This window comes from Enhydra lutris, unplaced genomic scaffold (genome assembly GCF_002288905.1).
Source record: "Enhydra lutris kenyoni isolate GAN:26980312 unplaced genomic scaffold, ASM228890v2 scaffoldscaffold14, whole genome shotgun sequence".
Lineage (NCBI taxonomy): Eukaryota > Metazoa > Chordata > Mammalia > Carnivora > Mustelidae > Enhydra > Enhydra lutris.
This window is the reverse complement of record NW_019154098.1, coordinates 16,922,291-17,066,469: the sequence shown is the minus strand read 5'-3', so window position 1 is coordinate 17,066,469 and position 144,179 is coordinate 16,922,291. Positions and strand designations below refer to the sequence as shown.

The following is a 144,179-nucleotide window of genomic DNA, read 5'->3' as shown; positions in this document are numbered from 1 at the left end:
GTCCTTACCTTCCTTAGATTTGGAACTAATCTCCAGTAGCAGTGCTTTTTTCTTTGCTCTCTGACTGGGAACATTTGTTTTAAAATTCACACCTATGAATCCTAGATCACCTGCACCCTGAGCCCAAGGTCATCTGCAATAAGATCACCTGCAACCTGAGCCTCAGATCACCTGTGTCCTGAATCCCAGGTGAAAATGATCACCACAATAAATGTAGTTAACATGCATCACCTTACATAGTGACACAGCCTTTTCGCTGTTGTTGTTGTTGTTGTGATGAGAACTTGTACAGTCTACAATGCTAGCAACTTTCAAATAGGCAGTACTGTATTAAGTGTAGTCTCCATGCTTTAAGTTACATCTCCATGATTTATTTATTTATTTATTTTTAAATTTGGAGAGGCTACCACCCTTTTTTGTCCCAGGAAGGATCACAAGGGTTGTTTTCTTATTTATGTGAATGTAAAGCTGGTGGACACCCTTGGTCCAAAGAGCAGACTGTAGCAAGACAACTTTAGCAAAAGTCATCTTTCCCCTCGAACACAAAGGTCTGGGAGAAGAGGTGAGAGACCTGTTTGAGGAAAGAGTGGGGCCCTTTGGAAAGGAAGGAGCTGACATCCCAGCTTCTGAAGTCTTGAGATGGGAAGTTAGGGAGCTCTTTCAGGGTAGACTGGGACGGCTTTGATCAAACCTTGTGACAGGCAAAGGAAGGGACAATGTGGCTCTTGAAATAAGATTATCTCAAGCAAGGGGGCACCTGGTCTGGGTCTCCAGCTACACACAGGATCTGAGGTTTCGTAGGGGTGGACTAGACCTGCACTGTCTTTGACTGGTGCTGGACGTTTCTCTAGACCAAGCAAGCTGGGTTGGCCTGTGCTTAGGCTTTGGACAACAGTGGTTTAGCAGAAGTATGGAAACCACAGAGAGGCACCTGCTCAGAGGGCAGCCCTGTGGGGTGGGCCGCATCTGAGTGCAGTCCTGTGACAGCACATAAACGCCATCTGTTCAGCTGTGTGGGCCCCGTGGTCCACAGCGACACCGGAAGGAGTGGGAAGTGGAGGGACTAGCTTCAGTTCTCTGCTTGATATGGAAAAAGGAGGGATCCTGCCAGCCAGAGTCTGCCTTCCCCCCCACACCCCAACTCCTTTGGACGACGTCACCAGAGTCATGTCCTGAAGAATGGGATAACAAAGTTTCTGCCAATATTGGCATGTAGGGGACTGAGTTACTAGTTGGAAAAATAAAAGCAAATGAGGGCATTTGATCCCAAGTTGATGAAGCAAGTGGTACTGAATAGAGATGTATGTATTTGTAATTACCTGCTTTTGTGTCTTTTTCCTCCACTAGGCTAAGGGGAAGGAGGAAATCATGTCATTTACATCTCTGAATCCCAGCACTCAGTGTGGTGCTTGTCCCTCAATAGGCACTAAATAAATGTTTGTAGGCCTACGATTGATTAATAAATGGCTACCTTGAGTTTTGCAGATTTAAATTGATATTTTAAGGCTGGGAGTGATAATGTAGGAAGGTCCCACCTGTGTGCCAGGTAATGGTGGGTCCTACAGAAAATATAGAGGTGAACCAGCTCTAGTTCTTGTCAACACAGACTTTCCCTATTGAAGTAGGGTAAGACTTATTGTAACAAATCAAATGAAGCATCATGGAGTACAGCAGGGGCTTACGGAAGCTTCCCGGGTTATTTAGATCAGGGCTTGATAGGATGAACCTAATTTCAACATGTAGCCATGACAGGCATTTCAGACAAGGAAATGGCCAAGCAAAGGCATAAAGATAATATTTTTCAGAAGTATTTAAAGTGAAGGAGGAGGGGCTCCCAGGTGGCTCAGTGGGTTAAGCATCTGCCTTCGCCTCAGGTCATGATCCCAGAGTCCTTGGATCGAGGCCTACATGGGGCTCCCTGCTCAGTGAGGAGTCTGCTTCTCCCTCTCCTTCTGCCTCTGCCTCTCCTCCCAGCTTGTGCTCTCTCTCACTCACTCTCTTTCCAAAATAAATAAAATCTCAAAAAAAAAAACAAAAAACAACCAAACCAAAAAAAAAAAAAAAAAACAAAAAAAACCCCACCAAAATGAAGGCTGAAAGGCAGGGAGCAGAATGCTATCACTGGCTCACTGATAGAGCAGTTGGGAGAAAGACTAGACTATATGTTAGAGAAAGAGGGTGTGTGAATCAAGTTAGGCTAAGTTATGCTGTAGTAACGAATGACACCAAATCTTAGTGACTTTTATAATAACAAAGGTTTTTTTTTTTTTAAGATTATTTATTTATTTATTTGACAGAGATCACAAGTAGGCAGAGAGGCAGGCAGAGAGAGAGGAGGAAGCAGGCTCCCTGCTGAGCAGAGAGCCCGCTGCGGGGTTTGAACCCAGGACCCTGGGATCAGGGCCTGAGCCGAAGGCAGAGGCTTTAACCCACTGAGCCACCCAGCCGCCCCCAGAGGGTTCATTTTTGTTTAAATTTTATTTATTTGAGAGAGAGAGAGAACATGTGAGAGACAGCACAAGCGGGGAAGAGGAGCCTAGAGAGTGGGAGAAGCAGACTCTCTGCTGAGCAGGGAGCCCGATGCTGGCTTGATCCCAGGACCCCGGAATCATGACCTGAGCTAAAGGCAGACACTTAACCGACTGAGCCACCCAGGCGCCCCACCTTTATTTCTCACCCATATTACATATCTACTGTGGATCACCTGGAAGCTTGGGATCTCCTGGATCTCAGGATGACAGAGAAGTCACCACTTTGAGCATAGGAATTCAATGAGGCAGAAGGAAAGTGAACTCTGGAGAGTCTCTTCTGGTAATGTCTGCGGGAACACATCACTTCTGGTTACAACTGATTGTTGTCTGGAATTGGTCACGTGACTCTACTGCCCACAAGGGGGCCAGGAAGTACATTCCTGCCATGAACGCAGAAGGTGGAGAGCCAGAAATACCTGGTAAGCGGCACTAAAGTTTACCCCAGATGGCGAGAGGGACCCCACCTGGGAGGGTAGGATCCTGGGCCCACAGTTCATGCTCCGTTGGTGGGGTGGTAATGGTGGCAGGTTTGTGTGTATTGAGGGGCTATAGTGTATGAGTAAGTATATGTGGGGGGAAAGGGAGGCTTGTCTCTTTTCTTAATTTTTAATTTTTAAAGTTTTCATAGTTTCTTATTATATTTTTGTACCAATAGCTAACCCATACACCTGACTTGGTTTTCCTCATTATGGCCTTTCCTCATTTTGAATTTACACAATATTTTCAGCGTCCCCTCCCTCCCTTCATCCTCCCCACCCTCCCTTTCTGCCTTCCTTCCATTATTTATTCAAACAAACCTTTTATTTTGTAATAATTTTAGATTTACAGGAAAGTTGCAAAGATAGAGAGAATTCCCATATTCCCTTCACCCAGTTTCAGTTTCCCCTGATGTCATCTTCCAATTCTGTGAGACTTCTTTACGCTTTAAGTTTTTTTTTTAATCATTTTTATTTATTTATTTATTTATTTTCAGCATAACAGTATTCATTGTTTTTGTACCACACTTTAAGTTTTAAACCCCTTGAGGACTACTTCCTGCCTGACCTAGTATTTCTCTGGTGTTTCTCAAAGAACTGTGGCTAGTGGTGGTCCCCGCTTGAAGGCTTAAGCGTGTTTTCTGTTGATTGTGGACATGTCTGGGCTTGCCTAGAGGCCAGGAAGGCCAGTCTTCCACAGGTCTGTGAGTAAGAGGGATTGAGGGGCCCTTTGGGAATGAGAGAGAGGGAGGTGGAGGTGGCCAAGCAGTTGGTTTAAAGGCGATGGGTTGGTGTTGGAAGGAAGGAGGCTTCTGAGCTCATCAGGAAGTGTGTGGTTCAAGAGCTGTCTCTCTTTGGTCTTTGGCCAGGGGGAGGCGGGGTGGTTATGTGACAGTCACAGTCGGAGCCTGTGAAGAACAGTGAGTACAAAGGCTGTAGTCCTCCGTGAAGCAGAACTCAGTGGGGTGTGGAAGCGGTGTGGGTGAGAGGACATTTTGCATTTGAGATGCAAAAGGCGGGTGGGGGCGGGGTGGCCTGAGCAGAAGGCCAGACCAACCTGCATCTGGATGGAGCAGGACTTCCAGGGCCATTGCTTTGGCAAGAGACAGACCCTATATGAGAGCTCGGAAGACAATGTTCTCTAGCTCACGTGAGCATGTTCTTGAGGACAGTCTGGGAAAGAGCTGGGCGGAGGCGGTAGGTTTAAGGAGTCACAAAATTCCTCGCCATATTCTGTGTGGTTGTTGTCACTGAGACCCTGTTGTACTCTCAAGGCAGTTGGCTGGGCAAGTATCTGGATGGTGTTTTGGTTGGTTGGGCTCTGGATGCTTGTTAAATGTTGTTGACTCATTGCCCATCACCCTCTCAAGAAAGGGAAAGTCCCCAGAGGTCACGGCCCAAAGAGATGAGTGTTTTCTTAGCCTGGGCTCCTTAAAGATACAAGTCACCCCTTGTGACAGTTGGGCACCTGAAGGCCTATAGTAGACACCAGTGGTCTGACCCCAAGACTCTCTGGCTGGGAAGAGGGGCTTTCATGTGTGAAGGGAACCCCAGACCACCCAAAGGAGGAGCTCAGGAGGTGGGGAGGTTTGATGAACACCACCCTCAGGAACAGAAACAGAGGTCCAGAGATTCCATGGACTTTCGGGGACTATCCCAGAGACGAGTCAGGCTAGGAGCTCAAGAACTGGGTGGAATTCTGTATATTCTAGAAATTATCTGTATTGTTGCTTAGTGAAGCTATGGATTTGTCTTTGGGAGCAGCAAGGGGTTGGGATACAAACCCATTCTCAGGGGAGGGAGAGCCTGTAGGGTTCGCTGTGGAGCAGCAGTGTGAAAGAAAGAAGTCCCTGGCCCTGGGTGGGAAATGCTGGGTCCAGCCAAGAACTGACCTTGAGGCTCTTCCTTCTTTGCTGGCGAATGGCTGTGTTGATCTGCAACGACTCAATGAGAGTCAGAGCCCCAATCTCTGCTCCCAGCCTGTTCATTCTGATTAGTTATGCCATCTTGGTCAAGGGCATCGCCATCTCCTGGTATCACAGACCGGAAAACTGAGTTGCTTTTGGGATATGCCCTTCAGTACTAATAAATTTGTGCTGAGGGCCAAATCTTCTGTGCATTGTTCTGGGTGCTTTATGTTTTTTTTTTTTTTTTTTTTATTGTTCCTCTATACTAATCTGGTGAGATGGGTGTTATTACTCTTATTTTACAAATGATGAAACTAATGCTAACAGTTTAGGTAGCTGATTCAATCTTAAAACTACCATGTCCGACATCAGAACTCTCGTTGTCTCCACAATCCCTGTGTTGCTTTTTAGTGTTCGCTGTCTTTTCCATTCTATGAGATCAATATTTCTCCAGAATGGGCTCTAGCTACATGCCCCCGAATCACTTAGGCTACCATTAGGAAGGATCGCCAATGGCGTCCAGACCCATGGAATCAGGCTGTGGAAGCAGAGCCCATCCCTTGCCTATGCAGCAAGTTGTGTGAGTGGCTCTGATGTCATTCATGCTTACGTTCCCCTCCTGTGGCCAGTGTCCATCTCTGAGACTGGTTCGACTTCTAGGACCGATTTCAAAGTTTTTGCCACGTGCTCTGTATGCTGCTGTAAGGGAAGAATGAAACAGATGAGTCATGGGTCAGCACTCTGGGGTTGGCCCTATGTGAGGTCACACAGAACAGGAGCGGCAGGGTCCCCCAGACAAGCCACAGGTCCACAGGATGATGGCTTCTGTACCATCTGGAGACCATTTTTGCTAACCATCGTCATCATTTAGTGAAGATGTGGCATGGGCTCCAACTGGGCTTTGGGGATTCTTACAGAGCAAACTTTGGCCCACAGATTGGCTATTGAAGTCAACTGTGGCCATTTATTATTTACTCTCTGTCAGCCATGAGGCAGGTGTAAAGTGGTCACGTGTATTACCTCAAAAGGCTATGAGGTATATATTAATATTTTCTCATTGGGTCGACACAGAAACTGAGGTTTGGAGAAAAAATTAAGTCACTTGTTTAAGTTCAAGTGGCTCATAGGTATTAGAGTCCGAATTCAAATCCAGCCCATGGAACATAATGTTTAGTGGCTGTTTGTGCTTCAGGATACTGGGTCTTGGGATCAGTGAGGTCAACTGCCTCCCGATAGTTCTGGCTCAGCTCTTTGGCGCTTATGTTTTGTTAAGCCTGAGGCTCTGCTCTCTGCTGTGGGGCCCCCACAGGGTGAGACGAGTCCCAGAGACTCACAGTGTAATTAAGAAAACAACTCATTTGCAAGAAGCTGTAATAACTCAAATGGGCTGGCTGGGAGTTTTGCTCTGTGAGTGCGTGTGGGTGAGGGTATGTGTGTGCATATATGTGCATGTGTGTAATGGGAGAGAAGGTATGAGAAGAAGACAGAGCTGTGGGGGAGGAGAAGTGATGTGGTTCCAGGACCTGGTTCAGAGGACACAGGGAACTCTGGGTCCTCCCTGGCTGGTGAGATAAGAGGATTCTGTGTGTGGAGGTGATGTTCGGAGTCAAGTGGCCGCACATTAGAATATCTGGGGAGCTTTTAAAAATACCAGTGCCTGGGCCTTGCCTAAAGACATTGATTTAATTTGGCCAAGCAGGGGACTGGAGATGGACAAGTAGTTTTTAGAAGTCTCCTTTGTGATTCTAATGACTATCTGGACCGAGACGTGGGCAAATGCATGCTCTTCCAGCATCTCCTGGGCTGTCCCCCGTTTTGAATCCAAGCCACAGCTCTTTCAACAGACTTCTTGGTGCTGGGCCTCCTTGTTCTCCCTTTCGTGTGACTGAGCAGTCAGATGATCACGTATATGCCTACAAGGAGAAGCCACCACCTGTTGCTGTAAATCGAGCGCAATTTCATCATCCCTTTGCCCCATGTATTTCCAGTACATCTGGATGGGTAATCTGTTGTTTTCTGCTTTGTAGCAAACTTGCGCAGTCACAAGGGGATGGGTGCTGTGGGACTGCTGGGGCTTTTGCCCTGTAAATATAGGCTGGGTGAGTTTATTTATAGGAAATTATGATGATCACTTTTGATTGTTATTGACCAAGGCAGGTTTTCACATGCCTCATCTGTCCTTAATTTGTTGTTGGGGAAAGACTTACAGATAAATCACTTTTGTAAAGGCCCTAACTGCTTTAGAAAAATTCTAACTGCTTTAGAGAAATTCCCCTATGTGGGGGCTTCTGTGAGGTGGGAGGGAATGGTCAGAAATCGCCCTGGAGCAATTAGAAAGTTGAAGATCTAGGAGAGAAGAGCTATGTTGCTGTATTTGACAATGCATGAAGGTGGTGGTCTTCAATCTTGGCTGTACACTAGAATCTTCCAGAGAGCTTAAAAGTAAAAAACAAAGTCAACAAAAACCCCACATCTCAGGCTGTACCCTGGAACCATTGACTAAGAGTCTTTGGAACATGGGACCTGACATCAATATTTTTTTAAGCCTCAGAAGATTTCGATGTGCAGCCAAGGTTAAGAACCACTGTGTGAGGGGATAAGAGAGGCTTAATAAATAAGAGGGTGACCCAGCAAGCTGCAAGGAAGAGAGAAGAGTAAGAAGTCAAGGTTAGAGACAAGTTACATACAGCAGCTTTGGAATGTAATAACTAAGTCCAGCCAACTCCAAGAACTCAGCTTAGCCTTAAGAAACCGATGGCCAATCTCCAAATATCCTTGCAATCCCCAGTTCACAAGCCATTTGTATCATGAGGCTCAGGGTCCATGTGAGGGCTGATGATGAGAGCAACACCACACTTCTTCTCTACCTCTTGGCCCAGGGAGGAGGGGTGAGGGGATTTCAAGATCACTCTGATTCCCTACGCAGCCAATCATCCCAATGGATAATGGCCAAAGAGTGTTAGGAAAGTGCAGGGGGTGGGGAGGGTGGGATTGCTCTTTGTGGGTATGGCTGAGAGAGCCCTGGCAGAGGGATCAAGGGACACAGACAAAACACAAATCCATCATCCAAGGTCCTAGTGAACAGGTGTGGTCTGTTTGGTCTGTTTGTAAGCAATCACCAGGGACACTTTGAAAAGATGCTTTATTTTGAGATAATTTAGAATGTACAAAAGAGTTGGAAGATTCCCGTACAAAGAACTCCCACACCATTAGCTGGGACTCACTAATTGTTAACTTGTAACCATGTATACTTTATCACTCCCCCTCTCTGTCTAGATGTATACATATTTTTCTGAACCTTTGCCCCTAAACACTTCATTCAGCACCTATTTCTTATGAACAAGGACATTTTCTCACATAACCCCAGAACTGTGGAACTAAACGAAGACCCACCAAATGAGAAAAGCAAAGACTATTCCAAACTGGCTACAGCGAGAGAATTGACCACCATCACTTGAATCTTGGCAGAGACTCAAAGGCAGGCAGAGACACGGGCAAGCTCTACAGTGGAGGAAAGGGAAGGCTTCTGGTGTGTCCTGACTGGAGGCTGTTGGCACGAGGAAGCTGGAGGTGAGCTAACTAGACGTGGGGGGTCCATGTGCTTGGTCAAGAGTGCGTGTTTGACTTCCCCTGGTTGGTCCTAAGTTGGAAGCAGGGACAAAAATCAGGGAAGCTGTCAGTTATGAATCAGGTCCTAGCCATTTGGGGCTGACTGTTACAGAAATTACTGTTAGGTTTCCTGGATCGTCCCTGCAGATACCAATCTGGCTTCTGCAGGTCTGACTTAATAGGGCTGTTTATTGTAGGTAAGGGGTTGGTTTCCTCGGCAGGTTGCTGCCAGCTGTCGGTCAGAGTTTTGTTTTTATCCATGGTCTGGCCACTGTCTATTGGGATATTCAGCCTCACCATATAACGGACAACTTCAGATTTAACTTCGGGGTAAAACGCTGTTATCTAGAAAATGCTCCATATTCAAATTTTGTCAGTTGCCCTCATCCTGTCCCTTATGGCAGTTTCCCCTCCGGATCCAAAGTGCAGCTGACGATGACGTCCCACATTTCGTGGTCATGCCTCCTTAATCCTTTTTAATCTGGAAGAGCTCCTCAGCTCTTTTTTATCTTTCCTGACACCGATTCTTGGGAAGTACCCAGGCCAGTTGTTCGTGGTGGGGAGACCCCTGAAGACACGCGCATATCCCAGCTGACTGTGAAAACTGTCCACAGCCAGGGACCCTCTGGCTGTGGCTCCTTGGCCCTGTTCTAGAGCTCCAGGGATTGTCCGGGTGGACGCAGCTCAGGTAACCGGATCTTCGGCCCTTTAGCGAGGACGTGGAAAGTCACGTCTCCATGCAGGGCAGAAGAGAAGCTTGTAAACAGAGAGTGGTACCCACGGTTATGTCCTTTAACAGCTAATCCTTTGCAAGGCCAAGAGCATTTGTGAAACATGTTTTGGTTCCGTTTGCGGGAATATGTTCTTTCATCAGATCAGCTGCCCACTGCATTTTGCATACATAGACACTGGGTTTCCCTCCTTCTCACCTCTCCCCTCTGTCTCCTCCCTGCTGCAGGTTCTCATCTCTGCAAAGATGCCAGAAACATTTTCCATGCCCCAAAGGGAGAAGGTCAGGGCTGCTGTTCCTGCAGGATGGGGGGGACAGTGGCAGCCGTTTGTCCCAGGCCTGTGTTTTTTAAGAACATCAGAGACACAGAGAAGGTTTTGTTTGGGGCCTGAATAGCTTTGGGGGCAGGTCTGCCACTCTGAAAACATTCACCCCTCAGTCACTCCAAGCTGCTGTCAAAGAGTGATTTCTGGATCTGTCAACAGCCTGGGTCGTAGTTAAAATTCCCTCTATCTTCATCCCTGCGAATACATTGAGCAATAACAAGCTTTTATTTATGGGGAATTGGACTAAAATAAGTGTGCTCTGTGTGGCAGTAAGACCGTGGTCTTTGGTGTTTGGACGTTTGGCTTAACCCTTTCTTTGCCCCCTAGCCGTGTGTCCTTGGGCGAAGTGCTTTGCTTCAGGTTCTTTAGCAGTGAAAGTGGGTGGAAGAAGTTGTTTCAGTGTCCAGTGAGGATTAAATGTCATGAAAAATGACAGCATTTAGCACAGTGGTTGGCAAATAATAGGCACTCATCAGGTTGTTAATCATCACCGTGACTTTGTCAGTAAGCAGAAAGTTAAAACCCGCTTGCTGGAACTCATTTTCCATGGCCATTGTGGAGAGAAAGTTTCGCTGTCACTCAGGTATGAATTTAGATCCTGGCTGTGCCCATCTCCGGCTGGGTGATGTCGAGCAAGGGAAACTTCTTTGAGGCTCAATGTCTCCCCTATGGAATGGGAACAGTGTCTTCTTTGCAAACTGATCACATCTAACAAGAGAACCCAGTACAGTGCCTAGTGCAGAGTGGATGCCAGCAGAGGAAAAAAATGGGAAATGGGGAAATTTAGGTTTTTTTGTGCCTTGTCTGTGATTCCTCTGGAATGGGGGTCCAGAGTCTTATGCTTTTCCCTGATCCAGCAGGGGCTTCCCACCACATTCCTCTCCTTCCTTGAGAAACCCCCATCTTCTAGATCATTCTCTCCTTATCACCCTACTTAAATTACTGGTCTTTTGTGGCATCCTCTAGACCTGTGAGAAAATGGGCAGGCTAAGCCAGGCGGCTCATTTGCGCTAAGGGGTAAGTGGCTAATTGTGGATTAATGTGTCAGTATTTTCCCAGGGAATTTACTTGTATTTTAAACAGAGGCTTTTACTCTTGGAATCCTATCCATTTTAGGATAAGATCATTTTCTGGGATTGTACTCCTCATTTTCCTGTGAAGGTGAAGACCCCACGGTTAACAGCAGAACCAGGGGGCAGAAGCCAGGTCTTCGGATTTCTAGTTTAGATTTCTTCTTGGGGGAACAGGGTCACCATGAGAATCTTGGGCTTCCAGGTAGCTGAGCTGGTAGAGGAGTTTGGTCAGCTGGACTGACACAGGGCCTCCTTCTTCATGATGAGCCAGGGCCAAAGGCTGTGATGTGCCTTGAATGTGAACCACCCACCAAAATGTGCCACAGAATCAGCCAGTAATAGCTTGGGGGGGGGGTGAGTTTCAGATTTCCCCTTTTTAATTTAATTATTGAGGTGGTTTTATTTTCTGGATTAAAAAAAACTTTTGTTCATTTGCACAGGGAAAAATAAATAGATTCTAAGTTACAGGAAAGGTCATTTTTATTCCAAAATCCAAACATATTCAATTACACCCTCATTAAAAAAAGAAATCTCCACTCCCCAGTAACTGAGTTTTTCTCAGGGGCCCCAACGGGGTTCCTGTAACTCCTCTGGGCGTCTAAGCGTGCCTGGCAGACAGAAGGGGCCATGCATTGTTTTATACCATCTCAACTCATGGCCAGAGAGCCTGAAGCTTCAACCGCTGGGTCCCCTGAGGGATTGCTTCTTTGAGGGTCCTGTGAATACAAACCTGAAACCCAAAGGCTGGTAATAAAATCATCTAAAATCATCTATTGGACTATTATTAGTATGGTGGTGAGGTGTGGGAAGGGTCCAGAGGGAATGGAGGTTGGGAAGGGTATGTTTTGATGGAAGGGTTGGGCTCGTTACAAGAAGACTGAGGAAGGAGGAGCGAGCACTTCTAGAGTTTAAGTTATTTCCTGAATGAGCCACTTCTGGGTGGGGAACCTTAGTTTAGGGAACAACCAAGGCATGAAGGGCAATATGGAGAGCGAAGGCAAAGGAAGGAGAGAGGTATTACTAAGAACAGATTTGAGAGAAGTTGCTGAGGTGAATTTCACCTCCTTTCTGAGTGGGCTGGCATTGCCTCCCTACTTGAAGGCTCCAGGCTTATCACTCTGAGACCTTTCAGATGCCTCCTCACACAGTATTTGCTTTTGGGCTGGCTGCGGAAGAGGTGAAGAGTCCACCAACTCAACTTGTAGAGATATTTTCCCCTCTCTTTTTCTTGTTCCCAAATAAACCTCCAAGCAAGAAAGAACACACAGACCTTGACCCGATTCATGTCTAACCAAAGCAGGACTGTGGGAGTCCAGTGCCTATAAATCAGCTTTCCTCTCTGAACGCCTCAAAGAAAATCTTCCCCAAGGCAGTCGCCTCAGTCAGAGTTCACACACACTGACCAGCCCTTTGAAATTCTGTCTGCAGATAATGGCAGTCACAGTTGGCCGGTCTTACTGAGAGAATCCCGTTGGCTGTGATATAACCCAGAAGAATCCCCAAGGTGGCTGATGAGATTTGCCTTCTGGAGGAAGAAATATAATAAGGAATAGACCACATTTAACACTGTAGTTTAAAGAGGGCTTTAATCCTGCAACCCTGGATATTTTGGGATTTTACTTCTAGGAGGAGGATTGTCTTCAAGTTCAGTTTAGAAGTGAACTGGTGGTTAATGGGGACTCAAGCATCATTTCTTCTACTGACTTTTAACTGACATGGACTTTTCTTAACCTTGAGGTCCAGTCAGATTTCAGGCAACAAATAGCTAACCCTGGTTTGTCCAGAGCTCAAGTCAAGGCCAGTTTGGGGACACAGGGTGAGGGGAACTCTAAGTGTATGTGTGTTTTCGTTCTCTAAGTTGTGTATTCAAGTCATCGTTTTAGTCCATGATATCAGAATCACCTGGGACACTTGCTTAAAATATTTGCTTCAAATATTCATAGGTTCTGCCCAGTCTGACTGGTTCAGAAATTTGGGGGAAAGGTGGCAGCTTAGAAATTTACATTTTACACATTTTACACAATTTCTTCATTTGAATCTAAAGTACATCGAAGGTTGCCTTTAGTGAGATTCAGCTCCTAAAATTTCCATTGCCTGTTTATCTCCAACCTAAATTTCAAATTCTTGGGAGCAAAAGACCAATTGTCTTTATGTTTCAGTGATATGTTTCTGAATAACAAATTACCCCAAAATTTATGGCTTAAACAACAATTCTATCTCATGATGTGTGAGTTAGAATTTAAGCAGGGCTCAGCTGGTGGGGTGATATGGTGCTGAAGGATCCACTTCCAGACAGAGCATTCCCATGACTAGTTCATTGTTCCTAGTTGTCAGCTAGGAGTTTAGCCAGATCATCCATGGAGAGACCTCAGTCTCTTTCCTATGGGCTTCTCTGTGGGGGCTTTTTGGCTTCCCCACAATACAGTAGCTGGGTTCCAAGAGCAAATGCTTTGAGGGACAAAGATGGAAGTTGCGAGCTTCTTCTGATATAGCCTTAGATGTCAGAGAGCATCACTCTACCATATACTGTTAGTCAAAAAATTCATAACTACCAACCCAGATTCAAGCATAGACAAAACACACTTCCCCACCTCGATGTGTGGAGTAGTATGTGCGTACAGAGAGGAAAGGAAACAAGGATGGCTATCTTTGAAGACTTTCTGCTGTGCCTTGCTTGGGTCAGTTATCAACTTCTGTACCAATCAGTCATGGACACATGGATGAGGGACATAATACAAATTTAGTCACTGGGGGCTCAACTTGGCATATTGAGGAGGGCACCCATTGAAGGGGAAATTGTTAAAAATCTTGCAGGCACTCGAAGGGATGTCTGATGATTATGAAATCTTACAGATCATCTAGCTTGAGCATTCACTCAAATTAGGAACTGCCTTTGGGCATTGGCTATACAGGAGAGCTAAAGCTCTTCTGACCTTTCCATGAGGCACCCTGTTCCATTTTCAGACAGTTATAGCTATGTAAACTGGATTCTGGTTCTCTGTAATAACCACCAATTATCCATTAGAATAACACTCAACTATGGATTGATTTTCTAGACCGCAAGTTTCCCCACCAGGCTTAAACTCTTTAAGGCCTGAGTGTGTATATTTTGTGTATCCAGTCTTAGTCCCTGGCATACAGTAGGTGCTAAGTAAATGCATGTTGAATGTTCTTAAGTGAATAAATACATTTACTCTTCCTCATCTGCACAGATAGCTAAGTTGGTTTTGATGTGGATCTTGAGTTCCTATCTAATAGTTCATCATTGGTCTCATATTTTCTCCAAGCAAAAGCCAACTGAAATAAGTTATGGTTAAAATGCAGGTGAGAAATCAAGTGAATGCTGTCCTAAACATTAACAATAGAAGCTAAGTTCTTTAAAATCATAGGAGAAATTTTACCATTTTGGAGCCAGGATTGAAACAACCATGAACAAAAGCATTATGTGCTTTGTTGTTGTTTAGTTTAAAGAAAAAGTCAGTAAACTTTGCCTCTCAGTGTCCTGGCTGAAGCCTGCCTGCCGCCTGTTTTGGTAAGTAAAGAATTATTGAAATACAGCCAAGTCTGTTTGTTTTTTTTATTGTCTGTGACTGCTTTTGTGCTCCAACGGCAGAATCAAGAAGTTGTGACAGACTACGTATCCTCTCAAAGTCTAAAATATTTACTATCTGGCCTTTCACAGAAAAAGTTTGCCAACCTACGGTGAAGGGCTTGTCTTGTTCCATTTGGTGTCATGAGAAAATACCATAAACTGGGTGACTAAAAAGCAACAAACATTTATTTCTCATAGTTCTGGAGTCTGATATTTAGGTGCCAGTGTGGTTGGGTTTGGGCTATCTTCCAGGTTACAGATTCCCATTGTAGCTACAGAAGATACAAGAAGACGGAAATTGGACGAGGGAGTGATGTGGGGTCTCTTTTATAAGACAGTCCCATTCATGAAGGTTCCACCCTAGGATCTTATCACCTCCCAAAGGCCTTGCTTTCCAGTATTATCACATTGGGCCTTAGAATTTCAACATGTGAATTCTGGAGGTGGGGGCAGGGACATTCAGACCATTGGAACCTTCAGACCATTGTAGGTCTCTTCTTGATCCCCTTGATCTTGGATCTTGGTTATTTTACTTGGAAATGTTGAAGGAATCTTATCGCCACATTTCTATATTTCTAGATGTTTTTTCCCAACTGAAAAGAACTCTTCCCCAGCTTGTCTATGGTGGGGTCTCCAGTGTTGCTGAACTTTTAGATAAAAACAAAGTAGAAGTTCTTTACTTGAGCAATTAATAAGAATAGATCTTAAACCAGCATAAAGAGCAGAAGACTTTTAATCTAAGAGAATGGGTTTGGGACCCATCAAAGTAAGCCCTGTAGTAGACATTTATTATTATTATTATTTTTAAAGATTTTATTTATTAATTTGACAGAGATCACAAGTAGGCAGAGAGGGAAGCAGAGAAAGGGCTAGGGAAGCAGGCTCCCTGCTAAGCAGAGAGCTGGATGCGGGGATCAATCCCAGGACCTGAGATCATGACCTGAACTGAAGGCAGAGCTTAACCCACTGAACCACCCAGGGGCCCCTGTAGTAGACATTTATTGTTCTTTGGTTGTCTAGGTTGCATTCCTCCTTTCTTTGGGTAATAGCATTTTACTGACTTCTGGGTAATTACTTCTCCCTACTAAGTGCTGTCTTGATTGACTCAAGGTAACTTGCCCTGCCCTACCCAAGGTTAGACATATGACTCAAACTAGGGCTCTTTGACCCAAAGAATGAACTGTCCAAAGAGGGACAGAATGTCAAAATCGACTCATCCTAGTAATGGTGGCCTGCATGACTATCCTTCTCTTCTGTTGCTGAAAAGTCCCGGGGATGCTCTCGTCCCTGCCAGTTTACCAAACTTTCCTTTAATTCTCTGAGCTACCTGTATTTTTTCAATACTTCCCTCTCTAATCAAAGTTAGTCAAATTCTCTTTCTCACAACCAAAGACCCTAAGTAATACAAATAAATAATAATAAGCATATGAAAAAAAGAAATGTTCCAAGAAATACAAATCAAAATAAATATTTATAGCCTGTAAAATTAAAAAGAGACTCAAACAATGATGATATCCAGTTGTATCAAGGATATAGTAAGACAGGAACACACAAATTTCTCTGAGATTGTAATTGATGTTAACTTTCTGGCAATTATTTTTTTATGATATGAGCCAAGAGAATTAAAGAAGTTTATACCTTTTGACCTAGAAATTCTGCCTCTTGGCATTTGTGCCAACAAAAGTACAAGAAATGGAGATATAGATTTATGTAGAAAGCGTTCAGTGTTATTTTTAATAACAAGAGACGGGAATTTACTTAAATATTCAATATATTAGAACGGTCAAGTAAATGAAGGAGGTGGTATTATGTTGTAGTTGAAAGTATGGGCTCTGAAATTGGTCAACCTGGCTTTAAGTCTGGCTTTAAGTCTGACAGTTGTGCAGCCTTGGACAAATTACTTAGACTTTCATCTGTAAAGTGTAAACAAAATGATATATCTAACTGTGGTAGCCAGCCTTCTAAGATGGTCCCCTTGATAGCTGCTTCCTGGTATTTGTGTCCTTGTGTGGTTTCCTCTCGCATTGGAGAGGTTGGCCGGTATAAGCAGTAGGATATTGTGAAAATGATAGAATGTGCTATCTGAGTCCAGGCCATAAAAGCTATGTGGCTTCCATCTTGCTCTCTTTTGGATCACCTGCTATGGGGAAATTTAGTCACCATGTTGGGAGGGCATTGAAGCAACCCTATAGAAAGGTCCATGTGACAAGGATCTGAGGCCTCCTGCCGACAGTCATGTGAGTGAGCTGTCTTGGAAGTGGATCCTTCAGCCTTGTCAAACCTTCAGAAAAAAATATGCTGGATAACTGGCTGACATCTTAATTGCAATTTCATGAGAGACCTGTGGCCAGAACCACTCGACTGAGTCACTCTCAAATCCCTGGCCCACAGAAACTGCATGAAATAGCAAAAGTTTATTGTGTTAAGCCACTAAATTTTGGCATAAATTGTTATCCAGCAATAAATAACAGTTAACTTCGCTGATCCTCAGTTTATTCATTTGCTAAATGGGGACAATACTGCCTGCCCTAGATTTTTGTGCAGAATAAATATGATTAGTGAAAAATTACAGCTCTACCATCCTTACCTGAAGTCTTAGGAGCAAGATACGTTTGGGTATTAAGAATTTTTCAGCTTCTATTAAAGTAATAAGATGCATAATATACTGTATATTTTGAAACACCCCGTTGGGGTCTAATTCAGTACCTCATAATCAAACAATAATATTCTGGTATGAAAAGGTATGAATATGCACCTGAAATGGATAAATAAAGGCTAAAAATAGTCTCATGTCAGTTTTTCCTGTCAGAATTTGCCGCCAAATAAATTTGCTGCCAATATACAAAAGGAGCAAAGAGGCCAAATTGGCTTTCAGAGCTTTTTGGATTTCAGAATTATGGTCAGAGATTGTGGATTTATATGGATTTAATCATCCCAGGTTGAATTCTTTCCGAAAACCAGCTCCTTATCTTATCTAGTTAGTCTCTGGTTATCTTTCTCCATTTATTTAGATTAATGAGGAAGAGACGAATGTGGCCTCCATTACTCTTTGGAAACCCTAAGAGTGGTGGTTGACACACTGAAAAAAATCAGCGTTCCAACCAAAGGATATTTCCCCTTATGAATTTAGTTCTCGTTTCTGGGTGAACACCTGATAGTCATGACCCCAGAGGATACCAGTGAATCATCCAGTCATGGGGTTTAGAGATGATTCAGCAAGATTGAAGTGGTATCAGGAGTGCTTTTGGCTGAAGATCTGGAAGGTACTGATTACACATCCAATTATGCAACTAGTCCTGAGGCTCGCATTGTGGTACAACCTGATTCTCACCCAAACTAAGCATGAAACAGGGCCCTCACCTGGTAGGGCATGAGCTGCTGCCCTGGGAGATTTCAGGCCCTGGGAGTCTAGGGAAATTGTTCCTGCCAAGATGGGTCACCTTCCTGTCTGCAGCAAATGGAAGACGGACTGAGAGCCAGCTCTGTGCATTTTTTACCTTCTCAATAACATTCTCTTTCTCTGAAGCAAAGGTCAGGGGTGCTTTGGGAGAACCAGAAACAATTCACTTCTCTTATCTTCTTCAAGTGTTGTCTACTTTCATACTATAAGGGGGGTACTTCTCTGTGCTGAATCAATTCCTAATGTTCAACATTCAGTAATTAGGGGCTCATTCAAATGCAGTAAAACTTATCCCCTGCCCAGTTCTTGTAGGCAGAATAATGTACTTGAATTAGAGGTCATGAGCTTGGGTTCAAACTGCATTTCTGCTACTGACCGTGAGCCTGGCCAAGTCATTTTATCTTTCTGAGCTTTATTTTTTTTTAATAAAATCTTTTTTTTAATATTTTATTTATTTATTTGACAGAGATCCCAGGTAGGCAGAGAGGCAGGCAGAGAGAGAGGAAGGGAAGCAGGCTCCCTGCTGAGCAGAGAGCCCAATGTGGGGCTTGATCCCAGAACCCTGGGATCATGACCTGAGCTGAAGGCAGAGGCTTTAACCTACTGAGCCACTCAGGCACCCCTGAGCTTTATTTTTATCAATCAAGTGGGGAATGAAAAGGAAGGGACCCCATTAGCTTTAATATTCTATAGTTATCTTTGAGAAGCTTATTCCTTCCATTAACTCTTCATTCATCCAATAAATATTTGCTGAATACTTACTGTATGTACTATTCTAGGCATTGAAGATGCACTGCCTTTGTTGTTAGTTTACATGCTAATATGATAAGGCAGAAAACATATAATTCTTAAAAGAGGGAGTAGAGGTAGTGATAAGTGTTATGAGTAAAATAAAACTAGATAAAGGACTAGAGAGTGAATGTGGGGTGATATGGGAGAGTATCCATGACCATACTAGACAGTGGTCGGGGAAGGATTCTTGAGGGAGGTTGCATTGGAGAAGAAACCTGATAATCACTTGATAATATTTGTTGAATGAATGAATGAACAAGAAGGAGATAGTCATGGGAATATTTGGAGGAGAAACATTCTAGGCAGAGGAAACAGCCAATGTAAAGATCTTGAGTTGGGAATGACCTTAGCACATTTGCAGGCTAGAAAGGAGGTGGTGCTGACGTATAGTGAGGAGAGTGAGTGGGCAGCAAAAAAGCCAAGGTAACTAGGGTCTTGTAGGTCAGGTTTAAAAGTCGGGTTTTATTCTGAGTGCAAAGGGAACCATTGGCAGAGTAACATAACCTGATTTACACTTTAAAAATATCATTCTGCAATGTGATACCACTTTCCACGCACCAGAATGGCAAACAAAAAAGACAGACGATATTGAGTGTTGTTGAGGATATGCAGCAGCTGGAATTCTCATTCTCTGCTGGTGGAAGCAGAGATTGGTATGAATAGTTTGGGAACAGATTGGCCATATCTATAATGCTGAACATAGGCATTGTGACTCTGTGACTCAGCAATTTCATTCCCAGTTACATACTCCACAGATAGGTGTACATATATTCACCAACAGATATGCACAAGATAAGTTCATTACAGCTTCAAATGGGAAACTATACAAATGCTTATCAAGAGTAGAACAGAAATGTGAATTGTGGTATCATAGAGTCAAATATGATAAGCATCAAGCATGGGCAAACTGTAACTACCCATAACCACATGGATGAATTTCACAAAATTAATGTTGAGCAGAAGAAGCTGTATTGAAGAGTTCGAGCTATCCAATCCCATTTACCTGAACTTCATAAACAAGTACAACTAACCTGAGGTGTTGGAAGTCCAAGCAGTGGTTCTGTTGGAGAGTCTAAGGATGAGTAGAAGTGTGAAGGGGCCTTTGGGGTGCTATAATGTCCTGACCTGGATGTTGGTTATATGAGTATATTTGGTGTCTTTATCCAGTCATCCCTTTACCCTTGCTTCCCTGGCTAAATGGATCTTGAGCCCAGAGGGGTAGAATGAAGAATGTAGGAGGATATTTATCAATGGCTGCCATCTTTTCCATCTACAGTTGCAATTTTCTCAGGAGTGTTGGGCAAATGAGATTCATGCATTTTATAGGCAAGGCATTGCTGCTTAGTGACCTGCCCAAGAGTCCTCTCTATAGGGAGAGCTGAACCTCAAATCCAGGTCCTCAGATGTTTTTCATAAGGCCTGCTGCTGTTTCTGGTTCTCCATGTTGCCTCTCCGGATTGGACCAACTGGTCTCTCAGGCCTCCTTCCAACTCCGTGACTCAGAAATGTTACATTTGCATTTGAGAATTTGAATCTAATCTAAGAAAGTACAGTGCTTCAACCATTCTCTTTATTTTTAGAGCCTTTTATCTAATTTTTTTAAAGCAATGTTGTTGATTAAGGGGATAAAAATATTATAAGTGGAAAAAAAAAAGGTGAAGATATCTGTTAAACTCTGAGGGAAGAAATGATAGTTTTCATTGTTAGATTTTTCTCAGTCCCACTGCATGGACATATGGAATTTTATGTGATACATTTTTGCTTTAACCACAAAATTTCATGAATTTTTAGTCATTGAATAATGAAATGAATCATCATTCTAGATGAAAAGGAGGCAATTTTGAGGGCAAAGTATTTCCCTGAAGACATTTTGAGAAACTAAGGCCTTGACCACATTCACCGCAACTGAGCTTTTCTGCGCTCATTGTCCTATGACTTTGGTATGGAAGAGCATGTCATGGTGTCCCCATAGGATGAGAAGCTAGTGGCCATATACCTCAGATCTACTTAGTCTTGTTTTCTATTTACCTACAGCTATAGGTAAAAGCTAAACATTGCTAATAGGCAAGTGAGAGAGTTTTCTTTCTGGCCAGTGGGGCAGCAAAGCGAATAGCATTTACTGAGTGCCTACTGGGTGGGCCCTCCACTACCATTTTGTTATTTAGTCAAGTGGAGGCTGTTTATTCTTCCACATGTAAGGACCTCATAAATATGGAAGTGAAGCTTAAATTTTTTGGTTGTGGGAAACCATCGAAAGGGTTTAAGCAAGAAAGAGATCTGGCCAGGATTATCTTTTGGAAACATAAATCGATCTATTGCTTCCCCAGCCCCTCTAGGATTACCTCTAGCAGGGGACAGTGAGTTAGACAAGGAGACTTTAGAGCCAGGAAGAGTGGTTAGGGGTCCTCTTCTATAGTCTGGTGAGAGATCATTGCATCCCCAGGCAAAACAGCTGTGAAGCTTCCTCACCTCGTCCCTCTCATCCTTTCTTCTGTCATTGTCATTTACAACGCCATTGTAAATTTAAAGTGTCATTGACATTTAAAATGTCATTGTACATTTTGCTTCTACATCTGTTATTATCCCCACCATTCATGGTTGCTACTTTTGCTTTAGACATTTATACGGTTGTCTTGGGTGCTTCCCCCCTCGCTAAGCCCTGAGAAGAGGAAAATATCATAATGCCTAAAATATAATTTGGCAACCGTGTCTTAGTGGGGTTGAGTGACTTGCCTAGGATCTTCTTTCACGTGGGAAGATCTGGAGGGTGATTGCTCAGAATTCTGTGTCTCATCATCATGTCCACTGAGGAGATGGGTTAAGGGCAAGTGCCTCTCCACCCCCACCCCCCGCTCCGTCCTCTGGGTTGGACACAGAGATGTGAAGACCTGGAAATTGGGGACATTGTCTGTCATGAGTCCCTAGAGTGAGGGACAGAGGGGAGATGAGGGGTTAACCTGGTCCCAACCTGCCTTGTGAAAGAGTTGGATGGTGGAGGAACCGGCACGGGTAGCAAGACCTTGAATACCTTTATTTCTTCTAACATTCTCAATTTATGTGCGGGGCCATGAAGGACCAGAGACAGGAAGTACAAGATAATAGTAATTTTTGATAAATTATTGAGTGCTGGCTACTTTATGAACATGACCTCTTTCAGTCCTTGTGGCAATCCTATGAGGGAGTATGTTAATTTCCTGGGGCTGCTGTAATAAATCAACACCAATTTGGGGGCCTAAAACACCAGAAATTCATTCTCTCTTAGTTCTGGAGGCCACAGCCACAGTGTTGGCAGGGCTGCCCACCCTCAAGGCTCTAGGGGAAAATCCTTCCCTGCCTCTTCCAGCTTCTGGCAACTTCCCATATTCCTTGGCTTGGGGGCTGCAGAATGTCATCCACTGCCCTGGGCTTCACATAACCTTCTCCTCAACATTCAAATCTCCTTCAGCCTTTCTCCTATACAGACACTTGTCCTTGGATTTAAGGTCTGCCCAGATAATCAAGGATTATCTCATCTTGAGATCCCCTGAGTAGCTACATTTGCAAGGACCCTTTTTCCTGATAAGGCTATATCTTTAGGGGGTGAGGCATGATTCAACCCACTACAGAGTAACAGAATCATCATTTCTAGTTTACCAATAAGGACACAGAGAGGTTGGTTAATAAGGAACAGAAAGGTTGGTTTATTTTCTCTGGGCCACATAGCCAGTGAATTACAGAGCCAGGCTGAAACCCAGACATGTTGGCTCAGACTCTATTCTCATCCACTCACATCTGCCTCACAGGCTCCTCCAGTGACATGAAAGGTCATGTAACAGCCATTGTTAGACGTGTTTTCAGTGGTGGCCTGGGAGTTTTAAAAGTGGTTCTGAAATATGGGTCCCTAAGATCAGACTATAAGCAAGATCGTAGATTCCTGGTGCTTGTACAAACCCCCAGGGCAAGGAACACTCATCTGTGACTCTGGAGGGTGGGAACCCTGGGGCAGTCTTCCCCTTCCTTTGGTTTTGTAATTTCTGCTGATGGCACAGGTGCCCTGTGGGTCAGCCAGGCTAGCAACCATTCTCTCTCTCTTCCTTGCTCCCCTCCTCACCTTTTTCCATGTCCAATTAGTGCCTGTGGATTCCACCTCCTTGTTTCCTGTGTCCTCCCTTCCCTTTACACTTCACTGTTACGTTTGTGGTCATACATCATCATCCCTCCTGGGGATGGGAATAGCTTCCCATCTGAACTCTCCAGACTACCCCAGCTTCTTCTGGTTGCCGGTAGAGTGATTTTCCTACAGCACTCACCTGGATAAGAGCCACTGTGCCCTCCCATGCCAGTCAACCCCTTCCCAATAATTCTCCCCTTCCCCCATGCCATTCCAGAAACTTACCTTCTCTCTCATTTGTGCTCATCCTAAATGCCTGGATAGCCATTCATTCATTCATCCATTCATTCATCCATCCATTCATTCAACAAGTCTTTGTTGATTGTCTTTTCTGTGTCAGGTGCCAGGGAAACAGATGTGAACGGGGCAGCTGTGTTCTCTATTCTTCGGCAACTTCCATTTGTGTGGGAGGGTCAGCTAAATGAACTCAGGAAAGCAAATAAAACAATAAATAATTATGATAAAAGGTATGAAGGGAAGAAACAAAGAGCGAGAGAGAGAGCAATGCAGTGGGTGGGGTGGGGGACCCATTAGGGTGGTCAGGAAGGGTGCTCAGGAGAAGCCAGAGGTTCTTGTGTTAACTGAGCTAGGTAATGCCACTTCAGTGCTTAGTAAACTGGCAAGTCCATTAGCACTCTCAGTTTTGCTCCTCAGATAAGTCAGTTAAATAAATCTATACTCCAAGTAGGGATGAATTCCCTTTTATCCTCAAATACTTGATTAAAGATAAATGTCTCAGAGACTCTGCTAATGAATTCTGTTGTTTTTCTCCTTGATCTTATCTTGAGTGTAGGTATCTCCACATTGCTTCCCTTCCAACCCTCTTGGGAAGGTTCTGATATTTACAGTTGTCCTGAGATAGCCCTCTTGTCTCTGAATGTGTGCAGGGCTGATGGGACCATTGGCGACACTGCAAAGACAGCCCCTGAGTAGGAATAAGGCAGACCTTCCTGTCTGCATCTTTCTAACTTAGAAATGCCTCAGACTCCTGAATCCCTGGCTGTGTCCTCCAAGCACCATTTTTTCTGGACCGCTGGCTTGTTAATGGGAGTGTTGCCGGGGAATTCTGGATTGCAGGCCCTGGAATTCTAATTGAATCAAATCAGTGAAATCGGGAGGAAGAGAGATTTGCGGGTATCTTTAGGGAAAACAAAAACCAAATTCCCCACATGAGGAGAATAACGTGGCATTTGAACAGGAGCCTAGAATTCCTGTAAGACTGCATGACAGCTGACATTTCAGAAACCAGACTCCCTTCCCCACAGCATCCTCAGCATTGGATTCACTCTCATGACGTCACCCAAAAGGCTTATGTTGGCAAGATCAAGAAGAGGACATTAGCGGCGACACTGTGTTAACAGATGAGTTCTTACATAATTTCTTATGCCTGACCCGAATTCCTTCTTGATGGGCATTTGGCCAGTATCGTTCACCCTGGCCTTTTGGGAAGCTGCCTGGAAGCTGTGTCTTCTATACACTGGCCTTGGGGTCCTTTCAGTGTTTGCTAACCCTTGTGAAATGGTTGAGTCAACTTTAGTGCACATTTACTGAGTATCTTTGCAGTGCCCGGCTCTGTGGGGTTGGGGCTGGAGTGGGGATACAGAGATGAAAGACACAGTCCCCGCCCAGGAGATGCCCCGGAGAAATGGGGAGAGGAGGAGGAGTACGTGCTATGTGGCTCTGCTTGGGGCATGGGTGGAGTCGGGGGGGGATGCCTTCTTGTGATGGCATCTGCAATGGGCTGAATAATGCCTCCCCACAAATGCCTGACACCTGGAACCCAGACTGTGACCTTATTTGTAAATAGGGTCTTTCAAGATGTAATTAAGGTGAGGATCAAGGCGACATGCTGCTAGTTTAGGGTAGGCCCTAAATTCAGTAAGAGACAGAAGAGGACACACTCGGAAGAAGGCCTTGTGATCCCAGAGGCAGATTCCAGGGTGATGGAGTTCCAAGGTAAAGCATGACAGTTTATCTGATAATGAAGCCTTTGCATCCAGAACAGCCCGTATCCTCTGGTGACATTTAGGGCCCATTCAATTGTGCACCTGCTCATTCATTCTGCAAACGCGTCAGTACCGTTTGTGTGCCAAGTACTGACTGAACTTGGCCTAGAGGTTCATAGGGACCAAGACTCTGTGGGCCTCCGTGAAGAGCTCCCCTTCTAGGTCCGGTAACAAGTCTCTATGGTGTTACAGTGTGGAAGGAGCTGGAATAAAGAGGTGGGGGGGAGAGTGTAGAAAAGTTGGAGAAGTTTCCATGGAGGAGGTGAAGGTTGAGTAAGAGATCAGTAGGCAGAGCAGGGAAAGGCATCCTGGTCGAGGGAATAGCATGTGCGGAGGCACAGAGGACAGCATGGCATGTTGGGGTGAGGCAGGGTTGTGTCGATATCCTGAGAAGGATGAAGTATCTGAGTAAGACCTGTCGTAGTCCTCATCCTCTGGGACCCTACAGATTTTTGTTACAGGTGGTGAAGGTGAATTTAGCCACTTTCTTCCTCTGGATGCTAGCTTCTCTGCTGGCTCCTCTTGTGCTCACTGGTTTATGTTGGGACAGGGTTTTTGATATTTTTGTCAGTGTTTTCTAGCTTAGCTCTTATTCCACTTCATTTTTGCCCTTTCCCTTGTTGCCTGTCGAGATGATTAGTCAGACTATCTGACATTTTTTTGCTTAATATGTTTCAGTTTAACTGCTGCTGGCTAAATATACTTTGACCTCAGCTCTGGGCCATGACTCTCTCCTCAGCTAGTGAGACGAAGGAAGCCTCATGCCAAAATTTTCTGTCGCTTTCTTTTTGGACTGGGATAGTCCTCAGCAGATTGGAAAGCATCCATTCTGGCCTGGGGGTGCGTTTCATAACCCAGTTCAGATGTGGGGTTTGGCCAGGGGTTGCCCAGGTGTATGAACACACCTGCCACGGAGCGTCTTACCTGATGCACGAAGCTGGCCTGCCATGTGGGTCCAAATGTGTTCGGCCCTGGTGCCATCTTTCTTTATAAATTCCAGGGGACAATTGACTTTGCTTTTCTGTGCCCCAGGGAGACTTGGATAGGCTCTGAGCAGCCACAGACTCGGACAGCTTAGTATATTTTGGATTAAGGCGAAGGGGAAGGAAAGTGGATGCATTAGCAAGTCTCCGACAGAAGGAATTCTGGAGGCTGCCGAAGGACTTCATAGATGGCAACACTCCCACTTCCAACTCCGGGCAAAAAGGGCCATCTAGGATAAGCTCTCAGCCTCCAGGCCTGACCTAGGTGGGCCACGCTAATTCTCTCTCAGGGTGGGAAAGGGGAAGGGGAAGAGGGAAGGACACAGTGACCCCTTAGCAGAGGATCTGAGGTGCTTACCCCAGGAACTATCCACAGGAACGTCTGAGTTTGAAATGGAGCTTCTAGAGACAGTGTGGATTCAGCAAATTCATTCTTTAATCCACTCGTGCTATACTTACCAGGGATCTATAATATATACAGTGGATGGTGAGCCCAGCCCTGGGAATGTGGATGAGGATAGGGCAGATAGGAGCCTGGAGGGGAAGACAGCGATGAGGGTCTCAGAGGGGATGTATAGGGACAATGAGGACACTTAATGGGAGAGAGAGCCCACCCAGGCTAGGGTAGGGGGGCACGGAAGGCCTCTGATGCGGTGAATTTTAATCTGGCAGGTAAGGTATGAATTGAAATGAAGTCAAACACAGAGGCGAGAGAGGTGTGTGTCAGACGAGAGAGGCGGGAGTGAGAAGGGGAAGTGATGAAGGCTGGCTGGAGTTGGGGGGGGAGCAGTGGGGAGCAGGAAAAGGCAGGGCCAGAGACAGGTGGGTGCTGGTGGCAAAGGCCCTGGAGGGGAGAGAAAGGACTGGGGCTCTATGCAAAAGTCTCTGGGAAGCTGTCAAGTCATTTTAAGCAGGTGAGGGATATGAACGGGGTTGTGTTTTAAAAAGATTAGCTTGGCTGTTGTTCGAGGAAGGATCCGAGGTGGACAGGCGTGGAAGCAGCAAGGCCACTTAGGCTGGGCGACAGTGAAGAGAGAGGGACTGAGGTGATGGCTGTACCTGAGAGGACGCGTGCACAGATCGGATCATGGCACCGAGGAGAGGCATCTCTGAGCAGACACCTGAGGAAAGGGAGGGAGGGAACCCTGTGGGTGTGGCATCCAGGCCAAGTATGTTCTGGCGCAGGGCACGGTGCGTGTGAACACAGACGTGTGAGCCCAGAGGCCAGTGTGGCCGACACCGAGTGGGGGGACACGGTGAGAGCAGAAGGGGAAAGGTGTGAGGTGGGGGGACAATCTTGTGGGTCTCTGGAAGGCATCAGAGAAAGCTGGGAAGGCTTTGGAGAGGTTTTTCTTTTCCTTTTTTTTTTTTTAAATTAAAAATTTTTTTACTTTCGTTCCAGTATAAGCTTTGGAGAGTTTTCAACAGGGGAATGACCTCTTCTGACTCACATGTTTGTGAAAGATGCCCCCAGCTGCTGGGTGGAGAGAGATTTGGGGGTGAAGGCGGAAGCAGAGACACCAGTGATGGGTGTAGATGAGAGAAGATGGAGGCTTGGACCAGAGTAAGAGCGGTGGCTGGTGGGGCTGCTGGGTCCAGCACTCCTGAACCAAATGGAGTGGGGTGTGAGGGAGAAGAGCCAAGAGCAGCGTCCAGGTCTTTGGGTCTGAGAAGCTGGGAGACAGTTGTTTCCTTCTCTTAGGCTGGGGAGGCCTACCATGGGAGGAGTTGGTTTGGTAAGGAAAAAGTGAATGTGAACACATTGGCTTTGAGGTGTTTAACATCCAAGTGGAAACATGGAGTGAGCCCTGGAGTCTGGAAGTGGAGAACAGTGGGAAGTCTGCAGCGCTCGGCGGGAACGAAAAGCCATGCACGAGGGGGCTCGCTCCCCTGGGCCTGAGGGTAGAGGCGCGGAATGTGTAAGGGCTGAGCACTGGGGCGCACACCATTTACTAGTGGGGAAAGAAAGAGACAAGAATTAAGTGCATAGAGTAGGGAGAGAGGGTGAGTGGTGTCCCAGAGGCAGAGTGAGGAAGGCATTTCAACATGGAGGGAGGGTCATCTGTGTGGTGCGCTGCTGATGGGTCCAGTCAGGTGACAAATCAAAATGCACTGCCTGTTAGGTGCTGGAGGTGTCACTGGTCACCTTTTCCAGGGAGATGTGGGATCGAGAGCCTCAACAGAGGGGTTCAAAGAGAATGGGTTGTAGTAAGAGGCCAGTTAACTGCTAAGGTGACAGCATCCAGGATGAGGAACGGGGGCTGACAACCTGGGCAGGGTGTCTAGACCACGGCCACATGGTCTGGGGAGCAGGGCAAAGTTTCAGATCCCAACATGAGGAGCTGAAGTGCAGGAAGAAAGGAAAAGTCCAGAACATGAACCTGGAGAGCAGGGTGGGGAGGAAGGTTCCGGCTTGAGGGCTCTCTGGTGCCCGGCTCAGGGAAGTGAGACCCATTCCAGATGCTTCCATAGCTGGGGAGAAGACTGCCAGGTGATTATAGTGTGCTGCCATCTTCAGTTGATTCCGGAGCTTAAGACGGTGCCAGCTCGGGAGGCACTTTGAGACCAAGAGCGCTGTTGGGGGGCATTCAGCCCTGGCATGCACAGGGCAGTAATTGCTGGGATCTCTGAAGGAATTTGTTGACTTTCCTCAGAAGAGTGATTCTCATAACATTTACCAAAATGAAAATCCTGATGAATTCTGCAGGTTTATAGCTCCCCAGAGGTTGGAGAAAAACACAATTTGGCACTAGAAACAAACTTTATTCTGGCTGCATGGATAATTTTGCAAACACTAGATACTACGTTGCACACATGTTCCTCGAATTCCAATTTATTACATCCACAGAATGCAAAGAAACACGGTCATGGCCCATTTCTCACATTGCCACCTGGACCCTGTGCCAGGGACCCCTTTTGCTCTAGATTCCCACGATGCTCTGGGCAGATGTGGTTTTGGTCAGCGCAGCAGTTCTTTCTTTGGGAAACTGCTTCTGTCTTGTGCTGTGTAGTTTGGATGAGCTGTCAGTGGTAACGGTCAATGTGACTTCTGCCTGTAGGGATGTGCTCTGGGATCACACAGTTACAGAAGCACAAGCCCCGGAAACAGTGATTGACTCAAGAAGAAGGCATGGAATTAAGAAACAGCCAATTTGGATTATTTTCAAGGTTAATATATAGATAATGGTGAAGTTCCTTCTTAGAGATGCAACTTTAGAAAACACTGAGTTTATCAGTCGCCACTGTCTTCATACTTTGTAGATACAGAAGCTTGTTTGTAGCATGACGTCTAACAGAGATGAGGTAGAGAAGGAGGGAAAGTAGGGGGAGAAGGGGGGAGAGGGAGACGGGGTGGGGGTGTGGAGAGCCAGAGAGGGCCAGAGAGTTCTACCAATAGTATGCCTGGTTCTGGGCCTCCAGGCTCTGGAACTTTTGGTCCTGTGGGCACTCTCTGCATCCTTTTGGGGTTACACTCCTTTGAGTTGGGTTTCTGTCTCTTACAATAGAAAGCATCTTGACTAAGACCCACAGTTACTTGCCAACTTCACGGGAAGGTGGGGGTGTGGGGTATGCACTGGAGAGTGAGGCAAGCGTGGTCAAAGAGTTTGTGAGGAAGCTGTCCCTGGGACGTCCAGGTGTCCGTCTCAGGGTCATAGCAGTCAAAGGAGGCCAAGTCCTCGATGCTGCAGTCTGTGGTCAGCCGCCGCCCGCCCGTCACATAGAGCTTGTTCCCCATCACTGTGGCCCCGTGGTGCATCCTCCGGTCTTTCATGTCCGCACACTTGACAAATTTGTTGGATTGAGGGTCATAAGCAAGAATCCTCCTTGTGTAACCTGAAAACCAATGGCATGTTGGCAAGCTCAACATTGTTCATTTGGGACAGGAAGTCTGCAGTCTGGAAACATGTCTGTACTTTGCCTTTGCCTGGTACCAAGGCTGACCTCTGAACTAAGGTATAGAATGTTTTGATAAACTGCCCAAGGTCCAGTGTGTGGCGGAGCTGGGGTTTAGACTAAGATCTGTCTGATTCTGGCCCCTGTATCCTTAACCTCAAGTTAAGGCAGCATTAGATTGGGAGCAGCCTCCTGATTCCAGACCTTTTTCTATCTTTTTTTTTTTTTTTTTAAGATTTTTTATTTATTAATTTGACAGACAGAGATCACAAGTAGGCAGAGAGGCAGGCAGAAAGAGAGAGGGGGAAGCAGGCTTCCTGCTGAGCAGAGAGCCCGAGGTGGGGCTCGATCCTAGGACCCCAGGACCACGACCTGAGCCGAAGGCAGAGGCTTTAACCCACTGAGCCACCCAGGCGCCCCGAGCTTTCTCTATCTTATTGGCTTTTTCATCTCTCTCACATGTTCCCTTCCCCCCGCAAGAGCCTTAATAATCCAGGGAAGGAGCCTTGGGAATTCAGGAACAGTTCCCACCACAGCCCTATCTGGTCCCCACCACTCCCTACTTTTAGGACCCCCATTTTACAGATGTGCAAACAGAGGCACAGAAAAAGATTAACAACGTGCCAAAGAGTATACAGCCAGTGACAGAGTCAGGATTTGAACCCAGGTCTGACCCTAGAACTATTCCTCTAAACCAAGACACTCTACTGTAGTTACAGAGAAATGATCCATTAGCGCCTAATATTATTAACGGTAGCAAACATTTTTTGAGTATTTGCCATGTATCTGGGATAGTGCTAAGTGCTTTAGATATGCGAGCACATTTTATTATCACAACAATTCCGTGAAGTGGGTATTATTTCATTCCTTGTTTACAGATGAAGACAGGGAGAAACTTCTGGATGAGAAAAGAACTTTGTCAAGTCATCCACACTCCCCTAGTTGGATGGATGTGCTTTTAAAAACACTGTTTTGTAGAACAACATCTGTCTATTTAGTGACCCTTTTTCCATGGGAGATGCCAAGTTTGTGTCCAGCCTAGCTATCCTCTGTTCCAACTCACCTCCTACGATAACAATCTTCTCCCGAAGCACCACGGCAGGGGCGCACACATTCTTGATCATCCTTGTCTCCATTTTGAACCATGTGTTTCTGGAAATGTGATAAACCTGAGGGAGAAATAGAATCATGGTGCTGCACCGTAAAGTGATATATATTTTTTAAAAGATAGAAGTAGTATTTAAGAGAGTGAAATAAGATTGTTTTTCTTTTCACTTTTTAAAATGTAGGTAGGTGTATTATTATCAACAAAATGTAATTAAATAACAGAAAGTATCTATTACTAGAAACTGGTCTTTATGTGAGACCATGAGATCCTCAGCTATGTCTCCACAGAATGGACCGAGAGTTACGCGTTGTGGTATGTGTTTGCTTACCTTACTTGGAACATTTTTTTCTTTTTAATGGGAAATGGAGCAACTTGGGTATTCATAAAACCAGTGATTTTTCAATCATTTCTATTTCCGGCTCATGTTTAAATTTCTGAATGTTCCCGTGTATCAGAGAGGGCCTGAGAGCCAGGAATGCATGTGGGGCTAAGTGAGGAAGGCTTTTGAACAGTTCATGCCTAAAAGTCATTAGAATCATAGAGGAAGCATGAGAAAAAAGTAAAAGAGCAAGGAGGTAGGGCAGGGCTCCTTGGCCACGGTCTGAAATAGCATCGCAAAGCATTATTCCCAGAACATGTCCCTTTCAGTTTAAATAAAGTTCAAATATCAAATATAAAGTAGTTCACTGCTAGCAAAATTTAGCACAAGAGATTTAGGATGGATTTCATATAAGAAAAGAAGGGGCAAAACATTTATTTGCCAAAGAAAATGGCATTTTTTTCTATATAAAATTTAATTGCTACCATATGAAAGACTCTATTTTTTATCATATTACCAAATTTGATCTTCACAACCATCCTATGAAGTAGGTACCATTACTTGCCCCCATTTTTCACATTAGATCATTGAGGTTCAGAGAGACTAAGTGACATGCTGAAAGTCACATGGCTAAGGAATGGAAGAGCTAGTCTGGTTGAGCCCAGAGCCCAACTTCTTCTTCTTCTTCTTCTTTTTTTTTTTTTAAGATTTTTATTTATGTATTTATTTGACAGACAGAGACCACAAGTAGGCAGAGAGGCAGGCAGAGAGAGAGGAGGAAGCAGGCTCCCTGCTGAGTAGAGAGCCCAACGTAGGGCTCCATCCCAGGACCCTGAGATCATGACCTGAGCTGAAGGCAGAGGCTTTAACCCACTGAGCCACCCAGATGCCCCCAGAGTCCAACTTCTTAACCACCACAGTCATGACTCTGCCTGGGGCCATATAGGTGTCGCCTTTCTTGATGGCGCATTTTGAGACCGAAGATCTCTCGAGGTCTTTCCATTCTTGAAGCTGATGAAGCCTAGATGAGGTCATGTGCTAGAGACAGCCTGTTAAGCCTCATGGTTTCATCTGAAAATACGTAGATGACACTGGAAAGTGGGATCCTTGGAGTTAAAGTAAACACTGAGTGAGTATTTGCCTCCTGGCTCTCTGTTCTTTGTCAGCAAGTTTGGGGTATGGTTTCAAAGATAGATTAAACATCTGCGCACAATCCTCATCATACCCCCAGAGAGCTGGGGGCAAGGATAACAAAGATAGTGTTTGACCAGTGGAGGAAGTGATATTTTGTTATGATGAAGGATTTGCTCAGTGCCATCCAGAAACAGAGATGAGAAAGGCGGCCAGGGAGAAAGGTATACATACACACACAAATTACACAGTGATACCACTGTTCAATAGTTCCTAAAAGAATGCTTGTGTGCAGAAGAACCATCCCGTAAAGAAAACTGAATCTGTGCCAGAAAATCCAACCTACTCCATCAAGCAACCCCCACACATTGATCTCATGCTATAGTTGAATGAGTAAAATCACCATTTCAAAGCCAAGGCTAAGTAGATGAGAAAAGCTTCCATGAATGCTTTTCCCCTTTCCCGTTCTCACCACTGCAGTGTAAAAGGATTACTCACATGGTAGTGGGTTTTTTCCCCACCTGCCTTTGCAAGCATCTTGTTCGATGGTACCATTCATTTTTTGATACGCCAGCTTGAAAGCTTTTCTGAGATTTGTATGTATTCTCAGGAAATCAATAACAACTTTGCAATGTGAAGTCATTAGCATTTTTTGTTCACTTCATTTTGAAAAGTACTTTTTTAAAAGAGGGAGGGGTTCTAGCTTTACATAGAAGCCCTCTGTTACGTCCACATTGTGTGGCCAGAGCTTGGTGGGGAGCCGCCATGTCTCTCTTGGCTCAAATATATGAGTGGGACTTGGAACAGGCTCAAAATCTGCCTAGATGGTCAGAGAAGAGCTGAGAATACGGGCTGGGGAAACGAAGGCAAGACAAAACAGGGATTAGATTGAAGCTTGTTACTTTTCTCTGTCTCCACTGGCACCAGCTTAGCCCAAGCCACTGTCATCCTGGCTGGATCTCTAGAACAGTCCCCTGCTCTCCTCCCTTTGTCCACATAGGCCCCTCGAATCCCTTTTGCACAGGGCATCCAGAGGGAGCTTCTAAAAATGCAAATTTGATGACTTCAGCCACCCTATTACTCTTAGGCTACAACCCCAATTCCTTGACAAGGCCTAGAAAGCCTGCTGGGTCAGCCTCATGTCCACAAACACCTATCCCCTGGGAATGTTCCAGAATTTCTATAGTAGGGGCTCAGGGGCAGCAGTCTGGGTGAAGGGGGGGCACTCAGGGCAGCTTGGGAAGGGGGCTGATGGAGAACATGTGAGAACTAACTCCTCTCCTCCCCACCCCAAGCTCCACTTAGATATACCGCCTTTTCACCTCCCGCTGTGTCCCAGCTACATGGTCAGTCTGTTAGTCCCTCCAGGTGTTGGGCTGTGCCCTTCTCTGCTCCAGAGCCTTTGGTTCAGCTGTTTCCTTACCTGGGACCACCCCTCCCTCAACAGAGGACTCTGCCTCTGCTCAGAGAAGCTTCCTGCCCCTGTCTCCATCCAAGTCAGGTCCTTCTATCTTCTCAGTGATTCTCCCTCTTCATTTACTCGTCTTCCATCTTCTCTTGCCTCCCTGTTCACGTCAGCTCAAACCAACCTTGAAAGTTCACACCATCCCTAATTCCCTCTAGACTGGCTTAGGGCATGTCTCATGCTCTTAAAGCACCCCTCCAGTCAGCACGTGAATTGTAATTTTCCTGAAGCTCCTGGAGGGTTAAGTGCATGTCCTGCTCATGCCCATGTCCCCAGGGCTCTTAGAGGGGGCTTGGGCTCGAGATAGCTCTTATCTGTGAACATAGCAACTACCAGGGAGCTCCTTGATCATTGTTAAAGACAGGCTCATTATTCATGTTTTTCATATCATGATGTGAACTGCAGAGATTAGAACTTGCATAAAAGACTTAATATTCTGAGATTTTGCTTTCTGTTGGTAACACTTCTCAGAGAGCTTGCTAGTGATGTTAGTTAGTGTCTACCTGTCATTTAAGGCCAGGGTTCTCCAACCTGGCTGCTCCTTAGGATCTCCTGGAGACGTCTGTAACAGGTATATGTCAGGACCCCCACAAAGAGATTTTGATTCAGCTGATCTGTGGTTGGGCTCCTAGGATTTGGTCACAGACTGTAGACCAATGCTTGGGACTCTTCTTCTAAGGCCTTGCTGATTTGGGTGAGAGGATCTGCAGATTTCCTACAGAACTTCACTTTCTGATATTCCATGTGTTCTAGCTTGAACTTTTTTTCATTTTTTTTGAACTTTTAGAGATACTAACTTTATCTCTAATAAAATTAGAGATAAACTCTTCATGGACAGGGATTGTATCTAACATTCCTTTGTGTGTATTTATCTTACACAACCAGAATTCATAAATGGATAAAGTCTTACTGAATTTAAACTTCCTTCTTTCCTCCCTCCCTTCCAACTTTCCTTTTCTCCCTCCTTTATGTTTTCTCTGCAAAGGATAGTGAGTACGTGGATTATAGGTATGTGTGCATACACTCATGCAAGCAGGTATCCATGAATGTGTATGTGCATGTATGCACGTGTGTTTATATGTGTACACACACGTATGGATATGTGTGCATGTGTGCAGTCATGCACTCTCATGATGGGAAGGACCAGCCATTTACCTGGATAAGGCGTACAGGATTCTGCATGATGTCCTCTCCCCCAAAAAGGTAGAGTCTTTGGTCTTTCACAGCAACCGCAGGGTGGAGAACCCCCACGGGCATGCTGGCCATGCTCTCCCAGATGTTGAAGATGCTGTTGTATCTCTCCATGGAGCCCATGACCTCCTGCCCTTCTCCGATACCCCCAATGGAGAAGATGAAGTTCTTATGGGCAGTGCTTCTATGAGAGTAGCGGGCCACCAGCATGGGCTGCCCCAGCCTCCATTGGTTGAGCTTCAGGGAGTAGATGTAGACGTTGTGGCTTGGCACGTTCTTCCCTGGCCCGACAGCCATGCCTCCTAGCACATAGATGTTTCGGTGCAAGGTGACTGCTGAGGCCTTATATAGGCGAGTTGGGAGTTTAGCCAGGTTCTGCCACTGGTTGGTCTGTCTGTTGTATAGTAGAACGTCCCTGGTGGTCTGCTGGTTGTCCTTCCTCCCACCCAAAATGATGAGAAAATCCTGGTAAGAGGTTCTTGGGGGGACGTGCCATGGAGGCTGGAGGTCTGGGGCACTGGTGGTGCTGTACGTGGCAAACATCTGCCTCTTGGCCATCTCCAGGATGGTCTGGCATGAGGGCGAGGACTGCAGGAGGGCATCGTTGGCGATGAAGTGGTGGAAGAAGGCCGGGTGGATGTACTGAAGCCTGACCTGCTTGAACAGCTCCTGCACGTGTCGTTTCCGGGCCTGGAGGTCATGCTTGATCCAAACCATGAGGGCCTCGAACACCTTTTCCTCCTCCCCACAGAGCCCGTCATCCCCCAGGTAGTCTCTCAATTCCAAAGCACAGAGCTCCTTCAGGTCGGCCGAGGCAGCCACCTCAGGGAAACATGTCAGGGCCACCTCCCTGGCTTTCTTCTTGAGGGTCTCACAACTCAAGATTTCGGAGAGTCGGATCATGCCCAGGCAGTTGCTGGGGGTCAGCTGGCTCTGGAGGTAGGAGGAGCAGGCCTCCAGCAGCTTGGGGTACTGCAGCATGGAGGCTGCCTCCATCAAAGGCAGGACGTTCTCAGCCATGATGGGCACCTCCCCTGTGTACACGTACGAGATGATCTGGTCCAGAGTCGCGGGGTCGATGCCTTTCAGCTGGACTTTGGCCTCGCTTCTCTCCCGGAAGTTGCTGCAGAACATGGCCCGGAAGTAGGGGCTGCTGGAGGCCAGCACACTTCGATGGCAGGGGACCTCCCAGGTCCCTGCACAGATGCTCACATCCGTCAGCAGCCTGTTTTGCCTCAAGTCATTGAGCTGCCTCAATAAGTCAGAGGAGAAGTCGTGGTCTTTGAAGAGCAGCCCATCTGGCGACTCCTCATCCATCCTAGAAGGAGGCGGAGAGGTCCCAAGGGGAGGCGTGTGCTGAAGGGTTTAGCTGTGGTGACTCCAAGACTCAGTGTCCATTCACTAAGGTGCTGTGGATATTGCCAAGAAGGTTGCTTAGTGAAGATTGGAAAGAGAGGCCACCTACACCCCACACCTCACAGCCAACACTCTCTTTTTGGTTATGGTTACTCCCAAAGGTGATAGGCAAAGAGCATCTTCAGATAATCTTAGAAAAACAAAAACAAAACAAAACAAAAAAACAATTACCGACACGGTTGGAAGTTACCTGATGGTCAGGGGCTGAAGCAAGGTGACAGTCCCTGCATTTGACCAGCCCAAACCTGTGAGCCCTGCTCTAGCTTCTCAGCACATCTGTTATTCAGTAAACTCATGTAAGCATCTTTCTGGGTGTTAGTCATTCCCCGAGGAGTCACTCTGGGGGCGTGGCCCTCTGGCATCAAGAGAGTACTGAAGGACGAAAATGGGCCTTTGCGATTTATTTTTTAAAAACATGACTTCACAGAGTCTTTGGGGGTTTTGTTTTAGAATGTGATAAAGAGAAAGCAGAGACCAAACAACCCTCTGGGCAGGGTTTCTGAGATGACAGCTAGCAGTCTACCTGCGGAAGAATTAGGCATTAGAGATCTTTACCTTGGTTTGCCGCGGTGACGTCCCCCAATGCCCAGTCCACCTGGTCCCTCCGGAGACCTTCCACCTCTGGCTCCAAGTGAAACCATAAACCCAGGCCTTCCTTCAGTTGGCAAATGATTTGTCCTGGGAGAGTTCTGGATTTGTTTATGCAAACGGTGCTTTCGCAGTTTTCTAGAACTTTGGGAAAGAAGCACCGGGCAGGGAGACAGTGTATACATTCCAGGGCTAAGAATAGTTGCATATGTACTTTCCACTGTTGTGACATGTGACTCTCCAGTTGCCTTTTGCAGCAACCTGAGGGCCTGCCGGGCCAGCGCATGCCCACATGCCTTGTTTCCTTGGTAAGTGTTTACATCGGCATAAATAGATCTGGAGGAACAGCTTCTCTTAGAGAAGACTTTGCTGCCCACTTGGACACATCTCGGGTCCCTTGTCCTAAAAGTGCCTGTGAATTCTAGATGTCTGTAAACAGGTTGCTGTGACTTGGGACAGTCACTGAAGATAGTTCTGGGCAAGTTGAAGGTGACGGATGGTCTTAGGGAGGCCGGAACGTGCCCGAGGATACTGTTCCGTGGGTCTTTATTTCCTGCTGTCTGCTGGCAGGATCGTCGAAGAGGGCTGTGCTTTCTGCCTGCAGCCTCCGAGGGGATGGAATGTATGACAGAAGTTGTTTTTAATATTTGTGGAGCACCCCAGAGTTCCCAGATGCAAGAAAGATCAAACCTTTGTTGGTTCCGCTGATGCCAGGGGCTTCTGTTGTCAAGTGGCAAGGGTCATACTCTTCCAGGTCATTCCTGCCTCTCACAGGCATATGCTGATAGCTCTTCAGGTTCTTTTTTTAAAAAAAGATTTTATTTATTTATTTGAGAGAGAGAAAGAAAAAAATGAGTGGGAGGAGGGGCAGAGCAAGTGGGAGAAGCAGGCTCCCTGCTGAGCTGGGGACCTGGGGCTGAATCTCAGGACCCTGGGATCATGACCTGAGCTGAAGGCAGCCACTTAGCAGACTGAGCCACCCAGGAACCTCTCTCCGATTGTTTTTTTTTTTTATGGTTCAGGCTGGCTTTTCTCTTTTACTTTTCCATTTTCTCCCATCAGGGAGGCTTGAGCTGGAGGCAGGAGGTAATGCGCGTCTCTCCAGGGTGTGCCAGAGAGAGGGAGAGGGGGAGGGAGAGGGAGAAAGAAGAAAAGGGGGAGGAGGGGGAGGGGCAGAGAGATAGGGGAACAAGCTGGGGGAGGAAGAAGGAGGCAGAGCAGGGGAGAGAGGGAAGGAGGGAGAAGGAGAAGGAAAGAGAGGAGGAGGCAGCCCCCCAGTGTAAGAATCAGAGCCACGATGGAGAGCTGTGGAAACACAAGGCTGATTAAAAGGGACCCGGGCTCTGTCCTTTTCCTCCTAGCCCCCAGGAGATACTGATTGAGTGCCTCAGCAGTGAGTGGCAAGGAGACCTGATTTTCTCCTCTTCTCAAGTCTTGCTTGGACTATTGCAATGGCCTCCTGTGTCGATTTTTTCCCTTTGCTCCTAGTCTCTCTCCCTCCAATACAAGCACCCTGAGTAACCAGCAGGGTAACCCTAAGGAAGGCAAAGTAGACTCTACCAGCCCCAGCACCACGTCTTCCGGTGGCTCCCCAAGTCTGCAGGATTAAGCCCAGACTTCAGCAGGAATCAGATTGGTCTGCAGCCCACCTTGAGAACTGTCTCCTGCCACGTCTCTCTCCCACTTACATTTTTCATTCTACCTCTAGGAGACAAGGTGCAGGTCCTTATATGGGTCTGGTGTCTGGCTGGGCCGGCCTTGCTTTTAGGGTACCACAGAGCATGGTGGAACCAGGAGGGTCTCTCGTGCATAGCTGCAGATCACAGGGTGACTCATGACCCCAAGAGTCTAGGAGATCAAAGTCATGTAAGTAGAACCAAAACATGTCACTGGGGCCAGGGACTCAGAGGCCAGGATTAGGAGCAGAAGACCAGAGGCAAGGGGATCAGAGACCCATGGGAAGTACGGGCGAGGAGCTAGAGAAAGGGACTGTGTAAGAGCTGTCAGACCTGCAGATTATCCCTGCACTTTGGACATCTGCTGCTATGACAGGTGAGGAGCCAAATTCCATAAAAGGCCTGAGGCCCCTGTGTTTCTTGCTTCTGTGCCTTTGCCTGCTCTTTCTTCCCTTTGCCATCTCTCCCATTTTCACCTCTGAACTGCCGCTCATCCTCTGAAGCTAATTTATTATATCAGCTTCTCTGAAGGTCTTCCTTGACCCTCTCAGATAATTAGTATCTCAGCCCTCTGTACTATTTTCATTTCTTCTGCATACTTCTTCTTCCTTTTTTATATTTTTTTTAAGATTTATTTACTAACTTTAAAGAGAGAGAAAGAGAGAGTGCTGGGGGAGGGAGAGAAGAATAGAGAGAATCTCAAGCAGACTCCCCACTGAGCATGGAGCCCGATGCGGGGCTCCATCTCACAACCCTGAGATCATGACCTGAGCCAAAATCGAGAGCTGGATACTTCACTGACTGAGCCACCCAGGTGGCCCCCCCTTCTGCATACATCTAATATATTGGCCTCATGTCCTCATTGTAGTTATATTTACCTGTCTGCATCCCCCTTATTAGAATAGAAGTGTCTGGACAGCAAGAACTTTGTCTCAGTTGTCTCTCTCTAGCCCTGGTGCCTGGCCAAATGGCTGACACATAGCGAGTAAATTATGTATGGTTCTTGAACTGAGCATAACAGAACTGAGATTAGGAAAGGAGAAGGAGCACTGTTAGGTGGACTTCATACCCCCCCCCCACACACTGCATAGGTTTAGCAACATGGCCATGTACCCCTTGGTTCACGTCCATTAGACTACACTGCAAATGGTGCTCCAGAGTAACCTGGATGTCTGTCCTTTCAATCAAATCCAATAACATGGTAAAGAGAAAAGTAAAATACCACAGAGCAAGAGTTATTAAGTTCAAGGTGGGGAACAGATCTGAGGTCTTCCCAACCCCTATGCTAGTGCTTTAGTCCTTGGCCTCCGAGTCAACACAAGGGAAGAATAACTTCCTTATTGCTCTGAAATGCCTGTCTTATTGCTCCTCCAGCTAGTGAGCAAACTAAGGGTTTGTTGGGAGGTTATAGGTAGGGATTTCTCAGAGTGAACTAATATGGTGCCGTCCACTAGTGGGCAGCTTGGAGCTTCCCCTACGTTCTCTAACTAATTAGACCTTCTGGAATCCAGCCCTGTCAAGTGTTCAAAGGAGCCCTGGTGTGCAGTATCAATGTCTGACCAACTTTAATAAATCCTCTGGCTTCTAAGTTTTAGAAAAAAAAACAGACCCATTCCTTTGGCCTGGTCTGCTAGGAGAACTTTGGCCCTACATTAAATGTCAGGAAAAGACAAATCGAGTCTTGGTGTTTACTTCAAAGAAAACATACACAAATAACCCAACCCTAGTCCAAAACACGTTATCTACCACCCACATGTAACCCCCACCAACCTACTTTCAATTCATGAATCTATTTGTCTTTGAGAATTCTACATTTTTTGTCTTAACTTTGTGTCCTGACTTTCTCTGGGAGATGTCTTAGTTTAGAGTCTGAACATATGGGAACCCAGAATAAATGAGGAATTCAGACCCTTGACCCTTTCTTTGATGAAAGTCAGTAGCATAATGAGTCAGGACTTGGACTTTGAGGGCAGAGAGACTCAGGAGAATCGACATTTCTTCTCAGCATCCAGATGGTCTTGGGCAACTAATTTATATTCTTCCAGCCTTACTTTGTCCATCTGTTAAATGGGGACAACCAACCTTGTCAAAAGAAATAATATATGTGAGGCATCCAGGAAAGTGTCTGGCACAGTGCAGGTTCACAGTAAGTTATGGTTAGTATTATATTGTTACTCTGAAAATAATCTCATGAGATTCCTGTGGGTCTTGGTGCTCAGTTTTTAGCATCTGATTTGGTCTCCTACTCACTCTAGCTGTTTCCTAGGCCTTGAACAGTTTGCTATGTTCCTCATTATCTACTCAGCCTCCAGAAGTCCTGGATTTGTTCCAGTCCAGATTCTGCAAGGACTATCTGTGTGTCTTTGGACAAGTCACTTAACCTCTCTGTACTTACTTTCTCTCCTGGCTGTGATGGTGTAGGCCAGGTGACCTCTGAGCCCTGCTTCTTCTAGATCACCCTGTGGTTTGTGTCCTGAAGTGGCCAGAGAAGTGACTGTTAAGAGGTTGATCCTCAGCAAAGGGACCTCCTCTGAGCTTGTATACATCTCTGGCCTCCACACCAGTCAAGCTGCCAGCTGGCGTTCTTTACATCTTGCTGTTTCAAGTAAATTCACAAAGCTGTAAGTTTCCTCATAGAGTTTTGCCATGCACATGACAGGGCACTTGGGCTCAGGAGGACTCTTTCCTGTCTGGGTGCCCTTGGCCCGGATCCCCATGTAGAGGCAGGCTGATTTGGGTCAGTAGAAGCTCTGACAGCTATAGGCTAAGAAGCCACAAAATGTGCCCCATTCTGCCTAGTCCTCCTAACACCCTTGGGGGCAGATGTTGCTTTCAGCAACAAACCAGGGTTATGATGGTTCCCAGGAGCTGGGTTTCAAGAATGCAGAAATGTGCACTTAAAGGCTTTGGGACACCTTCTTGGGGACTGGTAGGCTGCCTCTGCTGGCATCAGAGTATCTCCTGTTCCCACAGGTGAAGAGAAAAATTAGATTTCAGTGAACTGGATCATTAAAAGCTGTGGGAAGGAACTTGACTCCCGCTCTATGATTAGAAACTTTTCTGTGTATGTGAGTGCCTGTCTATCGGTGTCTGTATCTATCCGGCTGGAGGTGTTTTTTTAAACCAGCTTGTAGAAAGCTGAACAGGGACTTTGTACTCCGGACAATGGCTGAAAGAGGGTCTGCTCCTTGATCCCAGGGTTGCCATGACGACTGTCCTCTGGGAGCTAAAAGTCCAGGGCTACTTTTACTAGGCCAGTAGTGTAAATGACTGCAACCCCAACTCTTCTTCCACTCTGCCCTCCCCACCAGAAAATATCTTTTTCCCCCATGGGAGGGCAAGGGAGAGAAAGAGCTGACAGAGACAACATTAGGACTGTTGGTGGATTATTGGTGTATAACCCAGCTGTCTGCCCTGCCTTCTCCCCACAAGCTAAAGTCTGACCTCACACTTCATTTATGCCACTGATCAGCTTTCTGGGCTCTAAGTCAAATCGGGAAGAAAGAAATAATGTGATCAAGGATGCATTCATACTCTCCTGTTTTAGGACTGTGAGTCACAAAGAATAATACATGGCTTTGGCCCCTCTGCTCCCCAGGGCAGTCACTCCCTGATGGTGAGACAGGCATTTAAGCAGGAACAACACTCCCTCCAATTTGCTGCTGTGATATAGAAGGTGGATAACCTACAGAGGAAGAGTGAACTTTATTTCCTTAGAGGTAGGATTAATTAGGATCCCTAGGGGAAATGCAAGTTGAGCAGGTATGGGTCTAATTAAGTAAAGGTCCCTTCATCTATCTGTCTGTCCATATATCTATCCATCCATCCGTCATCCATCTATCATCCACCCATCCATCATGTATCCATCCATCCATCATCCATCCATCCATCTATCATCCACCCATCCATCATGTATCCATCCATCCATCATCCATCCATCCATCCATCCAATAGTCTATCCAGTAAGATACTAGGGACACAGAAAATGTCCCTACCTTTGTGTTGCTTAGAGTCTGTAGGAAAGACAGACAAATAAATCATTTAAGGGTTCTAAATGTTCTGAAGGAAAGCCTTCCCCAGCCTTCCTCCTTTCCACTTCACACCACACCCACCATGAATTCCAGGACCCCATAAATGGAGAAATTAAACATACATCTTTGAAAAGCTCTCACATCAAGCAAAATGTGTTTCCATCTCTTTCCTGTCCTATAGCTCCTTGGGAGCGGGTGAGTCTTACTCCCCATCCACTTATTAGGAAAGGTAGAGAAGAATAATGGAATTGGTTGACAGAGACGGACACTGGAGACTGTTTGTTTACTTCTGCCTTTTGCAGACTGTTTATATTTTTACTAGTGGCTTTTTAAAGTTTTTCCAAAAAAAAATTTAACCTATGTTTTTCTAATGATCATAAGTAAAAATAAAATAATACTTTTTGACTCCCTGCTAGGTAAGAAAAAGAATCCGAAACATGTTTACTTCTTTCTTCCTGGCTTTTGTAAAGATGACCTGGAATTTAAGGTCCTGATTATTATCATAAATTATTTTATATTCTATATATTTTATGAATGGTTTTGTTATTTGCTTTTGAATCCTATTTATAGACTAAGCTCTGTGCTTTGCTGATTTACATTTTTACTGCTAGTTCTTTTTTAAAAAGTCTTAAATATTGGAATTTTTTAAAAATTAAATTTAATTTTTTTCAGTATTCCAAAATTCATTGTTTATGCACCACACCCAATGCTGCATGCAATACGTGCCCACCACCAACCTTACCCCCTCCCCAGTCTCCCCTCCAAAACTCTCAGTTTGTTTCTGAGTCCACAGTCTCTTATGATTTGTCTCCCCCTTCAATTTCCCTCAACTCACTTCTCTTCTCCATCTCCCAATGTCTTCTGTATTGTTCCTTATGCTCCACAAGTAAGTGATGTCATAGTTTCTTCATTTTTAAGTGCTTTTAATTCTGACTAATCTTTTGGCAAACTGGAGTTCATTGACTTGCAGTATTTTTTAGGAACAATATGGGAGAGGTGTATTTTTCCAAATCCTTCCTTATCAAAGATTCTCTTTTCCTTTTTTATCATCTGCATGCAACAACTTGGCTAGGTATATCACAGTTTAGGATCAAACATTTTATTCTTCAAAATTTTCTGAAAACCACTCATTTTATTCTGGTAAGACTGTAGTGCTACAGAGAAGAAACTGCATAATTGACTAATTTATATCCTTTTTTGTTTTTTAAACTTTTTTTTTCTTTATCCTTTTAATTAAAAAACTGCCAAGATGTATCTAGGGGTATGTCCTTTTTAAAACATATAAAACATAGGTGTTGACTTGCCTATGAAACATCGCCATTGGCTTATATACTTGGGCCTTCACTCAGCCCAGGAAAATTTTCTTCAGTTACATCTTTGATTATCACTTCAATTGCAATTTTGTTTCTTCATGTACAACACCTATATGTTTATATGTATATTTTAACTTGGCCTCCTCATCTAAATTTGTATCTCTTTTTTAAATATTTACTTGCTTGTTCTTTTCCCCTACATTCTAGACCACTCCAAATTTACCCTTTGTACTATTGGCATAGGGTTACTTTTTCTCTATATTCTGAAATATGTTATTGTATTTTTATTGTTCTGAAATAATCCTATAGCTCATCTAACTTTCCCTGTGGCTCAGTTTGATCTCTATGGATTTCTGCCTATTTTACAAAGAGAATCTCATTTTTTTTTTCTATTGATCCTAAAGTTTTTGAAATAATTTCTTCTGGACATATGCTTGAGTCTTCAAAATGGTGTTTTTTCCTTGTTCGTCAACATTTTTGCATAGTTTGTCTCTTTTCTTTATTCATCTTTATTTGCTTAAAAATATATAATCTTTTTATTTTATATTGCAATAAAAGTCATATACAATAGCCAAAATATGGAAAGAGCCCAGATATCCATTGACAGATGAATGGATAAAGAAGATGTGAGATATATATATATATATATATATATATATATATATATATATATAATTTCAATATATACATGTTATATAATTATTATATTTTTATATAATATTTCAATATAGGTATTGAAATATTATTAAGCCATGAAAAAGAATGAAATCTTGCCATTTGCAATGATGTGGATGGAGCTAGAGGGTATTACGCTAAGTGAAATAAATCAGAGAAAGGCAAATACCATACGATTTCACTCATATCTTTCATTTAAGGTACAAAGTAGATGAACATAAAGGAAGGGAAGGAAAAATAAAATAAGATGAAAACAGAAAGGGAGACAAGCCATAAGAGGCTCTTAAGTATAGGAAACAAACTGAGGGTTGCTGGAGGGGAGGTGGGTGGGGGATGGGGTAACTGGGTGATGGGCATTAAGGAGGGCACTCGATGTAATGAGCACTGGGTGTTGTATGCAACTAATGAATCACTTAACTCTACCTCTGAAACTAATAATACGGTATATGTTAATTTAAAAAAAGAATAGGATGCTGAGTAACAAAGATCAGGTCTTTTTTGCAATAAAAGAAATTAACATGACAGACACCGAAGACTGGAAAGGGAAATTGAAGAATTCCCCTTGAAAAAAAATTGACAATTTCCTGGGCTGAGAAAAGGCCAAAGTATACATACCAATGACTGTGTTTTATAGGCAAATGAACATCTTATCTAATCCACTGTTTTATCAAGGCTCATGATCCGTGTTGTAATGTAATGAAAAGGATGGCTATTGTGACTTATCTTACTTAACCAAATATTAAGCAGACCCAGAAATGAATGGAACTATTACTCTTAAACCCTATTTACATTGTATATCCCCAAAGATTAAGTTTAACTTCAAAAAGTGAGTGTTAAATGTTACTTTCATGTACTATGGAAAAGTACAAATAGGTTGAAATTCCTGGACACTCGGAAGTAAGTGGTTTTACCTACTTACTCATCTTTGAATGAGGAGACTTATCCAGAACTCAGTGATGGCTAACCAACAGACTATGTAGCTTGCCCTTAGAATCACTATCCCTTTGGATGCTACTTGATTATCCATCTTTTTAAAAATGTGTATATTTTATTTACTTATTTGAGAGACAGAGAGAGCATGAGAGAGCACAAGCAGGGAGAGTGGTAGAGGGAAAGGGAGAAGCTCTATGGGGCTCTTTTCTAGGATCCTGGGATCATGACCTGAATGGAAGGCAGACACTTAACCAACTGAGCCACCCAGGTGCCCCTCCCTCCCCTTTTTAAAAGATCTATTTCCTCATTTTGGAGAGAGAGAGAGAGAGAGAGAGAGAGATCAAGGGATAGGGGCAGAGGGAGAGGGAGAGAGAGAATCTTAAGCAGACTCCCCCACTGAGCACAGAGCCTGAGGTGGAGCTTGATGCCATGACCCTGGATCATGACCTGAGCTGAAATCAAGAGTCAGATTCTCAACCAGTTAAGCCACCCAAATACCCCTCGAATATCCTTCTATGCCAACAGTTGGGGGGATGGCCGATTGTTCTTCTTATTCCCTTGTTTCATTCCCGGAGGTCTAGGAACATCCATGCAGTTTGGCGCTGCTGGATTGAGGTGTGATTCTATCCCTAATGCATGAGAAACTAAACCCCAACTGCCCAACAAGTGTCTCCAGTAGGAGACATCCTGTTATCCCCACAACTTTCAAAACGATTTATGCTGACTCCATTCTACCTTCAGGATCCACAGGGGCTCCTGGCAGGGACACTCCCCACCACTCTCCACCTCTTACCCTGTTGCTTGCTTGAGAGTTGCCCTCTCTGTTAGGATATGGAAGGATTTTGTGGTGTGTGTGTATGTCTGTGTCTGTGCATGTGATTGTGCATGTGTGTATGTGAGTGTGTGTGTGTATATGCATACATGCACATGTGTATAAAACTTTACTGTGGCTGCTGCAAAGAAGTATCACCCAAACAGTTTTAAGATTAACTCATTCTCTGCATCTCTGAGCCAAGGAGCAGGAGTGTGGAAGGAATGAACTATGTTCTTACTGACTTTCAGAGAATTGGATCTCATCTTGTCCACAAGGTAAAGCATGAATAGGACAATCGCTATTTCTCTCAAGCCAACTGCATCTGCTTCTGATATCAGATTGATTCTGATATTGAGTTGTAAGACAAGGTATATTGTTCACCATTCCTTGTAAATAACTTTTGGTGAGCGAGAAAGGCTCTAAGAGAGAAACTGTTTTGTATTAGCTTCATACACTGTTCTTGGGGTTCAGTCCTCAGAATCTGCCAGAAATTCAGGAGCCCCTGAAGTAGAGGGCTCCCTGTCACCTCTTTACCTTCTTCTACACCTGAATAGTTAAAAGGTAGAAAAAGAGCGAACAAAGACAGACATTGTTGATTTGGCAACCCGCGTTCCAAGGAAAGCTTGCCCATGTCCCCACGGCTCTGAGTAAGGAAGTAGAGAGTATCTTGTGTTGTCCCTTCCAACAGGCAGGCCAGCACAGGCCATGGAGTCTCAGATGTGAGTTGGAGGTCGGAGACCCTGCTATTTAAACTCTTCCTAACACCTAGTGCATTGTCAGTTGCCCAAAAGCATTGCGCAATGTTGGTAGTAAGAATAGCAATCAGAAACCTGCCGTTCCACCTGTGTTTATTCCTGTTGTCATCTCCAGAATTCCCTTCCACACATGTTCCTGAAGGGGAACTTTCTCTCCTTGTGGCTCCCAAAGCAGATCATTATACCATGGCCGTGAGGGGTGGTAACGGATGGCATGACGGAGGTTCACAGTTGCTACACATGTTCCCCCAGACATGCTTGCATAAGAACAGTACTGAGGATGACCTTTTCTGAAATCAGGAGAGCCACCAACACAGGTTAATTGATTCTTTCATCACGACACAAAATTATTGAATACCTACTACACACCTGCTGTATTCCCTGCTCCTGGAATGCATTTGGAGAGACACACAAAGATCTCATTTTTACCAGGGCATACACTAGCCCTCTCTTCTAGTTGGAAAGCACTCCCTCTCCCACTTAGGGCAGAAAACGAATTAGACAACAATAAGAAGTAAAATGCAGGAGAGAAGGGGAAAGGTCATTCTGGAAGGTGTTATCAAAATGTGTCTTCTCCCTAGAAAGAATGTTCCAGTCCTGTGATTAGTTTGTCAGATATGGTTGGGGTCTGAGAGGGGGCACCTTGGATAGGAAAACAGACCTATAATGATCCTGGAATGGGGTGAGTTAAGGCATTGCCTCTCTTGGAACAGTGTTTCTGTGGTGTTGGGGGTTTGCTTGACAGAAAGCTGGTCAGACTTGGTGTTAACCACTGAAAGGGCAGAGGGAACTCGTTTGCTTCCCAGCTGTGCCTGAGGTTGTCTGAGAACCTTTAGAACAAATTTCCCTCCTGTCAGGGCATCGTAGGCAAGATGCTCATATGTTCTCACTTAGGAGGAACAGAATTATCCCACTTGACATTTTCTCACAAGCTTCCTTCATGTGGTCTCCCTAGGCCCTATCTCCCTCCCACTCCTCCCTGACCCCCACCATCTCCCCATCTAATGTTCTCCTCTTGCTCAGCAGAGTTATTTTTGTTTGCAAAACCGCTATCCTATTATTTCTTCTATTATCATGTCTCATGAGGAACTTTTCTGGACTTCACTGGTTTAGCCACTGGATTCCAGCCTGCTTTCTTTCTTTGCTTGGGCAATGTAGAGAGCCTCGCATGCTGAGAGCGGGGCATGGTTTCTCTAGGTAAGTTTTCTTAGGAAACTGTGAGTCAGTAATCCACAATGGCCATTTTTCTAATCTGTGTAAAGATGTGGAGTTATTTATTCTCAACTGTTAGATAAAGGGAGAAAAACAGTCTTTGATCAGAGCTACAACTTCAACCAAGGGCTGCCAGCTTGCTAGTTAGGTACCTATGAGCACTTTCCATTTGGTGTGTTGTTCATCCTCAGAATAGTCCTGGGAGGCAGGTTTCATTAAGCCAAGGTTGTAGTGTAAGTACGTCCCAAATAGTCATAAGACATATTTATGCTAAAATGTCTTCTTGTTATCTGAAGTTCAAATTCAAGTATACATCTTATATTATTTGCTTATTTTTTATTGCTTTTTTGGGGGAGGTTTAATGTATCCTGTATTTTTTATTTGGGAAAGCTGGCAACCCTCCATGATATACTACAGATAAGGTCGTGTGGCCTGCTCAAGGTGTTTGATAAGTGTTAACTTCATTCTCCTGTCCTTCCCCATCTCCACCATTTCAAAGAAAGAGAGTAAGGGAGGGAGGGAAGGAGAGAGAGATGGAGGAAGGAAGGAAGGAAGGAAGGAAAGAAACAAAGAAAGAAAGAACCAAGATGCCCTTCAACAGATGAATGGTTAAAGAAGACACATATATACAAAGGAATATTATGCCTCCGTCAGAAAGGATGAATACCCAACTTTTGCATCAACATGGATGGCCTGGAGGAGATTATGCTGAGTGAAATAAGTCAAACAGAGAGATTCAATTATCATATGGTTTCACTTACTTGTGGAGCATAAGGAATAACATGGAGGACATCAGGAGAAGGAAAGGAAAAGTGAATTGGGGGAAATCAAAGGGTGAGATGAGCCATGAGAGACTGCGGACTCTAAGAAACAAACTGAGGGTTTTGGAGGGGAGGGGGTGGATGGTTGGGTGAGCCTGATGGTGGGTATTAAGGAGGGCACGTACTGCATGGAGCACTGGGTGTGGTGCATAAACAATGAATCTTGGAACACCGAAAAAATAAAATAAAAAAATTAAATAAATATGAGGAAAAAAAGACATGGAAAAAGAAAGAAAGAAAGAAAGAAAGAAAGAAAGAAAGAAAGAAAAGAGAGCGAGAGAGAAAGAGAGAAAGAAAGAAAAAAATACATTATTTGAAGTGAGTGACTGTGCTCCGGTCGGGGGCTCATTGGCCATTTCATTAGACATTTTCCCTTTTGTCAGGAGGTCCCTGGCAGCACTAAATTCAGTAGAGGGCACAGCAGTGATCTGATGCTTTGGCTGAATCCTGACCAGAATTTTGACCTTTTTGAAAGGGACATGGCAAAGCAGAGAGCCCAGAGGCCTTGGCATCCAAGGCTGTGAGTATCTGCCCTAGCTCTGCCACCAACTCAGTCTATGAACCAGGCCACCTCTGTTAATTCTTTTCTGAGTTTTAGTTTCTTTACTGAAAAATCAAGAATGGGACTAATGATCTTCATGCTTTGTGACATGTTATGCAGCTCATGGTACAGCATCTAATACCAACAGTCCTGGGTTCAAAACCCAGCTCTGCTACTTCCAGCTATGTGACCTGTGGCAAATGACCTGATCTCGCTGTGCCTCGTCATCTGTATATTGGAGATAATACTAGTGTGAAATAGAGTAAAGTCTGCATGGTTACTGACTAAGACTTTTATTCACATAAACTCTTAATTGACAACTTAGTTGGCTTCTCGGATATACAGCTCTGATCAGAGGTTGTGAATGAATGCCTAGCTCTGTTCTAGAAGCAACTAGGGATAGCTGCAGAAAACTGGATCGATGCCCCGAAGAACCAGCGATCCCACAGGTGGAGACCAGATGTACCAGGTGAAACAACAAGACAGTAAAATCAAGGATGGATGATTCAGTGCCAGTTCAGGCCTGATGCTACGGAGGTATGAAGAGCAACAATCATGTCTTGTGCTTTTACACCCACTGCGGTTTACCAAGGGCATTCACAGACATTTGAGGTGAGGTAAAGAGTGGCCAGAATGAGGAGGAGAAGGGCGTGGGAGTCTTCTTGGAGGAAGGGGTTCTTGAAGAAGTAATAGATTTGGGTGGGAAGATGGCACCTCTGATGGCACAAATCCAAAGTGAAGAGGCAGGGCAGGTGGTGACACCTCGCAGGAGAGCAGAGGGGCTGAGGTGGAGCCACCACGAGACTGAGGCTGGGACCTTTGCAGTTGCTGTTCCCTCTGCTGGAATGTCTTTCCCTCAGGCATTCATGTGCTGGCATCTTGATGTTCAGGACTCGGCTCAGATATTTTGTCATCGTACATACCTTCTCTGACCACTGAAAGTAACTTGCATTTCATTACCTGCCTTTCTAGGTCACATCACCTTGCTTAATTTTTTTTATTATGTTTTTTGTTGTATGAAGTTATTCTATGATGTGATGTGTCATTATTTATTCTCAGTCTCCCTTAACAGAACACAAACCTCATGAAAACAAGACCATTGGGCCCATAACAGGTGCTCCAGAAGGATCTAGGGGAGGACAACATGAGCAGGTAGATAGACCCTAGAATGCTAGCTAGCCTCAGGAATTAGGATTTTATAGAAAATGCTGAGGTTCAATAAAACCTATAGCAGCATTCTGTATGCCCCAGAAGGACCCTTTGGGACAAGAGTGGTCTTTTTCTTTCCTCTGTGCTTAAAACGAGTCCAGAAGGCGATGGGAGTTTCTGGGAGTGTCCACGGGTTTCAGAGCTTCCTCATCCTGTGTTAAGCGATGGAGCTCACCTGGCTTCACATTAAAGTCCCTGGGGAAATTTTTAAATGCCTGATTCCCAGGCTGCACCCTGGTCTAAGTCCAATAAAATCCAAATCTTCGGGGGTGGAGTCCAGGCTTCGGTATTCTGTAAGCTTGCCAGCCTCCACTGTGCCGCCAAGGGTGGGAACCACTATGCTAGATGCTCTTCCCGTCTTCTCTGGACTTCAGACCCGATTCACTGGCCTATCTTCTTCCTTGGAAGAATGAAGTAGAAATCAACAACTTTTCTCCATCACACACACCCTGTCCCAAGGTGAAGTGCAGCTAGTTCTTGGGTGCATTTCTGTCTTTGACAAGCTGTTTGGAATTAGCCAGACCTTTCTCTCCACTGAGGTGGACCCGTCTTGGCCAGGTCTCCATGCCATCCAGACGAAACTTTATTTTGGGGCTGGTTGCTGGCAGCCCGGAGCTGGCCTCTATTCTGTTGGCCCCACCAGCGGGCTCAGTCCCAGCCTCCACTTTCACTGGCCTTGTGGCTGTTATATTGCCCATGTCCTCAGCCATCCTGTGGACCTACAGTGACTTAACGTGGTTGGTATTATTTACATGTCACATTGAAGATGCCAAGCTGACATCACCAGCAGATCTTATGCTCCTGCTCCCCAGCTGGCCCAGGTCAAGGGCCTGTAGAAGGCAGATGACCTGAGGTCTTCCTCTTGGAAAGGGGCTGCTGAAACTCCTTTACTCTTGGAACTTGAATTTATAATCTGTTTTGCTGAGTGTCATCCCTTCCCCCTCCTATCGTCTATGCCAGTATCTGTGATAATCTTTGTGGGCTGCATATGCAATGCGACCTCTGATGAAATCAAACATCTGGGCAATTATCTCTGCACTGGTCTCTAATTGGACTAATTGGAATAGAATTACTAGAGAGACTTGCTGCTCCTGTCTGGGCTCTCAATGCCAAACAAAAGAAACAACCAAGTAATAATTCAGACGGTGGATGCCCCGGGCACTTCAAGACCCATTTTTCTCATTAGCCAAATCTCTATTGTCCTCTTTCCCCTCTCCCCTTCAACATGTGCTTCCTAATGTGATTTAATTTTCATGAATCATGTCCTTGTGTCTTGTTTTGGAAACCATGAGTAACTGCTGTAAACATAGCATTGCATCTCCCTACTTTGAATACCCTGAGATTTATAGTGCTCATGGTGGCTAATCGGTTAACTAGGCTTTCATTTAACAAACATGTTGAATGAGTCCTTTGTAAACCAACCTTTAATTGAGTACCTACTATGTTTCAACCACTGTTCAGGTCACTAGGGTTATAGGTGGAAGACAGACAATAGATATGTGGAACAAACAAATCAGTAAGTAGAGATGAGATGATTTGAGATAATGATAAGTTCTATAAAAGTGGCACCATGATTGAGAAGGGGTTGGAGGGAAAGACTATTTCATATCTAGCCATCAGGGCATCCAAGGCAGTTGGAAGTATAGAGAATTACTCTGTGTGTTGGGCTGGAGGACTGGTAAGATGTGGCCCCTGGTTTCAGGGCTCCTGGTCTGGTTGGGGATATGATAAAGAGAATGATGAAGAATAATGTAGTAAGGGATGGAACTGTGTGACAGTGAGGGCACAGAGAGAATGGCTAACTATAGTAGGGAAGGGTTGGCAGGTCTAGGTATGAAGCCTGAGCTATAACTGAAAGAGAAAGTGGAAGTCAAGGGCAAAGGGTGGCTGGAGAGGGGGAGGAAGGAAACTGTGTTGGGTGTTCATCTATTCAACCACTTTTATTGAACATCTACTATGTGTCAGGCATTGCTCTAGGTCTTGGGGTTACATAGTGAACAATAGAGAAACAGTTCCTGAGTTCCTAGAATTTATCTTCTATTGGTGGAGGTGGTGGGGTAGACAATGAATAGGTAAAGAAATAAGATACTTTCAGATGGTGATGACCGCTATGCAGATCCTATGGGATAATGTTAAAGAGAGAATTTGGATATGTTCTGAGGACTGTGGTGGGGATGGGGCTTGAAAGGTTGGCCAGCATAAGCCTCTGGAGGGGGTACAAGTGTGATGACATTGGATCATGGGGCAGTCTGGAAGAAGGTTCTAGGCAGGGGGAACTACAGTGCAGAAGTCTGGAGGTTGAAACAAGCGTGACGAGTTTGAGGAACAGAAAAAAGCCCAGCATAGTCAGTGCCTGGTAAGTGGGGGGAAGGGTGTGAGAGAAGGACTCAGAGGTGAAGCAGCTGGGGAAGGAGGAAACCAGTTCTGAAGCTATATTGTAGGGGCCCAGGCTGGAGAGAACAGATGGAGACTTGACCTGGATTGACAGCTATGGGGGTGGTGAATCATGGGAAATCTAAGACGTTTGGAGGAAGAGAGCTAGCAGGACTTCTGATACATGGTCTTTGAGGATTGAGAGACACAAGGAATCAAAGATGACTGTGGCCTGACCAGCTGTCTGGCTGGGGGTGGTTACTGAGGGAAGACCAAGAAAGGAACTGGTTTTGTGTGGGAAATGAAGATTTTTCTTTGGATGCATTTAGTATGAGATGCTAATTGGACATCCCATTGGAGGGGAAGCAGTCCTGATAAAGGCTTGTGGTCTGAGTGGCGAACCCTTCGCCTGGGGACAGTGTGGGAGAGAGTGCAGTTAGGGAAGGTAGTGCCAGCTGTGCGGTGGGAAATAGTCTGGAGGAGGATGTGACCGGAGGTGGGGGGGGGGGTCTGTCGTGTTAGTCCAGGTGGGAAAGGGTGGGAGGCATGAATCCATTTGGCATCCACACCTTGGATTTGCCTCATCGTGCAGGAGACTGCTTCGTGATTCCATTTCAGGGTTGGCTACCCCAGCACAGATGGGGTGACTTGGTTAGACAACCAAACAGCCGGAGTGTAGGGAGCTCTTGGCATGGGTCCATCTTTGTGCTAAGGGCTTCTGGTACTTTATTTCATTTAATCTGCCCTAAGATCGTATGAGGTAGGCATGGCTCCTCCACTTATTTGTAAATAGTTATTGGTTTTGGTAAGCTCAAAATGACTGCATAAGTGACCGAGAAAAACATCTCTTATTAGCAGGCAGAGTCACCCTGATTGTCCTGAAGGTGCTTTTGCATTTGGTCCTTAAGTAGGGGAGCTTCTGAACTCTCACCACACCCATTTTACAGATGAAGAAGGTGGGTCTCAGGAGAGCAAAGTGGCTTCCCAAAGTGACACGACCTGTGAGTGGAGCCTCCTGAGGCCTCTCTCTGGTCTTTCCTTCTCCTATTAATCACTGTGCAGAGGGTTAGGAGTTGGGTTTTGTGGGAGGTGATGACAGTGCCTTGGAGGTCTCTGAACAGGAAAAAAGCCTGTATGATCATTAAGATAAATCAGTGTTTCAGAAGGAAGCAAAAGTGTTTCAGAAGAAGAAAGGTGTCTCATTTGACACACTAGGGAAGGACAATTGGTCATTTATGTTTAAGCTGAAAGCAGAGAATCAGTTTAATAAAACATATATAACTTAATTTTATTTTTCAAGGATTCAGATGTACATTGATTTATTGAGAACTTTTCTTTGTGAGTCACTCATTTTTTTTTTATTTTAGATGTAACACACCTTTATCTAGTCTTTTCAAAGCATTGAATTTTGTGTTTACAGAAACAAGAAGTCTTTCTTTCTGTGATTATAGTTTATTAGCTTCTTTACCATCTAGTTAAATTATGTAATTAGAATAGCAAGAGCAATAGATATAAAAGACTTGGGAACAAATACAAGGCACTCTTGCAAAATGCATGAACCACCAGAAGACAGAGGACTTCCTACCTAGTCCTGCATGAGTCGCCAGTCTTCACAGTCTCTAGGACATCCACCAATAGACTCCGTAGAGAGCATGGGACATGTTGGTTAATCTCGCAAATGGGTTAAGTGAGATTCAGTTCAAAGAGCTGCTACTGATAGAAATACATACACGGTGCATATCTATGTATGCAGACACTTGAATGAAATACATTTATGGAAATGATTTTGCTTTTCTGATTCTTTTTTTCTTCTGGTTCAACCTTTTCCAAAGACTGATTCTAATTTGAACTGGTCCAGTAGGATTTAAAAACAATAACTTTGATTTTGTTTTCAGTGCAATAAAAAAAAAAATCAATACTTGGACTGAATTCAGAGTTCATCCAATTAGTGTGTCCCTTTTGGTTTCTGAGTCATATTATCCTGGCCCACATTACTCACAGTGAGGAATGATTCAAAACCAGTGCTTTTTGTCTTCTAGCTCAGAGTCTAAAAATGCCTCAGGCCTCTTTTGCCCTAAAACACCCTTGTTCTAAGCAATACTGAAGTGATACTGGTCGCCAAAAATCATTACCAGGAAGAGATTGGCACTGTCTCTTGATTCTGACACTGAAGACAGTCTTGCTTTCCCTTTTCCCTGTGTGGTATCAATGTTGGTTGAAAACCTTTTGAACTCACTGAAGGTTGGTTACCTTAGGAACAAAAGATGTCTGGGTTTCTGGCTTACTCATGAAAGAGCCATGGAGCATCCTCTTCAAAACCTAAGGACAATTCCTTGGGTACCTGGTATGGAGGAGGTCAGAGGACCACTTATCCATGGCCTGTCCTTTTTCCCCAGACCTGGGCATAAACCCCACCATTCAGAATGGAAAAACAACCAGTAGCACACACCAGGGCACTGTATGGCTTGCTTTGATTTTCCCTATGGATCCTTTCTCTGGGAGCTCCCCTCCCCCTATCTTGCCCCCTTACACTGTTTTTAAGATGTCAAAAATCCCCTTCTAGCATGAACTACACAGTACTGGATGAAAGTTGACATGGTATGAGCTCATGTCTAATTTAATATAGATTCAGATGGATCTATGTCTATGATTACACATACACTGATGTCATCTATCTACATGTATGTGTAAATATAGATATGTGTGTGTACATGGCTTAATATACACACACATTTTTCCTAGCTTTGTCCACTGAGTGGGCCTAGAAGCAATGACACCCCAGCAGCAATAAGCACACCTAGTACTCAGATCTTGATTTCCAATATCATTCTCCCACAAAGAGAACCAGAGCTCCTTGGAGAAATGGCAGATTCTAGGGCTAGGGAAGGAACTATGCAAGATAAACTTGGAACATCTAGTAGTGTCAGGAATAAAGAAGTACTCAAAAAGCAAAGTGAGCGGTTATGTCAGTGGGACACAAGAGCCAACTGAGAGAACTCCCCAAAGAAAGATATGGAACAATTTTGAGCAATAAAATAAATAATATAGTATTGGGTTTGTACCCAAAGTACAAAATAAATATTCCTAACTCTATACTGATATAAATAAATTATTAAATAAATAAATAGGGAGAATAGACAAACCTTCTGAACAGAAGAATCCCAAATAACTTATGTAGATACTCCCCTACTCAAGGAGGTGGAGTATAATTTCCTACCCACTAAAGTGTGGGCCATGCACAGTGACTTTCTCTTAATGAGCCCAGTAAAGATACCTGGCAAACTAGCCAAGCTTGATGGTCAATGTCAACATCAACAGTGACAAGTCATGTTGATAGCATGTACCTTTGATACGTTGTGGTGGGAACGGCACTTTCCCTCTGTGATCTTTCTCCCCAAACTCCCAGTCTAATCAGAGAAAAACATCAGATGAATCCAAATTGAGAGACAGTCTACCCACCGAGTACACCTCAAAAGTCTCAAACTCAACAAAAACAAAGAAATTCTGAGGAACCATCGCAGTCTAGAGGAGCCCAAAGAGACATGAAGATCAAATGCAATGTGATATTCTCATGGGAACCCATAAATTATTTGGGGTTCTTCTGTTCAGGAGGTTGTTCTCCCCATTTATTTATTTATTCAATATTTAATATCAGTATTCAATATTTATATCAGTATAGATTCAGGAATATTTATTTTGTATTTTGGATAACTAATCTGATACTACACATCAGGTAATAACTACAGAAATGTGAAGAAAGTATGGGCTTTACTCAGTCATAATTATCAATATCAGTTCATAAGTCATGACAAGTGTTCCATATTAACGTTAACAATGTGAGACACCAGGAGTGGGGTATATGGGAATTCTGTAATACAGTCACAACTTTTTCTGTAAGTCTAAAATTTACAGAACATCAAATCAAATCAAATTGAAAGTTTATTTTGAACCGCCCCCCCCAACCCCCGCCCCCACCCCTGGCTACTTCTTTTCTCTCTTCTGACCCTTTGTCTCCCAACATACTCCCTGGTCACGTGAGACATTGCAGTGGCACAAACAGGCAGCCTTGACATCCCTCTCTCTGAATTCAATGTGGTAGATCCTGCTTGTTGGCATGAAGAGTTGAATACCATTTCTGATTTTCTGGCACCCTTATTTCTTGGCTTATCTAGTTCCTGGGGGCTTATCTGAGGCATTTTTATTGGCTGTAAATTGTCTGAGAAATAGTTTGTTTGCAGCCTGGAGGAGTCTTGTGTATTGGTGTCTTGCTGCTGGAAGAGAGTCAGACTCTGCCCTGCTGGGGCAGGGACACATTGCCCTCTGCGTGAGGATGGCTGAGTCTTCCAGGGGCTGTCACGTGTAATTCTGATGGGGCTTACGTCTTCCTGAAGGCAACCTGGGAGCCCTCCTCTGCTTGCTTGTGTTTCTTCACCACCTATCTCCTTGAATGTGATAAAACCTCTGTCTGATCTTATGGACCATGATTCCCATCTCTTTCTCTGTCTAATCTTCACTTTCAAATACTCTCCCAAGGATAGATTTGCAAGGATTGATTTTATGCTCTATGGGGTGCCTAGAGGAGCAGCACTTAAAATGTTTAGAATAAGAAGCTGCTGACAAGGTGTTTTCTTCCTCGAAGAGTCTCTTCAACAGCCCCTCATAGGTAAAAGCGGTTACTTAGATTTCCAGGACCAGCCCACACGGTAGCTCTGTGCAGATTAGCAGAAGGCGCCCTCTCTAGTCAGCAGCTAGCTGCCTCTCTAGCTACGGTCCTGCAGGCAAAATCTGATGGGGAACTTGGGGCTGGATTTAAAGTCTCAAACATCCCCTCAGCCAGGCAGCCTTGTGCAGTAGACAATATACACAACTATTCACTGTGACCCTGAAATGTACTCTATCTCACTGGGTGGAAGAGTGTTCAGGATAATCACTTCTTATGTGAGTATCTGGAGACAGGGTGCAAATTATCTTGGGAGTCCTCTGGAAGAAACGAGTTAAGATCCTCCCCAAGTGGAGTGTTGGACTTGGCTCCTATCAGTTCACGAGATTCAATTGTTAATTTTTCAAGAATTTTGTGAGTTTTATTAAACCCAGTGGTTACTAAAAATCAAAGTATGCAAACTTACAATTAAATTATATTGATACAAATGTAGCAAAAACTCCAAATTCATTACTTCCTAATTGTTACATTTTCCTATGGTCTGCTCGTGAAGTTATCTATTGTGTCTGTATGGTGGAGCTACCATATGCTGGTGTACCACTGCTCATCTTTTCCCGACTCTGTCTTCAGTGACATCATGTCAACACCTTGAAACTGACCATGTGAGGGTATTTATACCATGGAAAGCAGCAAATGCTACAGATCAGCTCCCACTCCTCCAGAAAAGGGAAAAGCAGGGGAGATGGACTGGGACCCACAAATGCTTGGGCTGGGCCTGCATGAAGAGAACCATTTGGACTCCCAGAGCTCCTGAGAGGAATGAGGAGGAGGCTGGAGCTCCCACAGCTGGCCGGGCACTCTCTTGGCTCCTCAGGGGAACATCAGCTTCTGTTGTGGCTCACTTGGGCAAGCACCCCAAGGTCTATGTGACTCACCTGTCCAGATGACTCGAGCTGGGTGAGCAGTGTTATGGAACCCAATCAGGGACCGGCACTGAATTTCATGCGGAAACCAAATGCACCCATGGGAATGGCTCCTTCTAATGTAGCCCTGCGGGCAGGGTTCAGACCCCTCCCCATCTACCTGAACATATGGGGAGGAGCCGTGGCCCAGGAGAAGGGGGAGGCATGGAGGACAGGGCTACTCAGTGGTGGGGTGACCACGTGGTATTGCTTTCCCCCTCTCTTCCTTTTAACTTTGTCTTCTCTTTCTCCCCTGGGCCCCCTCCATAGGCAGGCCCTACCCTCTGAGGGCTCGGGGAACAGGGGGCTTGGGGAATGGTGAGGTGGGACCTGTGCAGGGCAGGGGCTTGTGGAATGGAAAAGGAGAAAATTCCTGGCCTGCCACGGGGTGGGACATTCCTGGGACAGACCAGACAGGAGCTCTCCTGAGTCAGCCCCCAGTCAAGCACACAGTGAGCAGCAAGCAGCATTCCGCAGCCGCAGATGGAGGAACCTGCTGCCTTGCTCAGTAAAGTTTTGGAGAAAGGCCTGTGGACCCGAGCTTGCGTGGCAAAGGGCTCAGGCATTAGAGTCGGAAGAACGTGGGTTTGAGTTCCCGCATTTCCCGTGGGAGACCTTGACCAAATAAATGACTTTGCTTCTTGGTTGGCTCAGCCTGTTTCCGAGCCCGTGAAATAACCTTGCTGCTCTTCTCTGCGCAAGGGGTGGCCTTCAACCATCTCAAAAACAGCGGCTGCTGCTAACAGATCCCTTTCATTCTGTTGGTTTGTTTCTCTGCGCTTACCGGGAGCTCACATCCCGAGAACTGGTTGTCTTGTTTCTGTTTTTAAAAGCAAAGGCCAGCTTTGGCAACAAGTAAGTCAACATAGTGATCTGTCACTAAGCTTGGCTCTAGAAAACCTTTTTATGTGCTGAAGCTCATAATGACCACGACGATGTTAGATAAACCAGTGTGTGGAGGACACAGATGTTAATGTCTCGATGTGTCAGTCATCATTTTATCGCCACTAGGAAGACATCCCATGACCTGACCGTTGATACTGAGAGTTTGGCTTATTTGCTCTATGTTGGTTACACCACCAAGTCCATTGCCAAGGCCCAAATCTGATCATGTTTCTCCCTCGCTTAAACGTCTCCAGTGACCCCCCCATTGCCCAAAGGACTGAGCCCACGCTTGGCAGGCAAACCCACTGCTAATGTGATCCAAACATACTTTTCAACGGCTTCACGGCCTGCCCCCCAACCCTCCTTCCTTTCACCGCATCTATGCCCGGGAGAATGGATTTCACCACTTCCTGAACACATCCTGCTTCCCCATGCTTGAACCTCTGCTTTTGCCCTTCTACTTTGTTTCTCTGGAGGATTTTCGTGCATTCTTCAAAACCCAGCACACATGCATCTCTGTGAAGCATTTTTCCGTTCCTTCAGGCAGAGCTGTGGGTGCCCTCTTTTTGCTCATGGGCGGAGAGCTGGGCCTGTATTCATCTACTTAGAGCATTCTGTTGAATACGGAGGCCTGAGTCTCCATTACCAGCCTGGTAACCAACTCTTCAGTTTCCTCTACTGATGAATGGGAGTAATATTAACCTCATAGGGCTGTCGAGAGGATTAAACATGAGAGTGTGCTACTGAGCCATGCCAGACACAAGTAATCACCCAGTAAATGATAACCGTAACGATCAGATCAAAGTGTCCATGTTCTCTTGACAGTCCCCTCTATGTCTAGTAACACATGGCTAGGAGACAAACATTTTGAACAGAGATTCTATAGGTGTGGGACCAATCCACTTGAGAGTCAGCTCACTGACCTTGATCTTGTTGGCACTGTGCCCAGCCTAATTGTATCTGAAGATCAGATGTAAGGACCAAGTGGCTTAAATGTCTAGGGTGGCAAGAACCATTTATACCGGGTGGCAGATTAGTGTATTTTACCCCAGTTACTTTTCACACGGACACCTCAACTGTTTCCTTGCTGCTAGCCTTGATTGTCGTCTTTGGTGATTATTAATAAATATTAATATTAATTATTGTTTGCATTTCCCATCTATGTTTGAATTTCACAAGTCTTGTATTTCCAGGACAAGAGCCAAACTAATAAACAGAGTCTTTGGAAAAGCAGTCGATGGGGTCATAACCCACTTTAATTACCACTGAGGATTTGACATTGAACACACAGAAGGAAAAACATTTTTTAAAGATTTTATTTATTTATTTGTTTATTTATTTATTTGAGAGAGAGAGAGAGAGAGAGCACGCGCACAAGCTAGGGGTGGGGAGGGGCAGAAGGAGAGTGAGAAACAGACTCCCCACTGATCAGGGATCCAGACATGGAGCTTGGTCCTAGGACCCCAAGATCATGACCTGAGCCCAAGACAGATGCTTAACTGACTGAGCCACCCAGGTGCCCCCACAGAAGGGAAATTGATCATCTGGTTAATTTTGTCTTCCCTGTCCTTTAACCATTCAGTCCTTACCCACCTCTGTGTGATACATATTCTTCTGAATATTTTATTACAAGTGTAGTTCCTTTCGTCAACGGCTAATTTCATTTGTGTTCAGAGAGCATTCAGTTCACCAGGCTAAAGGGAAGCCGAAAGGCAGCTCGGGGACCTGCTAAGCCAGCATTTGGGGTGACCGGTCCAAGCGTTTGGAGGCTGCTGCCTTTCACCTAAACAGCTTGGCCGGGCTACGGTATTCAAACTGCCAAGAAAATAAGCCAGGGCTCTTCAGTACTTTATGTGCTGGAGTCACATCTACAGATCTGGTTTGAAATGGGCTCTCAACAAGGGTGGCTCCTCCCCGGGCTCTCGCTCTTCTGGCTCGGTTCAGTGCAAGAGGGCCATCAGCAGCTTTTGGAAGTCCCCAGAGGTGTCGGAGCGAACCATGTCAGAGAGAGACTTCTGATACTTCTCTTGGAACTTTGCTTTTATCCCCTGAAGGTCTGCCTGGAGGAGACATGACAACAGCAATGAGGACAAGAACATTTATAGCATGTTCACTACGAATGTAGGCAGGTACTCTTCTGAATAAATTGTCCTCATTTGCTTATTTATGCTACAAAGCAACCCTTTGCAATAGGGACTATTGTTATTTTTGTTTTATGAATGGGGAATGGAAAGCAGAGTCTATATCTCTAAAGGTTGAATATATGTATTTATTTATATATATTTATTTATATATATTTAAATATATATGTATTTAAATATATATATATATATATATATATATATATATATATCTACCTCTGCAACTTTAAGGATATACTTTTATCCCAATATAAATTTATTATATATATATGTCCCAATATAAAATTTATGAGTACCAAAACTTGAATTTCATATGATTTTTATGTATTACAAAATATTTTTCCTTTGAGTTTTTTATAGTCATTTAAAAATGAATCATTATTAGGTAGCAAGCCTGGTCTACAGGCCACTATTTGCTGACCCTTGGTAAAGGGTAAGAAAATTATCAACAGAGATTTAAAAGGAAGCTTTTTTTTTTTTTTTTTTTTGGCTCTTGTACCTTGTTCAGTAAGGCTATCAGTGCCAAACAACAAAATTCAAATCAGTATCAATTTGTAGGGGTTATTTTGAATTCATTGATAACTTGAAAAACCTGGGTGCTGGAGATGGGCAGAGGACTCAGAAGAAAAACAAATAAAAAGGTTGTTGGCTCCAAACACTCTTAGAACCTAGTGAGGGAGACAATACTTGCACCAGAAAAAATGGAAGTACAGAGAGAAATGTCTCATAAAAGCAGCACAGAGCTTTCTTTAACAGGGACTTGGGTTCTTTTTTTTAATTTTTAAGACTGTAGACTCTCTTGTGCATTCTAGACAGATTCATAAACTGTCCCTTAGGTTTCTGGTTCTTTTTCCTCCTGCCCCAACAGAGGGATGAACTAAGAGAGAAAGAAGGTGCGGGATTGTGCAAATGAGGGATGGTGTGAAGTGGGTGCTGAGCAGGAGGGAGACTCCAGCAGGATGCTGTTCTCCTCTCCGCTCCCCCACTTGGCTGGGGGAGGAGTTAGGATGGTGGGAGTCAGTGTGGGGAGTGGGATGGGTGACACTGGGGCTCCGTCCTGGTACCAGGCAGCTTTAGAAGATCAGGGGACCTGGCCAGTACATTTCACTGGGCCTGAAGAATTCTGAGGGAATGACCCATATGTGGAAATGATCCGGGATATGTGGCCAATCCCAAGATGGGACAGAGCATCTTGGAATGACCATTCCATGGCTCACGTTGCAGTGAACGTGGAGTCCCCACAAGCCCCAGTGAGCCCTCCAGAGCCATCCAATCCCCTGGAGTCTTTCAGAAGCCCCGCCCTGCTCCATTGCACACCTGCTTCTTCGAGCCTCAGGATCTCAGAGAATCTGCGGGGTGGGTTGGAGGGTGAGTTGCCAAGGGACAGAGAGACAGAGACCACGGAGATCTGGAGAGGGGAGGAGAAAGGGAGACTCAGGAGAGTGGCAGAGAGACTAGGGAAGGGAAGGAGCGGGTAGCAAGAGCAATGGACTGGAATCGAGAAGAAAACTATGAATAGTGGAGGAGGAGGAGAAATTCCAGGAATAGAAATTAAAAACGAAAGAGAGCTCTTGTTGCTAAGTTATATTTTAAAACAGTGTCAGATGTTAAGTATTATTTGTCAAAAGCCATGGGCCAGGATTTGGGTTGGGATCTATCCCCCTTCAATTAACAATGTTTTGAGGGAAGATGTCTGTGTTTTTTCAAGGGCTCAGTTAGACTTCATTCTGCGACGCTTCTCCTACTGCGGATGAAATGCCACGTCCCCTTCATTTTGTCTCGCCTTCACTCTGCGGCCCCTTATTCCAAAGCATCCACTGAGGATCTTGACAGCTGATCCCAAGCGTTGGGCTACTCATCTCCCTCTTTGTTACACGCAGGCGCTCTCAAAGTGGGGCCATATCGTTTGCTGCTCCCAACAGGGCAAAAGTACGTTCTTAAGAGGGCGAAGAGAACCTTAATCCTTTTATGTGAAAGTACATATATATACACACACACACGTACATAGAACATAACAGAATAAAGGAGGGCACTTGATGGAATGAGCACTGGGTGTTCTACGCGACGATGAATCACTCAACTCTACCTCCCAAACTAAGAATACAGTATATGTTAATTAATTGATTTTAAATTTATAAAAGAACATAATGGAATATATGTATATTTACAGAGCACAATATATACATACAGAACATAAACAGATACACAGTCTATCTGTGGTATTTTAGGGGAGTGGTGATGAGGAAAAACAGGGGGTCCCAAAGGCTCCTTAGTAGGATGATTGATAATTAAAAAAAAAAAAAAAAGGGTTGAGAAATATTGTCTCGTACTGATATGTCTCTTGTGCAAAACTGGGCTCCTGTGGTGTGTTCAACAATGGGCCCAGCTCTTGGCTCCCCTGCTGGGTGACCTGTCTGCCATCAATCTTCCAGTGTCTGTTTCGTCTTCCTTAAAATGGAGCTGAGCATGGCTGTGCTCCCCAGAGAGGCCCCGCCAGGTCCCCTCTGCACAGGCCACCAGCTCTCCGGAGTCACAGATGGCAAAAATAGAAGCAACTATCATTATTGTATTTTTATAAAAAGAAGCAGATTGGAGCATGGCACAGTGTCTTCCACAAAGTCTGGGCAGGCAAGGGCTGTCTGTGTGTTACTTTTTCTGTAAATAGACCCTGAAGAAAAACTATTTGTGGATGACATCAGTGGTGGCCAGAGGAGAAGTGGCCGCCCGCGTCCTTGGAGTCAAGCGTGTCTTACCTCAGCCCTGGCCACGATGATGTGAATGAGTGTCTCCTCATCGGTGCCCGCACCCTTCATGGACTTGTACAGACGGTCAGCGAAATAGCCCTCCTGGTCCCGGGCGCACCTCACTGGGCAGGACAAGGGACAAGAGAAGGAGAGGCTTTTACATGTCGTATAACATGGAGACCCTCTGAAGACACAGCTGCCCTTGGAGCTGACTCAATGGTGAGACGTATGTTTGAAAGGAGCCAGATCACACTCTAATGGGATCTGGAAGATTCCCCTGGCTCAGGGCGTCTGGGCTCTTCAACCAAGACCTGAGTCAAAACCCCTTCAGCATCACCTGTGCTGATCCCTGAAAGCCCTTCAGTGGAGGAGGAACAGTGGGCACACCCTCAGGCTTTCCCTGCCAAGTTCATGATTCTTACGAGCAGAAGTAATTTTTCTTATCTATAGGAAATCTCGGATGCTGGCGTTTGGTTCAGAGGGGAAACACGCATTGGCCGGTGACACTATGTAATAAAGCTTCATAATTGTGAGCTCACTCTGCTGGACTGTGGCCTACTTTCCTGCGCGAAACCACCTTCCCATCCTTTGTTTTTCCTCACGGGGTTTGCTTTGCGAGTCTCATCTCGGAATCTTTTCCAAGTGCCCCACATTCTTCTTAGTTCTCCATCTGGAATGCGGCCGGATGGAATGTCTGACGCTGTCTACGGACCACCTTCCTGTGTTCCTGCTAGTTTGCTCTTTTCTGGTCCTCCCCCTGCCTGCCAGCTTTGAGCTAATCCACAGATTAGTGAAGCATAGTTCGGTTCACCACTCAGGCAGCAGAATGCTGCTCTACTCCTGCGGAGAAATCACAGCTCCTCTCCCCACCTCCCAGGGTCATGGGGACCCATCGTGACAAACATTTTGGGGGGAACGAACCACTTACTCTTTAGATGTTGACATTTACCTAGAACACCACATTTTTGATGTTAGTAATTAATAACAAGTAATCCGTTTAGCATAAATGTGGAATGTGCATCCTTAGTATGTCCTGAAATGGGAACTCTTGTTTTCTAGGTAATTGCCTGTAGGACTGATGCTTATGAGCACTGGAGAGGAAGAGGGTTAGGGAAACAGGGCCTAGGTTGGGGGAGAGGGTCTGTTTCTTGCTTTTATAGGCCGCGCAGACTCCCCAAAAGTTTCAGTGGAGAAGAGCCCAGCCTCAGGTGTCTGATCTCTTTATTCTGAAAATAATCCAAAAGCTGTTGTACTGGTGACCGTTGTGGGGAGAACCTGTCAATTTAGGGAGTAGCATACTTGAGACTCATTTAAGACTCTCCCCAGTGCAGGACTCATGGATGCTCGATTGTCTGCCTAATGTCAGGATGTTCCAACCCTTCATAGGTGTCTTCTCCCCTGATATTCCTGGTTCCTGATATTCTGGGAAGAGAATCCTCAACTTTCCTATTGCATACAATCTACACCTGGTGAATAACGTCGTTATTAGCAGCAGCAGGAATCCCTCAAGAGTGTGGATGGGGCTAGCCAGGGAAAATGTGGGGCTAGAGCTGTGGCATGTAGCCAGCCAGTCTGAGAAGACGGTCCCCTTGGGGGAGCTTGGAGAAGTGTGGCTTCTGGGCCCCATTCTTGGAGATTCTAATAGGTAACCTGGAGTGGGGCCCAGGAAACTGTATTTTCCCACACCTCCCTATAGAAGATTCTGATGCCGGTGGTCCATGGAGCCCATCGGAGGAGTGCTGCCCCAGAGGCTGCAAGAGGTGGGAGTCACTGGGTCTCAAATTTAGCCATAAACTGGCATCTTTATGAGTCATGTATGAGGAGAGAACTGTGAAGTTTAGAAAAGAGAACTGTGAAGTCATGTTCTACAATTTGTGCGCTTCTTAAGGTCATTTCTTTTCTTTCTTTCTTCCTTCCTTCCTTCCTTCCTTCCTTCCTTCCTTCCTTCCTTCCTTCCTTTCTTTCTTTCTTTCTTTCTTTCTTTCTTTCTTTCTTTCTTTCTTTCTTTCTGTTGAGGTAGTTTCTAATCACTTCTAAGTTTGCTACCACTGGAGAACAGTGAAGTCCTGCATTTCATGGTGCCCATCTCCAGGGATGTGGCCTGTCCTTCCCCTGTGCTCTCTTCATACTGGTTCTTTTTATCTTTACTGTAACCTAATCTCTTGGTTTGTGAGTATCCACCATGGACTTTAAGCTTCTTAAGAGCAGGAACTAGACCTATTTACCTCTGATCGCCACACCTGGGTTAGGTGCTAACTAACTGTTAAAGAATGGAATGGCTTTATTATTATTAATAATTTTGATAGTGGTTTATTGCCACTAATAATTAATATTAATGAAGATTAATATAATCTTCTGACTGAACTCTGGTATTTTCCTGATTTCATGGGTTGCAAGCACAGAAAGGATTCGGAGCCTCTGAGTTGGGCCGTGAGTGGATCTCTCCATCCACTTAAAAGACTCATCTTTGAAGCCCTAAGGACAGTCGTCCATGTGTGTCAGTGTGGGTCAGGAATGACACCAGGGATGTTTAAGCCTCTGTACATCACAGTAGAGGTCCTGCTAATTTGAATGCAAAATGAGGATGGATTAAAAAAAAAATCAATTGCTGACATTGTTCAAAAAAATTTTTTAGAACCCCCACAATAAAACAAAACAAGAAGCTTGGCAGATAGAGCACATTTTTTAACTTCCAGGGCTGCTTTTTCAGTTTTCCCTCTCCTGGGGATCTGTCTTTCCATTTCTTGTGCTATTTGGGACGGTGCCGTCAGCTCCTCACCACAGGAGCATGGACAATGGACAATGCCTTCATTCCAGGGCTTATTGAAAGGAAAAAGGAGCCTGCCAGACACAGTGCCATGCCCATCTTTCTGCTATTTCCTGCCTATAGGCAACACCTGGAGAGAAGGTCGTGATGTTCGCTTGGCACAGGAAAGGTCTGGTGTTCCTCCCCAGTCTTGCTAAAGAGACCTCATTCATTCTAAATATTGAAGGGAACCAAGTGGAAAAGAACACCCTCGAGCCATCAGGCATGGGCAAAAACTTGTTCATGGATTGGAAACCTGGCTGAAACACTTCACGCTCTCTGAGTCTAGACAATGGTCCCGGACTGTTGACAGATGCTTTTGTGAACCCACCATCTTAATGGGGCTGTCATGGAGGCTGTGGTGCATCCTGCCCAGATGCCCTCTTCAGGAGCAAGGCACTCATTCCAATTGCTACCTACCGGCTGCTCAGGGTGAGTCCCTCCCCAGGAATGCTGCCCCCCCCACCCAAGGAGCTGCCTTACCCAGGGTTGCAAATGCTCCCAGGGTGCAGCCAGTGTCTCCTGGTTGCTTATGTGGGGTGCAAAGATCTGGCCCCCTGGCCTCTGGGCCCCAGGGCTCCTTGGTGGGGGGGGGGGGGCAGCAAATCTGCCACTGCAGTTGCATCACACTCGCTCTCTCCCTTACCCAATGCTGCTTCAAGGTGTGGTTTCCAAGCTACTCCCTAAAATCGTCCAACATGCCAACCTCTGACTCCAAGTCTGGTTGGGACTGGCAGCCCAATCTAAGGCAGGGACTCCCCATGGTCTACTTTACCGAGAGTTAAGTAGGTCTTCTGTAGATCTCCTGACGTTTCTTCTTCAATGGCCTCTTCGATGTCTTTGTTGATGAGCTGGAGAGAAAACCAAAGGCCAGCTGTTATTCCAGGCTTTGCTTTTGGCTTTGGTACTTGTGGGGTCATTTCTCTACAAGAAGCACTGAACTCTTCCAATTTGGACATGCGGCTTTAAGGAACCTATCCAGCCCTGTGCCTTACATGGCTGGGGATGGTGGCCCCCATTTGAGTAGGGGCTCTCATGGCTGATGACTTTTGACCTCTAGGGGGTCAGATTTGACCCCAGTGAGGACCACTCCCTTGGCCTGTATGCTCATCTATGAAATTGAGAGTGGGAAAACAATGATTCTATACTTTACATCTTGGTAATAGTTAAGTTTCCAGGGTCGTTCTTAAAATTCCTAAAATTCTTTTCGCTTCCCATTTCCTAGGAGACTGTCTGTGGTGGCAATCCTCTTACGCTTACTGTTCTCATCTCCCGTGTCCTGGGACTGGGGACTCAGCCACCCACAGTCTGGGCGAAATAAGCAGTGGGAACTGTGAAGTTCATGATAAGAATTTGGTCTGATGTTTCTGATAGAATGGGGCTGCCTGGGCTGGGAGCCAGAGGGCTGACCACATCAAAATGCCACTTTCCTTCACTCGGCGGTGATTCCAAATGATCCTGTATTCACCATCGGCCCACCTATCACTCTGCACACCATTCCACGTTAGGTTTCTTTCCAAATATTTACAGAAGCTGAAGTTCAGAGTAAATGGTGACTGTGTTTCAGGCAAGGACCACCAGGGCCAAACTCAGGGTAGGCAAATAAAGAGAAAGGAGGGCTCTTGGTTGGGTCTGGGGACATGCAGTTAAGCATTAAGAATACTGAAACTTCTTTCGTAGAAATTGTTTTTTGAGGGTGTGACACAATTGTGGTTCTGTAAATAATCGGGGTCCTTGAGGACACACTGGTGGGGTGTGTGTGGTTTATTCTGAAAACACAAGTGGATAAAATATTCTTTGCAAAGCAAGCACAGTAGAGGTAGGGGAGAGGAGGAGGGTTGAGATTTAATGAGGCCCTGGTGCTTGATCTCCTTGTCAGGGTTTGACATCTAGAGGGCTGGTGTGGGTGATGGACCTCGACAGTGGGGACTGGCTTGGGGGGCTTTCAGTCCTGTCCCTTCCTTAGCTGTCCCTAGCCTCTCTTCGGTTTGCTGCGGGAGGTGGTATTTCGAAAGGGACTGGTTTCACTTTCCCACGAACAGGGTTCTCGTTCTGCAGACTGAGATTGCATTTCAAGAGGACATCTTGTTCACACAGGTCTGCATTTACTAAAAAAATAATTCTCACATTAAACCGCTTTCTGTTTCCATTGTTAACGCTGGGCCAGAATAGTGCATTACATTTTCCGCAGACTCTCAGTCATACAACAGATCAAAGCAGGAAAGGAGCTGTTCCAGGGAGGTGGGAGAGGGCTTCTGTACCCCAGCCCTGGGCAATATTGCCGGGTTTCTGCTTTCTTTCAGCCTTTTCGTCACACAACTCCAGGGGGCACTGCTCACCTTGCCCCCTCTTGTCTCCCTCTCTCCTGCCCACATCCCCCTCCTGGGAGCTACCAAGGCACCCCTAGGGGTTCCAGGGAACACAAATGGAAAACAATGGACTGGCTCAGGCTATTATGAATCTCTTTTGCAAATGGCAGGCTTTTCACTGCAGTTACTGGAACACTTAATTGTTAGGGGGCTCTTTAGACAGATAAGGTTTTCCGATCTTAGTACAAAACACAGAGCCCGGGTTGGATTCCAGACAAGCCTCCGAGGCCTCTAGTTACCAGGTAGTATGCCTGTTGGGAGATTGTTAGAAGAATAGAGGAGACATTTCTTTTCAAGCCGATTCACCCAAAGAGACATCATTCCCACAGCAGAACCCTAGGCTCTCTGGCTTTGGCCTAAGTGGTTAGAGCTAGAGGCTCTGGAACAAGCTTCAGAACACAGAGACGTGAGGGGAGAAGTGGTGACAGGTGTGGTGGGGACACAGTGTGCCTGGGTCTGGGTATGTGTACCTACAATTTATACTGAGCCCTGTGTAGGGAACACACTTCTGCTTTTTTTTTTTTTTTAAGATTTTATTTATCTATATGAGAGAGAGAGAGAGAGAGAGAGAGAGAGAGCGAGCACACAAGCAGGGGGGAGGAGCAGAGGGAGAGGGAGAAGCAGATTCCCCTCTGAGGAGGAAGCCCGATGATGTAGGATTTGATCCCAGGACCTGGGATCATGACCTGGGCCAAAGGCAGACCCTCAACCAACTGAGCCACCCAGGGACCCATTACTTCAGCTTTCTAACTATACAGTTAGAAATATATCTAAATTGAACTATATATTTCTAACTATACAGGCCTTTTGTGGTTGGACAACTTTGGGACTGTGATGTTCTCGTGTGGTGTCTCAGAGAGGGGGAAGGTCTGTTAAATGGCGGGGCTTTCTGAGAGTGTCAGTAGTTAAGGCTCACAGTTGGAGGGCAAAGAAAGGGTAAAACCCTAAGTTTTCACGCCAAAATAAAAATTCAACTCTATGCCGGGATGACCTATGCCACATAACATACTCCCGTGATCTCATGCTAGCAGCTTACTGATTTTAGCCAGAGACCTATGGGAAGAATTATGAACCAGGATCTTAAGATCAGGGGAAACTCACGAAAATCAATGAGAAAGATCAAGATGGATGATGTTCTGGGAAAGCTTTTGGAATGATGAATAGGTTATATGTTAGAGCTAGTTTCATGTAAAGAATCATTAAATCAGTAAATTATCTTATTGTCCATTTGAACTTTATTGGACACTGACAGTTGCTAGTGTTTATTGAGCACCTACTGCATGCCAGGTACTATGCACTTTACTACTATTAATTCATTAATTAATTACTAATCCTATGAAGTAGGCACCATTATCATCCCTGTTTTACAGTTGGGGAAACTGAGGCACAGAATCCTTAATAACTTGCCCGAGATCATATGGCTAGTAGTCTAGAGCAGACCTTTTAAATTTTAACAACGCACCAGAATCACCTGGAAGTAGGACCCAAACTCCAGAGAATCTGATTTAGTAGGTCAAAGGTGGGGGCTGAGAATTTTCTCTCTCTCTTTTTAAATAAGAGAATTCTCATTTTTAACATGTTCTTAAGTGAAACTGATGCTGCTGTTTGGGGATTAATTTTGAGAACAACTGGCCTGGAGGGTATACTTGCAGGTGGCCCATAGTTCAAGTACACACACACATACGCACGCTCCCATGTACGTGTGTTTCCAGAGTGATCACCAATGGCAGCCATCCCCCGGAACTCCAGCCATGGCCCCAGCCATGTGGGAAGAGGGTATAGGTCAGGGAGAAGTCTTCTAGCTCAGAGTCTACATAGTTCCAGGAGCAGAGGCCAAGGGAGTGCAGGGTCAGCTGGCTTTGATCATGACTCTGGGCACGATTTGAAAGCAGAAGGCCTCAAGGCTTATATACAGTAATGATAAAATTCCTAAGCTTTATTGTCTTTTCATCTGCTGGCAACACACAGGAAACACTATTTCGAGTGAGGAGCGGCCAGCTCCAGCCGAGGTAGAGGCTGGGGCTGGGGAATCTTGCAGTTCTCGTCCACTCTCTGCTACTGGCTTGCTGTGTGGTCCTGATAAGTTACAGATGGCGCCTTACTTGTAACAAGACTTTCCTTGTCCGACAGTTGTAGGTAACAATGGCTGCTCAGCCTACATTACGTTGCACTATTGTTGTGACAGTGAAATGAGACATGGGGCACAGAAGTGCTTGGAATGGTTAAAAGCACTCTCCAAGTATAAAATGGGAGACAGAAAATCTGACATTCCACAAAAAGGCTTCTTGCAATTAAAGACTGATTTTCAGGGTGGGACTCAGCACTAAATGCCTTGAGATAACGAACTCCTCTTCTTGGCTTAAAATTATCATTAGATAAAAAAAAATAATTGTTATGAAAGTCATTTATACACATCTTTTCAGGAGCCTGTCTCTGAGGTAGATGCCATCTGTCGTGGGAGTGGCAGGCACATTGTCAGCTCAGCTGTAAATTGGAATAATAATGAGAGAGAACGTTCGTGTGCCTACCACATGTGCCTACCACATGCCACGTACTATTCTGAGCCTTTTACCCGTATCTTATTTAACTCCCAAAAAGAATCCTGGATGATAAGGATTGTAAGTAAAGTAAGGGCGTAAGTACAGTAAGGATGATAAGGATTGTGGTCCCTGTTTTACAAATGAGTACAGGGAGGTCGGGTCACCTACCAGTGATACGACCAGGTTTTGAACCGGGATGCTGACTCTAGGGCTTTGCTCCTCAATGTGGCTCTCCTCTGCTTGCCTGGTCTCGGTTGGAAAGCGGGGTTTCCCAACCTCGGCACTGCATTTGGGCTGGATAATTCTTTGCTGTGCTGCCCTGGGGGTGTTTAGTGGCATTGCTGGCCTCCATCTACTAGATGCTATTAGCACAGCCTCCCCACCACCCAAGTGACACCCCGGAATGTTTCCAGACGTTCTCAAATATCCTTTGAGGTGGGGGAGAAGCCAAATCACTTCTGATTAAGCACGACTGTTGTCAGAGACCCCCCGCAGTTCCCGATCCCTGATCTTCTTCCAGAGATAAGAAGTTTTAGTGTGAACCCCGTTACCCTAGGACTTGTTTACTTACGATCTGGTAGGCTTGAAAGGTGGCACGTAATTGCTTGTGGCTCCTCTTGGCCAGGACTTCAGTGAAGGCAAGCTCGTCAGTGCCCCAGCGGCCTTCCCCTGCCTTGAGGGCCAAAAGCAAACATTTTGAGAAAAGCCTTTTGCAGGAACACTGAGTATCCTGTTCTGTGACCAGGCCTCACTGGCAGGAAATTATAAAATATACACCAAATAGAAGTCAAGTTGATCGACGAAGCACTTGAGGCTTTCACCGCGAGTAGACTTCACATATTTATGTATATTATTCATGCCCTCCCTTGTTCCAAAGTGGATCTGATGCGGTCAACTCTGGAGTGCAGGAGTAGGAACAATTCTTAGGGTTTCACGAAGACCGTGTATATGAAGAACTATTTTAAAGATCATACTTATTTCTCAAGTAACTCCTACTTTCATGACACAAAGAGACATTTGCGGAAAATAGCGCTAATAAATTTTTAAAAAGAGAAAGAATGAGCTGAGGCCTGCTGGCCGGCCCACTTACATCATACAGATCTTTGGCATCCTGACCCGCTAGATCTTTGTCCACGTCATCTCCTTCATCACGATCAGCCTAGAGAAATTGACACGTTGTTATTAACTTGAGCTCCTGCTTGACCACAGAAGACAGAAAGAGAAAGTCCTGGAAAGCTGGGGGCCATCTCAGAGGGGTGGCGTGGAGGAGGTGGGAGCCCGGCAGAGCTGCAGTGTTGCTCTTTGCTGCCATCTTTAGGGCACAACTGATAAACAGAGTAACTTCTGAGACGACACTTGGGTTTTCCTTCTTGTAGGAACCAGGGTCACTCACAAACCCCAGGACCTTGAAGCAGGCTGAAAGCAACCTCATAATGTCCCCTAGAGTGACTTCATGGGAAAGTTAATAGTGTTCCTTTAAAAGTATCACTTTTCACCTCTTTGAGGTTCCTGGTATGGAAGAACCCTGAGACTTGGTCCTGGAAGGTCCTGGAAGTCTAAGCTAAGTAAGCCCTTTGTGGCAGGCAGAATTCTAGGATGACCCTGAGCAGCCCAGCCTTGCATGATCCTCTGCCCTTGAATGGGGCTATTAAGACCTGTGAATGTAAGCTGTCGCTTCCATGATTGTGTTACATTACTATACAAAGGAAGTTTTGCAGATATTATTCAAGTCTGTAATAAGTTGAGTTCATCAAAAGAGAAGCTCCCCTTAGTGGGGCTGATCTTACCTGTAGCAGGGACACCAGAATCTTTTTTAGGTTTCCACTGGTATCAGCTTTGACATCTGATTCAAGGCTCCTGTCAAATACTTTCAAAGAAGAAAAAGGGAGGGGAGAAAGCAGATGATTTCTTTCCTAGAGCTATTTTAAAAGGAATGTTCTGTAAAATTTATTTTTTTTTAAAGTTTTTATTTATTTATTTATCTGAGAGAGAGCGAGCGACTGAGTGCACAAGCAGGGGGAGCAACAGAGGGCAGAGGGAGAAGCTGACTCCCTGCTGAGCCAGGAGCCTGATGCAGGGCTCCCATCCCAGGATTCTGGGATCATGACCAGGGCTGAAGGCAGACACCTCGCCAACTGAGCCACACAGGTGCCCCAAAAGGAACATTCTTTACCCAAAGTCAGAACAAAAAGTCACTTACACCTTTGATAGGCTTCCTTAATGGCGATGATCTCCTAGGAAGAGTAGTAAAAGAAAAATCATTACTCCAAAGTGGGATGATCAGTAGGAACCACAAAGAGGGAAGGGGCCGGAGCCTGACTCTGGACTCAGGATGCCTCTAGAACTTCCTCCAGAGAGAACCAGGCTCAGGGGCCTGGGGCTGGCCTGGGTCCCTGGAGGTGTGAAGAAGCCCCTTGTGCAAACTTTCCAAGCCACACAAGTGACACGCGCACTCTTCTTAGTTAAAAGCAAAACTACTAGCGCCAAGCTAACATCTGACCACCACCGCCTCACCCCATCCCACGTCCCCATCCCCACTCTGGTCATCAGTGCCACCAGTTCAGTGAGTATCTGCCCAAAGATCCGTCTTCCCCTTTGTATAGGGCTGGATGCGCTACTGAAAATATATAGCATTGTTCCGTGAATGCGTTAGGAAAGAGCCGTACTGTATATGTTGTTCTTTGACTTATTTTTTCCCTCAGTAAGACGCCTTGGAGATCCAGCTCTGTTGATGCGTAGTCACCGGGTGTTTTTTCAGGGATACAAAATGTTCCATCCCATAATAAGCCACCATTTATTCAGCCAACCTCCCGATGGCTGGACATTTAGGTTGTTTCTGGTTTCTCTCTACCTGAACAGGCTTCATTCAGTCCACGGTATGCTGTGTGCAGGAGGGCAGGCCTCTCTCTAGAGTGTGGAGTGGGAAGATGTGCTTTTTGTATTTCAATGACTCGCGCTGAGTGGCCCCTTTGGGGGCTGCCTCAGTTTACATTTAAGCCAGCTGTGTCTGAGAGAAGGCGTTTCCCCAAAGCTTCACCAGGAAGCTGTTTAAGAGAGTCAGCAGGCAGCCGGGGGGTGGGGGGAGGTGGGGGCAGGGGAGGTCGTGGGGACAGGGGAAGGTGAGGAGCCTGCAGGGACGTGGGGGGACATAGGGGCTGGTGGGGGCTGACCACTTGTGGCCATGAAGCTCTTTCCGTTCTCCTCCTTCCAACCCACTGCCGGGATCTGTCTGAACCTGAGGGCTGCTCTCTCCCTACTTTTCTTCTCTCTATTGTCACATCTACTTGATCTGGGGGGAAAAAGAGCTTGTTTGTTGTTTGAGAGCAGGGCTTGAAGGAAACTAGATTGAGGGGGAACCACATGTGGTCAAATAAGAGACAAATAATGACTGGAACCTTGCCAAGGCAGGCTGCCGACTGACCCCATATTGGATGCTTCCTGGCTGGGACTACGGTGTTTCCAGAAGGTGGGGGATGTTGAGTCAGGAACGCTGTGTAACTACTGGACCAAACTGACAGCATCCTCCTTTGCTGACCCTTCCCCATGGTCTGGTCCTGAATGGAAACTCCCTGAAATGGAGGGTTTTTATTCTCTTGGAGAAAGAAGAGAAGTCCAGGGATGCTTAGGAAGGGGGTTTTGGGGTTGAGGCTATAGCTTGGAGCATGGTTGTGCTTCAAGAAATATGCTGGACAGCACAGGCTGAGCAGAAGGAACCAACCCAGGGTCGTCTGCACTCAAGGCTTTGAAAACAGCATTTCAGCATCAGAGGTCTGTTGAAGCTTTTCCTTGCTGTCTGCTCCAAACACTGCTTCTGTTTCCTAGCTGGAGGCTTCAAGAATGTTTGGAATTTCTGCCATTTTCCTTGCTGTACTTCCCCATCCTACATGATGTGTGGTTGTGGAAGAGGGAAGGGGTCTCCGAATAATGATTTGTGGACCCGGTCTGCTCTTGATGAGTTCCCTGGGCCTAATGGCTTCTGGAACCAACAACGAGGCTTCTACCAAAACCTTCACAAAGGCTCTTTCCAGCTCCTGAAACAGCAGCATGTGCCCAAGGGGCGGGGGCGAGGTCTGCTGAGAGAAGCAGAGGGAAACCTCCAGGAAGGTGCCGGAAGCCAGGAGCAGTGTCACTGGGATCCTTGTCTGCACCACCTGCCTCTGTGCCTCTTTGCAGTCCTACTTACACTCTATGCTAGACGACAACCGCCGACAAGGCAGCTACACAAGCGCGCGTAGACCATGCATTGTGTTATTTGTGCCAGAAGACCTGCAAACCCAGGCTGGGAAGAGCAAAGTAGAATCTTGCCTCCTGCATATATAACTATGCATTCCTTTAAGAAAAACAAAAGCTACGTTGACACAGCTGTTCTGGAAGGATCTAGTCTGTCAAGCCAAGGGCAGCAACACCAAAACTGACAGCCAGAAGATTGGGAGAGAGATCTCTCCTGCACAGGACAAGCAGACACATTTCTGTCCGGATGCTGGTTTAGCCCCCAAGTGGAATGCAGGGAATTGTTTTCCTTCTGGCTGCTGCCACTGTCTCTGACAGACGTATGGATGCTCCCTCAGGGGCTGGGGCTGAAGTCTTGGCTGGAACTAACCTTATTGCTTCTTGTGCACAGGACCTCGATGAGCACCGCCTCATCTGTGCCCAGACCTTTCATGGCCTTTTGCAGTTGCCGGGCATCGTACTCGCTGGGGCGGTCCAGAAGGGCCAAGGCTGTTTTCTCAAAGTTCCCACTCAGTTCACTCTTGAACACCTCCTCCAGGTCCTGTAGGAAGACAGCAAGAGCCCTGACTGGGGAGTGGCCCAAAGCAGAGGGACAGGTGTTGTTCTCCCCTCTGCATGGCCTCAGGGTCAATAGGAAAACTTCCATGGACACTTGGGGAGGGGAGTGAGGGGACAGAGCTCTACTGGCATGAGTGACCTGCTCTGGAGGACACTGGTCGCAGTCACCTTCCTAGCCAGAGACTTCCTATCCATTTTGTCCCGGGACTGGCAGAGAGGCAGAGAAGATCCCTTGCTTAAGGCTGACATTTGCTGGACATTTTAGGGTTCAGAAAGACTTCTCCCTGATCTTCAGAACAGCCCCAGCAGGAGAAGGATTGGCATTATTCCCATTTACTGACCGACCTTAAAAAAAATGAAGGACTTGCCCCCAAACACTTGTTCGACTAGAAAGGACTGAACTCTGGGTTTGTTATCTCTAAGGGGGGGTCAGATCCTTTGTCATCCAAATGGGAATGGGTTTGAGAGTGAAGGGGCAACAATAAAGTAGCAATCCTTGCAGGCACACAGCAGGAATAACGGGGACCGTCCTGAGCTCACTCCATGTCGTCGCTTTGGTTAACTTGTTAAACCTGAACAGGAGACATGTGCGGAAGCACTCAGGTAGGGAGAAGAAACGAAGTATGTGAAATGCCCACTGGTATCTGTTTTCAGCAAGTGTCCATCATCATGGGTATTTTCTGGCAAGTGCCTCTTGTTATAGGTAAACTGCCTGCTCCTACCAGTGTCTCTCTGACATGATGGGTTAATGATGAAAGGGACAAGACTTGGTATTCAGTCTAACTAGAGTCGCCAGTGCCCCCAACATCAGTGAAGGACCTCAAAGCAGGACCTCCCTATCCAGATGGCCCCCTGCGGGTCAGACCAGCGGGGTGGGGGATCCCCCGGAGCAGCTGGCATCTTAGGAACCCAAATCACAGCACAGAGTGGGTCTGGCCACTTGGCAACACGGCATGATGGCTAACGACACGGTTACAGCAGCCGCATGACTTTGGAAATGTATTTTCGCCAACTGTCAGTTTCCTGCTCTGGAACATGGGGGGATAATAAGACTCCCTCCTTAGGGTTTTTGGGAGAAATAGCAGAGACAATCTGTATAAAACCCAAGCATAGTGCCTGGCACACTTTAAATGTTCAGTGAGTGAGTGTTATTATTATTCCGTGCTGCAAGGAACTTTCGAAGAATGGACTCATCAGCTCTTTCTCACATGAACCTCTGAGCTCTGCGCCTGGGAGAAAAACCTCGAAAACTTTGTCTTATGGGATCTACAGTCTCATGAGGGGGCCGTGGTATTACTGTATTACTGGTATTACTGTCTCCGTCTTAAGGCTCCGTCTAATGCTGCATCCCGGGAAGGCAGGCCTACGGTCAGTGCCCCACAGTGTGGACCCACCCGAAGACTGGACCTGACTTTTCAGGCCAGACGGCCATTGTATAGAACTGGAGGGGAGAGAAATCCCAGCTGCCTACTCTTCCAAGCCACAAGCACGAAAACAAATTCCTATGTGTTTGTTTACATTCTGTTTGGACACAGAAGCTGGCTCGGGATATCTCTGCTCTAATTCTGGTTTTCCTGCTCACTAACTGTGTCACCTTAGGGTGCGTGTTCTCTTTGGAACTCCGTTGACGGGTGGACCTAGATTGGTCCCTTGCCAGGGTCTTTGAGCTTCAGATGTTGTGATTCCAGACCACCTCCTTGGCAGTCCCAGCTGTCTGAAGCATCCATGAACTGGTACGTAAGTAAATGATGGGCACGTGTTGGTGTTGCAAAGTTTGAAGCTGGAAACGCCCAACTGACCTTTAGCAAAGCCCCTAAGTCCTCACCTCGAGCTTATTTACTCTGCTTTACCCTCAGGCTTAAGAAGCCTGATCTGACTTTCCACGAGGGCAGGGTGGGAGGTAGACGGGGCACATGAGAGGCTGCTATGGTTAGGCACGCCAATGAGGATGAAAGTTCAATGTCGTTCAACTCCGTTCCATGCAGCTGAACTGCAGATTCACTTACTTTGGTCAATGTCTTCAAGGAATGACATTGACAAGCCCGACCGAGAGGAGAGTTGCAGAGAAACTGTAAAAGCACAGCCACCTGGGGCACGTAGTGTGAAAAGAAACAGCTCCTCTCATGGCAATGGGTTCTTCAGGAGTGGACGCTGACCCCAGACTCAAAAGAGTGGGATTGGAGTGTTGGCTATTTTCCTTACTAAACATGTGATTTTGCATGAGTCATGTATGCAGAGGAGCTGCAAGTTTCCTCTCTGTAAAATGGAAACAGTCAAACCTAGAATAGCTTCCTTTTACTGATAGGTGCTGTCATTAGCCTGGCTGATTCTCTCAGCAACCTGGGAAGAAAGGTAAATTACCATTTTCATTCTGTGTGTGAGGACACCAGGGTCTAAAGAGATTGTTGCCTGCCCAATGTCAAGTAAGTAAGAAAACCCATTTCTCTACCTATTTATACATAGAGGGATTGAAACTGTAAAGGTTTTATAAATATGGATTCAAATATAGCATAATGATCAATATTCATTTTGTATGCTAATACTTCTAATGACATTAAGAAAAGGTTAAATTGTGTCCATCCCACATTAATAAAGAAAATAGAAACCCTAATGCATACTTAAAGATTTCTATATGTAACACCATCAGCAACAACAAAAAGAAGGAAGAAAAGAAACATGAAAAAAGAAAACACGTGTTCACGTTTAATGAAATGGAGGTTTGTGTTTTGTTTGCTTTGTTGTTGTTGTTGTTTTTTTAGTTTTCTGTCATAATCACTTATGAAGAATGAATCATTCTTGAAGGCCAGTGAATAAATGAAGAATTCTTGTATGAAGACCCACCTGTGAAAACCAGGTCCCAAGTCCCTGGCCTATCTGTATGGTAATACGTAGAAATGGTCCAAATGAGTGGGAAAATGACAGAGGGATTATAGAATAAGGAAGTCGATTTTCAGAAAGGGTTTAGGAATACTGATTTTGTAGGCTATTAAGTTAACAACACAATTTCAGTTTTTCTGTAATCAGTTAAAATCGTAAAGAGTAGTTTCACCTTGTTTTCTCTTGAGCTAACTCGGTAAAGCTTTAAAGATATTCTCTGCTGCCTTGGGAGTGTAGAGCAAGCAGAGACCGCCTAGGCCAAGGCTGTGTGTGCCTGCTTGCAAGGACCCTTGGAATCACCTTGCCATACGTTGCCTTGTACTTCTGCTTGATTTGTTGCCTCTCATCAGATGTCCTGCTTGATAATATCTCAATGATGGCTGATTCATCGGTTCCTAAAGTGCAGGAGAAAGACACAAGGCCAAGAGTGAGTAAGAAAGAAGATGGAGGGGCGCCTGGGTGGCTCAGTGGGTTAAAGCCTTTGCCTTCAGCTCAGGTCATGATCCCAGGGTCCTGGGATCGAGCCACGCATTGGGCTCTCTGCTCAGTGGGGAGCCTGCTTCCTCCTCTCTCTGTCTGCCCCTCTGCCTACTTGTGATCTCTGTCAAATGAATAGATAAAATCTTAAAAAAAAAAAAAAAGAAAGAAAGAAGATGGAGGTTGATTTTGGTTAATTCTCAGGAAGCTAGGGCCGTGGTCAGAGGTTCTGGGGGGAACTTAGATGGACCCTTCAGCATTAAAATCTTGTGGAGAAGTGTATTGTTTTCACTCACTTGAGAAATATCCATGGAGGCCTCACATTGTGTGAAGCACGGTGCTGGGCATTTTAGGAGAAAGAGGAACAGGTATGACCTTAATTTCACTCCTAGGTATATACTCAAGAGAAATGAGAACAAATGTCCACACAAAACTTGCACAGGAATATTCACTGCTGCATCATTCATAATGGCTAAAAGGTGGAAACATCCTGAATGCCCATCAGTAGACAAATGGATGAACAAATGTTGTATGTCTAAACAACAGAGCATTATTTGGCCAGAAAAATGAATAAAGTAGTGATATATGCTACAATTCGAATGAACCTTGAAACATCCTGCTAAGTGAAAGAAGGCAGTCACAGAAGACCACACATTATGTTATTCCATCCCTACGAAAGTGCGGAATAGGGAAATCTATAGAGACAGAAAGTGGTGTGTGGGGATGGGATGGGTAGGGGGTAATGACGAAAGAGTAGGAGGTTTCTTTTTCAGGTGATGAAAATGTTTGAAATTGACTGTGGGGATGCTTTCACATATCTGTAAATATATTAAAAACCACTGAATTGTACACTTTGAATGGGTGAATTGCACGGTATGTGAATTTATACCTCAGTAAAACTGAACAATCTCAAAAAAAAAAAAAAAGGTGTGGTCTGTTCCTTGGTCTCCACATACTTCACACTGAATGGAAAAGATTAAAATATAGGCCCTTGGGGCGCCTGGGTGGCTCACTGGGTTAAGCCTCTGCCTTCGGCTCAGGTCATGATCCCAGGGTCCTGGAATCGAGCCCCGCATTGGGCTCTCTGCTCAGCAGGAGGCCTGCTTCCTCCTCTCTCTCTGTGATCTCTGTCAAATAAATAAATTTAAAAAAATAAAATAAAATATAGGCCCCGATTGCTACAAGATCAAGTCCACCTATAAACCTGTCCATCTCAAGAAAGAAGTCCTAATGAAGGTTTTTCCCACTCTGGGGGTTTTGCGCGGCATCATGGGTAGTTGCCTCCTTAAACTTCTGACTATTACATCTTTAAATTACACTTTTTCTAAAAAGTTTTTTTTTCCTGATGCTCAAAGCAGTGCATACTCATTGTGGGCAACTTAATCAGTACCAAAACCTATAATGAATAAGAAAGAGGAGGAGAATATTCTTTTTAGAATATCCATAGAGACAGGGTTGGAAAAAGGCTCCAGGTACTGAAGGTATGGGAATGAGAAAATGGCAAACCCTGAATTACATTCTTCAGCCCGGATTCATATAAGGCCTCTTCCTTTACTGACTGTATGATATATATATGTGTATATACATATACACACACATATATACATACATGCATACAGACACACCATTGACGTTGAATAATACAGGGGTTGGAGTACCAATTCCCCTTGCAGTAGAAAATTCATGTATAACTTGTGAGTCTCCAAAAACACAAGGATTTAAGTAATAGTCTACTGTTGACCAGAAGGCCTACTGATAACATAAACAGCCCATTGACATATTTTTGTATGTTTTGCATATCATATATTATATTCTTACAGTAAACTAGAGAAAAGTAAATGTTACTGAGAAAATCATAGAGAAAACACATTTATAATACTATAAAAAATCTGCATATAAGTGGACCCATTCAGTTCCAACCTGTGTTGCTCAAGGGTCAACCATATATGAAGATCTCACTAAGACATTAAACACATGATTTTGCTGACATTTTGCAAAGGACAGGGGCTGAATGAGTTGATTAAAAGAAAAATGTTATGTTTCTATTACTCAGATTGATCAAAATCATGGGAGGTGGTAGCTGAATGATCAAGGCTTGAAAGCCTGTTACAGAATGTCAACTCTGGCCACAAAGAGTCGGTGAGAGGGCCACATGAGGACGGAGCAGAGGAGAGATGTGTCTCTAAACCCAGAAACAGCTGAGGCCACCAGAAGCAGAGCAGAAGCCTGGGGCAGGTCCTTCCTAGTGCCTTCAGTGGGGAGAAGGGCCTGCCATCTCCTTGACCTCAAGGCTCTGGCTTCCAGGACTGGGAGACAGTAGGTCTCTGCTATTTGAAGCCACGTGGTTAATGGTTCTCGTTATAGCAGCTCTAGGAAACTCATACACCCGCTACCCTCAGCAGCATCTTGAGATTTCAAGAAAGCAGCCCCAAACCCTCTCTTCACAACCAGCGTCTGGAGAGTCCTACATTGGCCTGTTCCCACTCCTACTCCTGATGACCGCTCCCTATGACCTGCATGGGTTTGGTCACTTTTGAAGGGACCTGAATTAGTTGAACTTGTGTGATCGCTCCTACCCAGCTGAGCAATCAGGATCCACAAGGAAAAAGACGTGGTAGATGCCTTTGATGCCTTTTGGTGAAAGTAGTAGGGGGAAGACAAATCTGGGCCATGCGTGCGGGGAAGGTGCAGAAGTGGGGGCATCACTGTAGAGAGGGGCAAGGGACTAAAAAGACTCTCCTTCTGTCTTTGCTGGCAGAGGCTGAGGTGTTCTACCCGTGTCTCGCTTGGGGCACCATCCCCCTCAGCAGCACTTGGGGAGACGGGGATAGGAGAGCCACAGGCCGGTCCTGGCAAGCCACTAGCTTTGTGTCCTCAGACTGTTCACGTAGTCTCAGGGATTAGTTCCACCTGCACAATTCTGGGAAGACCTAGCTGTTTGATTCCGGCTGGAGAAACAGAAAATTCTAGGATGAGCTCACCTATGAGAGAGTGGTGATTAATCACCACCTAGTTCTGGGTCAGTTTGAGCGCTGTTACTGATGTTGTTCCTCTGAATTTTTTCCTGCAGCTCCACCTTGGTCATGGGTATCCAATTACTTGCTCTGTAACTTTTCTTTTTTAAACTTCTGAGTGCCAGAAATCCACTTCAGAAGGGATTTCTTTTTCTCACAAAGCTCTCCTGAATCAGCCCCTTTATTTCTATGAGGACGGCTCCTGCCTGTGTCGAGGACCTGTGCATCTCAGACTTGGCTCCCTGCCGGTGTCACCCCTGGAAGGAACCTTCCTACTTCCACCTGGGAAGGTGGTTTTTCCTACTTCCCAGGTGGCCCATCACCAGCCTGTGCCAGCCAGGAATCTGGGGCTTCTCCCTGGCTCCCTCTTTCCCCTCACCCCATATCCAACTAGTTACCGTTAAGATCTCACGATTCCACATCCTTGGTATCTCTCAGACACACTCATTTCTCTTCACCTTCGCCTCTGTCGCATTGCCCAGCACAATCACGGATACCCAAAGGGGGTTCCTGCGTTACACACACCTTTTCCAACCAGCATTCACTAGCCCCAGAACATGCTTCCTTATCAGCAGCTCTCCTGCTCATTCTCCTATATCAAAGTTATAATATCAGGCCCTTCAAATCCAGAATAGAGTCTCAACGCTTCCGTAGGGCATATGAGGCCTTTTGGAGTTGCTTCTACTTGCCTTTCAAAGTCACGTGCCTCCCGTCCATCCTCTTCCAGCTTCTCCATAAACCATGGGCAGCTGTGAGAACAAGCAACACTTCCTTTCTCACCTCTGGGTCTTCGCATGGGATCTTCCCTCTACCTGGGACACATCTTTGACCCTCACCTTTGCTCCCACTCCTCCTTTAGGATTCAACTCAATGCACTTACTCAGAACAGATGAAGCATTCTGCCTTCTGTGTCCCTCACGTGGCCATGGGACAGGGTGGTTCGCTCACTGCTGTATCCACATAGAAACCTCTCAGTATTCATCAGACAAGTTGTTGAATGAGTAGATATTTAAATGCATGCATATATGGGTGAATGAATGAATGAATGAATGAGTGAGTGAATAAATACTTTTGGATAGCGTTCTGAAGGACCTTGTCTCTGCATTGGTGTAAGCTGCATGGGCCACTTGGGTGGGCTCTTTGGAGCAAAGACCAACTGGAAATCTTCTACTCTGATGCCAGAGTCAACTCATGTCTGGATAATTCAGGAAAGTCAAATTTTTTAAAATAATGTTTTTCAGATTTTCCTTCCTGGAATGCTGTAGAAAGTGAGACCAGGGACCAAAGCCGTTCTGGGATGGCTCAGCAGGAGCCTGGAGCTTGGGGGAAAGCCTGGAAATGACCAGATTTCCCTCAAGCCCTTTGAATCTGGGTCTCAGGTTTATCCTGGGAGCCTTTCCCACTACCCGACCAAGGAGTGATTTACTGAACAATGACCTCATTTTACATTTCACAATATGTGTGTCATATAAGCAGTCTGTGCTGCTGAACAATTTCCTGTAAACATTTACAATGGTTTGAGGCACTGGGGCCAGGCCCCAGTTGTTCTGGGAAAGACTTCTTAAAAACAAGAAGGAACCTCAGCCCTGCCTGTGCATCAGACACTGAAGGGTAATTAAACAGTAGAGGTCAGGCCCAGGGTGATCGGCCTCCTCGATTTTGCTCTCCCAGCAATTTTCTGGGAGGAAACTGAGCTGAGTTCCAGCAGGAGGGAGGCCGTTGAGTTTGAAGTGCCCTCTGCTTCACACCCGGGGCCCGTGTGCCACATGAGGGATCTGGGAGGCATGCTATGGGCGGGGGCTTGGCTTCCCAGTCCCTTGGTGTCTCTTTTGCAAATGGGGCTGTAGGGAAGGTAGAGGAAGCCATGAGTGGGAGAACCTTGTCTGCCAGGAAGGTCACTGCTTTTCACTTGCCCACTCTATTCATTTCCTGAGGCTCCCATAACAATTACCACAAACTCTGTGGCTTAAAACAGCAATGTATTAATACCCTCACGACTCAGAGGCCAGAAGTCTGAAATCATGATGTCAGCACGGCCACACTCCCACCAGAGGCTCTGGGGTTAAATCTGTTCCTCGCCTCTTCCAACTTCCAGAGGCTGATAGCAACCCTTAGCTCAGCTTCTGGAATATTACTCCATGCTCTGCTTTGGCTCCGCATGGCCTCTCCCTGAGTGTCTGCTTCTCTTCTGCCTCTTTCTCTCATTCTTCTTTTTAAAAAATTTTATTTATTTATTTAAGTAATCTCTGCATCCAACATGGGACTCGAACTCACAACGCCCACCATCAAAATTGCATGCTCCACTGACTGAGCCAGTCTTTCTCTTTTAAAGACACTTGTCAATGGATTTAGGGCCCACCCAGGTAATCCAGAAGGGCCTTCTCAAGGTCCTTAACTTAATTACATCTGCAAAGACCCTTTTCCCAGTTAAGGTCACATTCACGGGTTCTGGGTGCACATATCTTTGGGGGGAGCACCATTCCACCGAGTCCACCCACAGTGATGCAGAACAAAGGCCGCTCAAGGGCGGGCCTCCTCGCTGCTCATACTGATCTCCTGGGCTTTATGGGGATTTTGGGTCTGAATTTATTGTTCGAAAGGAGCAGACTAGCGTGTAATGAGGCCCAAAGACGTGCTGAGCACAGTGCTGCCTCCTTATCCTCAGCCCCTCTCTGTAACGAGGCATGATTAGCCCCATTTTGCAGTTGAGAAAACTAAGGTGATGGCATCAGTAGGCACCCGGCAGGGCCTCAAACCCAGGTTGGGCCTCAAACCCAGGTCCGAGGTTCATTCCCATGCCTGGTGAGAGAAAGAGAATTGGGCTTGGGATCACAAGATCTGAGTTCTAGACCCAGCTTCCCTCTAGTGTGGCTTGAGAAGTGTTAACTGGATTATAGATGGACTTTGCTCCCCAAAGCGTAGTCCTAGGACTCGTAGGACAAGCAACACCTGGGAACTTACTAGAAATGCAGGATCTCAGAAACTGCTTAGAACTACCAGTTTGAACCTGCATGTGAACACCCAGTGAGAAGTCTTGAACTAGAACTAGGGTAAACTCCACGGCAGCTTTTCCTTCTGGAGCCTCTTTCTGTGTTTCTTTGAGGGAGAATGACAAGCATCCTGTTACATTTCAGAAAGGATAATGGGTGCGGGGTCCACCCTCTCTCAGGTTTAAGGCATTCTCCTCAGAAGGGCCAGCAGAGGGACACGGAGTTCCAAGAGGAAGGCCCGACAAAGAGTGTCAGTGTAGGGAGGAGGATAAAAGGCTGCTCTGGGTTAACCAAGACCCAGACCACACACATCGTCAGGACCTAGGAAAGGAGGGGCACCAAAGAAACAAGGAAATCTCTAAGTTTTATGTGATTTGGAAAAATCAAATATTATTTTAGGATACAGCATTCTTATTTTGAATCCTGTAGGATTAGTGGGTGGGGAGTGCACAAAATCTTTTTGATTGAGTAGGGCCCCTAGATCCACTCTGCCTGTGGCTATGGGGGACATGAAGTATGGTTGGATCAAGTTGAAATGTTTTTTAAGTGTAGAATCCACACTATCTTTTGAAGACTTAATGCGAAAAAAAAAAAGGTTGTCAATATTAATAATTTTTAGATTGTTGAGATTATATTTTTGATACAGAATTGACTTAGCTAGTGTATATTATTAAAATTAATTTCACCTGCTTTTTAAAATTTGGCTTCTCAAAAATTTAAAATGACTTATTTCATTCACCTTTGTGGCTATGGGACAGTATGACCCTAGACATGTGAAGCCAGCCCTGGCAGGTCTGAGATATCAATGAGATGGTTGCATGGTCCTGCAGACAAATCTTTCCAATGATGCAGTTTTGCTTTGGCTTGGCACTTTGGGGGGTGGGGGGGATGGGTGAGCCTGGTAGTGGGTATTAAGGAGGCACGTATTGCACGGAGCACTGGGTGTGATGCATAATCAATGAATCTTAGAACACTGAAAAAATAAAATTAAATTTAAAAGAAAAGATTTATTTGTTTGAGACAGAGAGAGAGAGGGAAGGGGCAGAGGAAGAGAGAGAATCTCAAGCAGACTCCCCACTGAGCACAGAGCCTAACATGGTGCTTGAGCTCGTGACCTGAGCCAAAACCAAGAGTTGGATGCTCAACTAACTGAGCCACCCAGGTGTCCCTGGCTTGTACTTTTTAATAGAGGTTGGAATTCTAGAATTCTAGACCTTCAACCAAATCATAGCTTTCCAAGATGGCCCTAGTTTCCAATCACCCTATCCTCATTTCCCAACTCTGTGACCGTGGGCAAGATATTTAACCTTTGAGTCTCAGCATTCTCATCTGTTGGACCATTAGAAGACAGCTTTACAGAGTTGTTGAGAAGGTTACACAAGACGACCTGTATGAAGTGCCCAGCTTAGCACTTGGCACGTGGAAAGTGCTCTACAACAGTAATCAGCACAACAGTAGTCCCACCTTGAAGCCATATCCAAAAAGGAGAAGAAAACACTGGTTTTGGCATTCAGCAGGTGCTCCATCCGTGCTTTTTGAACTTAACTCCCTATGTGGCGAAGAATGTGGAGATGTATCATTGAGTGCAGCTGAGTTATGTCCACACCCACTTCACTCCTGTCTCCAACCCACATTGAGAAGCAGCAGGGAAGCACCTGTGAGTCTAGCTCAGCCACTCAGCAAGACTCAGAACTATAAACATCCTGCCGTTTCCAGGCAAACATGGCTCCTGGCAGCTGTTGTCCAAATACAACATAAGCCAGGTCAGGACATGAGCAAGAAGCAGATCCTCTCTGCTGAGCTTCCTTCTTCTTCTTTTTTTAAATTATTTTATTTTATTTTATTCATTTTGACAGACAGAGATCACAAGTAGGCAGAGAGGCAGAGAGGCAGAGAGAGGAAGGGAAGCAGGCTCCCTGCCGAGCAGAGAGCCCGACTTGGGGCTCCATCTTAGGACCCTGAGATCATGACCTGAGCCAAAGGCAGAGGCTTTAACCCACTGAGCCACCCAGGTGCCCCTGCTGAGCTTTCTTCTGGTGCCCTCCCCTCCCAAACCAAGCAAGCTAGTTGTCATCCTTCATTTTCAGCTCCCTCTCCCTCTGATTTACTCAAGAACCCTCACTATGTAGAAATCCCTTTTCCACTTTCGTACTAAACCTTCTCCAACCCCAACTCCCTTGGAACTTCTCCAGCATTTCTTGGGCAAGACAGATTATTTTATATTCATGTAGTTCCTTATATTGAAGCAAAATATCTCTTTTTAGAACTTCTGCTATGGATCCCGGTTCTTTCTCTGGAGTCACACAAAGAATTTATGGCCATATTTGTTCTACCACAATACTCATTCTTAGGGAAGTAAATCTTCACTGATTTACTTCTAAGTAAAAAATCTAGCACTTGTTTTTGCAAAACAATATGCCAAGTGAAAGAAGCCAGATGCAAAAGGTCACACGTTGCATGATTCCATTTATATGAAATGTCCAGAATGGGCAAATCTATAGAGACAGAAAGTAGACTATGATTGCCTGGGACTGAAGGGAGGAGGGGTTGGGGAGTCACTGCTAATAGAAATGGGTTTTTTGGGGGGCCACCGGAAATGTTCTGGAATTAAAAATGATGTTTACCGATCCTGTGAATATACTAAAACCCAGGTTTCTGGGATTAGAAACACACTTGCTCTTTGGGTCTCAAAGCCTCTCCTCATGGCCATATTTCAAGATGCTCTTCCCTTCATCTCACCTTGTTACTGGGGTTACCTTCTTCCTGATCTCTTTCTTCGTCTCTTATTCTTAGTCATGCACTTACCTTAGGCATCAATGTAAACGGCTTCTCTGGTCTTGACCTTGGCCACAGTTTTATGTTTACTTGGTCTACTTCTAGATGCAGTTCCCAGATCCCTAATCCAGATTTCATCAGTCCCTATTTCCTACCACCTTTCATGAAAGAGATCACAGGGGCTTGGATGACATTAATATTGCATGCTTACACTTCCCACAAAGTTTCTTCCACCTCAAGGGCAAATTCAATGTCATAGTATCCAATTTTTAACTAACATGTTGAATCTTGAAAAGCATTAGGATCTGGTTATAGTTTGGAGATCTTTTACAAAGAAAACGCTAGAAGTAATTAACTTGGGTTGCTTGGAATGCATGAGGTCATCTTTCTAAGATATGGGAAAGTTAGACATGAGATCAAATTTAATCAACTTCTAAAATAAGTTAAAAAGCAAAATATATTTCATACCCATTCCTTTGCAGGCTTTGTTCAGCTTTTTGGCATCCCGATCCACATCAAAACCCTGATGACTCCTTGCTTTGGCCTGGAGAAAATAATTGAAAAGGTGAGTGGACAATGTAGGCATTTTTGAATTATCTCTGAATGACACTGGTAGCTATTTGGAAGATGAAGAAGTCATCCAAATGAGGGACCAGCTGCCACTTTACACATGGTGCATGTGGAAATCAGCTGGGGAAACTCTGGCCTCAGAGAGATGACTGGTACTCCTTGGAGCCAGCTGGCCTTGGATGACCACTAAGAATGGGTCCCTCTGTTTGTAAGGACAATCAGCCCGAGATGAGATGTTTTGACATCAATCCTACCTTTGTGTGACTGCCTCTGAGACAGAGAATAATACAGTGGGTCAATGTCCTGGAATGATAGTTCTCCTCTTTTGCCATGAGACACAAATAAGTCTAGGGAATAGTGTTGCCAGGCAGAAGCCGGGGTTCTTATCACAGAAGCATCTGGTGACCCAGACTAAAGCTTTGCTATCCACCCAGTGAGAGACCCAATATTTAGCTTGCCAGACATACCTATGGGCCGGCAATAGCAGAGTTACTGGTTTTTACTGTTCTTTGGGGAGAGAATGTTCTGTTTATATACTAAGCTAGTGTTTCTCAGACTTTGGTCATTGGTATAATACATGCATAAATTTGTCCACAGCTATCAAAGTCTACATTATTATTATTTGGTTATTATTTTTCTTTCAGCTGACCTACTTGGTTTTTACTGAAAGTTATTTTAAAAAGGAAATCTATTAGCACTAAAATGGAAAAACAGTATTGGTTGCCCAAATGAAAGATCAACATAAAAATAAATGTGTCACATTATCATATGATCTCCCTGATATGAAGAAGTTGAGAGGCAACGTGAGGGGTTTGGGGGCTAGGGAAGGAAAAAAATGAAACAAGATGGGATTGGGAGGGAGGCAAACCATAAGAAACTCTTAATCTCACAAAACAAACTGAGGGTTGATGGGGGGAGGGGGTTGGGGGGGTGGGGTTATGGACATTGGGGAGGGTATGTGCTATGGGGAGTGCTGTGAAGTGTGTAAGCCTGATGATTCACAGACCTGTACCCCTGGGGCTAATAATACATTATATGTTAATAAAAAATTAAAAAAAATAAATGTGTCACTATTAAAAATGTAAAGGTGTGAGGTTAATTGCAGTGATACAACTTGCAGCTTTGAACAGACCCTATGTTTTCTTAGTTCTTGGCCTTCCCTCACAGAGATTCTCTTTGATGACATATGTCCCTTTCCTCCCATCCTTTGATGAAGGCTGGGGTAAGTGCCACTGTCTGCACTGCCCACTTGACCCTGCCTTTCATTTCCTTTGGCACCTCTGGGGAAGGAATAGGAAACCACGTAAGGCCCAGTAGACATGTTGTGTTTGTCTGGCACTGCTGTTCCTTTGGGGGGCTTTCCTGTCCCCCATTTTATGTGTTTTCATTGGGGCCATCAGTCAAGAGGGTTAAGCCCTCTTGTCCTGCCCTTGGGTGGACACAGACCCTGTCTGGCAGTTGTGACTGGCTCAGGAGTGGGAGTATAACAAGCCAGATCAGAGTCTTGTCTTCAGTTGATATGGAGATGTTGAGAGAGAGAGAGAGAGCGTGCTCTTCTAACTGGGCTTGTCCAGCTGAGAGAATGAATCTAGAGCAAAGCAAGGCAGAGACAAAAAGCAGAAATATGGAGAGAGAGAGAGGGAGAGAGGGAGAGAGAGAGAGATTGAATAGCACTGTATAAATCCTCAAATAGCAATGCCTGTTTCCTAACACGTCCCAGTTTTGTTAGTGAACTACCACTTTCTCAAAGTTAATGAGTTGGATTTCTGCCCTTGCACCAAGTGTTCTGACTCATATCCGAGGACTAGAGGAGGGCTGGCTTCAAGGCCTTGGTTAATTGAGAATCCTGTAATCCTAGAGCCAAAGGGGTCTTTTAGGACTACTGATCCCCTCTCAGCTGGATGGAATCACTCCATGGTCAGGCCCATCCTGAAGTCTCGATTTCTGAAGCATGTGGTCAAGGGGACTTGCATTTGTTGAACGCCTGCCACATGCCCAACAACTTCTTCACTCACAGACCTTTCTTCATTATTTACTCAGAAGAGTAGCCATTAGGACTCTTAGTTACAGAAAAGGAAGTCTGGGTTCAGGCAGGTTAGGGAATGTGTGGGCTGTACTCAGCTCAGACTGCCTCCTCACATGCCTGCTGAGTCCCGTGCACCATTGTTCCTCACACTCCAAGTATGACCAGGGCCATCTTGTTCAACTGAGGGAGAACGTCTCCCATTTCTCTTTCCAAATCGCTTGTGTGGTGTGAGAAAGATATCTGGTACTGAGGAAGGCTTGTTGGCAGGGTGAGCGACATCATTTGCAGGGTTCAGTGCAAAATGAAAATGAAGGGCCTGGGTTTGAAACGGATTTAGAACTTTAAGATGGTGGTATCAGAGCATTAGAGCGAGTGCAAGGCCTCTCTGGGTGTGGGGCCTGTGTGACTGCCCGGGCTACACACCAGAGAGGCTGTCCTGCCTGTCAATGGAATTCTCTGAGTGTGGGAGCGTGGGGTTGGCAATCTCAGACTCAGAAGAGTGAATGGTGTCTTGGCTGTTCGTTAGGAGTATTTTCTGGAGGGCTCTGGTAGTCAGAATTGGACCGGAACAGCAGACACCTCTTCGTAACAGGCTGATTCATAAACTGTTCTTTCAGCCTCTTCGGTGCTGAGAAGTTGGTGGGACTTCACAGAATTCGAGACAGACACACAGGGCTCCGCGAACGGCTAAGCCGGTGATGCCCTGGCTGAAGGCAGAGGGGATGGAGTTCAGCTGGGGTTACGTTTGCTCAGTCCCAGGCTGGCAGGGCTGCTGCTCCCCCAGAGAGACACATTCTTTCCTCCTTTGCACAAAGATGAGGCCAGGACTTGCGGAAGCCATGTGGAGACTTGCTCAAGATCACTGGGCCAGGTGATGGCTGACTTGGAGCCTGGGCAGGACTGGCTCTGTCAAGTCTAAAAGGACAATCCCATCCTTTCCTCCCTAACTGTTTCAGGAAGGTGGTTCCATGATACACGTCACAGAGTTATAGGAGCAGAAAGAAGGGGAAACTGTGCCTCAGAGCTTGACCCAGTCCTAGTCAATACCAAGTGTTGTTTGAAATTTTAAAAAATTAATGTAAATTTCTATTTAAAAAGAAAGAAAGAAAGAAAGAAGGGAAAAACACCTTCTGAAAGTCTAGATCATCCAAGGCTAAAAAACAAAGAAGTGTCTTTTGGTCCAAAATAACTGTGCTGTGGGGGGAGAGGGGCAGTGGGAGAATGTTGAACCTCATTTTAGGAATAAAGATAACATTGAGACAACTTTTTCCTTTTTTGCTTGATTGAAAGTGCAGCGTTTAGTCTCTCTAGTGAGACCTTTGTTGGACTTCTAACCTATAGAAGTGTAGGATAATAAATGTATGTTGTCTTCAAAAAATGCAGCGTAAAAGTCTCTATCAGATGCACAACCATCGGCAGGGCAGGTGGAAATTAATCTTTCCCAGGTTCCTTCTAAGAACCACTCTTCGCCATGTTGCTTATCTTTCCTAATCCAAAGAGAATTTGGTCTTGTTCCTCATAACAGCGAGCTATTTGGTGCCATGATTCCAGAGTCAGAATCATGTGAGGGACTTATTTAAAAGGGGGAGGGACGCAAGAAAACAGTGTGTTAGGAATTTCCCCCTCTGCGTGGCTGGGACAGCCTCCACAATGGACACATTCATCAGTGCCGCCCAGTGTTGATGCAAGGGGTGTCCTTGTCCTGTTCTGATGAGCTGGGGAACCACCTTCCCTGGAATGTATAGGGAGCGGACATTCCACCTCCATTGTTCATTGTTAGCAAGCCAGGCAGCTGCCTTTGGGGCCTTTTGAAACCTGAGGCCACTGAGCAGAACTTCCACGGGAAGCAGGTCTGCAGGAATGCACATCAGACACAAAAGGGGGTTGTAGGGGACTCCGGCCTGAGGACAGACCCCACCGTGAGGATCTAGGCAAATACACAATATTCCACCTGCTTTCTAGGCAACACAGAGGCAGAACAGCAGTCCTTTTTTTTTTTTTTTTTCAATTTCTTCCCAGCATTTGCACTGACACTCATGAGACGCATTAAAAAGACACAATGTTAGATGCTAAGAAAAATGATTACAGAAGTCTGGGCTGTGAGCCCACGTGAATTCAAGTTTGAATGGGTTCTGCCCCTTAGCAGCCATGTGAACTTGGGCCATTAACCTCTAAGCCCTCATTTTCTCACCTGTAAAATGGGGTCAATGTCTCCCTTGTTAAGATTTGAGGCTTACGCAAGATAACATTTCCAAGGCTACATAGATAGGGACCCACAGAACTGCTACGGTTTTCTCTGCTTCTTCGGGTCAACTCTTGGTTTTTGGGCTCAGAGTGATATTAGGATTTCAGTTCTGGATATTTTGATTAGACAAGTTTGGAAGATGATCTATCTATCTATCATCTATCTATGTGGGAGGTATCTTCCAAACTTGATATTGTGAGATATAGATATATTTCTAATGCCCCAGACTGGATTTGAATCCCAGCGTAGCTGCTCATTACTAACGTGCCCTTGGGCAAAGTTCAAGAACTTCTCTGTGTTGTGGTTCCCTCATGGCAAAATGTGGATAATAATAGTGTCTAGTCATAGGTCTCTTATGAAAATTTAGATGAAGTCCTTTATACAAAGCATCTAAAATAAAGCCTAGCAGAGACTGTGTGCTTAAAAAATGTAAACGGAAAAAAAAAAATGTAAACAGCATCTACTGAAGGCAGATCAGCAAGGAACCTTCCAGAATATTTTAAACCCTCCACTTCTTGCAGGGTTTTCACTTTGTAAATGGCGTGCTACGGGTCAGTTTTTCACCGATCGCCCGCAGTTTGGATCTGGAGTTCCAGACACATTTTTTTCCCACACCAGGCAGTAAAGTGGCTCACAATTCAGGCTGTGTGCAGACCAGGTGACCCAGGATGACATCCCAACACCACATTTTATTAACTGCCTCATTTGACTAGCATGATAATTAGCACCTCATGGAGTGTGAGGAGCTCCCTGAGATACAACCAGGTGCTTGCAGACCAGTGCAGTGAGGCTCACAATGGAAGCAGATACCATTAATTCAATGAAAGGCACTGCCTGGTGCATGGATAAGCCGGTATCTTTCAGTCTTCCTTTTGCTTCCTTCTAGTGTGTCTGCATGGCACTTCTCTGTGTCTCCATGTTCCTGCATCTTATTTTTTTAAAAGATTTTTTGTATTTATTTGAGAGACAGAGAGAGAGAGAGAGGGAGAGCTCCAGGCGGGTGAAGGGCAGAGGGAGAAGCAGACTCTCCGCTGAGCAGAGAGCCTGATTGTGGGGCTCGATCCCAGGACCCTGAGATCATGACCTGAGCTGAAGGCAGATACATAACCGAATGAGACACCCAGGTGCCCCCCACTCCTGTATCTTAAACGAGGAAACGAATGATCCATTTTAATGGAAGGGGGAGGCATACGAAATAAACCGAGACACTGTGAGCCTAGAAGCAGTGTCATTGGGCAGAAAGAATGCTGAAAACACTCTGCGAAATGACTCAGAGATGGGCCAGCTTCAGCACATCGACTGCCCAGGAGGGAGGCTGGCTTTTGTCTCAAGTTTTGATACTGTCCCCTGCCCACAGCCCTGCCAACCAGAAGGGTCAAAGTGGAGAAACAGACACCTGACCAAAGGCTTCTACCCCAGTGAACTTTGAGGAAAGCCGAACTCTCAGGATCCAAGAGAACATCTTGAGAAAACCTTCCTCCAGCTTGCACTGAGCTCTGGGGACAGTGTGTGAAAAAGCTGGCTGAGGGCTATGACTGGCAGACAGTTGCTATGTATTATACGGTAACCAGAATGTTCCAGGACCCAGCCTTAAGTGTACTCCTATTTGAGGACGCTCCCACTCATCAGTCCTGGTGACCTGATCTATCTGGAGAGCATCAAGACTGGAAAATAAGGATATATTTCTCAGGAGAGACCTGTGAATTTAATTAAAGAGCATTGCACAGCAGGCAAATTAGACTCTCCTCGGAACGGTTCCTCCTCTCTCCCTGCTTCCTTCTCTTTTTTCTCTTCCTTCTTTTTTCCATCCTCCTCCCCTTTTCCTCCCTCCCCTTCCTTCAGCAGACAAGTAGGGAAGCCCTGCCACGTGGCAGGCGCTGCCCCAGGGGAGGGGGACTTGACCAATGAAGTGCCGTCCTTCCCCCGGGGAAATTCACAGGGAGGCAGATCAGCGACAAGAGCATTTATGACAGGACGCAAACTTTGGGTGCAAATAGCTGGGAGGAGGAAGAGGAATTTTTAGGGAGAGGCTGACATTTGTGCTGGTTCTTGAAAGATGAATAGAAGTTAGGAAGGCAAAATACAGACATACATATAGGTGTACATGCATATATACCTATGGAGGGATGAAGGTGGGGAAGGACGTTGCGGGGAGAGACCGCAGCATGATGCTTTCTGGGTCTATATATGTGTGTGCCTACCTATGACCTGCCATTGAACTACGCAGAACACACATGATTGATTTAAACATGCCATAATGACATCACATGGACTTGGGAGTAGGACCTACTGTATTCAGTTATGCTCTGACCCTCGATGGTGGATAGGACCCCCCTGGGCAAGCTGACCCGTATCTCTGAGCCATTGCTGTCTCAGGTTTAGAGTGGTCGTGCACCTGCTCACGGGCAGCATGGAGTCTGGATGCAGTCGTGTGCGGGAAGCCCTGCCGGAGCATGGCGATCACTTGGTTGCTGGCACGTAGGAGGTGCTCAGTGACGTAAGGATGTAGGGGTCACTTGTCAACCCTGAAGCATTATCAAAATGTCATAGGACTGGTATTTGCATTGTTTGCTCTTTCCAGTGCAGTTCCCCAGAAGGCCCGGCTTACTGCAATTCGCTCGGTAAATATTTGAAAGCCGTTGCTTGGTACCCAGGATCTGAGATAGGAGGCCTCTGAGGAAGTGCTGGAGAGCAGAGGGCAGAGGGCTCGTTGTACACGGATCGAAATGGGGCTGCTGCCTGAGCCGACAGGAAATCGGGAGCAGGCTGAGGAGATTAAAAATGAGGACCAGGATTAAAACCAGGGGGTGGCCTGGGCTTTTTAAGCAGGGAGGAAGGTAGAGGCAGGCAAGGGTTGTGCTGGGGAGAGCTTCAGACATGGCTGAATTCTCCCCCTTGTAAGCAATGACCATGACCACTGCTAGTTCCTGGTACCTCTAGCCAGCGTCGGCGATATGGGCCAACCTTGCTTTGTATAGATTTTAAAGTCATTACAGACTTGGGGAAACTGAGATCCATTCTGGGAGGGACTTCTTTGTGGCCACACAGGTATCCACTCTCCCAAAGAGATCTACCCTTGAACCTGGCATGATGCTATCTTTCTCTCCTTTCTAAGTCTCTGTTTCCCAACTGAAAGATAACAACGTCTTGGGGTTGTTACAGGGATATGCATCAAACACGCGTGGCAGGAAGCTTGGCCCACGGTGAGTGCTCAGTGTTATTTTTATTACTTCCTCCCATCTTGACCTGCTTCCTATGGGGGGGTCAAATGAGCCCCTGACATGTTGCTTTGTGTGGCACCTTTAAAATAACCGATTACATAATTTTGTCCTAAATCATAAACTATTTTTTACTTACAGATAAGTAGTAACTTGGGCTTGAGAGTTAAAGAGAAATGTAAGGGATGACCACTTAAAACTGAGAATGACAGCAAAATACAAAGTACTTATTTTGTGCCAGGCACTGGCCAAAACAATTTAGATAGAGTACTCATTTAATCCTCACAAACACCTTATAAATAAGTTGAGAAAACCAAGAAACAGAAAGGTTAATAAGCTGTCTGAAATCCTACAGTTCCTAAGGGATGGGATTCAAACCTACAGAGTCTGGATCTAGAACCTCTACCATTGACTTCCTACTATCCACATTTTTTGGTCCCTTTCAAAATTATTATTTTTTAATTTGGTGGTAGAAATTCTCAGTTCAGCTCTTAGAACATTAGTATTTTACAGAAACACCAGCTGAGACCTGTGAGTTGTCTGCTGACCGGGCAAGCCAAGGTTCCCTTGCATAGCGTGAGATCAAGAAATGCTCTTGACCATGAGCTAGGAGGAAGTGAAATGAAAATGAAGGCCAGTTACCATGATTTGCAAGGCAAAATGGACAGCCTCTTCCCGTGGGCAAAGTATATGTTCGGGAAAGGCACTGTCGTCGGTTCTGCTGTCAGTATCCTTTTGAGTCTGATGGAATTGTGTTTTCTGCTTCTCATCTGTGAACTAGGACTAATACCTGCCCTTCATAGCAGAATCTTGGGACGATGAAATAAGACGGTGTGATTCACAATAAGCAATATAGGCAACGTAAGTGTCCATCAACGCATGAATGGATACAGAAGCTGTGGCACACACACACACACACACACACACACACACACACACACTTACACACAAAACTGAAATATTACTTAGCCACGAGAAAGAAGGAAATACTGTCGGGGTGCCTGGGTGGCTCAGTCAATTAAACACCTGACTCCTGATTTCACCTCAAGTTATGATCTCAGGATCGTGAGAGCCCCATATCGGGCTCTGCGCTGGGCATGGAGCCTGCTTAGGATTCTCTCCCTCTGCCCCTCCACATCTCTCTCCCTCTCAAAAAAAAAAAAAAAAAAAAAAAAAAAAGAGGAGGAGGAAATCCTGTCATTTGTAAGAACATGGATGGACCTTGAGGGCATAATGCTAAGTGAAATAAATCAGATAGAGAAAGAAGTACTGTATGATATTGATGTATGATATATATATGATATATGATATCACATATAGGTGGAATTAAAAAAATACAAACTTGGGGCACCTGTGTGGCTCAGAGGGTTGGGCCTCTGCCTTCGGCTCGGGTCATGGTCTCAGGGTTCTGGGATCGAGCCCTGAGTCGGGCTCTCTGCTCAGCAGAGAGCCTGCTTTCCCCTCTTTCTCTGCCCACCTCTCTGCCTACTTGTGATCTCTCTCTCTCTGTGTCAAATAAATAAATAAAATCTTTAAAAAAAATAAAAAAAAAATACAAACTTAATAGAACAGAGACTAGAATGCGGGTGGGGAGGAAGAGGAGATGTTGATCGAAGGATACAAACTTTTAGTTATAAAACAAATAAGTTCCGGGGAATCTAATGTGATTATAGTTAATAATACTGTACTGCATACTTGAAAGTTGCTAAGAGAGTAGATCTTAAATGTTCTTACCACAAAAGAGAAATTGTAAATGCCTTATGCATAACGCAGGTGTTAGCTAGGTTATAGTGGCAATCACTTTGCAATATGCAAGTGTATCACATCAACACATTGTCCAGGTTATACTTACATAATGTTATACGCCAATTGTATCTCAGCAAAGCCATATAAAAAGATAATGTGAGAGTTCTGGGCAGGGAGTTTTCATGATGATGATCAAGAACTGGCAGGGGGAGAAATTGGCTTTTTTTGTCTTTCTCCAACAGGCTGTCAGGGTGCTTCCTCCTCCTCCTCCTCTTCCCCACCTCACCCCAAACCTTCCTGTTCCCTCTTTACTAAAACATCTTGCCCTCTGAGTAGCGGAGGGATCCTACCTAAGGGACAGCAGAGGCCATTTGAAAGCTGAAAAGCAGGCAGCCAGCAGGATGACCAAGGTTTCCCATATGTTCATTCTTCTGGGTGACAGCTTTCCAGCCTGATAAAACTGTCTAACATTTTCATAGGTAAAATCTCATTTCTCCCTACCTCACAGAATCTAGGCTGATTTGTCTTATTAGAAAGGGTCAATCAGTGTTCAATGGGGGAAAGAGGAGGGGGGATACTGCCGACAGATTCCTTACCACACAAGCAGGCAGAGAGGGAAGTGGGGGGTTGGCGGGAAGCAGGCTCCCGGCCAAGCAGAGAGCCCAATGCAGGGCTCAATCCCAGAACCCTGGGATCATGACCTAAGCTGAAGGCAGAGGCTTTAACCCACTGAGCCACCCAGGCGCCCCTTGCTCCTCCATTTCTTAAATACCTGGTTGCCCACCATTGAGTCCACTAGCAGCAGTGGAGAATCTATCTACTTAAGGGAATTTGCTGAAGCCTCATCTCCTCTCTGGAACCATTCCTGACCCTCTTGGGAAAGACTGAGGACTTTCTGCCAGCTGGGTGTGGGACCTAAGGCGGCCAGCTGTTTGATTGCCCAGGACGGAGGGTTTCCTAGGATGTGAGGTTTTCAGTGCTGAAATGTCCTGAGTAAACCAGGATGGTTGCCACCCAAGCTGAAGCTGACTTTACAAGCTTTTAAGAGCCAACTGTGTGCCTTTCTTCCCAACTCTGTATTTAATGAGCTCATGTTAGTAACTTGAAATCAGCTGGGATTTCATATTTATGCTATGGAAATTGGCCTCTGGCACAAATTATGCTATGGAAATTGGCCCCATCCCCCACCAAGAGCTGGTTGTGAGACATGTTCTAGCATATCAGTTTCTCCTTTGAACTTATACTCTACTCTAGAGATTTCTATCAGATCTCCTTAAGATACATTATTATACTTATTCACTAGTTTATCTCCCTCCTTGGACTATAAACCCCTTGGGACCAGGACCCAAGTCCTATTCCTTGTTGTATCTCCAGCACCTAGCATAATGCCTGGCACATTATAGGTACTTGGTAAATGTTTACATATTAATGGAAGCTGGTCTGAAGTCTCTGCAGCCATGAGGCATTTCTCGTCCCTCTAGAGGATGAAGAATCTTCTTCCTTTGTATGTGACAGAATATGCCACAAGCCTTTTCCTTTGCATCCTGGCCTTATTCCTCTTTGTATCAATGTCAGGGGTCAGTGGCAATAGCGGGGACAGAGGAAGGGGAGAGCAAAGTTATCCACTTGGACATCTAGAACTGATAATGATGTCAAGCCTTCTAGGGTAATGAAGAAGAGAGAATGAAAAAAGGATAGTAAACTTAGCCAGGACACCTGAGAGAGCTCATTCAGACCCCACCTGGAGGCTCGACAGGAAACACAAATGAAAGTGAATACCTAAGACTTTCAGGTCTGGAATTGTTTGAGCAAACCATAGTTTGGGGGCTCTCAGAATTAAAACCTATGGAAGAAATTGTGGACTCTGAGCGAGATGCTCTGAGCAAAACATAGATGAATAGCTTTTTGACCACAGATGCACATTAGAATCATCTGAGATGATTTAAAATAAACAAATGACTGAGTTTCATCCTGGTCCTATGAAATCAGAATCTCTGATCGAGGTATATACTAGGTATAAGTACTTTCAAAACTTACCAGATAATCCAATGTGCAGCCAGGTGCTGGTCTGACAAAGATCAGAAACTTTCCCATTGGCAGCCCAATGAATCAGAAAGAAAACTTAAAAATGTGCTGAGGTTGACACAGGTAAGAAATCCTAGACTTTATCCAAGGAGCAAAAGATAAAGGAAAGAGGTTTATCATAGATTCTTAGGGTAGAAATTCAACCTAGGTTTTCAAAATGGGTGGCATGGAACACTGAATATATTAAAACCCTTTGGACTTTTAACTGAAAAAGGAATTTGTTTTTAAATTCTCTCTCAGTTCTTCTGATTGAATCATTCTTTGCCTGGTGACACTATGTCTTTCACACTCTTTCAACCCAGGGATTGGCAAACTACAGACTATGGTCAAATTCTGGCCTGTCCACTGTTTTTATAAATAAAGTTTTATTGGAACACAGCCAACCCACTCATACACATTTAATCAATGGCTGCTTTTACACTTCAATGGCAGAGCTGAATAGTGGTAACAGAGGTTGTGTGGCCCACAAAGCCTGAAATGATTATTTTGCCAACCCCTTCCATACTTTGTGCAAGTAGATCTTTTTATCAGAAAACAGATGGCAGAACCTGAGCCTTCAGCTGGCAATAGTATTTAGTTAGAATTTAATATAGTCTTTTTTGCTTTCATTTAGTTATCTATACTTATATCAACTGATAATGATTTTCCACTTATGGTATTGATATAAATTTTCTTTTTAAGATAAATTTTTTGTGTGTCAACAAGATGAGTGAGTTTAAAGAAAATAGTTAACAGAACTATTAGTAGAACAGGTGGCATGTGTATTTGGCAACATTCACGAAGTTCATACTTAAGTCTGAAGTTTGGGAAACATTGAATGTATTCAGTCCCCTCATTTTATAGGTAAACTGAGGCCTAGTTATTAAGTAATTTTGCCCAGGATCACTTACTTGCTTTATGGAAATATTTGGGCCCCTCTCTGAGAACAAAGCTCTTTTACCTCTAAGTGGTTACTTGTTTGTACTTTGAAACCGGTTAGTGTGAATGCAACATATTGCACTACTAAAGTTCATAAATTCAAAGCCAGAAATATCCTGGCAACATTTCCACAGACATGTTTAGTAGACATTGATGGGCAATTTGAAACACAACTGAGTGGCCATTCACCTCTTTAAAAATGACTCTTGGGTGATTAGTGGCATATAGTTTCATTAAGTTGATAGTTTCTAGGGCATGGTTTCCTTAGAGCAGCACATTTTTTTTTAAGTCTTGATTTTTGTGTTTTAAATCAAAATCTGCTTAAATGCTTGTCAGAGCAAGAAGTAAAACTACTAATTAGATAAAGAAGATGTGGTACATATACACAGTGGAATATTACTCAGCCATCAGAAAGGATGAATACCCACCATTTGCATTGACATGCATGCAACTGGAGGGGATTATGTTAAGTGAAGTAAGCCAAGGAGAGAAAGACAATTATCATATGGTTTCACTCATATGTGGAACATTAGCAATAGCATGGGGGGCCATAGGGCAAGGGAGGGAAATCCAAAGGGGGAGAAATGAGAGAGGGAGATGAACCACGAGAAACCACGGACCCCAAGAAACAATCTGGGTTTCAGAGGGGATGAATGTTGGGGGAGGGGGTAACAGGGTGATGGGTATTGAGGAGGGCACTTGCTGTGTTGAGCACTGGGTTATACTTAACTAATGAATTATATACTATGCAGTGGCTAACAGAACATAATAAAAAAACTTGATATGTAAAAAAAAAAGAAAAAATATGTATCACATTGTATTTGTTGGGTCTATTTTTTTTTTAAACTTCACAAGCTTTACTCTTCTTCTTTTTTTTTTTTTAGATTTTTTTTTTTATTTATTCATTTGATAGATAGAGATCACAAGTAGGCAGAGAGGCAGACAGAGAGAGAGGAGGAAGCAGGCTCCCGGCTGAGCAGAGAGCTGGACGTGGGGCTCGATCCCAGGACCCTGGGATCATGACCTGAGCCGAAGGCAGAGGCTTTAACCCACTGAGCCACCCAGGTGCCCCTGTTGGGTCTATTTTTAAACACAGTTTCAATCTTATAAGAATATTTGGTATTTCACCGTGTAATTACTGTTCCATTAGGATTCTCCACAGTCACACCGACTAACAGCGAAGCTGATTCCTCTATTCTTAGATCTTCTTTCCACTTGGACCTTTCCAGAGATCTGTTAATCAAGGAGGCCGACCAGATAGCTAGGCAGTGTGTCAGGATGCCTGAGTTCTAGCTAACCTTTGAGGAGTGCTGAGTACACAGAACTGTTTGGCTATTGATCTATGCTTTCAGAGATGCAATTGTAAGGTGACATATATGAAGTATGTGTTTGGCCATTACTCTAAATGGGTAGGAATGGTCGCATCATTTGGAAAAAAAGGCTGAAAAGAGGAAAAACATCCACTTGATTCAGATCTTGATATGTGTTCTTAAAAAATGAGTGAAACTTTTTAGATTAAAAAAAATGACCTTCCTTCTAAATTTGGGATTATTTGTATGTTGGCATTTTGAGAATAACTTTTAATGAAGACTGCTATAATTAGGTCATTTTCCAGAAAGACAAACTTTTTCAGGCTATGTCCTCTGGATTCCACATTAAGTTGGTGTGATGTTTACCTATCAAAGGTTGGGAACTGTCCTTAAGGAGATCTAACATTAAGACCCTCCAATATCTAATGCCCTAAGTGGTGGACACCATCATTTCTGAAGATACTGACAATATTATCAGAAATACAATGTGACTGACCCACTATGCACTAAGCTCTGGTATAGGGAGACTAAATGGGGCAGTCCTTTTGGGGGATATACCCAAACAGAAGGGGTGTGAGCAAATGGGCTCATGATTGTTTCAATTAGTGACTTTCCAGTTGAGCTCTGCTCATCTAGGCAGGAAACCCAGCAGCTCAGCAGCCTCAGTACAGGGTATTTCTGTAGGGAAGCCCTTCTCACTCTGACCATCAGAAGTTTCTAATTGGCTAACAGCCTTTCAGGAGAAACCGCTGCATCTCAGCTGCTGTTGTCACCAACAGGAGGACAAGGGTCAGTCTTGAAAAAGATCTGGCTCTACCCTGTGATAAGAAAGGCAATCAGAGGGCACTTGGGTGGCTCAGTTGTTTAAGCGACTGCCTTCTGCTCAGGTCATGATCCCGGAGTCCTGGGATCAAGTCCCACATCAGGCTCCCAGCTCCGTGGGGTGTCTGCTTCTCCCTCTGACCTCCCCTTTCATCTGTCCCTCTCTCTCAAATAAATAAATAAAATCTTAAAAAAAAAAAAAGAAAGGCAATCAGTGTGAGGGACTATCTTGGCCAGAGGGATGGGAATGCATGGATCCTGACAGAAATTCAGTCAGATAAAGACAGTATGGGGGCATCTCCTGCCCTATAGCCTAGCTTTTACTAAGGCCTGTGTCTCATGAAGTGGTTCTCAACCAACCAGGGGCAATTTTGTCTCTCTGGGGACATTTGGCAATGTCTAGAGACACTGTCATAAACAAGGGGGTGCTAGTAGAATCTGGTCTCAGTAGAGATCAGGGATTCTGCTAAATGCCCTACAAGGCACAGAACAGCCCCTCACAACATAGAATTATTTGTTTCTAATGTCATTGGTGTGAAGATCTAACAAGATGAGGGTCTACCACCCTGGCCTAACGGTTGTAACAATCGTATAAACATGTTTCTTCCAAAGGTGTTGAGAAGGCTGGGGTGCTAGTGCAAATGGCATACAGGTACTGACTCAGGCAAGGTCCCCAGTGACAAAGAGTGAATTGCTGTAGTTATATAAAAGGGAGGATTAGAAGAGGAGAATGGTGTCTTTTTCCCTTAGTTTTATTTCAAAGAAACTCAGATGCCAAATCTGAAAGATGAGTACTGGGACAAGGTAACTAGGAAGAAGAATCTGAGTTAAAGTTTGTCCAAAGTGAGAAGCCTGTCATCACCCTCTGCTACTTTGTCTGCCTCACAATTATAGGCATCATGACCTCAGCTGGCAGAAGGCTCAACCAGCAGTCTCTGCTGACTCATTCTTGGGGGCCCTTTAGTACTGTGCTCGGCTGAACAACTTGAAGTTTCTCCTGGAGGTGGAATTATATGTATTGTCTGGAAACAAGATTGTGTCCTGGGGAAAGTGACTGCCTTGATGTTGTCCACAGATGGTTTTGGGAGTCAGAAACCTCTGAAGAGTGTTAGACCTCCAGATATCCAATTACTGCTGTATTGCATCAACGAAAGTGAACTTGGAGGATAAGGTGGTCGTGGGGAGATGACAGCCATTCCTCAGCTGTGAAAAGAACCATGCCTTCAGGAGTTATGAAAAATGAAGCACTTTTCTCATTAGAAAAGAATTATCCATTTCCTTCTTCTATCGCCAAAGGCTATTTTTCTGCCAATTCAATGAGAGTATAAACTTGGGATTCATTGCTTGCAGGGAAAAAAAGAAGCAAGTGTATTCTGGGATCCTCAAGAGTCAATGATAAGTGGGTAGATGGAATTGAAAAGAGCAAACGCTGGGGGCTGAGCTGGGCTCACTGAATGGTGCTGTGTACAGGGCATAACCAACAGTATGTGAACAAGTTCTGATTTGCTAAAAAGGAAACAAGGTGAAATAGCTAAATTCGCTTTGAGCAAATTTCTTTCTCCATCAGAATCAAAACAATGGATGCTATTCTCTCCCCTGGTAAGAGTTTAAAAATGCATTGGCTCCAAGCCTATTAATTATTTCTTTAAAATTCTTTTAAACATTTTTATCTTCTTTATCATTCCCACCACAACCATCCTAACCCCCATTATAGGAAGGGTGAGTTATCTGGCTGCCTTTCTATCTGAACTTTGAGTCTTCATTCTCTATTTTAGTCCATCCAATAGTAGCAGCAGCAGCTGTAGTAATCTTAATAAAAATAATAGTTATAAGAAAGCAATAATGATAAAGCAGTAGCCCCAAACCCCAAGGGTTGGTAAGGCCAACCTCTGCCACAGTGAAAGTCCAAGGAGTAGGTATATGACCCAAGTCAGTCAGAACTTTTCTCTGACACATTATAGATGCTTAGTGAAAGAAACTCTTTTCCTTGATATTGTTAATCTGGAGCTACATGAGGCCATGGACCTCTCTGTATCTGTGGCCATGCCTCCCTCTCACAAAAAAGCTTTTGCTTTTCATACGACTGGGCAATAGAAAAAGTTCATTTTCAGTAGGAAACAATGAGGCCAAATTATGGAAAGAAGGAAAGCGAGCAAGAGGGTGAGAAGGAGAGATAGCATGCTAGGTGGCAAGATGATTTCCCTAGCCCCAGGGATGAATCATGGTTCATGGCTGTCCTCTTCTCCTTGACTAGTGATTGGTCTAGGAATGGACTTTTGACCAACTCTGGCCAATAAGATTGAATGGGATGCCTGCTTGGGGCTTTCCAAAAGGATTTTTCTCAGTGATGGGGGGGTGGTACATAAGAAGAAAGGCACTTTTTTCTCTATCCCCTTCCTTCTTATTTGTGATCCTATTGTGTGAGATCATGAACTTAAACCCAGACCATTGTCTAGTACCCATGAGGGGAGTTGTTGCCAGCCCCTCGAGGATGGCAGAACAGAAGAGCAGATGTGGCCTTAATGTGTGACTGGACAGCTAAACCAACATGGAGTCTCCTCCTTTCAGCTTCGTTTGAGGGCGAGTAATTAAATGTCCCTGTTATTGAAGCCACTGTTAATCCTGTAGTCTGCTACTTGTAGTCAAACACATACCGACTTGAAAGCAAGATGAAACAGAAGAACTATGAGTTCATATTCTCCAAATTACCTCAAGCCCAGACTTCTCTCTTGAGTTTCAGATCCAGCTACCTGCTAGGCATTGTACCCAGGAGTCCCATGGAATCTCATACTCAACAGATCCCAAAACCAAACTCATCCTCATACTTTGTGAACCTCCACTTTGCCCTGTCCCCAGGATCCACGCCGTTCACCTGGGCACACAAGCCAGGTACCTGGGAATCACTCTATAGTTTTCCTTGTCCCTCACCTACCTGTCCAGTTAGTTACATCTATTTGACCTTTTAATCTGTCCTCTTCTCTCCAATCCCATTGCCACTGTTTTAGCGGGGAGCAGGGGTTCATCATCTTTCTCCAGGGCCACTGCCTCTCAAGTGTTTTACTTGTCTTTGATCATGTTTCTCTTGAAAACTTGTTCTACCGGCTTCCAGCACGGTCCATGCAAAGTGCAGCTCTGACCTTGTCATTGCCTTGCCTGAGATCCCTGAGGGACTCTCTATTGCCTGAGATACTGGCTCTTAAAGTGTGGTCCCTGGATCAGCAGCATCAGCATCACCAGGTAACTTGTGAGAAAACAAATTCTTGGGCCCCCCTCGAGAGTATCTACTGAATCAGACACTCTGGGGATAGGGCCCAGCTCTCTGTTTAAACAAGCCTTCTGAAGGAATCTGATGTACAAGGTTTAGAAGCCACTATGGGCTTAAAGCCATAAATAAATAAATAAATAAATAAATAAATAAATAAATTCCTTGGTGTGGTAGGTTGAATAGTATCACCCAGATTCTTGTCTACTTGGAACCTCAGAATGTGACCTTACTTGGAAACAGAGTCTTTTGCTGATATAATTAGTAAAGGATCATGGATGATAGCATCCTGGATTAGAATGGGTCCTAAATCCAGTGGCTGGCGTCCTTTTATGAAGAAGAGAAACAGAGACACACACAGAGGAGAAAACCATGTGAAGAAGGAGGCAGAGACTGGGGTTCCTCTGCCCTGCACGAAGAAATGCAATGTCTGGGGCTCATCAGAGGCTGAAAGAGGCAAGAAAGAAATCTTCCCTGTACCTTCCCAGGAACACCCACCCTGCTAACACCTTGATTCCAAATCCCAAGACTCCAGAACTTTGAGAGAATGTATTTCCATTGTTTTAAGCCACCTAATCTGTGGGGTGCCTGGGTGGCTCAGATGGTCAAGTGTCTGCCTTCAGCTCAGGTCTTGATCCGGGGGTCCTGGGATAGTGTTCCGTGTAGGGCTCTCCACTCAGTGGGGAGTCTGCTTGTCCCTCTCCCTCTGCCCCTCCTCCCATTCATGCTTTCTTGCTCTCTCTCTCTCTCTCAGATAAATAAATAAAATCTTTTTAAAAAGCCACTCAGATTGTGACACTTTGCATATTAGCCCTAGGGTACTAATACACTTTGCATAGCAAACAAGGGCCTTTGGGTCTCACCCCATTCACATCTGTATCACCGTTTCCTGTCCAGTGATCTATCAAAGGATGTAGGCACACCTGTTAGGTGTCAAGCCCCGGAGACAGAGCCCTGAGTGAGATGCAGTGTCTACCCTGCAGAAGCTCCCAGCTGAGAGGGAGGGGCTAGCAGCTGCACAGGCAGGTGATGCTTAATGGATTAAGTGCTTTGGTGAGTGGAGAGCTGTATTTTGGGTAGCATTACCCTTCTTGTACATCTCTGTGCATACTCCAGCACTGTAAAGAATGCCCTTCTCCATGTCAGGAAGCCTGTTCTATTTCTTCCTCCCACACAGCATCACTCCCCTCTCTGTCCAAATTTTGGACATGTTTCTCTTAGTGCATCCATCACACATCCTTATAATTATTTGTTCTCCTCCCTTGCTAGACTGTGGGCTATTTTAAGGGCATGGACTGTGGTCTTTTATATCTCTTTTTATCTGTAGAGCCCCAAACAGTATCTGGCTCATAGGAGTTCCTCTTTTTCTTCCTTCCTTTCTTCCTTCTTCCTTTTCTTTTCCTTCCTTCCTTCCTTCCTTCCTTCCTTCCTTCCTTCCTTCTTTCCTTTCTCCCCCCCTCCCTCCCTCCCTCCCTCCTTCCCACCCTCCCTTCCCTTCTTTCCTTCTTTATCTTAGAGAGGGGAGAGAGAGAAAGATGGAAAGAGAAAAAGAGAGAGCATGAGCACAGGTAGGGGCAGAAGGAGAGGGAGAAGCAGACTCCCTGCTGAGCAGAAAGCCTGACACAGGGCTTGATCCCAAGACCCAGGGATCATTACCTGAGCTGAAGGCAGACCTTTAACCAACTGCAGCACCCAGGTACCCTCATAAGAGTTTCTTTCAAAGAATATGTTGAACTGATGGGAAGAATGAAGAGTGGCTTCCTTCCTCTGCTGGTGGAGGGACTCTTGAGCTACCTTTTCTCTATGCATGTGAAGATGAGTGGTGGGAGAATGCAGCCTGGGGTCAGGTGGACATCAGAATGGGGCAGTTCTCTGGGTTGCATTTGGTGTGAGGGGCCTTGGAGGAGGATATGGGGCTAAGTTGGCTTTAAAGGCCATCATCTGGGCAGCTCTGCAGGCTCAATGATGAGAGTGGTTCTTAGGCAAAGCTGGGCTGTAGCTCCATACCAGGCCTGTGAGATACTTTTGCTTCAACATTGATTCTCACACTTGAACAAACATCAGAATCAACTGGAGGGGCTTATTCAGCAGCAGCTGCTGGGCCCTAGGCCCTGAATTTCTGATTCTGTAGATCTGGAGTGGGGCCTGATGATCTGCTTTCCTAACAAGATCCCAGGTTATTCCAATGATGGTCTGGGGGCCACATTTGGGCACATTCCTGCACTAGAGGAACACCTGACATTAGATCCATGGCTCTCAACTTTGGGTACATTAGAATCACTTGGGGGAGTTTCTAAAAATACAAATATAAAGACCTTACTCACACAGTGGTTCAGGGTGCACCTGGTCATAGGGATTTGGATTCCAACAGAACAAAACATTGGTTTGAGTAAGGCTTATCTATAAAATGTAACAAATTCATCAAATTTTATCGAGCAGTTGCTGTGTGCCAGGTTTTGTGTCATTATAATGGGGACAATGTAATAGGGTTTTGTAATGGGGATACAAAGATGAACAAGTGAGTTATCAGTCCAGTGTTAGGGAGATGTGTGAACAGATAGTTCTAAAATCACATGGGAGGGGAATGATGGCATTATATGCAGAGTAGCATGAAAGCACTAAGGAAGAGCACTGAATCTAACTGGGGGGCTGGGGGAGAGGAAGGAAGCTCAGGGATGGGGGTAGAGAGAAGATAATGATCCAGTTCAATAGTTTAGAAATCCTGGTAAGTTAGTTTCTGGTTGGTATAATGTGAACCTAAGGCACTATGTGAAGAACTTCTACCTAAATCCCAATCTGTGCTTCAACCCTCACTAGACAAATTATTTAATCTTTCCTTGCTTCACTTTCCCCATATTTTAAAGGGGGATAATAATACTACCTCCTTCACAGAGTTGTGTGAGGACTAAAGGACACATCAATGTGGAGTGCTTGGTAGGGTGAAGGGCTCAAACTTCACCCCATGTCCCCAGAACAGCTCACGGTCTAGCAAGAACTTGAGAAATGTCAGTAATCATCAGTATCCTTTCAAAAGGCTGCCTTGAAACCTCCAGTTATGTCCACCATCACTGGGAATCTTGGTTCTTGCTGCTGTGAGCAGAGCAGATATATGCTGGGTTCCATCCTCTACACCAAGAGGCCCCAGGCTCCTATATCTTTAAAGCTCTTGTGTCAGTTTTTTGATTTGTATGATCTTCCTTCTGTTAGTGTATTTGTCCTTGACAGCATTTTTTCCACCTCTTTAAAATGACTGCTTTTTAGCTACCATAGATAAGAAACCCTCCAAAGCCAAGACTGTGTGATTTTGTCTAATATACAGCCAACTTGTTTGTTGGGAGATTTTTTATTACTGCTTCAGTTTCCTTGCTGATTATGGGTCTGTTCAGGTTTTCTATTTCTTCCTGTTTCAGTTTTGGTAGTTTATGTTTCTAGGAATGGATCCATTTCTTCCAGATTGCCTAATTTGTCAATGCCTATGAGTCAATATGGTTGCTCATAATATGTTCTTATAATTATTTGTATTTCTTGGTGTTGGTTGTAATCTCTCCTCTTTCGTTAACAATTTTATTAATTTGGGTCCTTTCTCTTTCTTTTTGATAAGTCTTGCCAGGAGTTTGTCGACCTTAATTCTTTCAGAGTACAGGGCAGGATGGCTTCCCGGGGCAAATCTGTCAAACACTTAAAGAAGAATTAATACCTATTCTTCTGAAGCTGTTTCAAAAAATAGAAATGCAGGGCGCCTGGGTGGCTCAGTGGGTTAAAGCCTCTGCCTTTGGCTCAGGTCATGATCCCAGGGTCCTGGGATTGAGTCCCGAATCACAGGGCTCTCTGCTCAGCGGGGAGCCTGCTTCCTCCTCTCTCTCTGCCTGCCTCTCTGCCTACTTGTGATCTCTTGTCTGTCAAGTAAATAAACTAAAAAAAAAAAAAAAAAGAAAGAAATGGAAGGAAAACTTCCAAACTCATTCTATGAGGTCAGTGTCACTTTGATCCCCAAACCAGACAAAGACCCCGCCAAAAAGGACAAGTACAGATAAATATCCCTGATGAACATGGATGCCAAAATTCTCACCAAGATACTAGCCAATAGGATCCAACAGTACATTAAAAGGATTATTCACCACGACCAAGTGGGATTTATTCCTGTGCTACAAGGTTGGTTCAACATCTGCAAATCAATGTGATAAATCACATTAATAAAAGAAAGGACATTAATAAAGGAAAGGACAAGAACCACTGATGCAGAAAAAGCACTTGACAAAACACAGCATCTTTTTTTTTTTTTTAGGAGTAGAACTTATTAAAGTGAAATTAAATCAGCGTAGGAGAATTTTAATGATCTTGATGATGATGATGATGATGATGATGATGATTCAGACCCCTCAGAGGTGCACACAGTGCTTTTTATACAGTAGAGGCTCGGTAAGTAGCATATGAATTTACATTTTAATCTACAGGGCTGCCATCCTGGTCAACTACAGGTAACTCTATTCATACAGAAAAGCATAAGAAACAGCATCCTTTCTTGATTAAAACTCTCCACAGTGTAGGAATAGAGGGAACATACCTCAATATCATAAAAGCCATCTACAAAAAGCCCACAGTGAATATCATTCTCAGTGGGGAGAAACTGAGAGCTTTTCCCCTAAGGTCAGAAACGTGACAAGAATGTCCACTCTCACCAACATTGTTTAACATAGTACCAGAAGTCCTAGACTCAGCAATCAGACAACAAAAAGAAATTAAAAAAGGCATTCAAATTGGCAAAGAAGTCAAACTCTCACTCTTCACAGATGACATGATACTTTATTTGGAGAACCTGAAAGACTCCACCCAAAATTGCTAGAATTCATACAGGTGTTCAGCAAAGTGGCAGGATATAAAATCAATACACAGAAATCAGTTGCATTTCTATACACTAACAATGAGAGAGAAGAAAGAGAAATTAAGGAGTCAATCCGATTTACAACTGCACCCAAAACCATAAGATACCTAGGAATAAAACTAACCAAAGAGGTAAAGGATCTGTACCCTAAAAACTATAGAACACAAGAAATTGAGGAAGACACAAAGAAATGGGAAAACATTCCATGCTCATGGATTGGAAGAACAATATTTGTTAAAATGTCTATGCTGGGGCGCCTGGGTGGCTCAGTGGTTTAGGGCCTCTGCCTTCAGCTCGGGTCGTGACCCCAGGGTCCTGGGATCAAGCCCCGCATCAGGCTATCTGCTCGGTGGGCAGCCTGCTTCCTCCTCTCTCTGCCTGCCTCTCTGCCTGCTTGTGATCTCTGTCTGTCAAATAAATAAATAAAATCTTTAAAAAAAATAAAATGTCCATGCTACCCAGAACAATCTATACATTCGATGCAATCCCTATCAAAATACCATTGACATTTTCCACAGAGCTGGAACAAATAATCCTAACATTTGTACAGAACCAGAAAAGACCCTTAATAGCCAGAGGAATATCAAAAAAGAAGACCAAAACTGATGGCATCACAATTTTGGACTTCAAGCTATGTTACAAAGCTGTAATCATCAAGACAGTATGGTACTGTCACAAAAGCAGACACATAGATAAATGGAACAGAACAGAGAACCCAGAAATGGACTCTCAATTCTGTGGTCAAAAATCTTTGACAAAATAGGAAAGAATATCCGACAGAGGGGTGCCTGGGTGCCTGAGTTGGTTAAGTATCTGCCTTCAGCTCAGGTCATGATCGCAGGGTCCTGGAATTGAGCCCCGAATTGGCCTTGTTGCTCAGCAGGGAGCCTGCTTCTCCCTTTCCCCCCTACCTCTCACCCCTGCATGTGCTCTCTCTCTTGCTATCTCTCTCTGTCGAATAAATAAATAATATCTAAAAAAAAAAAAGCCAATGGAAAAAAGACAGTCTCTTCAACAAATGGTACTGGGAAAATTGGACAGTCTCATGTAGAAGAATGAAATTGGACCATTTACTTACGCCATATACAAAGATAAACTCGAAATGGATGAAAGACCCAAATGTGAGACAGGAATTCATCAAAATTCTATAGGAGAACACACAACCTCTTTGACCTTGGCCACAGCAATTTCTTGCTAGACATTACTCCAAAGGCAAGGGAAACAAAAGCATAAATGAACTATTGGTACCTCATTAAGATTAAAAAGCTTTTGCAAAGGAAACAGTAAACAAAACTAAAGCAACCTACAAATGGGAGAAGATATTTGCAAATGACATATCAGATAAAAGGCTAGTATCTAAGATCCATAAAGAACTTATCAAACTCAACACCCAAAAAACAAATACTTCAGTTAGGAAATGGGCAGAAGACATGAACAGACATTTCTCTAAAGAAGACATAGAAATGGTCAACAGATACATGAAAAATGCTCCACATCCCTTGGCATCAGGGAAATACAAATCAAAACCACAATGAGATACCACCTCATACCAGTCAGAATGGCTAAAATGAATGTTAGGCAGCATCAAATGTTGGTGAAGATACAGAAAAAGGGGAACCCTCTTACACTGTTGGTGTGAATGTAGCCTGATGCAGCCACTCTGGAAAAGAGTATGAAGGTTCCTCAAGAAGCTAAAAATAGAGCTACCCTATGACCCAGCAACTGCACTGCTAGGTATTTACCCCAAAGATACAAATGTAGTGATCTGAAGGGGCACATGCATCCTAATGTTTATAGCAGCAATGTCCACAATAGCCAAACTGTGGAAAGAGCCAAGATGTCCATTCACAGATAAATGGACAAAGATGTGGTTTATTTATTTATTTTTTAAAAAAGATTTTATTTCTTTGTTTATTTGACAGACAGAGAGAGATCACAATTAGGCAGAGAGGCAGGCAGAGAGAGAGGGGGAAGCAGGCTTCCCGCTGAGCAGAGAGCCCAACATGGGGCTCAATCCCAGGACCCTGAGACCATGACCTGAGCTGAAGGCAGAAACTTAACCCATTGAGCTGCCCAGGCGCCCCGAAGATGTGGTTTATATATACAATGGAATATTACTTAGCTATCAAAAGGATGAAATCTTACCATTTACATTGACGTGGACAGAACTGGAGGGTATTATGCTGAGCAAAATAAGTCAGACAAAGACAATTATCATACGGTTTCATTCATATGTGGAATATATAAGAAACAGTGCAGAGGATCATAGGGGAAGGGAAGGAAAATGGAATGGGAGGAAATCAGAGAGGGAGACTCTTAACTCTGGGAAACAAATGGAGGGTTGCTGGAGGGGAGGTAGGTGGGGGGATGGGATAACTGGATCATGGGCATGAAGGAGGGCACGTGATGTGACGAGCCGAGCACTGGGTGTTACACAACTGATGAGCCACAAGTCTACATCTGAAGCTAATGATGTATTATATGCTGGCTAACTGAATTTAAATAAAAAATAAAATAAAATACAGTCAACTCTGAATGGGAGGCTTGTTTTTAAATGAAGAAGGGATGCTTTAGTGCAAGTCCTATTTTGACATCAGAGGCCCATTTTGGTTCCTCCTATAGCAATGGTGATGTTCTGAAGGACTAACTTTCTGGGGTAAATGATTTCCTGATAGTAGAGGTAGGACTGCATGGTCTAGGCTGGATTCTGCTTGGTTTCTTTCACTAATTCTCTGGGTTTGGGATCACACTTTGAGGCCAACTCTTGGTGAAAACCATACTTACTTTATCCCACATTCCCAGTCACATTTTAACTTGCCTCCAGAGCCTCCCTTCTCTTCTCGGGCATCTGGACCGATTCCCACCTGTTGTTTGGCTCCTGGGTGTCCCTAATCCACCTGCGTCTGAGCTTGCCTGTTCCCCTCCCATAAGTCCCAAACTGTTTTCCATTTTAGACAAGATTTATGTTGGCTAAATATTGGCACAAGCAAGTCATAAATGTGGCATGTTCCCAAACACTGTGGCAGATCGCTGAGCAGATGTTCTAACATTGACAAGTTGTTTTGCACTTATGGGCACTTCCAAGGACACCTGCTTTCATCGGTGGTATGCTGATCTGCTCTTGGAAGAATGGTGTTGTGCTCCAGTTCAGCATTTCTCAAACTCAGCTGCACATATAGCACCACTTGGGGAACATCTGTAAATCCCAGTGCCCAGGCCAACCACCAGACCAGTTAATTCAAACTTTCTGGCTTCAGTGGTTTTTAAAACTCCGCAGGTGATTCCGATGTACAGCCAAGTGTGAGAACTTGTTCCCTAGTTGCTTCTCAGACCATCCTACGCTAAGAATCCCTGCGGGATCTTGCTAAAATGCAGATCCTTCATGGGCCTTGGATTCTGCATTTCTAACAAACACCCAGGTAATACAGATGCTGTCTCTATTCCAGAAACCACACTTTGAAGGGCCAGGCGAGTTATTCCTAGTGCCTGTTTATCAGCCTTACAAATGATTTTCCAGAAACCAAAAGTCCTCTTGAGTTTGTGATTATTTCAACATTTGTCCACGGCTCCCCTGAATCTTGCTTTCTCCCTATTGCTCTGCCCATACTCTGTAACCATACCCTAACGGCAAAGAGATTTCACTATTGATCTCAATTCTGGATTTTCCTCCAGATAGCGATTCTCCTGAAAACAACCCACGCAAGAGAACAGAGCAGCCATTTCACTAAACCAAAGCAGATTTTCCTGTGGAAAACTTTATTTTTAAATAATACGATTTTCCAGAATCTTCCAAAAATATGAAAATCGTATTTTTCTGTTGATGCACAAAGCTCATTGAGCACAAGGACACGTCCTCTAGGCTAAGTAAACTCTGAACATTGTGTGATTTAGCAAATGATAGGAACCCCTTATCTGGGTTAATACTGCTCCAAATAGGTTAGTCATAAGCACTATGTCTTCAGTTGAAAGAAACTATTAATAATAGCAACAGGACTGGGGGAAAGCACAAAATAAAAAAGTAATTTCCAGTTTTCGAATTGGCTAGGAAAGCCTCTATATCACAGTTCCTTGGAAAATGTAGTTTCCTGACCAATATCCAACTGGCTTTGGAGTACTATCTGTCAAGAAATTGTGGATCCCAGTCCTTGGATATATCCTTGGGAATTCTTAACTTTCCTAGTAGGCTTTTAAGATCCGTGTTTAGGGGCGCCTGGGTGGCTCAGTGGGTTAAGCCTCCACCTTCGGCTCAGGTTGTGATCTCAGAGTCCTGGGATCGAGCCCCGCATTGGGCTCTCTGCTCAGCAGGGAAGCTGCTCTCCCCACCCCAACTCTGCCTGCCTCTCTGCCTACTTGTGATCTCTCTCTGTGTGTCAGATAAATAAGTTAAGATTAAAAAAAAAAAAGACCTTATTAAAAAAAATAAAATCTGTGTTTACTGCTAGCTGGTAATAACTTAAAAACTAACGTAAAGCATATTAAATGATCAGGATGACCAAGAGCAAGCACACGATTTCAACACTTACCTTTGTGTTTCTATTTATGATTGTATATATGCCAGATAGCCGTAGTTTAATTGTTGCAAGCCAATGATGAAAGATTAGAGAACAGAGAGAGGTAGGTTTAATATAAAAATCATGCATGTTAGCCAAGAGAAGTCCCGATTGTTTTATAGGGAGTCTTACAAACACAAGCTTCTCAGTTTTGGATAGAGAAACATTACAGTAGAACTAAAAAGTCACACATCACATCCTATTTTAGACACGCCGTAATGCAAAAGAAACCACATGATAGCCATCAGGGCCATTTTTTACACTGACTGTGGCCATTTAATCCCAGCAAGATAATATTATCTATTATGCTAAATCAATGGCATGCATTTATTTGCACCTTCTCAACTCGGATTCTACTAGTATTTAGTTTTATATATTTGTTTTGGTTGTGCAAAACAAACTTCAAAACCAGAAACATTAGAGGTCGAAGTTTGTACATATTCAAGTTGCTTTCTAATGTAAATAACTGAAATCATTACCAGGATGATTTTTTGTTCTTTTAAGAAGATTTTGCATTTACTTATGTAGAAACACAGTCTTAGAACATATTCATTCCTTGTGCTATGTTAAATTCCATTCGCATTTTCTAAAATATCCTAGTGGCCATCTGTAGCATCACGCTCTCCACTGTAAGGCATGATTAAGGGGATACTGCTGGGAACGGAAGCAGAGCTCCTAGACCACATTTCTACTGTAGCTGCAAACATTGTAACAGACATTTTCCAGGGAAAGATTTCCCTGCTTGGGAGCTGTGCCTGCTGATGATATCCGCAGGCTGGAGGATGGTGGAGGGTCCGATGGGACAAGTCATTGGTGCGTAAATACTGGGACCATGAGAGAGCCCAGTCATGCCTATGATTTGGAGGGAAAATCAAGTGCTTACAGGCTGTTGGGCCTCTGGCTGTCCATGCCCTGATGGGTGGCTGAGAGGCTGCACGGCTGCTGAGGGTTGGCTGTCCCCTCTGGGCAAGTGGTGACTGCCTTCTGAGAGGGAGTAAGACTGGCTCTGAGGAGTCAAAAAAGAAATACATAAAAATGCTAGACCACTCACACAAGCCAGCTGCCCCATGGGGATGACACTCCAAAGATAAAAATGTCTTCCTAAACTGCTATGGCAGGGACCCTCTGCAGCTATCAGAAGTATCTTAAAAATAGGTTTTAGTATCTCTGAAAGATACTGAATGGCAGGCTCTTGGCTGGCAAAACAAGAAAAAAGAAAAAAAGAAATGTTATCTACAAAAGGTTTGAAATATGACACTCCCTGAAGAAGTTATTTGTAGGCTTGCAACCACTAAGTGCAGGTTTAATTTGTAGCAAAGGGAAAAAAGCTTATAAACAAAGTTAAAGTTTACAGAACATTCTGGAGTTTCATTCTCTTTGGTCCTAGTTTACATAGAATAAGTCATTCTTGCCATGAGGAGCTAGAGTAGGTGCAGCCAGACCGTATTAAAATGCTTACTGCAACAGATTTAGACACATATTTTTCAATATTAAAAAAAAATCAAGTTTTTTTTTATCCTTAAATATACCATGATTTTTTTTTTTTTTTTCCTGATAAACTTCCACCAAAGTATCCTGGTTAAACTGTTCCCTAGACTTCCACTGCAAATCAACAAATTTATTTCCTTTTATTTCTTTTTTTTTTCTTTAAATTATTTTTATTAACATATAATGTATTATTAGCCCCAGGGGTACAGGTCTGTGAATCATCAGGCTTACACATTTCACAGCACTCACCATAGCCCATACCCTCCCCAATGTCCATCACCTCCTTCCCTCTCAAAAATTAAGATTTCAATCTGCCCTGCCTTGTGCCCAGTTGGTTCCAAATGGTAGTATTCTAGTTAGTTTTTAGTCATTCATAGTTTATAGACACAGTATTCCACATGGGCCTAGACATTTCAGGAAAAAACCTCAAACCCCAAAGATTAAGTCTATTCCCTGGATATCCTCAAATATCCAAATGTTTGATGCTTCTTAGAACACTGGAACATGTTCACCTTTCAGCCCACATTATATACAGCCTTGTAGGGATACTTTTACCTTGGCCTATGGCTGTTTACAACATGAATCTGTCTTCCCCACCTGTCTTCCCCCACGTATGCTAGGTGGGCATAGCTACGAGATTTTGTGTGACTTCGCCACAACTAACAGCTTTAGTCATACGGTCCACAAATCCGTATTAACCATTTGCCCTGTGCTGGGTACTGTTTACTGTCTCATTTTAAATACTTCTCTTTAGCCCCTCCTAAAAGATTTTTGACTAACAGAGAGAAAGTATATTGTAAGTGCATTTTAAAAGCATGGTATGCTGTTGTGAAAACCATCATACAATAAGGAGTAACACAATGATCAAGTATAAAAGTATCAATCATGATTTCACAGTTTAAACTTCTCCACATGCTAACTACAACGAAAACTTTTTTGACTCCCAAAGGCAATAGATACTTACATGACGATTGCCCATTTTCGTTTTTCTAACACAGTTGTTCTGTATTTCATTAAGAGATGGGCTCTCATACAGGCCAAGTTTATAATAGTTTCGGTATAGCTCTTGAGTTTAATAAGTAACTCTTGGCACGGAATTTTAATACATCGTTGGGGATGGGTAGGGAGTAGTGATAGCTGCAAATGAGCTGAACCCTCCCAAGCTGGCTTTCTAGGCCGTCTTTTCAAAACAAAGTATTTGTTAATACATCAAGTATAGGCTTTTTAAGGTGAATAGTTTATTCTCAACTAAACCTGTCTCACTTCTGGATTACTGAGTCGCTTTTTTTTTATTTTAGGTATTTATTTAAAATTTTATACCTTGTAGTTATAAAGGCATTCACTAAACAAGACTGAAAATGATGTTTTACTAACATCACTATCACTATTACACAGAATCCTTCTGAAGGTGACTTTGAGTGATGCCAACATCATATTTATAATCTAGCTAGTTTTTAAATTGAAAAAGTAATATGTGTAGTTGGTAGTGTTTCGCTAATAGTGCGAAAGGGTACTGTGAAAAGTAAGCCTACTGACCTCCCAGGCCCTTCTCCCAGTGTTGTTTTTGTTTTTGTTTTTTTTTAAGATTTTATTTATTTATTTGAGGGAGAGAGAGAGTGAGAGAGCATGAGAGCAGAGAAGGTCAGGAGAAGCAGACTCCCCATGGAGTTGGGAGCCAGATGCGGGACTCAATGCCAGGACTCCGGGATCATGACCTGAGTTGAAGGTGGTTGCTTAACTAACTGAGCCACCCAGGCTCCCGGCTCCCAGTGGTTTTTGATGGTTTGCATAGAGAGCCATGTCTGCCTGTCTCTATTTATCTGGCTCTGTTTATCTCTTTTTCTTCCTTCCTTTCTTCCTTCCTTCCTTCCTTCCTTCCTTCTTTCTCTCCCTTCCCTCCCTCCTTCCCTTCTTTCTCTGGCCTGCATTTTTTGTTTGTTTTCTTGTTTTGTTTTGTTTTATTGTTAACAAATGGGCTTGTGCAATACTTCCTATGCTTTTATGCTTCATATACTAAAGAGGTTATGACACTGGCACATTTCTTTTCCAGTGGCCACATAGTAGTCTGCTATGAGTATGAACCAAACCTTATATCATCAGTCCACTGTTCAAGGTCATTTAGGGTTTTGTTTTTGGGTTTTTTTTTTTTTTTTTTTTTTTTTGCTTTTGTGGGACTATCTTCATTTATACATCTTTGCCTGTGTGTGCATGTTTATCTGCAAAATAAAAGTCTCAGGATGTAATTGCTGATCAAAGAGTATATGGTATGTGTTGTAAAGAGCATGGGTGTTATGTAAGACTGATGAATCATAGTCCTGTACGCCTGAAACAAATAATACATTACAAGTTTATTAATTGAATTTAAATTTAAAAAACTTAAAAAAAGAATATATGCATTTAAAAGTCTGATAGCTGCACCTGGGTGGCTCAGTTGGTTAGGTTTTGCTCAGGTCAAAATCCCAGGACCCTGAGATGGAGCCCCAGGTTAGGCTCCCTGATGAGCAGGGAGCCTGCTTCTCCCTCTCCCTCTGTCTCTCCCCTTGCTCATGCACGTGCACTCTCTCTCTCAAATAAAGGAATAAAATCTTAAAAAAAAAAAATCTGATCGATCTTGCCCAGTTGTTCTCTGCACAGACATCGAAATGCTGAACAAGTCCAAGTCCAGCTGACCCATGAGCCTGAAATTCTTTTCCTGTTTATTTATTTTTTTCTGAGCCTGGCTTTAAAAAGGTGGAATGTATATCCCCCTACAATAATAGCCAGGGCTCATTTTTTCTACATACTGGCCATGCTAAATACTATGAGGGTTTTTCATTTCTGTCAATTTCAAAGATGAAAAATGGTTATCTCAATGTTTAATTTACATTTCTTTCCTTTGTTATTCTTAAAATTATATATCACATCCCTTAAAGGTCATTTGCATGAGTCTTTCTGGGGTCTGCTTATGTCCTTTATTTTTAATTTGAGTTATTAGTCTCTTCATTGTTTATTTGTAACAACACTTTATAATAAGATCTAAGCCTTTGTCAAATGTAACAATTATTTCCCCCCAATTTGTTGTCTTTAGCTTCTGTTTGAGTGTGTTCTGAGCACGTATGTGTGAGTACAGAAAGTGTCAGTTTTTATGGATATATTGGCTTGCTTAGAAAAACATCTCTGGGGGCACCTGGGTGGCTCAGTGGGTTAAAGCCTCTGCCTTCCGCTCAGATCATGATCCCAGGGTCCTAGGATCGAGCCCCATATCGGGCTCTCTGATCAGCAGGGAGCCTGCTTTCCTCCCTCTCTCTGCCTGCCTCTCTGCCTACTTGTGATCTCTGTCAAATAAATAAATAAAATCTTTAAAACAAAACAAAAAAAAACCCATCTCTGTATTAAGATGATTAAGACTTCTTGTACATTTTCTTCAGGTTTTTTAATGGCTTCTTTTTTATTTACATATTTTTTTATTTTTTAAAGTGGGCTCTATGCTCAGCCTGGAGCACTGTGCAAGGCTTAAACTCACAAACCTGAGATCAAGAGCCCTGAGAACAAGAGTTGATGTTGGATGGACTGAGCCACCCAGGTGCCCCAAAATGGCTTCACTTTTAAAGGCATAGCTCTTTGATCCATTTGAAATTGATTTGATGTAGAGTAAGGAAGCAATGGTTTCAGCTTTAGTTTTGGTTATTCCATAGATCCCAAGATAGTTAGTAAATAATTCATCTTTCCTCATCTGGTCCAAGAATCCATCTTTATTTGCACTAATTCCCATGCAACAGAGTACTAAAATTCTCATGGGTTTATTAAATTCTGATTGCATATATTGGTTCTCTTGTTCTTTAACCTTTACCTGTTGAGTGTCTTGGATGTGCTAATTGCTAGGACTACAACAATGAATAAGATAGATTCAAATTTCCTCTTTCTAGAATGTAGTCAAGTATGCAAGAAACAAACCAATACAAATTGTTGTATAGCCTGTGAAGAAAACTAGCAGGGTGCTATGATAGAGATGAGTGTGTGTGTGTGTGTGTGTGTGTGTGTGTGTGTGTGTGTGTAATTTACTTTAAACAGTGGTAAAACTCTTCAAGGAGAGAACATTTAAGCTAGGAACTGAAGGATGAGAAAGAGCCCATCATTTCAAAAAATAAAGTGTTCCAAATCCAATGCTCTTAGTTTGTACTGAGGTTCAGAAATTGGAAACAACTTTGCTAACTGGAGGAAAGGAAAGATATTTGAAGAGGTCAGAATATATTGTGTGCCAGGTGGGAGGATGGGTGCAGGGAGTCAACAAGACAAAACTCTCCTCCAGGAATTTGCAGTGGAATGGGGCTTGGGGGATGACAAGAAGACATAAATGTACAATTAATGCTTTGGCCACTCTCTATGATTTTGGCCTTTAACATCTAATTTGGGCTCTAGGTCTCTGCCACCTTCTCCCAGCCCCAGACTGCTCAGGGCCAAGTTCTCCCGCCCCACATCTGTGCTGGTTTGAATCCACCCTCTACGTCAGTAACCCTCCCTAAAAGCCTTTATCAGGGAAGTCTTCCTTCCTTTCCCTCCCCGGGCTGTTGACACTCAAGGTTCAAGAGGATTGGGGCAATTCAATATGCAGTGATCGAAGTAGAGATAAGTTCTGTTCAAGGTTCACTGGAAATGCATACAGAAAAGAAATAACTTACGGCTCCAGGGAGATGAGATAGAAAGCTTAGAAGCCAAGTGAGAAGTTAACATTAACTTTCTGTTTTTCTGGATCACCACCACTATAACTACCTCTTGGTAATTTCACTTTGCATGTGATCAAGTTTGGCTCTGACTGGAATGGGGCTGTTTCTACTGTCACCAACTTTCTGCTCCCCCAGGGGGATGGGTCCATAGGAAAGTGGCTACAATAATTTCAAGCAATAGCAGTAAGAGGAAGGAAGGGGAATTCCTGTGATCCCAGGTCATTTCTGGAAGGCTGTCATGGTCGGAGGAAAGGAGAGGTAAGAAGAGTGAGCAGACATTTTAGGGGAGGGAGGACACAGAATAGTGAGGGGGGAGGGGGTTTTGTTATTATCATCTTAAATATTTAGTGATTCTAAATTTTTATGGGTGTTGCCTCATATTTTTCTCTACTAGGCTGGGCCTGTTTATTTCTATCTCTTGGACTTTGATGGTTCTCAAAGTGGTGATGGCAGCCAGAGTTCTAATCTCCTCCTAACATTATGAGTCTCAAAAGCAAGTCATAAATTGATCTTGCCAAAGAGAGTCTCTTCCTTCTAAACCACCCACCAAGGTGAAGTTTCTAACACTTCTTAAAAATGTCACTTATACATCTTTTATGGCTTGAATTATATCCCCCAAAGGACATGGTGAGGTCCTAATCCTCAGTACCTGTAACTTTATTTGGAAATAGATAACCAAGTTAAGTTGAGATCACTAAGATGGGCCAGAACCCATTATAACTGGTGTCCTTCTAAGAAGAGGAAAACAGCATGTGAAGACATAGGCTCACGGGGAGAAGGCCATGTGATGATGGAGGTTAATAACTTTTTCAAGGGCAGAGACAGGCTTATTGCTTCAGAAATCCCCACAGTGTCTTCATACCATGGCTACTTAATAAAAGTTGTTCCTTGACTAAGACAAAAAGACTGACATCTACAGGAAATTATTACAGTTGCTAACAACAGCTATGTATCTATACTCCTATACTTTTCCAATAGTAAAAACCCCGAGAGTAACACATCATCTTGCAAGCATAAAAAGAAAAATCTCACGGTACAAAAAGCTTTCTTAACTCAGTGATTGGTTAACCAGTAGTTGTATTAAGATACTATGCTGGGCTCAGGGCATGTGAAAAATCTAGGACATCACTCCCACCCTGCCCTGTTAGGTATTTATGTTCCAGTTGGGGGAAAAAATCCATAGAAGACAAAACACTTTGATTTAATATAACATTTTGTGGCAGAAAAACCATAGCACTGGGAGAGCAAAGACTTGGGTTTTAGGCTGGTCTCTGCTACAACTTAGGAGTATGCTCATATTAGAATCACATTTTCTCCAGTTCTTGGGTTTCTGTTATAAAAAGGTAAGAGTTGAACTTCATCTCTACATTTACTTCCAGACCTAAAATACTATGAATAACTTGGATTTCAGAAGACATATTGGGTTCTAACAACCTGACCCATAATCACTTAATCAAACAAGGAATTTATTGGCTTACATAATTGGAAGAGATGGTTAGCTTCAGGCATAGCAGGATCTAGCTACTCAAAATATATCCTCAGAATCCATGGTCTCTCTTAGTTCTTAGTTCTGCTTTCTCCCATCTCAAAGTTATCCCCCTTCTTAAGGGCAAGATGGCTGCTGGTGATTCCACATGTTCATCCTTAAAATTCCAAAACTAATGAAAAGAAAATGAGAGCTTTCCTTTCCTCCAAATCCAAATATACATCCTGATCTGAATCTCTGGTGGCAGCTAGGACTCATACTTTCTCTGAACTGGCCACTATAGCTGGGGGAACATGGTGAAGACTGGATTTCATGTCACCGCTAGAGCTGAAAGGAGTCAAGTCTACCCAAACCATGTGGATGGTCTGAGAATGAGGGAAGGGGGACACCCAGAGAAAACTGGGATGCTTTAAAGATTTTATTTATTTATTTAACAGAGAGAGAGAGATGACAAGTAGGCAGAGAGGCAGGCAGAGAGAGAGGGAGGCAGGCTCCCCGCTGAGCAGAGAGCCCGATGCAGGGCTCGATTCCAGGACCCTGAGATCATGACCTGAGCCGAAGGCAGAGGCTTTAACCCACTGAGCCACCCAGGTGCCCTTGGGATGCTTTTAATAAAAGAAGGGTGGGTGGATGGTAGGGTGGCCAAATAAGACATGTCCACTGCAGAGGGCAAAAGGAGCAGAATACGGGAAGTAAAAGGAGAGAATGAAAGGAAAAGGGGAGAAAGGTCCTGAGAATGGGAAGAGTAGGTGGAAACAGTAGTCCAGATTATTTTGAACCCACTAAGAGGATGAGAACTGACTTTGGAGCCACCAAAAAGAGGAGCAAAGTGCCCTTCCTTGAAGCTCTCCCTTCCGGTCCAGCTTGCTGTGCATCCCTGCGGGGCGCCCTGCCTGCAGTTAGCCACTGCCATGGACACATTCGACTGCAGCTCATGCACCCATGCAGCAGCCCCATTCCAATGGCTCCTTCCTGTGGGCTCTGTCCCAGGCGCTTTGCTTCAGTGCCGGCTGGTGGATAGGGCTCCACGGTCCACACTTCTGTGAAGACGAACCGCCACTTTTGGCCTACACTGCAGGGTTCCAGATCCCAGCCTTCATCCATTAACACACGTATCATTTGCTACATTCGGAGTGTTATAACTCTGTGCTGAGCACCGTGGGGCAGAAGAAAGGAAGGTAAAAAATAGGGTGTTCGTCCTCCAAGAATGTAATGTTTCTTTGTAGGGAATAAGATATTAAAAAGAACAGTTGTCAGCCAGGATAAAATTGATGTAGGAAATGACTACTATAGACTACATTATGGACTATTATAGACAAATACAGACTATGATAGGCTATTCTGTAACTAGAATGTTAAAAAGTTGGGAAAGAAGAAATGATGGCCCAAAGGAATGAGGGAGGCTTCATGAGGGCCTGTGCCTTACTCTGGCAACAATTGGAAGGGCAGTTAGGGGAAGGACACGGAGGGGTTGGCACTGGAAGTGGTGAATGCCTTTAGGGAATGAACAGGGGAGAATATATTGTGTTGAGCAGTGAGGGCAAGCTGAGGAGACCTGAAAAGTTAACCTAGATGGGGACGCCTGCTCTTGAATAGTGGCGAAGGGGAAGCTATGGAAGAGAACTCAGGGTTTCAGGCGGGGTGGCTGGCATCTTCAGCTACTGAGTGGTCTAGGAAGGAGCTACTCTAGGAGGGAATGTGGATGCTGAAGTGCCAGATTGCTCACAAATGAAGAGTTTAAAGGGCAGGAGAGGGAAGAGGTGCTGGGCTTCACCGAGAAGTCAGGGATGGAGCCCTTCGGGGATCCATCCATGCAGAAGGATGATAGAGTCTTGAGATGTGTGCGGGCAGAGGGAACAGAAAAAGACCATCGAGTAAGTCAAAAGGTTCCTCAGACAAAGTGACAAGAGGGGCGCCTGGGTGGCTCAGTGGGTTAAAGCCTCTGTCTTTGGCTCAGGTCATGATCTCAGGGTCTTAGGATCGAGCCCTGCATTGGGCTCTCTGCTCAACAGGGAGCCTGCTTTCTTCTCTCTCTCTCTCTCTCTCTCTCTGCCTACTTGTGATCTCTGCCTGTCAAATAAATAAATAAATAAATAATCTTTAAAAAAAAAGAGAGAAGAAAATACACACGAGATACAACAAATGAGTGTGTGGCATCGCTGGACGCAGGCTACCTGGCCTGGGTCAGCGCTCACCTTACTGTTTCCCTGCTTACACCTTCTCACTCCAGAATTGGACCTCCTGTGGACAACTAACACCTCCTCTTCACCTCTGTCCCTCCAAGTCTTGTGTGGCACTTGTCCCAGGGGAATCACTGCAGCTGACTTACAATGTGTCTTTGTTGAGTGAGTGGCCAAGATCAATGAATTCTTTAGAAATCTGCTTGTCATAGGCCAGATTTTGTGGTGACCATCTCCAAGGGATACAAAAATTTCCTGAGCAGGAATTTCGTTCAGGTGACTTTTCGGTAAATAAATAATCTGGCTGGAAAGTAGGTGTGTGCTTATGTGTGTGTGTGTGTGTGTGTGTGTGTGTACACAGGTTTTTCTCACTTTCAGTCAATTCAGGGTAGGAAAGCTGGGATTCCCATCCAAAGATGATCAAGGATGTGTATGTGAATGATCCTGCAATTCTTAGATTGTTTCCCATTACCATTCTTTTTTTTTTTTAAAGATTTTATTTATTTATTTGACAGAGAGATCACAGTAGACAGAGGCAGGCAGAGAGAAAGAGGGGGAGGCAGGCTCCCCGCCGAGCAGAGAGCCCGATGCGGGACCCGATCCCAGGACCCCGAGATCATGACCCGAGTGGAAGGCAGTGGCCCAACCCACTGAGCCACCCAGGCACCCTCCCATTACCATTCTTTTAAGAAGATTCATTAGCATGTTTTAAGCCACTATTTACTTACTTGTTGAATATCTATGTGCCAGGTGCTCTGCTGGACACTGGGGATTGGTGGTGACAGGACAAGTGTGGGCCCTGATGGAACTTACCTTCCACAGGAGAAACAGAAACAAGTACACAAAGACACAAACAACAGAGCGACGGGTTGCCAGGAGTGTGGTGCTGTGATAGGAATAAAGAGGGTGATAGGAAGGTAAGCTAGGGGAGAGGCCAGGGGTGATGGGGCAGGAAGGGGCAGTCTGCATGAGTGGGGGACCTAGAGGAAGGATCTGAAGAACTAGAGGAGGCAGTTGAGGGAGAGAAAGGAGGCCCCCAGGTAGAAAGTCTGTAGTACATTTGAATGGCAGAAAAGACGACAGCTGAAGGGTGGGGGAGAGTGGGATGCTAGTCGGGGTGGAAGCAGATTCAGCTGAGCCTTGTAGGCTATCGGGGGAGGGGGTGAGGATGGGGTTCAGAGGATATTCGTATCGAACTGTAAAATCACCAAAGAATTTTAGATGACAGCATATCAGGCTCTGAGTTAGTATTTCAAAGATCACCTAACCGTGTGGGCTATGATGGACTTGACGGGACAGAGCAGAAGAAAAGAAATCGCTAAGAGTCTTTCCCAGTGGAGCAGGTGCGGGGGGCAGGTGGCTTGGATGCAGATGTGGGGTTTAGAGATTTGGAAGTAGAGCCAAGAGGACTTGTTGGCAGGTTGACTTGTGGATGGAGTGCAAAAGAGAATCAGGGGTGTCTCTTTCAGACTTGAGACTCAAACTCTTGGGTGGGGTGCCAATCACTAAAGTAGTGGGAGGCGATCTGGGAGCAGCAGGAGCAGGAGTTTTGGCTCAGATCTTGTTAGTATGTGGTGCTTATTAGCTACCCGCATGGAGCAGTTGGGTATGTATGCATGATGCCTGCGTTAGAGACACCTTTGGAGTCATGAGCACACATGTAAGTCATGAGCCAGGTGGAGATTCTTAGGAGAGAGTGTGAGGATGGAGAAAGGAAGTGCAGAGAAGGGAGGAGAAGAGCAGCCTCAGGACTGAGTCTTAGGTGACCAAAACTTACCTACTGGGCAGAGAAAGGGAGGGGAGACAGCAAAGGAGACAGAAGGAGCCGAGAGTAAGACCAGAGCAAAGTAGGAAGAACAGGATGTCTAGAAAGGCAAGAGGGTATTTCAAGAAGGAACGTGCTTAACTATGCTGACTGCACCTGAGAGAAATATGAAGCAAACCAAGTGTCTAAAATGTATTTTACTTGTACAACTTAACCATACAGGTTTTCAGGAATATACAGACCACATGAACAGAAGCAATCTTTTCTTGGATAGTTTTATTTTTTGATGACCAATTAATGATAAATTCCCTCTTTTTAAAAAAGATTTTATTTATTTTTTTGACAGAGAGAGAGATCACAAGTAGGCAGAGAGGCAGGCACAGAGAGAGAGGGGGAAGCAGGCTCCCCGCTGAGCAGAGAGCCCGATGTGGGGTTCGATCCCAGGATCCTGAGATCATGACCTGAGCTGAAGGCAGAGGCTTGACCCACTGAGCCACCCATGTGCCCCAATGATAAATTCTTTAAAAAATTAAAAAAAAAAATCTTATTTAATTAAAATTTTTAAAGATTAGCGGGGCGCCTGGGTGGCTCAGTGGGTTGGGGCCTCTGCCTTTGGCTCAGGTCGTGATCCCGGGGTCCTGGGATCAAGCCCCGAGTCAGGCTCTCTGCTCAGCGGGCAGCCTGCTTCCTCCTCTCTCTCTCTCTCTGCCTGCCTCTCTTCCTACTTGTGATTTCTGTCTGTCAAATAAATAAAATCTTTAAAAATATTAATTTTTTAAAGATTAGCAAATTTAATTTGATTTGTGTAAAGAGATTTGATTCTAATCAGAGTTGGCCTGGTTGGGTTGAGGTAGAGCTGGTAGTTGCTCACAAGGTCACTCCAAGGACACCGAGGTCTCCTTGGCCACATCACCCACAAGGCATCCTGCCCTGTCCTTCTTCTCTGTAGTGAGCTGATGACCAGAAAGTCCTTTTGTCTTTCTGGGCTTCCATTTTTGTAGTTGTGAAGCAAGGGGGTTCGACCAGTACCTTGTAAAGTCCCTTCCATCTTAAGTCTACTTTGATTCTGAGATTCCAGCCAGGCCCATTCATTTAGTCCTTTCTTACTAAAACGAATGAACCTCAATAAAAGTTGTTTTGTCGCTGTCCCCCAAATTTGCTAATTTGTTAGTATCGCCAGTGTTAATGGGCAAAAGAGTATTTTTACTTCTGACTTTTTATTTCATGATTCTGAGCAAAGCCGTGTCCGTAGCAAGATGCAAGATCTGCATTTTCAGAGTCTTGTTGCTTTATGGGATCTTAAAGCCTGTTCCATATTAGAAATCAGATTTGACTTTATAAGGGTACACAATGACTAAGATACCCAAGATAAGAACTCCTTGCCTTCCACACTCCTGCCCCCATTTTGGCTCTATTTTGCTGGCTGACTTCAAGACCTGAACTTCTTATAAAGAATGTGCATATGGAAAACTATTTGTTCTGAGGCCCTTTGCTCTCTCAAGGGCCACAACATGGGTGGGCTCCTCCCAGGAGTTTTATAAACTTTATTTGATGACATACACATGGCAAAAGGTAGACTACTGCAGTTCCACATAATAATACTACTGCAGTTCCACAAAAATAAAAAATCATTTTTTAGCCCACGTTTCAGATCTCCTGAATATTTCTGAATTATCTTTAAATAAAGGCGGTAGAAAATTGTGATATAAGTCATGCATAGCAATAATGGATAAATAATTAATAGAACAGGAAGCTAATAACTCACTTGCTGACTAATATGCCATAGAAAATGTCATTGCCAAAGGGTGAAATGATAAAGGTTATGCTTCACTTTTTAATGGATAACTAAGGCTTCCTAACTGTTCCTGAGAGTCAAAACTACTTTTAGAGATAGAATTCTCAAAGTAACAAGGGAGTCAAGGAATTTATTATAAGGAATTTACTTAGTAATTAGGCACAGAGACTTATTTTATTTACTTACCATAATTTATTTATTTTTTTAAAAGGTCTTTTTAAAAAAGATTTTATTTATTTATTTATTTGTCAGAGAGAGAGAGAGAGAGAGAGAGAGAACACAAGCAGGCAGAGTGGCAGGCAGAGACAGAAAGAGAAGCAGGCTCCCAGCCGAGCAAAGAGCCCGATGTGGGACTCCATCCCAGAATCCTGGGATCATGACTTGAGCCAACGGCACCGGCTTAACCAACTGGGCCACCCAGGTGTTCCATACCATAATTTATTTTTTAAAATTCCCCCTTTTCATTCTACTCATGTTTATTAGCCCCCTGAGAAGAGTGAGTTGAAATTTTGCATTTCACTTCTGGGGTACATGTTAAGTGGCTAGAAAACATGAAACCTTTTAAGCGATCAGTGAGTAAAGGTATCTAGCTGGGTGCTATGTACCCAAGAGATGTTTAACAGCTAGCTGAGAAAACAAAGACACAGACACAATAATTATGTGCTAAGTAGATGCACAAAATGAACAGTGGTAAGAATTGAAAAGGACACTTTTTTTTTTCCTCCTGCTAGCACATATAAAAATACCATATGGATTTTTTTCTAATCTTTTTCTATGTCATAATATTCTTTTGTCCTTAATTCAGTGTCATCTGGGAAATTTTGGGTGTTGGAGGAAGCCCTGAGTCAAGTATTTAAGTAAGTCAAGTATTTATACTGAGTCAAGAGTTTAATTACTACAATAAAGACTATTAAAAAGAACACACACATATATATAAAAAAAAGAATACTTATTTGTCTGAAAAGATACCCAAAAATCTTATAGAAAAACCAACTGCAATGTATTGACATGTGGACATCACTCAACGTTGACAATAGTGAAACCTCAAGTGCCTAATTATAGATATTGTATACGATGCAGATATTTTAAATTTGATAGAATTTTGTCTACCGCAGCCGGCCAAGTTGAGACCGTACTGTGGTACCTGAGGACAGTCTAGGTGCCCGAGACGCCTGCGGAACCTGGAATGGAGAGGGAGGCCGGAAGTCAGCACACGTTGGGTTGGAAAGTGTGCTGATTAATTTGATGTGTCAGCTGGCCTGGGCTAATGGATGCCCAGATGGCTAGCAAAACATTATTTCTGGGTGTGTCTGGGTGGGTGTTTCCAGAAGAGATGAGAGTTTGATTTGGTAGATTTGAGTAGTCTTGAGGGGGCATTGTCTCTTCTGTTGAGTGTAGAATAGGAAGGGAAAAGGAAGGGCCAATTTCTGCTCTCTCTTCCTGAGCTGGGATGTCCATCTCTTCCTGCCCTCGGACGGGGTACTCCTGCTTCTCAGGTCTTTAGATTTGGGCTGATCACATCACTGGTATTCTTGAGTTTCCAGCTTGCAGAGGGGAGACTGTGGGACAACTTGGCTTTCACACCTGTGTGACCCAGATAGTACCTGAAATCAATCAATCAGTCAATCCATCACTCTATTAGTGGTATGTATACCTTCCATGAGTTCTGCTTTTCTGGAGAACTCTGACTAAGATGTCAGGGTTTTGTTAAAGCTACAGTACGGAGTCAAATCATGGTTTTGGTATTTAAAGGTATCACCAGCCACCCCTGTGTTTCATTCCACCGGACAGCACCAGATCTGTCTGTAAATGTCTGCTGAGCCAAAGCAAACTCGCCTCCCTCCCTAACTAGGTGCTGAGCACTGTGCAAATGCTGAAGATGAAGGTGGTGAGGACGTTGCTGGTGTCGCTAAGTGCACAATTGTGGAAGAGACACTAAGCATCATCTAAGACAGTGAGGAAAGTGCTCTGGGAAGGCTGTCCCAGGTACATACTGGACACTCCATCTTTTTCTTTTTGAGGGGTGATACAGAGCTTATGGAATCTCATTTTTCTCTTTACAATGGAGCTCACATCTACATGCTATTTTGCTAGTCTGTGTGGGTACCTTAAACCTAAAAGTCTAAACCCCTTACTATGAATGGGCTCAAACTAAAACACATTTGCCCTCACACTAATTGTCTTTAAACAGTCGTGCATACATGATATTCTTCCTGTAGAGTCAACGTTGATTGAAAACCACTACTTTCAAAGATCGGTCTGATTTTGAAGGTGAACCAAGGTATATACCATATGACTCTACAATCCGTTTTAGCCATTTTGTACGGTTGTTATCTTATGGGACTACAGTGTATGTTTCTTTTTTCTTTCTTTTTTTTTTTTTTAAGGACACTGATGAGGGGCACCATCTGGTGTTAACTTTAACCACAGCTGGTTGGAACCTGTGAATGACACAAAAAGTTTATAGGTGAAGCATGACAATTCAGAAAAAAAAAATCTCAAGAAAATAGTAGTTTAGATGATACTTGGAAATAATAAAATTATTATTTAAATGACTGTACTTTTGGACATTGGTCTAGATAAATGCAAATTTTAAATTCCTCTTTGTGCTAAGTATTATTAGTAATAAGGCAAAAATACATTTATTTAGGGACACCTGGGTGGCTCAGTCAGTTAAGCGTATGCCTTCATCTCAGGTCATGATCCCAGGGGTTCTGGGATCTAGCCCTGAGTGGGGTTCTGTGCTCAGTGGGGTGTCTGCTTCTCCCTCTCCCTCTGCCTGCTGCTCCCCCTGCTGGCACGCTCTCTTTCTCTCTATCTCTGTCAAATAAATAAATAAGATCTTTAAAAAATACATTTTTTAGTGCTGTTGGCCAGACCCTAATCTAAGCACTTTGTATTTGTTTGTTTACTTAAGCATTGCATCAACTTTAGGAGCTAGTTACTATTATTTTCCCCAATTTTACAGATGGGGAACCTAAGGCACAAAGTAGTTAAACAACCAGAGGTCGCTCAGTAAATAATCAAATGAGAATTTTACTCTCTTTCCCTGACGACTGTATCATTAGAGTGGTTGTGGATTTCTGTACAATGATTGCGCTGAAAATCTTCATAACTGACTTGGGATTTACAATCTGAAATTTGCGGGTGAATGCTTTTAGAGCGCTTGCTTTTGTGCCAAATGGCTTGTTGTCTAGGGGACAGTTCTCAGCTTTGGCATTATTGACATTTTGGGCTACATAATTCTTTCTTTCTGTGTGTGTGTGTGTGTGTGTGTGTGTAAGCACGTGGTGGGGACTGTCCTATGCATATTAGGACAGCATTCCTCGCCTCTACCCACTAGAAACCAGTAGTATCTTCCCTAGTCATGACAACCAAAAACATCTCCAGAAATTGCCAGATGTCCCCTGCAGACAAAGTTGCCCCTGGTTGAGAACTTCTGGTCTAGAGAATTCTGAACTCTCTCAGTGAGGAACCCAGAAATAATTTCCAGCAGGAGGCAATGAGATGACTAAGCAGTTCGGGTATGTTCTCTTGCGAATTCTTGCACAGTATTCATGTCATTCCTTCTTAATAGCAGGTGTGTCTCGTTTGTCATATCAGAAATACACAGTGCCAGCTTGTACCAGTTACCGTTTTTTTAATGCCATGTGTGATAAACCTTTGTGTTCTACTTAGAAAATGCACAGCCAGCTTCTTATTTTTCTAGAATCCAGTGGCTGTATACTTGGCAGGAAACTGCTAGTGATCTCAATTTCTTTAAACATTTCTTTCCTTGACTTGGTGTGTGGAATTCTTTGACTTGGTGTGTGGAATTCTTTGAGGTGGGTTCTCTGTGAAAATAGGACAGATTATAAACTAGGTCCATTTGTTTATTCATATTTTATTGATTTACTTTTTGGGGTTTTTTTTTGGTTTACCTTTTTTGTTTTTTAGTATTTTAAATACAAAGATCAATATTATGATCGTGATATATTAATATATCATAAAACACTGAAGAGCTAAAGAAGGACGACTCTTCTCTTAAATGGGGTTTCCGGTCATTAAATCACTGACATCAGGGTTTAGCAAGAGTGTCATGTAATCCTTTTTATTTTAATGTGCTCTGGCCTCCAACAGTATCTTCCATATCATCTCTTGCCAGCCAAAGCACCTTCCCCTCCAATCCCTTAGGATCTACTTAGGCAAAAACTACCTCCTCTGTGATTGCCTCCAGAATCCTTAATCAGAAGAGCCACTTCCTTCCACTAGACCTTTTATTATTTTATATCCATCATGGTTTTCTCCTTTATGTTCTGTCAAATTAAGTACCTGGATTCTCACCCCTACAAGATGGCAAATCATTTAAGGGAAAGGATCATGCTTTATCTGTCCTATCCCAAGTACTTAGCATAGTTCTTTACATATAGAAAGCACTTAGCATATTTTTCTTGAAAGACTGTATCCTTTTGTTAAATCAGTATTTCTCTAGAATTGGAAATCAATATTTGGCAGCGAGACAAAATCAATTGCTAACTCTATTTCTGTCATCGGGCTGCAAAATCAGGAGAGTGGTTAAGATCTGGGTGTGGAGTCTTCCCATCTCTTCCCCTTATTTACAGAGTGAGAGATCTTCCTTTGGGATTTTATTTAGTCCCAATTGTTACCTGTTCTATGTTTCTTTCACATTTGGGAATTAATTGCAATCTTTCATGTTAATTTCATCGATTAAATCCATGAAGCAATCTTGCCCCCTCTCCTCTATTAGCCTGGATCAGGGTTGTCTGCCTAAAAGAATCCCACAGAAACTTAATCCTTCAAAGGATTCTCCTAGTTCCCTTTTAGATCCAGGCCCTTGGTAGGTCATGGTTTGGGTTTTCTTAGTTATTCCACTTTCCCAGTGGCCCATGGAAACCTTCCATGCTTCTCCTTGTGACAGGCCTTGCCATTGCTTGTTACACAAGGATCTCAACATGTAGATATTGGCACTATCTTGGAAGGCAAATAAATAGTAAGGGGCAATCCCTCCAGCTCAGTCTTGCTCCTTCTTATGTTCCATGAGCAGAAGAAAAATCGTGGCTGGGGTGCCTGGGTGGCTCAGCTGGTTGAGCAGCTGCCTTCAGATCAGGTCATGATTCCAGGGTCCTGGGATCGAGCCCTGAATCGGGCTCCCTGCTCAGAGGAGAGCCTGCTTCTCTCTCCCTCTGCCTGCCTCTCAGCCTACTTGTGATCTCTCTCTATCTCTCTGTCAAAATAAATAAATGAAAATCTTAAAAAATAAATCGTGGCTCAGATTAAAGCTGGCAATTGTTTGGACAAAGAAAATGTGCCTATTTGGTTTTCAAAGTTATACTTAATCATCCTCATACCCTCTCCCACACTGGGTAGTGTTGGGGGGTGGGGAGTGGGGCTTTAAATCTACTAATAAAAATGCTCTTAATTCAGCCTCTTCCTGATTAAGTACAGTCATTTCACTGGGGGACTGGATTCTATTCAGCAAATACTCTACCTTGAAGATTTCATCTTCCCCCTCTGTTTCTCCTCAAGACATGCCAGTGGGAACTAAAATAATTCAGAAAACGTTTCACAACCAAACCTGGCTTTCAAGACTACTAACTTTCTCAGACTCAAAAATCCCATTTTTTAATTTCCAATGGTGAACCTTGACTTTCTCTTTGCCTTTGTTTGTAATAATCCTTATCTTCTCAAAGACAAATGGATGATGTTGGCTTTTTAATTAAATTTTTCCTGGCTTTTGCTTTCCTGGGCCTACCTTTTACCGGGTTACATGGTTCATTTGGCTCCCTATTTAAAAGAAAAAAAGGAAAGAAAAGCTACTTAAAGGAAAAAAAAGAAAGAAAAAGAAAAAAACAGTCACTGTGCATTAAAGCTTATACCAAGTCTAAGAAGACATGTCACTAACCACATTTAACTCTATCTTCAGAAATTCTCAAAGAAAGAGAATTCCACATTTCTGCAAAGTGAGTGAACAAATGTTTACAAAGACCTGAGCCAAGAAATAGCTGATTTTACATTGTTCTGCGATCAGTTTAAGTTGTAGCCAAGAAAGTATCCTATCTCTCACTCAAATATCATTAATAGAGATCATGAAGCAATCCCACTATATTTGAATTTAATCCCTGATCACAATTTATGCTAGTACATAAGCTCATATTTCTTGTTAGACCATCAAGAGATTACGTGTTGCTAAAGGTGTAAAGTTTGGATGACATAATGTAGAAGGAAACAAAAAATATTTCATTTCAGCTAAGTTCCAAACCACTGTGACAATACACCCAAGAAGCTGAAAAGATCTGTGATGGGCGATGCCCTATGTGTAACATGAACTCAGATCATTTCCACAAGTCCAATAGTGTGTAATTCTTTATTTTTCTCAGGGTTCTTCCAACAGTTATCAAGGGGTAGAGAAATGATTTCCTTGATCTACATGAATGTGGGATAGTTATTTGCATACTTCTTTAAAAAAGAGCCTGGGGCAGGGTGCCTGGGTGGCTCAGTCAGTTAAATGACTAACTCTTGTTCCAGCATGGGTCATGATCTTTGGGTCCTGAGATCGAGCCCCAGATCAGCCTCCATGCTCAGTGAGGAGTCGGCTTAAGATTCTCTCTCTCTCCCTGTCTCTCTACCTCTGCCTCTCCGCAAACTTGCATGCTCTTTCTCAAATAAATAAATAAATAAATAAATCTTTAAAAAAAAAAAAGCCTGGGACATACTGGGGGAATTATTTTGCACATGCAAAAGATTGTTTTAGTTGGCCATGGCATTATTGTGTTGTAGAGTTAGAAAGGACATTAGAAGTTATCTTTGTTCAATCTCCTCATTTTACAAATTAAGCAAAGGCTTATTGAGTACCCGAGGCCCAAAGACACCTGATGAGTAGTTATCAACCCCTGCTGTGCATTCAATCACCTGGGCTCCAACTGATGACTTCTGATGTAATTGATCTGGTGTGAGGCCCAGGCGCTGGTCATCTTAAATACTTCTCAGGTCATTCTCATGCTCCTAAAACGATCCTCTTCCCTCTTGTGTGTGTGTGTGTGTGTGTGTGTGTGTGTGTTTAAGATTTTATTTATTTACTTGACAGAGAAAAAGGGGATGAGAGTGCAAGCACGGGGAGTGGCGGAGGGAGAGGGAGAAGCAGACTCCCAGCTGAGCAGGGAGCCTGATGTGGGACTCGATCCTAGAACCCTGGGATCATGACCTGAGATGACTCTCTTTCCTCTGTTTAAAAAAAGAAAAAAAATCCGCCATTGAAATCTTTTCTTCTGTATCTAATCCACATACTTAAATGAAGTTATCTGTGAGAAGAGCTCTCCAGATGCCTCCTCACTTCTATAGGCTTTCATAAGCTCCTCCCTTTGTCCTCTTTATTTTCCTAACCTCTTTTACAAAATAGAATTGAATAGCAACCATGGAAGTCACAAATCCCATTCACCCAAAATGCGATTTTACTCCTCATCATGGATGCTATGAAAATACTTTCGATTAGGGATAAACTATACTTTGTAGCTGACGGACTTCCTGGCCTACTAAGAAGCAGACAACTTTAGGCTCAATGGTGACCGTGAGATTGTGCAAACCTCAGACAGACTACTGTCCCACAGTCCTCACTGCATCAGTTTCCAAGGAAGAGATGACAGTATTTGGTGCCATCAAATATGGGAGACAAAGCTCCGATAAAGAATTTCAAGGACTTTACGGCCTGAGAGATTGGTTTGGATAATGAAGGGACACCTGCACCCCAATGTTTATAGCAGCAATGTCCACAATAGCCAAACTATGGGAAGAGTCCACATGTCCATCAACTGATGAGTGGATAAAGAAGACGTGGTCTCTCTGTCTATATATATTCCATTATAATATTAATATTCCATTATATATTTAATATTCCCTACTAGATACACAATGAAATATTACTCAGCCATCAAAAAGAACAAAATCTTGCCATTTGCAATGACATGGATGGAACTAGAGGGTATTATGCTAAACAAAATAAGTCAGTCAGAGAAAGACAAATACCATATGACTTTACTCATATGTGGAATTTAAGAAATAAAACAGATGAATAAGGGGAAGGGAAATAAAGTAAAATAAGATAAAAACAGAGCAGGAAGCAAACAATAAGAGATGCTGAACTCCAGGAAACAAACTGAGGGTTGCTGGAGGGGTGGAGGGAGGAGGATGGGGTAGATGATGGGTGTTAAGGAGGGCACAGTTGTGACAAGCACTGGGTGTGATATGCAACTGATGAATCACTACATTCTATCCCTGAAACTAATAATACAGTATATGTTAATTAAATTAAAATTAAACTTAAAAATTTTTAAAAAGTCAATAGAAATGAGGAAGCAAAGATTTTGCAGGTTTTAGGTCTAGAAATGTTGTGTGAGATCAGCCTCTAGTGGGCACTTTAACTATCACAATGGCTCAGCATTTCAGTCATGTGGCTTGATTTTGGAATGTTCATTTCCACACCAGATATGTTCTAAACACAGTCTGACTTCAGATGACAGAAATAGATTATTTTTGTTATTAGAGATAACTATTATAATATCAATCTTTTGCAGGCTCTATGGAGAGGATCCCTCTGCCTCTCTACAACAGACTTGTGACTCTCAGTTGCTTTTCATCTTTGCAGAGGAAAATCCTAGAAACTCCCTAACATAGAGAAAAATAGTCCCACATGTTTCTTGCCCCTTCCCACTTCTCAATCCTTATCTCCTGATTCTGGAGTGTTCCAGGCACGGTGTCTGGATGAGAAGTTTTCCAGGTAGAGAAGTAGAGGAAAGCATTCAAGAGAGGTAGTCTTCTATGTGGCATATTTAGGGAGTTGCAAATGTCTTAATATTTCTGAAGTGTATAATGCAAGAAAGGATGGACAGCTGGGTCTTTCAGTCTTTTTCTTTTCTTTTCTTTTTAACTTTCACCATAGAAGAATACAGAAATATTTGTCCACTCCGAAATAAAGGAAGTACAGGTGGGATGGTTTTCATAACGGACAGTCTCCATAACAGAGGTGGAAGGAGGAGTGAAGAATGTGGCCCGTGGGAGAGCCCACATTCTCTCTAAGCCAGATTACCTGTCCTCTGCTTCACTGACTGGTGGGGGAAAGGGGGTCTAATGCTGTGAGATTTTTCACATTTTTATTTTTAAATAGGTAACAGATCTGGGTTTATTTCAAAGTAAATGTTTTATTTTGGAACTCTTTCTTTCTTTTTAAAAAGATTTGATTTATTTGTTTGACAGAAGGAGGGAGAGAGAAAGAGCACAAGCAGGAGGAGTGGGAGAGGGAGAAGCAAACTCCCTACTGAGCAGGGAGACTGAAGTGGGGCTTGAGCCCAGGACTCTGGGATCATGACCTGAGCTGAAGGTAGATGCTTAACCGACAGAACTACCCAGGCGCCCCCTGAACTTTCTCTTTCTTTCTTTCTTTCTTTTTTAAGGTTTTTATTTATTTATTTGACAGAGAGAGAGAGAGATCACAAGTAGGCAGAGAGAGAGGGGGAAGCAGGCTCCCTGCTGAGCAGAGAGCCCGATGTGGGGCTTGATCCCAGTATCCTGAGATCATGACCTGAGCCGAAGGCAGAGGCTTAACCCACTGAGCCACCCGGGCGCCCCGCTTTCTTAAAGTATTTTTCCATGAATTCCAAGAGGTCAGATTCTCAGTAGACTTAAATAAGGTTTATATCATTTAAAAATTGATTACATCTGCTGTGGTATAATTTAATTGTTTATACTTAAAGAAAATATGGGGAATTATATTTAGCATTACTTGTCATACCCATGAGGAGTTCCCAATAATAAGCAAAAGAAGAAATCTGGACATTTTAAAAGACTTTAAAAACAGTTTCTCTCTCGCTCTCTTTTTTGCTTATTTATAACAATAGATGTGAGCTGTAAGGATAGAAAGTTAAGAAATTTTAATGCAATTATAATTAGATTGTTTTTTTCTTTAATAAAGATTTTATTTATTTATTTGAGGGAGAGAGAGAGAAAGAGAGAAAGAAAGCACAGAGAGAGAGAGAGTGAGAGGGAGAAGTAGACTTCCCACTGAGCAGAAATCCTAATTCAGGACTCAGTCCCAGGACACTGAGATCATGACCTGAGCCGAAGGCAGATGCTTAACAAACTCAGCCACACAGATGCCCCTAGATTAAGTTTTTTCTATTGAGGTACAATTGATGTATAATAGCTTATTAGTTTCCAGTGTATATCACAGTGACTCAATATTTTTATACATTAAAAAATGATCCCCACCATATAAGTCTAGTTACCATTTGTTACAATACTGTTGACTATGTTCCCTATGCTGTACATTACAATCTCACTGACTTACTTATTTTATGACTGCAACTTTGTACCTCTTAATCCTCATCATCTGTTTTCTCCGCCCCCTCCCCCACTCGGCAAAACTTCCTCCCTCTGGTAACCAACAGTTGGGTACCTGTATCTATGAGTCTGTTTCTATTTTGTCTTGTTCATTTGTTTTGATTTTTAGATTCCACATATAAGTGAAATCATATGGTATTTATCTTTCTCTAACTTATTTCATAAATGCTAAAGCATATACTCTCGCTCAATCTAAGTGGTCACAGATGGTAAAATTTCAGTCTTTTCCATGGCCAAGTAATATTCCATATACTGGCTGTTGTAAATAATACTACAATAAAACATTGGAGTGTATATATCTCTTTTAATTAGTGTTGTTATTTTCTTCAGATAAATACCCAAAAGTGGAATTGCTGGATTGCATGGTAGTTCTGTATTTAGTTTTTTGAGGAACCCCCATACTGTTTTCCACAGTGGCTGCACCAATTTACACTCCCACCAACAGTGCCCAAGGGTTCCCTTTTCTGCACATCCTCACCAACACTTGTTGTTTTTTGTTTTTTTGATGAGCGCCCATCCGGCAGGTGGGAGGTGATATCTCACTGTGGCTTTGATTTGCATTTCCCTGACGATGGGTGGTGGAGAGCCTTTTTTTCTTTTTTTTTTTTTAAGATTTTATTTATTTATTTGACAGAGAGAGATCACAAGTAGGCAGAGAGGCAGGCAGAGAGAGGAGGAAGCAGGCTCCCCGCCGAGCAGAGAGCCCGATGAGGGGCTCGATTCCAGGGTCCTGGGATCATGATCCGAGCTGAAGGCAGAGGCTTTAACCCACTGAGCCACCCAGGTGCCTGAGAGCCTTTTTTCATATGTGTGTTGGCCATCTGTATGTCTTCTCTGGAAAAATGTCTATTCACATTCTCTGTCCATTTTTTAATCAAAATTCAAAAATTTTATAAAAATTTTTATTATTTTTCCATAGGTAAAATAAAACAATTTTAAAAGGTAACATATTCCAAGATACTTAAGATACAGTTCCAAGAGAAAAATGAAAGCTCTGCAATGAAAGTTTGTGCCCCCTTAAGATCAGATTTCACCATTCAGGCGATTCAAAATTAACACCACATAGTCCCCAATCTGATTAAAAAATGTTCACCAATAATTTAGAGAATCTGAAGAAGCCAAATGGGAAGAGAAAATTTTGCGGGTTTGCATGTACTTCTACCAGTAAGTTAATGAGAATGATTCTTGAGAAGATAACCGATAAAGGCCATGATAGCTATAAGACACAGAACCAGTCATTCAGTAATTCAGGGTTTAATGGCTTTTTTTGTTTTGTTTTTTTCTTTCTTAGGCTTCTGCTTAAAATACAACTAATGAATCATTGAACACTTCATCAAAAACTAATGATGAAAAAAAAACTAATGATGTACTACTATAGGCTGGCTCATTGAACATAATAAACAAACAAATAAATAAATAAAAGCATAATTTTGGGGAAGAAAACTCCAAACAGTATTCTTGATTTCTGCCGCTAAAGCTGATCCCGTCTAAATATCATGCCACTCTTACTTCTAAGAAAAAGGCACAGAAAGTGGATACATGTTTTTCAAGAGGCTTAATCTGGAGGAAGAAGAACTAGCCTCCCTAGAGAAACTTCAAATGGTGATGAAAAGTTCCCCAACAAAGTAGAAAATAGATTTGTAAAATATGTTAGGAATTTTTACTGTGTGCTGCGCCTGGGTTGCTCAGTCGGTTAAGCATGTGAGTTTGCTTTTGGCTCAGGTCATGATCTCAGGGTTGTGAGCTCGAGCCCTGCGTCATTGCACTCTACACTCAACAGTGTACATGGGATTCTCTCTCTTTCTCCCTCTGGTCCTCCCCGCTCACCACGCTTTCTTTCTTTCTCTAAAATAAATAAATAAATCTTAAAAAAATAAAATGTGAGTCCTCACTTATTCCAAATAATTTTTACTAAAATCTAAAATAAAAAAATTACATAAGAACTAAAATTCAGTTGAGATGGCCATGATTTAAAAAACCCAGCAGTAAAAACAAAACAAAACAAAACAAAACTGGAAGTTCATTGAGACTCAGGCACTAAAGATAGATTAACTTCAACTGTCACTGCTCCTATTTACCCACTGCCTTTGAGAGACTTTAAATACAAGCATGTCATGTTCACAAGGATTTGACTGCAAATCACAGTCTATAGAGACCAATTTCTATGTAACACTATTTTGGAGTGCTAAAAAATTTTCAACTTCAACTGCTCAACTTCACAGATATCCGTTCATCTGAAATGTCTAAAGCATCCTTTGAACTTCTTTGCTCTGATGTTCCTTTTAGATCACAACACAAGGAAACCATTGGCAAAGGTTTCCTGAAGTAAGCAAACATTTCCCCTATGCCCAGGTATCCCATGCCCCTGGGTCTCCCTAACGCTTAGGATCTATCTGATCTAGCAGGCAGGGAGCAAACTCATTTACCTTCTCCCCAATCTACTAGATGTGTTTAAAAATTACTTCCTAACAGGTGCCTTATAATGCAGTGTGCCTGCAATGTTAACACTGGTCTTTCCGTTTAGGCTTCTATTCTTCGGGAGCAGCAGGTTCCCTCCTGATGTCTTTGACATCATTGGTTGTGCCCATCAAATAGAATTCTTTGTCGCGAACAAGACTGACAAAATGAGCGAGGCGGTTGGACTTGGAAAAAAAAGCTGAAACGGCAGCGATATCCCAGGTATCTTTTCTGTGGACGCTCTGCCGCTTGAGAGCTTTTTGAAATGGTCATCTGTTATGTCATCAGCTTGGAAAACTGCAAGTGCAGACTCCAGCAGGGAGGTCAGACTCTCTCCAGTTCACACACACCTGGTCAGGGAGCACTGGGTTCTTCAAGTAGACCCTGTACCTGGCACTGTGGACAACCCCACTGCATGGGCTCTTCTTGGCCAGGCTGGTCACTACGATGACCAGTTCCCTGTCAGATCGGCTGAGCTGGCCTGTTTCTTTGTTGCAGATGGCATTGTAATAAGCAAAGACGGCTCTGAGTTCTAATGGCTGGTGAGACAACAATTTACATTTGGTAAAAATCCTGTCAGCGCTGACAGGACTCTGAGGGAGCGAAGCACAGACCTGCTGGCACCCTGTTTGAAGCCAGGAGGCCTTCCTGCAGGTGCCTGCCCTCTCACAGCTTTTTTTTTTTTTTTTTTTTTTTTTTCCAATACAAAGTCATAGAATTTCTTTCTACATTCTGGATATTAACCCTTTATTGGATATATGATTTGCAAATGTCTTCTCCCGTTCAGTAGGCTGCCTCTTCATTTTGTTGATGGTTTCCTTTGCTGTGCAGAAGCTTTTAGATTGATGTAATCCCATTTATTTATTTTAGCTTTTGTTGCCCTTGCCTGAAGAGGCTGGTCCAAAAAAATTCTGCTAAGACTAATGTCAAAGACCTTACTGCCTATATTTTCTCCTAGGCATTTTTGGTTTCAGGGGTTACAGTTTTCAATCAGTTTTGAATTTATTTTTGTGTATGGTGTAAGATAGTGGTCCAGTTTGCCCAACCCCATTGATTGGAGATACTCTTCAGTGCTGGCTTTGCTTTTCCGCTATTTAAAGCCAGCTATGGGGACGCCTGGATGGCTCAGTGGTTAAGCGGCTGCCTTCGGCTCAGGCCTTCGGCTCAGGTCATGATCCCAGAGTCCCGGGATCGAGTCCCACATCGGGCTCCTT

The 144,179-nt window shown here is 44.2% G+C and overlaps 2 protein-coding genes across 3 annotated transcripts; both read right to left on the bottom strand.

The window, feature by feature from the left end:
• Positions 1-27,808: 27,808 nt before the first annotated feature.
• Positions 27,809-36,841, bottom strand: LOC111146622 (kelch-like protein 38). The gene is made up of 4 exons (XM_022502257.1): positions 36,655-36,841; positions 34,648-36,229; positions 30,533-30,638; positions 27,809-29,409 (listed from the first exon to the last, which is right to left on the bottom strand). The coding sequence occupies exons 2-4, from the start codon at positions 35,998-36,000 to the stop codon at positions 29,120-29,122; spliced, it is 1,749 nt and encodes a 582-aa protein (XP_022357965.1). The 5' UTR covers positions 36,001-36,229; positions 36,655-36,841; the 3' UTR covers positions 27,809-29,119.
• A 24,007-nt stretch (positions 36,842-60,848) lies between these two features.
• On the bottom strand, positions 60,849-119,224 carry LOC111146623 (annexin A13). Of its 2 annotated transcripts, XM_022502258.1 has the most exons (12): positions 119,155-119,184; positions 117,586-117,708; positions 89,537-89,612; positions 80,113-80,207; positions 76,748-76,918; positions 74,348-74,381; positions 73,935-74,014; positions 73,238-73,306; positions 72,719-72,820; positions 68,014-68,089; positions 64,442-64,554; positions 60,857-61,607 (listed from the first exon to the last, which is right to left on the bottom strand). In XM_022502258.1, the coding sequence occupies exons 1-12, from the start codon at positions 119,167-119,169 to the stop codon at positions 61,488-61,490; spliced, it is 1,074 nt and encodes a 357-aa protein (XP_022357966.1). In that variant the 5' UTR covers positions 119,170-119,184; the 3' UTR covers positions 60,857-61,487. The 2 variants fall into 2 exon arrangements, with proteins under 2 accessions (XP_022357967.1, XP_022357966.1); XM_022502259.1 differs by lacking the exon at positions 117,586-117,708 and having other exon boundaries at positions 60,849-61,607; positions 119,155-119,224.
• Positions 119,225-144,179: the final 24,955 nt, after the last annotated feature.

Excerpts from the sequence above, each read along its gene's own strand:
- LOC111146622 (XM_022502257.1), bottom strand. The coding sequence starts at position 36,000 with ATGGATGAGGAGTCGCCAGATGGGCTGCTCTTCAAAGACCACGACTTC. Across the intron at positions 30,639-34,647 it reads ATCCTGTACGCCTTATCCAG|GTTTATCACATTTCCAGAAA; the intron begins GTAAATGGCTGG and ends TTTCTCCCTCAG. Across the intron at positions 29,410-30,532 it reads GAAGATTGTTATCGTAGGAG|GTTACACAAGGAGGATTCTT; the intron begins GTGAGTTGGAAC and ends ATTGGTTTTCAG.
- LOC111146623 (XM_022502258.1), bottom strand. Across the intron at positions 80,208-89,536 it reads CAAAGCCTGCAAAGGAATGG|GAACCGATGAATCAGCCATC; the intron begins GTATGAAATATA and ends CCTGCACTTTAG. Across the intron at positions 74,382-76,747 it reads TGTGCACAAGAAGCAATAAG|GAGATCATCGCCATTAAGGA; the intron begins GTTAGTTCCAGC and ends TACTCTTCCTAG.